Source organism: Rhamphochromis sp. 'chilingali' (genome assembly GCF_963969265.1).
Source record: "Rhamphochromis sp. 'chilingali' genome assembly, chromosome: 7".
Classification (NCBI taxonomy): Eukaryota; Metazoa; Chordata; class Actinopteri; order Cichliformes; family Cichlidae; genus Rhamphochromis; species Rhamphochromis sp. 'chilingali'.
This window is the reverse complement of record NC_137934.1, coordinates 22,988,227-23,128,878: the sequence shown is the minus strand read 5'-3', so window position 1 is coordinate 23,128,878 and position 140,652 is coordinate 22,988,227. Positions and strand designations below refer to the sequence as shown.

General features: G+C 42.2%; 9 protein-coding genes, 1 long non-coding RNA gene and 1 pseudogene across 23 annotated transcripts in view; 6 read left to right on the top strand and 5 right to left on the bottom strand.

The window, feature by feature from the left end:
• Positions 1 to 2,390: 2,390 nt before the first annotated feature.
• On the top strand, positions 2,391 to 14,698 carry LOC308400197 (tetraspanin-8-like). Its single transcript, XM_080887737.1, has 9 exons — positions 2,391 to 2,550; positions 3,784 to 3,855; positions 3,945 to 4,061; positions 4,606 to 4,680; positions 5,745 to 5,840; positions 11,416 to 11,526; positions 11,607 to 11,642; positions 11,739 to 11,822; positions 13,706 to 14,698. The coding sequence occupies exons 1-9, from the start codon at positions 2,491 to 2,493 to the stop codon at positions 13,844 to 13,846; spliced, it is 792 nt and encodes a 263-aa protein (XP_080743863.1). The 5' UTR covers positions 2,391 to 2,490; the 3' UTR covers positions 13,847 to 14,698.
• Positions 14,699 to 17,954: 3,256 nt separating this feature from the next.
• On the top strand, positions 17,955 to 37,705 carry LOC308399865 (protein NLRC3-like; annotated as a pseudogene). The gene is made up of 8 exons: positions 17,955 to 18,363; positions 26,397 to 26,516; positions 26,646 to 26,830; positions 26,924 to 28,745; positions 29,421 to 29,594; positions 31,588 to 31,761; positions 36,325 to 36,503; positions 37,667 to 37,705. The product of its transcript is annotated as a protein NLRC3-like (transcript).
• Positions 37,706 to 40,091: 2,386 nt separating this feature from the next.
• On the bottom strand, positions 40,092 to 44,312 carry LOC308399878. Its single transcript, XR_013972266.1, has 3 exons — positions 41,675 to 44,312; positions 41,443 to 41,506; positions 40,092 to 41,102 (listed from the first exon to the last, which is right to left on the bottom strand). It is a non-coding gene; the product is annotated as an uncharacterized lncRNA (long non-coding RNA).
• Positions 44,313 to 49,834: 5,522 nt separating this feature from the next.
• Positions 49,835 to 63,022, top strand: LOC308399758 (peroxisomal succinyl-coenzyme A thioesterase-like; the record flags this gene model as incomplete). Its single annotated transcript, XM_080887196.1, has 10 exons — positions 49,835 to 50,027; positions 53,132 to 53,231; positions 53,666 to 53,850; positions 54,563 to 54,723; positions 55,416 to 55,535; positions 59,735 to 59,817; positions 59,890 to 59,983; positions 60,094 to 60,174; positions 60,960 to 61,101; positions 62,851 to 63,022. The coding sequence occupies 10 exons, from the start codon at positions 49,835 to 49,837 to the stop codon at positions 62,973 to 62,975; spliced, it is 1,284 nt and encodes a 427-aa protein (XP_080743322.1). The 3' UTR covers positions 62,976 to 63,022.
• Positions 63,023 to 63,915: 893 nt separating this feature from the next.
• Positions 63,916 to 78,373, bottom strand: cUnh12orf56 (chromosome Un C12orf56 homolog; the record flags this gene model as incomplete). Of its 2 annotated transcripts, none has more annotated exons than XM_080886101.1 (14): positions 63,916 to 66,705; positions 66,829 to 67,010; positions 67,093 to 67,170; positions 68,023 to 68,097; positions 68,170 to 68,257; positions 69,219 to 69,308; positions 69,960 to 70,054; positions 70,146 to 70,290; positions 70,998 to 71,068; positions 71,740 to 71,895; positions 72,012 to 72,198; positions 73,379 to 73,394; positions 73,598 to 73,793; positions 77,885 to 78,373. In XM_080886101.1, 14 exons carry the CDS (start codon positions 78,371 to 78,373, stop codon positions 66,594 to 66,596), a joined length of 1,980 nt encoding a protein of 659 aa, XP_080742227.1. In that variant the 3' UTR covers positions 63,916 to 66,593. The 2 variants fall into 2 exon arrangements, with proteins under 2 accessions (XP_080742227.1, XP_080742228.1); XM_080886102.1 differs by having other exon boundaries at positions 72,012 to 72,195; positions 77,885 to 78,270.
• Positions 78,374 to 80,862: 2,489 nt separating this feature from the next.
• Positions 80,863 to 100,295, top strand: LOC308399887 (CD9 antigen-like). 2 transcript variants are annotated; one of them, XM_080887299.1, is made up of 8 exons: positions 80,863 to 81,052; positions 92,879 to 92,981; positions 96,847 to 96,944; positions 97,546 to 97,620; positions 97,710 to 97,811; positions 97,913 to 98,002; positions 98,247 to 98,330; positions 99,069 to 100,295. In XM_080887299.1, the coding sequence occupies exons 1-8, from the start codon at positions 80,984 to 80,986 to the stop codon at positions 99,132 to 99,134; spliced, it is 687 nt and encodes a 228-aa protein (XP_080743425.1). In that variant the 5' UTR covers positions 80,863 to 80,983; the 3' UTR covers positions 99,135 to 100,295. The 2 variants fall into 2 exon arrangements, with proteins under 2 accessions (XP_080743425.1, XP_080743426.1); XM_080887300.1 differs by lacking the exon at positions 80,863 to 81,052 and adding an exon at positions 84,709 to 84,866.
• A 139-nt stretch (positions 100,296 to 100,434) lies between these two features.
• Positions 100,435 to 107,934, bottom strand: cwf19l1 (CWF19 like cell cycle control factor 1). The gene is made up of 14 exons (XM_080887298.1): positions 107,780 to 107,934; positions 106,091 to 106,175; positions 104,999 to 105,083; positions 104,689 to 104,790; positions 104,391 to 104,605; positions 104,189 to 104,304; positions 103,907 to 103,991; positions 103,374 to 103,526; positions 103,104 to 103,251; positions 102,923 to 103,002; positions 102,618 to 102,827; positions 101,826 to 101,945; positions 101,637 to 101,734; positions 100,435 to 100,982 (listed from the first exon to the last, which is right to left on the bottom strand). Exons 1-14 carry the CDS (start codon positions 107,800 to 107,802, stop codon positions 100,838 to 100,840), a joined length of 1,665 nt encoding a protein of 554 aa, XP_080743424.1. The 5' UTR covers positions 107,803 to 107,934; the 3' UTR covers positions 100,435 to 100,837.
• A 2,180-nt stretch (positions 107,935 to 110,114) lies between these two features.
• dmtf1 (cyclin D binding myb-like transcription factor 1) lies at positions 110,115 to 119,966 on the top strand. 5 transcript variants are annotated; one of them, XM_080887296.1, is made up of 17 exons: positions 110,115 to 110,204; positions 112,077 to 112,192; positions 113,107 to 113,202; positions 113,578 to 113,663; positions 113,886 to 113,997; positions 114,514 to 114,590; positions 114,673 to 114,830; positions 114,912 to 114,944; positions 115,031 to 115,140; positions 115,225 to 115,453; positions 115,531 to 115,682; positions 115,791 to 115,976; positions 116,248 to 116,330; positions 116,403 to 116,561; positions 116,636 to 116,857; positions 117,183 to 117,288; positions 117,745 to 119,966. In XM_080887296.1, the coding sequence occupies exons 2-17, from the start codon at positions 112,084 to 112,086 to the stop codon at positions 117,777 to 117,779; spliced, it is 1,953 nt and encodes a 650-aa protein (XP_080743422.1). In that variant the 5' UTR covers positions 110,115 to 110,204; positions 112,077 to 112,083; the 3' UTR covers positions 117,780 to 119,966. The 5 variants fall into 5 exon arrangements, with proteins under 5 accessions (XP_080743422.1, XP_080743419.1, XP_080743420.1 ...); XM_080887293.1 differs by having other exon boundaries at positions 113,107 to 113,241; XM_080887294.1 differs by lacking the exon at positions 110,115 to 110,204 and adding an exon at positions 110,211 to 110,427 and having other exon boundaries at positions 113,107 to 113,241.
• A 151-nt stretch (positions 119,967 to 120,117) lies between these two features.
• Positions 120,118 to 127,028, bottom strand: tmem243b (transmembrane protein 243, mitochondrial b). 5 transcript variants are annotated; one of them, XM_080887305.1, is made up of 6 exons: positions 125,594 to 125,740; positions 124,949 to 125,045; positions 122,039 to 122,212; positions 121,762 to 121,812; positions 120,586 to 120,690; positions 120,118 to 120,502 (listed from the first exon to the last, which is right to left on the bottom strand). In XM_080887305.1, the coding sequence occupies exons 3-6, from the start codon at positions 122,114 to 122,116 to the stop codon at positions 120,383 to 120,385; spliced, it is 354 nt and encodes a 117-aa protein (XP_080743431.1). In that variant the 5' UTR covers positions 122,117 to 122,212; positions 124,949 to 125,045; positions 125,594 to 125,740; the 3' UTR covers positions 120,118 to 120,382. The 5 variants fall into 5 exon arrangements, with proteins under 5 accessions (XP_080743431.1, XP_080743428.1, XP_080743429.1 ...); XM_080887302.1 differs by having other exon boundaries at positions 122,039 to 122,310; positions 125,594 to 125,739; XM_080887303.1 differs by lacking the exons at positions 124,949 to 125,045; positions 125,594 to 125,740 and adding an exon at positions 126,915 to 127,028 and having other exon boundaries at positions 122,039 to 122,310.
• A 3,004-nt stretch (positions 127,029 to 130,032) lies between these two features.
• Positions 130,033 to 136,206, top strand: dclre1c (DNA cross-link repair 1C, PSO2 homolog). 2 transcript variants are annotated; one of them, XM_080887943.1, is made up of 15 exons: positions 130,033 to 130,287; positions 130,379 to 130,430; positions 130,749 to 130,833; positions 130,931 to 130,990; positions 131,117 to 131,172; positions 131,837 to 131,938; positions 132,105 to 132,177; positions 132,467 to 132,607; positions 132,971 to 133,072; positions 133,293 to 133,429; positions 133,513 to 133,567; positions 134,003 to 134,091; positions 134,254 to 134,351; positions 134,604 to 134,678; positions 134,911 to 136,206. In XM_080887943.1, the coding sequence occupies exons 1-15, from the start codon at positions 130,179 to 130,181 to the stop codon at positions 135,534 to 135,536; spliced, it is 1,860 nt and encodes a 619-aa protein (XP_080744069.1). In that variant the 5' UTR covers positions 130,033 to 130,178; the 3' UTR covers positions 135,537 to 136,206. The 2 variants fall into 2 exon arrangements, with proteins under 2 accessions (XP_080744069.1, XP_080744068.1); XM_080887942.1 differs by having other exon boundaries at positions 130,034 to 130,287; positions 134,908 to 136,204.
• A 1,050-nt stretch (positions 136,207 to 137,256) lies between these two features.
• LOC308399535 (overexpressed in colon carcinoma 1 protein-like) overlaps positions 137,257 to 140,652 on the bottom strand; it is an 8,026-nt gene continuing 4,630 nt past the window's right edge. The window contains exon 5 of one of the 2 annotated variants that reach the window (XM_080886850.1): positions 137,257 to 140,138. In XM_080886850.1, coding sequence (XP_080742976.1) covers positions 140,122 to 140,138 — 17 coding nt within the window. In that variant the 3' untranslated portion in view covers positions 137,257 to 140,121. The remainder of the gene's footprint in view (positions 140,139 to 140,652) is intronic. The other variant, XM_080886849.1, reaches the window with a different exon arrangement.

Here is a 140,652-nt window from a genome sequence, read left to right as displayed (position 1 = left end):
TCACAGGACAGCTCTGGTATTTAGTTCCAGGTTTCCCCTCTCTTTCCCATATTTTCTTACTATTAACAGTTCATTTGCTACAGCGAGACATAGTCTGATGAACTGCCAGCAACCACAAAAGCACTTTGTGTCAACTCGTGTTATTCCCAAGTATGGTGTATTAATAAAAGTGTTTAGGCTACTGTACATGAAAAAGTAGCCAATTAGTAAAACAGTTATTTTGAAAAAGGAGAGCAAAAGAATATAAAAATGACAAGAATACTTATCATTTCCTTTTCTCATTACTGGTCTGTTTTCCTCAAAGCTGCATATTGTGTAACAATGACCACAGACTCAGTGGATTTTTTTCTGCACTGTTTTTACACACTCAAAAAAAAAAACCAGCCTATACGGCTGTTTATGTTTAAGGTCTGGGAAAGCTTTTATAAATTCTCTCTCTCTTCCAACGAAAGTAAAACTCCTGGAAGCAAAACGAGTCACAGCTGGATGTTTAAACTGCGTGCACGTGAGCCCAACAACGTCCATACAGCTTTTCTCTCCGGCTCAGCAGCAGAAATTTTCCACTGCTGCTCCTGGTGCCAAAACATTGCGTTTGTGTGTGTGTGTGTGTGTGTGTGTGTGTGTGTGTGTGTGTGTGTGTGTGTGTGTGTGTGTGTGTGTGTGTGTGTGTGTGTGTTATGCCTAATATATTTGCTTGTATTGATAAATAGTTTGTAGTGAACAGGATTTAAGATAAGAGTATAACATAAAGAAATAGAAATATTAAATATCTTTATGACTCTCTCTTATTGACCGGTCACGCAGTCACACCAGAATAATTTGCGCACCTATACGGTTCAATATACCAGCGCAATTCATCATGGTGCCTTTAAGGGCACCTCGTAAATTCAGGAATACTGCAGCCATATAACTTGAAAACAACCACACGTGTATCCAAAAACATTTTTAATAACAGTGTGGTGGTGTTTGCAGAAAACAAGTTTTAAATTTTTTCTTTGAATTTGTGCTCATGCTGCAGTGATTTCTAGGATGTAATCATTTCAAAATGTTGCAGTTGTAAAAATCCGTAAATGATCACTGTCAGCTTGCCTGCTGTGACAAACTGAACAAGAATATGAGGTTAATAATTAATGGCGGCTGATAACCGCTTGGTTGTTAGATCCTTTGAAGTGTGTAACTATGTCTGTATATTAGTGTGTACTTTGCATTTTCATTTTATTTTTTGTAAAAAATGAAGGTTATTACAAACAGTCCTGTTGATGTGTTAAATAAAAAAAATGAAATTTGGTGGTAAAAATGAAATATTTAGAAGCTACCTTATTGATTTTAGCATTAAATTATAATAAACTTTATCAACAGGAACACCAAAATGGTTATAGATATGTTTATCCCAGCAAAGGGAAATAAACCCCCCAGAAAAGCCTTGTAAGCGATCTTGCAGTTTGGATTACAGAATTTAAGAGGTTCACCTAAAGGCACCATGACGAACTGCGAACGCATATTGAACCGTAAAAAACCTTGTAGGTGCGCAAGTTATAATCACGAGGGGATGGTTGCGGTCGTACATAACCTGTGTTCCACATCAGGCACGTGCTGGTGGGGGGCGGAAGGGGCTTGAGCGCCTGCCCCTTTCCTGATGGGTGCCCCAAGTGCCCTTTTCTTGAGGCAAATTTTTATTTAAGAAATGCAATCTTTTCATTCTAACATTTTCTATCGTCTAATGAGCTTAGAAAGCATCTGGACTTAGTTAGTTTTCTTGAAAAGGTTTCGACTCTCATCCGAGAAGCTTCTTCAGTTCCAAGAGCAAATGGTGGAGAGTCCCAGATTTGGAGCCCTATGCTAGTGTCCCCCATTTTCTATCATTACTTTATTAAGGATTAGGTGCAAGAGTTGTTAAGTGTGGATAATTAAATAATAGATTAATGCAATAGCAAATTGTGCCTTGCTCTCAGGTGAACAGCAAGTGGAGAGTGATAGAGGAGATGGAAGAAGGAAGAGAGGCAAAATGTGATTCCCAGGCAGAGCCTAGTTTATTTCTCGCAGTTCTTTTTAACCTGTTGCCTTACGGTTCCAAGCGCTGTCACCAATCTTTGCATTTTAGTATCATCTCATGAGCTACCATCTCTCCTATGGGGACTTTTTTAATGTCTACAGTCCCAGATCAACACAGCTCTGCTGGCTCTGTGGCCCAATATAACTTGCTATCATTTATGAGGGATATATTTGTTCTTCGATTCTTATCAAATCTTTACAGCAGTTTAAATCCGATCCGTCTTGGCAAACACCGGAATGCCCCGGACTCTTCCTGTTAAGTATCATCTTGCTGCTCCGTGGTTTACTGGAACTCCCGCCCGCTGTCGTCTGGGGTAGTTTAAAAGCAACTCAACCCGCCCATCTCCTCTCACTTCCTCCGCAGCAGTCGGTGCTCCTGTGGACTCCACAAACAGAACTGTTTTCTTCAAAAGTGTTCTTCCCTCTCAAGCTGCAAATATGGCTCAGATCAACACCTGCCTTAAACGCACCTTCATCATCTTCAACATCTTCTTCGCGGTGAGTTGAGCTTCATTTTCAAACAGCAGCTAAAACGTGTTTGGTCCCAGCAGTAATTTAAAGTGCGCAGTGCCGGGTTGTTGTGCCAAAAACGTTTCCGTGTGTTTTTTATGTGTAATATCGTTACGTATGTTGCTAAATAGACTTCGGTGAACAGGTATTGCAAAGGGGTTAAATACACAATTTAAAAAAATTACCTGTTTCTCAATTATCTTTGTAGCTGTGTTATTGTACTTAATTATAATCAATCAGCTTCCTTTTGTCCACGTAAAATATGTTTACAGAACTATTTTTGTATTTGTTGCGATTTCAGCTGTCCTCTTGGCCAGAATACTCTTAAAAGAGACATTTTTAAAGCAAACAAGATTTTTTTTTAAAACTGCATAAATAAAGGATACATAAAAGTCACTGCCAAAAAGTGATTGTGCTTCTACCTTGTTACAGGAATGTTGTTTGTTGGTCAAGATGACTTGATATAATTCATGAGGGATATATTTGACATATGTTTCACATATTGTAGATCAACAAGTTATTTATAGCAGTTTAAATACAACCAATCAGTTTTTGGCAAATGCCAGAAATCAGTTTTTGGCAGACAATCACTTTTTGGCACAACACCGTCACATCTCACAACATAAGCTTCGAAGGCGTCACTGTTTCACTTGGGGTTGGTGGTTGGTGGACTTTGTTTTACTGGTTTCAGTTCTGTTTAGTTCTGTTACTTTAGTCTTTATTTGTTTGGAAGTAGGCCAGCTGATCGTTAGCTAGGCTGTGGTTACCTGTATTTCAAAATAGCTGCTCATATTCGAGTAATTCTAAGCTATGACCTAGTTTCCCGTTTTTCTGGGCGGTTTTTAAGCTTTGTGAATTCTTTGGTTTTTATCTTTTTGTTCATGTCGCTGTATTACAACACATCTGTGGAATGCACTGGATGACTTGATCCAAACAGATTGTACATACCTGTTCATACCTGCACAAAGAATGAACCCAAGCCCGAGGCTGAACCTGAACCTCAGCACAACAGTGATTCATAAATAAATCAAAAATTAATGAATCGGTGTCTTTTTATTCATCAAATAATCAATAATTTAATGCTGTACTTAGACTTTTGAAAAGCTAAACTGCTGAACTGCTGTTCTAACTGCAGTTTTATTGTCTAAAGTTTTGGTTCACAGCTGTTTCGGTTGTCGTGGTCCATAAAGTTCTAACCAATCAGTTTTATTTTGTATTTAGATTGTTGGCGGCGTCATCATCAGCCTCGCTGTGCTGGCTCAGTTCTCCACCAGCATTCAAGAAGGAGGAAATGTGAGAACAAAGCTGTTGAAACACAGGTTTAACTCATGGGTGTGACTCTGAAGCCATATCTGACTTTTATTTACTGCTTTTGGCCGTAGCTGGAGGGTCGGGACAGTGGTCTGTTCAGCCTCTATATCATGGGCGCCATCATCATGGTGCTGGCTATCCTGGGAGCCTATGGAGCCCACAAAGAGAGCAGAGTTGCCCTGATTGTGGTGAGTACAAAGATTACCTGATCTTCTGGGATACTCTAACTTCAAAATAAAAATTCCAAATGTCGACTTACTGCTGGAGCCTTAGGTGGGCATCGGAAGTACTGTAACTTTTGATACTTCAGCCCTTAATTTTTAAGCCCCAAAGACTGCTGTTTGTACCCAATATGACCCCAAGGAGTAACTAACACACACACAGATCACTGTTTCAGAAAGTGTCCCCCTGTGAGTATAGACTTGCTGTGCAGAGCACACTGGAGCTGAAAGCATGTTCTGGAGGCACTGCTGTTAAAGTGCAAAACTGCTTTTAGGTAAAATGAGAACAGTTGAAAAGCTTGAAGTAGATCACATGCACAGTTGTGAAAGAATAAAAATTACTTCCTTTTTACATGTTACAAAATTAACCATCTTAGAAATATTCTATGATTTAACCTGGAGAGTCAAATGATCTTTTTTCTTCTTCCTCACAGTGAAACTGGTCAGGGTTGAGAAATGTCAGTAATCCCCAAATACATCAGATTAAGTGTTTTCATGTTCTTCCCCACAGTTCCTGGTGTGTATGGTCCTTGGATGTCTGGTGATGTTCAAATATGCAGTCCCGGTTGCCATCATGCGTCCACAGGTAAAGGCCCACCTGTCACTGCTTTGGAGTCTAATGATAGGAAATGTAAATACAGGCACTCCTTTATTTATGCTGTGAACATGATGAAGCTAAATTCACCAGTAAACACAATTAAAAGCCATCAAATTTCCAATAATTCATTTATTGGCAGTTGTTGTGTTGCGTAGTTTCAGAAAGTAGAGCATTTTCAGAGTGCTTTCCATGCAAAAATTCCCCATATGTTGTGCCAAATAGATAAAAATTTGATGCAAAGGGGTTGATAGAACTGAACACTAAGCTTGCCCCCAGCCCTAAAGAGATTCACCAGTGTCTGGTACATGTAAAGAGGTTTACATGAGCTGACAGCAGCAGAGAAGTTTAATCAGGTATTCGGTTTTCATTTTTATTGTACATGGTTTTATTGTACCTGGTATATGTAGCTAAGGTGGAAGGTTGTTAAAATAAACATATATTTAATGACAGTGTTTAACTTCAGTAAAATACTGTAGATGATAACCTAACTAACAACTTCATCAGTTGAAAGTGTAAGAGTTCACTGTGGCTAAAGACATAGTGGAATTTCAGCTTCCTCTGAAAAAGTTGAAATAACCACATTTTCACAGCCTGCAACCGCATGAGTGTCTGGTTGCCACATCAGCTCTACAGAGTGTTTAGCTTTGTTTTTCAAGGAAAAGTACTTGCAAACTACAGCGTTACAACAGCAGTGACAAATAACATCGTTTAATAATCCAAATGTCAACATAGTTTTTAGTGAAATTACTATAAATGAGGCCTAAAAGTGACGTAAAGCTGAGTTTCATCAGTTTAATCCTCTCAAGCTTTGGAGGGTTTTCATCTTATTTAAACTGTTCCTTAAATAATTTAATAAGGTCTAAACTGTAATATTAAAATATTTCAGTTATTACTTCAATTCTTTTTGCACAAATATCTCTGCTGGAAACCCTTTTAGTCACTTTATGTATCAAAATAATCACCAAGATAAATAATCACTGGCTAAAAAAAATGGTAGAACAACGTTATTTTCAAAAAGTGATATCTAATATGGATGACGATTTTGTTTGCAGATTGAAGGTATAATGGAGAACAAGTTTCGGATGTTTCTGCCTTTGGATGAAAACTCAAGGGATATGAAGAACATGGCTGACAACATCCAGAAAATTGTGAGATATTCAGCTCTGCCTTGTGTTTTATACTTCATGTACTTTGTGGATTTCTCTTTTGTTCAATTTAATGTTTTATTCTTACATCCAAACCAGCTGAGTGCCATTAAAGGCTGGGTTGGGATTTCCATGAAACTAAAACTTAATGGTACCCTTCAATGCCAAAATTGTGAAAATGCTAGTAGGGTTGTTGAGAAGGGAAAACAATCCAAATCGTGAATACTAAATGGTACTAAAATTAAAAAAATAACAGCAACACAACCAACTTGGTGAAGCTGACAACCCGGTGTTTCTGAGGAATTTTGTCAGGTCAGCATTTTTAAGCTGAAGTATTAGATTAGATTAGATTAGATAGAACTTTATTAATCCCTCGGGTGGGTTCCTCTGGGAAATTCGATTTCCAAAAAAGCACAGCACCGACAGAAGTTACAGAGTTATACACACACACATATATATAAATACAGAGACAATATAAATAAAATATACGAAGGGGATAAATAGAATAAATAGGAATAAAAATAAAAATACAAGTGAATTGCACATTTCAAGTATTGAGTCTATTGCACCGTTGACTATTTACAAAGGTATTGCACAGTGAGGTGAAGAGGCACTACAGCTTAGTTGTTCCCCCCTCCTTTGTCCTCCTGTTTCCCCTCCCTCTCCCCTCCAGAGAGGAGTTAAACAGTCTGATGGCGTGTGGGACAAAGGAGTTTTTAAGTCTGTTAGTTCTTGTCTTTGGGAGAAGCAACCTGTCACTGAACAGACTCTTCTGGTTGTTTATGGCCGTGTGCAGAGGATGCCTGGCATTGTCCATAATGTCCATCAGTTTCTTTAATGTCCTTTTCTCTGCCACTGTCACCAGAGTGTCCAGCTTCATGCCGACCACAGAGCTAGCCCTCCTGATCAGTTTCTCCAGCCTGGATGAGTCCTTCTTTGCTGTGCTGCTCCCCCAGCACACCACAGCATAGAAAAGTACTCCAGCAACCACTGACTGGTAAAACATCCTCAGGAGCTTCCTGCAGATGTTAAAAGACCTCAGCCTCCTGAGGAAGTACAGTCGGCTTTGGGCTTTTTTATACAGGTGCTCTGTGTTGCATGACCAGTCCAGTTTATTGTCCACCCACAGCCCGAGGTACTTGTACTTGTTGACCACCTCCACCTCCTCCCCCTCTATCTGAACCGGCAGTGGACCTGCTCTAGACCTCCCGAAGTCCACAACCAGTTCCTTAGTCTTTGAGGTGTTGAGTTGCAGGTGGTTTGTGTGACTCCATGCGACAAAGTTCCTCACCAGACTTCTGTACTCCTCTTCCTGATCATCCCAGATACACCCCATGATGGCTGTGTCGTCTGCAAACTTCTGAATGTGGCATAATTCAGAGTTGTAGCAGAAGTCAGAGGTGTACAGGGTGAAGAGAAGAGGGGACAGCACAGTTCCCTGTGGTGCTCCTGTGCTGCTGACCACAGTGTCAGACGTGATGTCCTTCAGCCTGACGTACTGTGGTCTGTCGGTGAGGTAGTCGGAGATCCAAGCCACCAGGCAGGGGTCCACCTCCATCCTGTTCAGTTTTTCCTGAAGCATACAGGGCCGGATGGTATTAAAGGCACTGGAAAAGTCAAGAAACAGGATCCTGACCGTGCCTTTTCCCCCATCCAGGTGTGAGTGGGCTCTGTGTAGGAGGTACAGGATGGCATCCTCCACTCCGACACCCGCCTTGTATGCAAACTGTAGTGGGTCCTGGGCATGTTGTACCTGTGGTCGGAGGAGGTTGAGGAAGAGCCGCTCTAGAGTCTTCATAAGATGTGACGTCAGTGCCACCGGTCGGAAGTCATTCAGCTCATTGGGCTGGTTCTTTTTGGGGACCGGGACGATGCAGGATGTCTTCCATAGGGCGGGCACTCTCCCCAGTCGCAGACTGAGGTTGAAGACTCGTTGTAGTGGCTATTAAACATTAGCATTAGCTTTAACTACTTTAGCTATTAGCAGTTAGCCGCATTAGCTATCTATTAGGTTATCGTTAAGGTAGTGTGTAGAAGTGATGGCAAATAATAAAAGGTTATCGTTTGACTGTGGGGCATTGTCATCAGTCAGGACTGCCAATCCTGTTCTCCATCTCATCTGTGCCAGTCAACAATAACCCTCCTGTTTCTTCTGGGGTTTTTTAGTTTCACTCCTGTGGTCTGTTCAGTTTTGATAGATAAATAGTGTTAATTTAATAGCAAAGCATAATTATAAAGTTTTTTTCCTATATTGAAGCAAAAGGAAGTAAAGTAAGTACCAGCAACCAGAAACTGTGACAGCCTAACATACCAGCTCTGTTTGATAAGGAGTCAAAGAGTCAGAAGTGTTTGAACATTTATTTAAAACATAAAATAAGAACTGTGTCCTTTCATTCTGTCATTTTGTCCTCATGTTGTGTATTTTCTTGAGTATCAGTATCGAGCCTGAAATTCTTTTTACGTGACAGTGTTACTCATGAAGACACCGTGCAGCCACGCACTAACTGCCAAGTATGAAAAGTCATGGTTGGTTGCTTTGACAAAAGAGCTTCCTCTTGCTCGCTACATTCAGATTGCAGCCGTTGACTTTCCAGCTCACAAACATTTGTTGTCAGACCTGTTTTTCCATTCCCGTAATTCCACACAGGGCATCCGGTTGAGTTTAGGCTGCTTATTGGCTGTCAGATGCATTCTCAAAGAGAAGTGCAAATCAAGATATGCAAAGTGAAGAGCCAGGAAATGCTTTTACCAAGACAGTAAACTGTGTTCCTTTATTTTACTGTCCTGTTTTTATATTTAAAAAAAAAAAAAAAAAAAAAAAAAAAAGCAAGCAACACATGAAATGGTGTAACTGAATCTTTAAACTTTTTACACTAGTAGGACTATGATTGTCACGTCTGCAGTGAGGTGAGGTTGAAAGTAGGACCCCAGATGCAGGCAGCTTCTGATGTGAGCGAGCTTTATTGACATGGTAGGTAAAACAGACAGGAATGTAACAGGCATGAAACAAAACCTAAGAATAACCTAAACTGGTAAAAACTAACAGAAACAGCAACGCAGGGAAATACACAGAATGACGGATGGCTTTTACACAGACGAACCAGCAACTAACAGAGGCAGACACAAGGATAACAAGAGAATGAGACACAGAAGGAGGACACAGCTGGGAGTAATCGGACATGACTAGACAGAGGAAACAAAACTAAACACACTGACATGAGACACGGACCTTCACAACAAAACAGGAAATACATAGACTGAACTTAGAGGTATAATATAACACAGAACCAAAACGTAGGAATAAACAAAGATACAGTGGGGCAAAAAAGTATTTAGTCAGCCACCGATTGTGCAAGTTCCCCCACTTAAAATGATGACAGAGGTCAGTAATTTGCACCAGAGGTACACTTCAACTGTGAGAGACAGAATGTGGAAAAAAAAAAAAATCCATGAATTCACATGGTAGGATTTGTAAAGAATTTATTCGTAAATCAGGGTGGAAAATAAGTATTTGGTCACCTCAAACAAGGAAAATCTCTGGCTCTCACAGACCTGTAACGTCCTCTGTAAGAAGCTTTTCTGTCCCCCACCCATTACCTGTATGAATGGCACCTGTTTGAACTCATCATCTGTATAAAAGACACCTGTCCACAGCCTCAAACAGTCAGACTCCAAACTCCGCCATGGCCAAGACCAAAGAGCTTTCGAAGGACACCAGGAAAAGTATTGTAGACCTGCACCAGACTGGGAAGAGTGAATCTACAATAGGCAAGCAGCTTGGTGTGAAAAAATCAACTGTGGGAGCAATCATCAGAAAATGGAAGACATACAAGACCACTGATAATCTCCCTCGATCTGGGGCTCCACGCAAGATCTCATCCCGTGGGGTCAAAATGATCATGAGAACGGTGAGCAAAGATCCCAGAACCACACGGGTCGACCTGGTGAATGACCTGCAGAGAGCTGGGACCAAAGTAACAAAGGTCACCATCAGTAACACACTACAACGGCAGGGAATCAAATCCCGCAGTGCCAGACGTGTTCCTCTGCTGAAGCCAGTGCATGTCCAGGTCCGTCTGAAGTTTGCCAGAGAGCACATGGATGATACAGCAGAGGATTGGGAGAATGCCATGTGGTCAGATGAAACCAAAGTAGAACTTTTTGGTATAAACTCAACTCGTCGTGTTTGGAGGAAGAAGAATACTGAGTTGCATCCCAAGAACACCATACCTACTGTGAAGCATGGGGGTGGAAACATCATGCTATGGGGCTGTTTTTCTGCCAAGGGGACAGGACGACTGATCCGTGTTAAGGACAGAATGAATGGGGCCATGTATCGTGAGATTTTGAGCCAAAACCTCCTTCCATCAGTGAGAACTTTGAAGATGAAACGAGGCTGGGTCTTCCAACATGACAATGATCCAAAACACACCGCCCGGGCAACAAAGGAGTGGCTCCGTAAGAAGCATTTGAAAGTCCTGGAGTGGCCTAGCCAGTCTCCAGACCTCAACCCCACAGAAAATCTGTGGCGGGAGTTGAAAGTCCGTGTTGCTCGGCGACAGCCCCAAAACATCACTGCTCTCGAGAAGATCTGCATGGAGGAATGGGCCAAAATACCAGCTACTGTGTGTGCAAACCTGGTAAAGACCTATAGTAAACGTTTGACCTCTGTTATTGCCAACAAAGGTTATGTTACAAAGTATTGAGTTGTATTTTTGTTATTGACCAAATACTTATTTTCCACCCTGATTTACGAATAAATTCTTTACAAATCCTACCATGTGGATTCATGGATTTTTTTTTTTTTTTTTTTTTTTTTCCACATTCTGTCTCTCACAGTTGAAGTGTACCTCTGGTGCAAATTACTGACCTCTGTCATCATTTTAAGTGGGGGAACTTGAACAAATTGGTGGCTGACTAAATACTTTTTTGCCCCACTGTACATCATGAAATCAAAGATTAACCATACAAAACAGAAAACACTGGGTCACAGACCCAGGACCGTGACAATGATATGTGTATCTGACTTCCCTTTAGAATCAAAACCATAGCTCTACTTTGAATCTCGGTAAAAAGCAGAAGTTTCAACTTCCTCTCTTGCGGCACAATGTAAATCAGAGGTGCCAAACATATTTTTGCATTGAGGTCAACATACAGCAAGCTTTGGTCTGAAGAAACTATCCTTTCTGTCAGTGTAAAGAAGTTTAATGACACATTTCATCTCTGTCTCACTGTAAGATGTGCGGTTTCATGAACGCATCTCGACTGGTTATAGATTTATATATTTTCTGTTTTAACTGAGATTTCTGTAGATGCTGAAAAATATGAACGACCACGGAGGAGACAATTAAAAGTCCAGAATTTCTGCCCCCTTCACTTTTTCCAGAGCTGTCCAACAGACCAGATTACATAGACTGGATTATATGGGTTGTATAGATTACAGTTAATCATAACAGCAGGAGATGGAAATGTCCTGGACAGTGTCTTTTAACACTCTCTCACACTTTTAAAAGAATCGTTCTCCATCTCATCTGTGCCAGTCAACTATAACCCTCCTGTTTCTTCTGGTTTATTTTAGTTTCACTGCTGTGGTCTGTTCAGCTACAAAGACTGGAACAACATTCCTGAATCCTGTAAATGCAACCTGGAGGAGGAGGAAGAGGGCAAGTGTCAGACTGTTGGCTACAGAGTGAGTATCAACACACACAGCTTCACTTCTATTAAATGTAACTCGGTTAGTCATATCTTTTAATTTTTCTATCTTTCCAGTCTTTAATGGAGAGATCAACATCCATCTACACCCAAGTGAGTGACTCGGCTTTATTTTGAAAAATGTTTCTTGATTTCATCAGCTGATTTACAGAAACTATAACCCTAACTTTATTTTTTGTCTGTGTTTAGACCTGCTTCCCCATAATAATGCACTACTTCCTGCTGGGTTTTGACATCGTACTCGGAGTCTTCTTCACTCTGGCTATTCTGGCAGTGAGTATTGTTAGCTATTTAAAGACAAGGTTTCCACAGAGTAAATGTCCTGTTTCAGTTACTAATGGCAGCACTCAAAAAAAAAAAATCTGATTCAATATCATTTTTTAAGAAAGTAGTTTAATATAGCAGTAAAGTATTCAGAGTAGTGGATGGGGATTTTTTTAGATTTTAAATATGGTGAAATTGCAGGATGTGGTTTGTCTAAAGTGGTTTGATCTTTAGGTAAGACTTATGATGCATTATATAGGGCGACCGTGTCTCAGGGGGTTGGGAATCGCATCTGTAACCGGAAGGTTGCCGGTTCGATCCCTGGGCTCTCTGTCCTGGTCGTTGTGTCCTTGGGCAAGACACTTTACCCTACTTGCCTACTGGTGTTGGCCAGAGGGGCCGATGGCGCAATATGGCAGCCTCGCTTCTGTCAGTCTGCCTGAGGGCAGCTGTGGCTACAACTGTAGCTGCCTCCACCAGTGTGTGAATGTTAGAGTGAATGAATAGTGGTATTGTAAAGTGCTTTGGGTGCCTTGAAAAGCGCTATATAAATCCAATCCATTATTATTTACCATGTGATCTGTAATGATCCTTTAAAACTGAAAAAACAAATGGCCAGTCATTTAGCTTTTGTCTTGATGGGGAGTGTCACGTTTACATCAGTCACTGTTATTTTTGATTTACAAAATAATAACCGAAACTGTTTCTCTTTAAAAATGATCATGAAGTCCTAAAATCATGTTTCAAATACTTGAAAATGCCACATGCTCCAGAAGATCAGCATTTGATCTGTGACAATAAAAAGAAACATTTCTGTGATGAAATTTCAGTCAAAACTATTTTTTAGTTTAAGTGAGTTCAGTAAAATGTTCTCAGTTCGGTTTCATTCTAACCAAATACACCTGGAATTCCTGTTCCTGAGGTGGCCGCTCATAGTAAACATGGAAAAGTTTCAAATAATGAGGTCATTGCGTGTATAATACATCTAGTTGTTCAGTTTTTGGTAGCACTTTATAACACAACCTGCAAATACGGCTCAAGTACCCTGTACTTGCATGCAATTTGCAGGCAACAAGTCAGGTTTTGCAGGAAACAATGAGGCAAGTACACAGTAAGTACTCTGTACTTTCTGGAATGCGAGTCATATTATGGAGTCACCTGAAAGATACGCGAAACAATAAAACACTGTAGGACCCATGACTAAGCCACAAGTAGCCTATAATCATGTGTACCAATCCAGGTCTTTGCAGGAAACAATAAAATAATAACATAAAATATTGTATCATTATCTCAGGCAGAGAAGCCAAACCAAGTTGTTCATCAAAGCTTCTGTTTGAAGAACGAGTGGGTGGGGAGCCAATCAAATAAAAGCAACGAGAAACCAGAAGGAAATGTTTGTGTTAGTTGGAGAATGAACTTTCACCAAGTCCCAGAAAAAGATAAATATGATTATTTTGATATAAAAATAGAATTGTTTCATTGTGTGTGCGCGCGCACGTGTTGATTGATTGATTGATAATACTTTATTCATCCCGAGGGAAATTGGGTTAAGGCTGCCAGCCGTGCCAGCGCCATAAATCTAAATCTGATATTTCTCAGAGCCAGAATCTATTTTAGCTGAAAATCTTGACTCTGAGTTCAGTTCTCATTTCTCTTTAAATTCGAGACCTTTTCCTTTCTACAGTCTCGAAGTTCTTGCTCGTACAGAATGATCTGATTTTTTTGTATTATTGTTGGGCCTTTAGCTGACAACATGAAACACCCTGAGGAGACTGTTGTTGTGATTTGGTGCTATATAAAGAAAACTGAGTTGAATTTCCATGTTATCAATTTAAGATTTTTAAGCCTGCAGAGCAGCTGATTTTTAACTCTCCTTTCTGTGTCCCCTGCAGCTGCTCGGCACAATTCTGTCCTCGGCAATGATCCACCAGATGCGTTATCCCAACAGACCCCCCATCCTGCTCACAGTTCCCACTGTCCTCTCCACATCGCCACCAAAATACGAGGAGCTGTACAACCCTCCACCATATTAGACACAGAAAGATGCACTGTTCCTTTATTGCTGGCTTTGCGTGGAAGTTCCAGGAGTCCTGTTAGTTTTGTTTTTCTTGAATTTTAACGTGAGTTTGAGGTTTGTGTCCAAAGTGCCTTACAGCTCTGTAAGGAGTTCTGACTTGTTCCTTTAAGATCAGTGAAAACCCGAAAAATGCCACAGCTTTTCTGATACATAAACATTGTTCTTATGCTACTGTTTATTTATCTTAGTTGTTCTTGCTTTGAAGTTAAGAAATGTTTTCAGTTTTCCAAGATTTGACTTGTGGCTTTCATTTAGAATCAACTTTTATCAGAAATCATTATTTTTGTGACATGTTAAGAATGCAGAAGTTCATGTTCATTACATACAAAAGATAAGGGATGTGAAAGTGAAGCTCAAATCTCTCCAAAAGAGAACTGGTGCAGCCAGGACTACTAAAAATTAAAAGTTTAATTATTTGAATTCAAAGTTTACATTTTGAGTTTTAAATGTGTTTTCTATATATATTTCCAACACTTTTATCTTATTTTTATTTTTAAAAGTCCCGCTAAACTTTTAGAACTTTTATAAAAATGTTTTAAGGAAAAAAAGCTCCTCCCATTTTTAAGAAAAGAAATGAGGGTTATGCAGTCAGTGGCATTCAAGCATGGACTCAAAAGAAAACTCACACATGCCAACAACTCATTTTAGCCTGAAGTCGCCTTGAAAAAAGCTGCAGCAATCATTTTGGTTTTTTTCATAAAGCAATTATTTTTTTTTTTAAACAATGTGGACTCATTTATCTTACTCCACTCAGTGTTTTTGTACACACACACACACACACACACACACACACACACACACACACACACACACACACAAATAAATAAAACAGCATTTTAAATATTTAGAAAGAGAATTTTTTTTATTCTACATTTTCTTGTGGGTCTCTTGTTTTTGTCATGTTTGATTTTTCTGATGTAAACATCAATGACTTACAAAAATAAAAGAGCAGCACAGACACCCCTGGTTTTCACAGACACTCAGCTCTTTCCACACCATTACTGCATTTAATTATTAATCATAAATAATAATTAATCATCGCTGGCTCTTTCTCCCAAAGTGTGTTTTTGTCCTGTCTCTGCTTGTCTTAAAGCCCAACCGGTTGTTCAGATGGTTGCCCCTCCCTGAGCCTGCTTCTGCCCGAGGTTTCTTCCTGTTAAAAGGTTAAAGGTTTTTACTTCCCACTGTCACCGAGTGCTTGTTCATAGGAGGTCATCTGATTGTTGGGGCTTTCTCTGTATTATTGTAAGGTCTCCAGCTTAGAATATAAAGTGCCTTGAGATGACAGTTTTTGTGATTAATTGTCTGTCATTCAGTGACAGAAACATGCAAATATCGAGACAGAAGACGAGCTACAAACAGAAGTAGAGTTCACAGTCATTTCTATTTCTTTCTGGCTGCTTAAGCTCATGTGTAGATAGATTTCCATGTAAGTATCCAGAGGCCTGTTATGATGTCTGAGCCATGACTTCATCAAATTGATAAATTTTTTAGGTCTAACATTTTGATGGTTAACAGTCACTCTTTACACAGCCTGAGGAACAAAAAGGAAATAAGCTTTAAATGTGTGTCCTTTCTTAACCACTCTCATTGAATATCTTTGTACTGCAGGCAGTTGGCCACCAGAGAGCACTGTTTAACAAGTGCCCAGCTGACTCTTACGAGAAGAGGGAAGTGTGCATGTCAAACTGCTCAGAGCTCCAAGCCCTGGCCTGAAATTTCCTGCTCTTTCAGAGGGAAAGGGGCACTCCCTGAGCGGGGGACTGTGATAGGTCAAGCTGTCTCCTTAAGCCTTATTTAGACCTATCTCAGTCCGCAAGATAGGACAGTTCATGCAGTCGAGCCAGAACAAGAAAATGACAAAAATATTCAGACAATACGAGATCCGAATGATCTAGCCACCATACAGAGAGAATGTATACTGTCTCACATGCTCCTTCAGCTGCTTCAGCCTTACTGCAAAAACGCCGAAGGGGAATAAATTTCCAGCTTGTCAGGGCAGATTTCAAACTCTCCGGGAAACCTTCAACCCTCAGCTGCTGTGGCCACAGATGCAGAAAAGGGAAGAGGAACCACAACTTCCCGAAGCCACTGGAAGACCTCAAAGGCTTTTAGTTCAGTCCAGAATCAGAACCATTTCAGCCTTAGAGGACAGATCACCATGACAGGAGAACAATCACTGATCAAGTTGTTAACGTCTAACCCAGACAGCTCAGATTCCATAAGTGACAGGCTGTTTAGGACTGTAAACTTATAACAACATTTATAAAAAGTATCATTCTCTGAACAAGTCTCTGAACTGTACATGTTAGGAAATTGTTGAATGTAATCCCCAAACAGGTAAATTTTTAGTCACATTAGATTCACAGAGAGCAGGTAACTTTCTTCTAAGCGCACTCAGGTATTGCTAACATTGGTGCCCCACCACTATCCCTCAACTCAAAGGTGTAGTCTTCATGTGAACTTTAGGCTAGCAGGCTAGCAGCCAGTGTTGGGGAGTAACGGAATACATGTACCGCCGTTACGTATTTAAAATACAAAATATGAATAACTGTATTCCGTTACAGTTACCGTTTAAAAAGGTGGTATTCAGAATATAGTTACTTTGTTGAAATAAATGGATTACACTGCGGTACTTTCCTGTTCCATTTTGTCGCGGGTCAGGACTGTTTGGGTTTTGTTTGACAGCTATGTTCTGTTGTTCCAGGCGGCAGCGCTACGGTTGCCATGGTTACAGGGCGACGCTCTCTCTCTCTCTCTGCGACTGTGTGTTTCCTGGGTGAGAGAGCGCCTTTTCGTTGTTGTTGTTGTTGTTGTGCTAAGCTAACAGGCAGAATGCTACAAGCATAGCTCTAAAGAATGTAGCATCATGGGCAGTGTAGTCCGTGTTGCAGGGAGAATGGACTGCCATACACGTTATGGGTCTGTGAGCGCGAGGAGGGAGAGAGAAAAAGGGGAGCGGAAAGGTACGAGTTGTCATCGAGGAAAAATGGGAGCTGGAAGCATGTAAATATAATAATAACCACTTCAGCCAAGAAGAGTGTCTCACGAGCCCAGTTGTAAGTAAGCTATTAAGACTCGACTGTACACCGTGTTCGTGTTTTCCTCCGAAAACACTAAGTTCCGTTGGAGCAGCCTTTCAACGCCTCTCTCTGTCTCTCGCAAGAAAAGTTGACCCCCCCAACAAAGTAAAGCTATTTTTCGGCTACGAGCCGACAGGGACCCCGCCGTATTAGTCAGAGGTCCCTTTACTACAGTTCGGAGTCGCGGACCTTCAGTAATAGTAATAAATCACACAGCAATAGCACATTCACGTTGTTGTAAAAAGCATGATAATATATTAAGTAATCCAAAGTATTCAGAATACGTTACTGTCATTGAGTAACGTAACGGAATACGTTACAGAATACATTTTGGGGCATGTATTCTGTATTCTGTAATGGAATACATTTTAAAAGTAACCTTCCCAACACTGCTAGCAGCATAAACATCCACGACTGTAGCGCTAAAAACTGCAACAGTTTTCACTTTACTGACCTTAGTCCATGTTAACCACCAGAATAGCTGACATTTTACCTATAGTGTATGTCATTTCTACTCCTATTTTTTTTCAATTATTGCTTTTTTTGTTTGTTTGTTTGTTTGTTTGTTTGTTTGTTTGTTTGTTTTTACAAAAGATTCAGTGTCAGTGAGGGATCAAAGAAAATCTCCAAATGATAAGTGAGAAAACCATTTAGGTGGTGTATCACAGGATCTCCAAGTAACTCTACAGGTTCTGAGTTTCCATAAAACCAAGAAAAATATTCATCCATTTTCTGTGTGGCAGACTTGCTGTAACTGCGTGGCTTTGTTCGGTAATAAACAGTTCTCGTGTACAGTAATGCATGCATGTGATTTCCTGAAAATTGAGATGGCAGGAAGTGGTTTTCTGCTCAATAGTGAAAGTATTTAGAGTTCAAACTTCATTTTACAGAAATGGAGCTCAAGGAGGGAAAGAAGGTAATTGTTATTGTGCATTTATATGGTGTAAGAATAATCATAAACAATTGTTTTTGAATGAAAAGATGTGCCTCAATTCTGAACATCTTTGTACCTGTAGCACATTTGGTACACACGCTTGTGACATAACATACACAGGAGCATGGTGGAGGAAAATAAACGTGGAGTCTGCTGTTTCTCCGTGGACTGCAAGAGAAAATAAGGATCTGCTCATTTATGAGAATTGTCAGCTTGGTTTATTACACTCTAGACTCCTGTCTGCAGTGTGTATGTGTGTGTTACTTCCTGTTCTAGGTGTGAAGTTTTTGTCTTTCAGTGTTGCCGGGTTCTCTCAGATGCACTGAAAATGAGGGATCTGCATCAAGAGGATTACAGAGCAGAGTATCCAGGATCCAGCTGTCTATCTATAAAGAGTGACTGGTCCAAAGCTCAGCCTCCAGTGTTCAACACTGAACCTAGACCCTCAGACACTAAGTAAGAGATACTTTCTGTCTGTAGATCAAACTGAAGATAATTCATTTCATAGGAAGACAAAACTAAATGCTGTTTAATTGTGTCAGATTAACCCACTTTCTGATTTTTAACCTTTTTCTATTGAACAAACAAAGTCATTCAAACCTACTGATGCTCTTTACTATATCCAACTGCTTTCTAATGTGTTTACCCACCAAAGACCATGAAGTCATCTCCCTGAAAAGAACTGGTCACAATATAATGGCAAAAGCTGAACTTTAGATAAACAGATGCTGATGTTAGAAGTACACACTGCTCACTGCTCAATAAAAGTAACACTTGGAAAACACATTAGATCTCAATAGGGAAAGAATGATGCTGGATATCTACAGTATACTGTTATGGACTGGGTAATATGTTAGGAATGAAACATTGTTTGATGGAAATGGAAATGATCAACATACAGAGGGCTGAATTCAAAGACACCCTGAAATTTAAAGTGAAATGTTTTGTGGCAGGCTTGTTTATTTCACCAAAATGTCATTGCTGCAACTAAAACTGGTACTAAATAGTTTATGTGGCTCCCATGTGCTTCATGCAGGCCAAATACCAACGTAAGGGCATGCTCCTAATGAGATGATGTATGTTGTCATTGAGAATCTGGTCCCAGATTTAGACTGGGGCATCACTAAGCTCCTGGACAGTCTGAGGTGCAACCTGGTGATCCAAGATGAACCAAAACATAATGTCTGTCAGGCGTTGTATGGAGGCGAGGAAGAAGGAACCCAAACGCAGGACTGGCAGGTAGGTGAGGTTTATTATAAGGAGTGGGTGAAGGGGCACTGACTGGCTGGACAACTGAATGGCGGACTGAACTGAGGGAACACACGGGAAGGACAACATAACATCAATGACATGACAGTGAACGAGTAGAAACAGAGGGCTTAAATACACAGACTGATGAGGATGATAATGAGAGACCGGTGAGTACACAGCTGAACATAATCTGGCTAATGACACAAGACGAGCTGACACAGGAAAAGGCAAAGCTGAGGCTGGACCAGGCGAAGCTGAGGCTGGACCAGGCGAAGCAGAAGCAGAAGCCGAGGCCGGACCAGGCGAAGCTGAGGCTGGACCAGGCGAAGCAGAAGCCGAGGCCGGACCAGGCGAAGCTGAAGCTGAGGCTGAGGCTGGACCAGGCGAAGCAGAGGCTGAGGCTGGACCAGGCGAGGCAGCGGCTGAGTCTGATGCCGGACCAGGCGAGGCAGCGGCTGAGTCTGATGCCGGACCAGGCGGCGCGGAAGCCTCTGGCTGGAGACAGGCAGGGCCAGTAGGCGCGGAAGCCTCTGGCTGAGGAGCGGCCGGGCCAGCGGGTGCAGGAACCCCTGGCTGAAGAGCGGCCGGGCCAGCGGGTGCGGAAACCCCTGGCTGAAGAGCGGCCGGGCCAGCGGGTGCGGAAACCCCTGGCTGAGGAGCAGGAGAGCTCACAGCTGGCTCTGGGTGCTGTGGCTGCAGGTCCGGGAACTGAACGGGATGGTGGACGGGCGACTGGGAGACAGGAGGCGACTGGACTACAGACTGAACAGGAGCAGACTGGACTGACTGGACTACAGACTGGACAGGGGCAGAATGGACTACAAACTGGACAGGAGCAGAACGGACTACAGACTGGACAGGAGCAGACTGGACTGACTGGACTACAGACTGGACAGGGGCAGACTGGACTACAGACTGGACAGGAGCAGACTGGACTGACTGGACTACAGACTGGACTGACTGGACTACAGACTGGACAGGAGCAGACTGGAGGGCAGGAGGAGACTGAACCACAGGGGACTGGAGGGCAGGTGAGTGAACTGCCTGGACTGAGGAGACTAACGGATAAACAGAGGTCGGTGAGGCTAATGGCTGAGCTGAGGTTGGTACAGCTGATGGCTGAGCTATAGACTGAGCTAATGATGTCATGGTTCGTTGTGTGGCAGGCAGGAGAAGGACCCAAGATGCAGATTCACAGACACGGGGATAAACTCAAAAAACACAGCTTTATTGCTGGCCACGAGAAGCAATACAAAATAAACTAAAACTGGGAAAACTAAAGCATGAGATGTACAAGGAACCGAACCACGGGGAGAATAACACACAACATGAGGGAGAACGCGACGCCGAACAGAGGGAGACGCAGACAGAAATACACAGAGGGTTAACGAGGAAAGTGGGAACACATGGGGAACACAGGTGACACTGATAATCATAACGAGACAGGGCGGGGTGAACTGAACATGACATGTACAGGCGTGAGAGTCACAAAGTAAACAGGAAGTGCACAGAGGTTCAGACAGGAGGAGAGAGAGCACGGGGAAAACACAGACATAACGGGCTGGGGAAACATGAAACAACCACAAAGGGAGACGAGGGCTCATAAATACACAGAGGGCACACAGGGGGGGAGAGAGAGCACGGGGAGAACTTAGACATAATGGGCAGGGGAAACATGGAATAAAACATAAGGAGAGACGAGGGCTCACAGATACACAGAGGGGCACACAGGGGGTAAAAGCCATGAAGGGAAAACACTTAGGGAACAACACAACAGGGCAACTCAGAAAACATGGCCTAAATAAGGAACAAAATACAAACATACAAGAAAACTAAGAACACTGGGCCAACATGGCCCAGGACCATGACAGTACCCCCCCCCCTCAAGGGCTGGCCCCCGACAGCCCAAACCCGAGAAACAAAACAAAAACAGAAAACAACCCACCCAGGGCGGGAGGCGGGGGACCAGGACGGAGGGACCAGAACGGGAAACAAAAACAAACAACAGAAGACACAGGAGCACATGACCACAGTCCAAATAAAGTTCAGGGGGCCGACCCAGAGCCCACAGGCACAAGAGTTCACGGGTCACACGGTCGGGGGGCCGACCAGGTGGGTGGCACAGGTGACAGAGCTGGTCCGGAGGCCGGCCGTGCGGAAGGCAGCGGCGACGGCGAAGGAGACGACGACGGAGCAGTTCAGGGGGCCGACCACTCGGAAGGCAGCGGCGGCGGCGAAGGAGACGACGGAGCAGTTCAGGGGGCCGACCGCGCGGAAGGCAGCGACGGTGGCGAAGGAGACGACGACGGAGCAGTTCAGGGGGCCGACCGCGCGGAAGGCAGCGGCGGCGGCTCTCCAGTCTCAGGCGTGCTGGCCATGGCCTGGTGGGCACAGGACCAGTCGAGGCAGGACCAGTCGAGGCAGGACCAGACGAGGCAGGACCAGACGGTGGCGATGCGGGGGCCGGACCAGGCGAAGCACAGGCTGAAGCTGAACCAGACGAAGACTCGGAGGCTGAAGCTGAACCAGACGAAGACTCGGAGGCTGGAGCTGCGCCAGACGAAGACTCGGAGGCTGGAGCTGCGCCAGACGAAGACTCGGAGGCTGGAGCTGCGCCAGACGAAGACTCGGAGGCTGGAGCTGCGCCAGACGAAGCACAGGCTGGAGCTGCAGCAGACGAAGCACAGGCTGACGAAGCACGGGCTGGAGCTGGACCAGGAGGAGCAGAAGCAGAAGGTGGCTGGATGGGCTCCTCGGGCCCTCCAGCTGATGTGGCATGGTGCTGGACGGGCGGCTCGGGCCCCCCAGCAGACGTGGCATGAGGCTGGTGCGGTTCTCCTGAACCCCCAGCCGACGTGGAAGGTTGCTGGACGGGCTCCTCGGGCCCTCCAGCGGAGACGGGAGGCTGAATGGGCCCCTCGGACCCTCCAGCGGAGACGGGAGGCTGAACGGGCCCCTCGGACCCTCCAGCGGAGACGGGAGGCTGAACGGGCCCCTCGGACCCCCCAGCTGATGAGGTAGATGGCGGCGTGGGAGCCGCGGAGTCCTGGATGAGCTCATCCGAGCTCCCAGCAGGAGCTGATGCAGAGCCAGGGAGATTTGGGACCCCTGGCTGAATGTTAAGCTGACCAGCGGACCGTGCTGCTATCGGGGACTGGGCTACTGGAGCTACTGGCGCCTGTGCTACAGGCGGCACTGGAGCTACTGGCGCCTGCGCTACAGGCGGCACTGGAGCTACTGGGGCCTGCGCTACAGGCGGCACTGGAGCTACTGGGGCCTGCGCTACAGGCGGCACTGGAGCTACTGGGGCCTGCGCTGAAGGTGACTCTGGAGCTACGGGGGCCTGAACTGAAAGTGGCACTGGGGATACTGGAAACTGAACTGAGGGGGACACTGGACACTGAACTGAGGGGGACACTGGACACTGAACTGAGGGGGACACGGGACACTGAACTGAGGGGGACACGGGACACTGAACTGAGGGGGACACGGGACACTGAACTGAGGGGGACACGGGAAACTGAACTGAGGGGGGCTGCGAGGGAGCTAACTGAGCTGTGAAGGGCTGCGAGGGAGCTAACTGAGCTGTGAAGGGCTGCGAGGGAGCTGACTGAGCTGTGAAGGGCTGCGAGGGAGCTGACTGAGCTGGGAGTAGCTGCGATAGTTGGGGGGAAAGTGGAACTGGTGATTGAGTGGATGACTGTGCTAAGGGAGGCTGCGCTGGGGAAAACCGAGCTAAGGCTAACTGAGGAGGTAGCTGAGTGGCAGACTGAACTGAAGGAGACTGAAGTGGTGGTAGGGGTGAAAACGGAGCTTGTGGTGGAGTCAACGACTGTGCTAGCGAGGATACAGGAGACAGAGCTAGCGCTTCTGGCTGGGCAGCTAAGCGAAAAAACACAGCTCCGGAATAAACAGTCCCAGAGTCAGGAAACTCCTGTTTGTCCCTTCCACTCACCACAGCTGGCAACTCAGAAGTCTCGGTGTCTGGCTGTGGCGGTGGGTGTCGGCGGCGTGAACGCCGTTTTCTCCGGGATGGGGGAGGAGCTGAGCCGGGCCGCGAATCCTCCTCGGTGATAAGCCAGGGCTTCCAACGGAGCTCGTCCTCCCGATACGCCCGTAACACCTGCTGCCGCTCCTCTTCACCGAAGTCGCTGGCCTCCGGCATCTCCGTGCGCCACGTAGTGTAGACAGGCGGTGGCGAAGATGTAGAAGCCGATGAGAAGCGAACAGGCGGCGTAACGGTGGTGAGCCCCATGGTCCCGATCTTGACCGTTTCCGGTTCTTTCTGCGACAGCTGCCCCGGACGGATGCCCACGGCGGACACAAGAAAGTCCCGGATGTGGGGGCGCAGCGCGCCGAATAGCCACGGGAGCCCGGACACCATCCGCTGAAGACGGACGGCTACGGTCTCCCGGTATTCGCCTCTAGGTAGCGTCGCCCATTCCTCACAGTGGTATTCCACCGTGTAGACCAAGTCGTCCTGGAGGTCCGCGGAGGGGTTGTGAACTGCTGGGTCCATGTCGCGGTCGCGTTCTTCTGTCATGGTTCGTTGTGTGGCAGGCAGGAGAAGGACCCAAGATGCAGATTCACAGACACGGGGATAAACTCAAAAAACACAGCTTTATTGCTGGCCACGAGAAGCAATACAAAATAAACTAAAACTGGGAAAACTAAAGCATGAGATGTACAAGGAACCGAACCACGGGGAGAATAACACACAACATGAGGGAGAACGCGACGCCGAACAGAGGGAGACGCAGACAGAAATACACAGAGGGTTAACGAGGAAAGTGGGAACACATGGGGAACACAGGTGACACTGATAATCATAACGAGACAGGGCGGGGTGAACTGAACATGACATGTACAGGCGTGAGAGTCACAAAGTAAACAGGAAGTGCACAGAGGTTCAGACAGGAGGAGAGAGAGCACGGGGAAAACACAGACATAACGGGCTGGGGAAACATGACTCAGAAAACATGGCCTAAATAAGGAACAAAATACAAACATACAAGAAAACTAAGAACACTGGGCCAACATGGCCCAGGACCATGACAAATGAGGGAGATAAAGCTACAGCCTGGGCTAGTAAAGCTGGTGCCTGAGCAGGGGACACTTCAGCCAGCCTAACCAGGGATAAAGCTAGTGCGTGAAAGGCTGGATCAGGTGGTGGATGAAGTGGTGGGCTGATGAGTAAGCAGGCTAGCTCTTCCGAGCCTCTGGAGCATGAGGGCACTGGCTGGAGAGCCTCAGCTAGGCCTCTGGGATGGTCAGGTTGGATTCGGGCTGCCCTCAGCCTGGGTGCTGGGACAGGCACGGGAGGTGGCTGGACACCAGTCACCCCCACCTGAGAAACAGAAGCGGGTGTGGAGGTAGACTGGGTCGCAGCTGCCCTCCTCCTGGGAGCTGGCACTGGTGTGGGTGTAGACTGGGCCCTAGCCATCAGAGGAGGTGAAACGGCTGAAGGGGAAGGCCGAATCTGGGCCGCCGTGCTGGTGGGAAATGGCTGAGTAACGGGTGTGGAAATAGTGACGGTGTGTGTGTTACTGGCAGGTTAATTGGGGATTGTTCTGGTTTTTCTGCCACCACTATTTACAGTCTTTGGAGCAGAGCAGAAAAACTCTTCCCAGTCCACGTCCTCGTCTAGGAGGGAGACTCCCCATGAATCAGAAGTGAGTCTATTGTGCGTTTTAAGTGAATAATCAGATGGCGAGTGCGAAAAACAGTCACTGGAGCTCACCATCGGGAGTGGCTGAAAGTAGTCCGTTTTATGGCGGCGTGTGCGCCGCTTTCTCCGGGAAGAGGAAGCAGCCGGGGTAAACAGCAGAGCCTCTGGTGCGGTAGCCTCCGTTGAGCCGAGGTGTGAGGCGTAGCCGCTGTGCCGTGGCGATGGTGGAGGTCCGGCGAATGAGGCGGCGGGTGTGTGAGCGAGGAGCGAAGTGGCGAGAGAGGGAGCGGCCGAAGCACGGCGTGAAACGCCCACACTCCGCGGCAGATGCTCCGGTGCATGGGAGGTAGCAGGTGGGTGAACGCGGTGTCTCCAAGGCCCGCCCAGAGCCAAGCGAGTACCCTCGAAGACGTGCTCTCGCTCCACGAAGAGCCGCTGTCTCTCCTTGAGCTTTTCCGCCCACAAGGAGAGCGCTACCTCCTGCCGCTCGTAGAGGTCCGAGTCCGCTGGGTTCCAATTGTGTCTTCGTGGCACGGGTCGTGTCATTCTGTCAGGCGTTGTGTGGAGGCGAGGAAGAAAGAACCCAAACGCAGGACTGGCAGGTAGGTGAGGTTTATTATAAGGAGTGGGTGAACGGACACTGACTGGCTGGACAACTGAATGGCGGACTGAACTGAGGGAACACACGGGAAGGACAACATAACATCAATGACACGACAGTGAACGAGTAGAAACAGAGGGCTTAAATACACAGACTGATGAGGATGATAATGAGAGACCGGTGAGTACACAGCTGAACATAATCTGGCTAATGACACAAGACAAGCAGGAAAAGCAGGAAGTGAGCACATGGAAGTGGCAAAATAAACTGAACATGAACAAAACTGAAAACACTGGGTCACTGACCCAGGAACCCTGACAATGTCCAGGAGATATTTTATTAGATTCAGGTCAGGCAACCGTGGGGGTCAGCCAGTTCCTCCAGTAATAGTTGCATACCCTGGGCACATGCGGTTGGACATTGTTGTAGACCAGGAGGAACCCAGCAGCCATTGCACCAGCATCATTCATGGTGCTGGGCAAGAAGCACAGATCCCACTAGAGGATGTCAGGCCGTCAGGTCACCCTCATAAAGTCTGTTTCTAATTTTTTGGTTAGAGACAATTGTTTGGTAAGGACATTCTACGGCTCTGTTTAACTTACTCCTAGATTAATTGCCTGTCTGCTGGACCTTCATACACTTGAGACTGTGCTGGGAGACTAAGCAACCCTTATGGCAATGGGATGTAATAATGTGCCATTTTGGAAAAGTTGGACTACCTGCAGCCCATGTTTGAGTCAATAGTCTGTGCTTTTGAATGTGATGCAATCAGGAAGTTACAAGTGAGCACTTCTTAAATCCTCTCTTAATCACAGTGGCCTGACTGCTCAGCCTAGTTTCATGGCAAAACCCAAAACTGTCTCAAAAGCTGCCATGAAAAAAAACAAACAACAAAAAACATTTTATGTCCATGAATGACAAGGGTTTTGGGGGGGGTTTAGTTTGTTTATGCTTTGTTTGTGTTTCCAGAGATCAACACCACATACACATCACATCATCTGCAGAATCTAGCTGTGTGTCTGCGAAGAGTGATTGGTCCAAAGAGCATAATCCAGACTTCAGTGAAGAACCCGCAACCTTAGACAAAAAGTAAGAGACTGTTTCTGCTGAACTGAGTAATTATATTTATATAATTATATTTATATTTTAATTATATTTATATTTCTGACTTTACTGTGTATTTTTCTGGTCAGAATATTTTTTCCTTCATGTCCACAGAGAGAAGAGTCATGTTAGTGTGGAGGAGCAGCTGTCCTACTGTGCTTTGTGTCAGGACATCCTGAAGGATCCAGTCTCTACCAATTGTAGACACTGGTTCTGCAGACAAGGGAGAGACTCCTTGTGTCCACAGTTTGGATGCAGGTCCAGACTGCAGACCGCCAGTCAGAGAGGTTGTGCTCAAAGTACGACTGAACATCTAAAGCCTGGACTTCTTATTGTGATGGGTATTAAAGAGTTTTCTATCTATTTAGCATTATTGTTTTTCTTTCTTTTAGCAGATGTTGGTCTGCAGGAGGTATTAGATGAACATAAAATCAGTCTAAGGAGGAGATGTGAACATGTGACTGAAGGAAGTGATGAAACAGGAAGTGGGACTCTGCTCAACAGGATCTACACTGAACTTTACATCACAGAGGGACAGAGTGAAGAAGTTCATACCCAACATGAGGTGAGGCAGCTGGAGACAGCTTCCAAGACCATCAATGACACTCCAATCAGGTGCCAGGACATCTTTAAAGCTTTGGCTGACCAACAGAGACCCATTAGAGTTGTTCTAACAAATGGCATTGCCGGCATTGGAAAAACCTTCTCAGTACAGAAGTTCACTCTGGACTGGGGAGAAGGTTTGGAGAACCAAGACATCAGTGTGGTGATTCTGCTTTCATTCAGGGAGCTGAACGTGATCACAGATGAGCAGTACAGTCTTCTAGAGCTGCTCCATGTTTTCCATCCAGCATTACAGAAGGTCACAGCAGAGAAGCTCGCTGTCTGTAAACTTTTGTTCATATTTGACGGCCTGGATGAAACCAGACTTTCATTGGATTTCACCAACAGGAAGCTTGTGTCTAATGTCACACAGAAGTCATCAGTCAGCGAGCTGCTGACAAACCTCATCGAGGGGAATCTGCTTCCCTTGGCTCTCGTCTGGATAACTTCCCGACCTGCAGCATCCAGTCAGATCCCTACTATATGTGTTGACAGGGTAACAGAAGTACGAGGTTTCACTGACGCCCAGAAGGAGGAGTACTTCACGAGCAGATTCAGTGATGAAGAGCTGTCCAGCAGAATCATCTCCCACATGAAGACATCCAGGAGCCTCCACATCATGTGTAGAATCCCTGTGTTCTGCTGGATCACTGCTACGGTTCTGGAGCACATGTTGACTACAGAGGAGAGAGGAGAGCTGCCCAAGACCCTGACTGACATGTACTCACACTTCCTGCTCGTTCAGACAAAGAGAAAGAAGCACAAATACCACGAGGGACATGAGACGAGTCCACAGGAGCTGATGCAGGCTGACAGGGATGTTCTCCTGAAGCTGGGGCGGCTGGCCTTTGAACATCTGGAGAAAGGAAACATCCTATTTTACCAAGAAGACCTGGAGCAGTGTGGTCTGAATGTCACAGAGGCCTCAGTGTACTCAGGCATTTGTACAGAGATCTTAAAAAGAGAGTGTGCGATCTTCAAGAAACCAGTCTACTGCTTTGTTCATCTGAGCATTCAGGAGTTTCTGGCTGCTGTCTACATGTTCCACTGTTACAGCAACAGGAAGGAAGAGGTGCTGGAGAAGTTTCTGAGGAATGATTTTCCAGATTTATTTACTGATGATTTTGATGATGGTATGCCCATCTATTTTCAAGAGGACTTTCTTTCCACTGTCATGCAGAAATCTCTCCAAAGTAAGAATGGCCAACTGGATCTATTTGTCCGCTTTCTTCATGGCCTGTCACTAGACTACAACCAGAGACTCTTAGGAGGTCTGCTCAATAAGATGGAGTACAGTCCAGAAATTATCCAGAGAGTCATCAATAATCTGAAGAAGATGAAGAGTGATAAAATCTCTCCTGATAGAAGTATCAACATCTTTCATTGTTTGATGGAGATGAATGACTTCTCAGTACATCAGGAGATCCAAGAGTTCCTGAAATCAGAAAACAGATCAGAGAAGGAACTATCTGACATCCATTGCTCAGCTCTGGCCTACATGCTCCAGATGTCAGAGGAGGTTCTGGATGACCTGGACCTGAATAAGTATAATACATCAAAGGAGGGACAACGAAGACTTATTCCAGCTATAAGAAACTGCAGAAAGGCACGGTAAGACCAGATATAGTTATCATCAAAAAATAATTTGTGCTCAAATCTATGTTCTAAAGTACCGATTACATGAGAGAAAGACTCATCCTGCAGAAATTGACAAGATCTTTTGACAGTACTTTTCTAGCTTCTCATGGTCATTCTGTCTGATTTCCTGCCTGCTAGAATAGCCACATTGCCACTGTCAGTCTTACATTGTCTGACCTACTTGCATCTTTGAGTAGTTCATGGTGGCCTATCTCATACCCAGGCGCTTGCAAAAGAGTTCATTATGGAAAATTCCCAGCATGAGATGATAGAAGAATAACAAAGTGATGGTTCAGGGCCACCTCATCCAGCCCTTGCAAAACAAAAAGTACATTTTAAAGGCTAGTCTTAAAAGTAGAGAGGATCTCTGTCTTTCAAATTCAAATTATAGTTAGCTACCACAAGCGGAATAAGTAACTGATTTTAAGTAATGGTTCAGTTACAGCAATTTTAAATTGTGCTAATATTGAATCTGATGATGTTCAGTTAGTTTAATTTTAGTTTAATTTCTATACTGTTTGGACAACAGACTCTAAATGTTCCACTTATGTAGATGAAGCTGGAAATTTTTCAAGTGTTTCTCATCAAATGGAGGAAAACTCATTTGTCCACTTTATAACATGTGTGGTGATATATTTTCCATCACAGGCTTTCTAGCTGTGAACTCTCAGAAAGTCACTGTGAAATTGTCGCATCAGCTCTGAAGTCCAGTCCCTCCCATCTAACAGGGCTGGACCTGAGTGGAGCCAAACTCCCTGATTTAGCTTTGAAGCAGCTGTTTACTGGCCTAGAGAGTGCAAACTGTAGGCTGGAGACTCTAAGGTCAGTTCATCAAGACTGTTTTTTATTTTGAACATATTGTAATAATTTGAATGTCAATATTCAATTTAATTTCAATTCTGTTTTATTCACATAGTGCCAGATCACAACAATAGTGAACTCAAGCTGCTTTACATTAAAATATGAAGACCCATAGAGTCATCACAATATGTGTTTCATTCCCACTGAATGAAAAACTTGAAAACATGTTCCTATGATTTTTAGGCCCACATACAATAACCACAGTTTTATCTTAATTTAGAAGCAGTAAATTGGAGGTGATCCAGGTCCTTATACCTTTACATTTCTTCAGTTTAATTAATTGGTGTGTTTGTCTGTTTTTGTTGACAGATAGACAGATAAAGTTGAGTATCACCCCAACATAGCAATGCAAATGTATTCTATGCCTTCTAATAATACTGCCTAAGGGAAGAATGCATAATGCAAATACATTTGGTCCCATCACAGAACCAGGAGGAGCTCCATAATTAATGCCAATTATATGAGCCTTGAGGTTTGGGTGTCCAGGACTTGAATTTTAGTGGATGTAGGTGCATAGGTGCATAATTGAATTGAGTTTTGCAATTCCAGGACACACACACACATACACACACAAAAAATGACAAGAGACAGCTGAAGACCACTTGTTCCTGTAGCAGATGTGAAATACCTTCAAAATTGGCTCATCATGTGTGTTTTTTTTTTGGTGTTTACTAGGGATGGGTATCGTTTAGGTTTTATCCGATACCGGTGCCAAATCGGTACTTTTGAAACGGTGCCGGTGCTCAAACCGGTGCTTAAAGAATGGAGAACACAAAATTGGTCCATAAACCTCTCATTTTCAGCTGTTTTTTGTAAAAAGATAACAATGTTAGCTTTTTCTGCAGCTATAGGGCATATATGGAATCGCTCTTGGCTGGAAGCAGTGCTTAAACAATGGAAAAAACACAAACTTTGTCCTAAACCTCTCATGTTTAACTGTTTTCCACTTTTTCTTTGGTCATTTTAGCCTTTTTGGCCAGGGTGAAGGGAGTATCTGCCATCAAACAAGAGGACAGCCGCATGTAGCTATGATGATGTTTGCTAGTTCACCTTACATGCATTAATGTAATAACGTGGTTAGCCTACTCAACGTAAATTACACACGAACAACATTAAGCTACTCATGCAGAGAAGAACGGCTGCTGCCATCATCATCCATCATCATTTCTGCTACACTGGCAGGGCTAGGGGCCAGGACTCTCCTCTTCGTGTTTTTGGGGGATGTTGCATAACAGGCAACCCACCCACAGTAGATGTGCTCAGTGTGAGGTCTCGCAGCAAGCTATCAAATACGGCGCATTTCTGGGCTTTTAAAAAAACCGCTATGCGTCGCCAGGTGTTTCATCGGATTTGAGGTGTTACCTCCTTTGACAGTATCACAGTATCAGCTTAAAGCACTTGTTGCAGGCTGCTGAGTTTGCATATTTTGCTGTGAAGTACAGCCAGACTTTTGACCGCTTCGCCTTGGACATTTTTAATCTGTAGCTCTGCTCTAAAAGAACGTACATACCTGGGCCCGCCTACTATCCTCGGAAACGTAAAATGATTGGCTAGAAGTGTATCACAGCTCAGGAAAAAAAAGCACCGAAATAAAGCACCAAAATGTGCGCTGCTTTTCGGTCTGGTTGCTACCGTTTATGTCAGAACCGGTGCCATCATGGCACCGGACACCGGTACCCATCCCTAGTGTTTACACAGCGTTTTGCTTCTGAGCTGCAGTGGAGGCATAGTAACTGTGTTGATATGAACAGGTTATTGAATACTATACTGACATTTAGATGATGTGTGTAGAAGTCTGACATGACGATAATTATACACAATGATAGAACTAACAACACAGACCAAGTCACTACTCGTTTTAGAGATAGGTTTGTTCATCAGCACGTACTAATGTTGAGATGCACATTTAACACTTAAACACATCTGATTGGATTATAAATAATTCTTTATTCAGTTTATGGGATTGCAGTTTGTCAGACGTCAGCTGTGCTGCTTTGGTGTCCGCTCTCAAGTCCAACCACTCCCATCTGAAATATTTGGACTTGAGTCTCAACAAGCTGCAAGATTCAGGAGTGAAACACTTATGTGATTTTCTTCAGAGTCCACACTGCAGATTGGAGACTCTGAGGTCAGTTTACTTACCTCTCTCTCACTCACCCTTTCGCTCCCAATATATGATCTGAAAAATTTTTCTTTTCACAATGTATTCTAATATATTTTGAGGATGTCCGGTGAAATGCTAGCATTTATTTTATTTAATTCAGTGCAACATCACAGTAGTGTCTGATAATTTCATCATCATCATCATCATCATCATCATCATCATCATCGTTTATTTATATAGCACTTTTAAAACACACAAGGCTGACCAAAGTGCTGAACAACAGAAACATAATAGATACCATAAGAATAATAAATACGATAAAATAATAAACATAGCAAAAACAATAAGATACAAGTCAGTCAACCACTGAATCAAAAGCCAGTGAATGAAAATGCGTTTTCAATCTGGATTTAAAAACCAGCACTGATGTCGATTGCCTAATGTGAAGAGGAAGATTATTCCAAAGCTTAGGAGCCACAATAGAGAACGCTCGGTCTCCTCTCAGTTTCAACCGTGGTTTGGGGACTGAGAGCAACAGCTGCTCAGCTGACCGGAGCGAACGAGTGGGGACATAGGGCTTCAGCAAATCAGACAGATTGCCAGACCATTTAAAGATTTAAAAACCAATAAAAGAACTTTAAAATGAATCCTAAATTCAATTGGAAGCCAGTGCAGGGAGGCCAGAACCGGAGTAATGTGCTCAAATTTCCTTTTACCAGATAAAAACCGTGCCGCAGCATTCTGTACTAGTTGCAGGCATGTCAGAGTGCCCGGTCCAACCCCTATTAAAAGGGAGTTACAATAATCCAAGCATGAGGTTATAAAAGCGTGGATAACAGTCTCCAAGTCACGCCTTGAAAGAAAAGGTTTAACCTTCGACAGACGCCTGAGTTGATAGAATGACGATTTCACCACCCCATTCATGTGGCCATCAAGGGTAAGTGCAGAGTCGATTTTTAACCCAAGATTGGTAATTGAGCTCTTCAGGTGAGGGGTCAGAGCAGCAAGGTCAACATCAGGGATATCAGAGGAACGATTCGGGCCAAACAAAATTACTTCCGTTTTACGTTCGTTAAAATTTAAAAAGTTTTGAGCCATCCATGACTTAACATCACTAAGGCAATCAAGCAGGAGTCTAATTTGGGAGCTATCAGAATGACTGAAAGGAAAATAAAGCTGGCAATCATCAGCATATAGATGAAATGAAACTTTATGTTTACGAAAGATCGCACCCAGTGGCAGGAGATACAATGAAAACAGTAATGGCCCAAGAATAGATCCCTGTGGTACACCCCATGGTAGAGGGGCCACAGAGGATGATGACGAGCCCAACTTAACACAGAAGCTCCTGTTTGAGAGGTATGATTTTATCCACAGGAGTGCAAAGCCAGAAATGCCCACACAATGCTGTAAACGAGAGATCAGCAGGTCATGATCCACTGTGTCAAATGCAGCAGTCATATCTAGTAGTATAAGCACTACGTGTTTACCACAGTCCGTCGCTACCAGAATATCGTTCATAACCTTTATGAGAGCTGTCTCTGTGCTATGAAACGTCCTAAAGCCGGACTGAAAAACTTCAAACATATGAGAGTTGTTTGGATAATCCATCAGCTGAGTGTGAACAACCTTTTCCAAGATCTTACTCAGAAAAGGAAGTTTAGAGATGGGTTTAAAATTTGACATTACTGAAATATCTGAGCCTGGCTTCTTAAGTAAGGGATGAATAACTGCATGCTTAAACTCACTTGGTACTTGACCTGACAAGAGGCTGGTATTGATTATGTTTAAAATATGTGGTCCAACAGTAGGAAACACCTCTTTCAGAAAACGCGGTGGAACGACATCATTCGGAGAACCACATGGTTTAGCACTTAACACAAGCTTCTCTAGTTCAGGTAGAACAATCGGTTGGAAAGCAATAAGCAAATTTAAACAGGGAACATGCACAGCCGGGCCAACAGAAGATAAAGTGGAGGGTCTCAAACTGGCAACCTTATCCACAAAGAAATTAAGAAACCTATTACACGTAACCTCTGAAGATTGCAAAAGAACATGATCCTCTGCATTCAGTACAGAATTAATGGTATTATACAGAACACAAGGGTTATGTGAATTAACAGCAATAAGTTGTGAAAAATAGGAGTTTTTGGCGGTCTTTACTGCCCTCTGATAAGCTTTCCAACTCGTCTTAAGAGCTTCCAGAGAAACGCACAGCCTGTCCTTTTTCCATCGTCTTTCACATCTCCTACATTCTCTTCTAATGGCTCGAGTAAAATCGGTTAGCCAAGGGCTGGCCTTGGGTTTACACTGCCTGAGTCTTAGAGGTGCAACAACATCAAGGGCAGATTTACAAACAGAGCCCAGATGAGAGAGTAATCCATCTACGGAGGACGACTCAGAGGGACTGGACACAAGTTGTTCAAATAGTGTTGAAAAATCCTCAGCAGTATCTGAGCCGAAGGTACGATAGCATTGCATAGGTGCAACCCGTTTAACAACAGGACTAAGAGGAACAACGTCAAATAAAATGGGCATATGGTCAGAGAATACAGCATCCTCCACATGTAAGTTACAGACAGATAACCCATATGATAACACCAAATCCAATGTGTGACCACGTTCTTGAGTGGCACCTTTAACAGATTGAACAAGATTAAAAGAATTCACCAGGTCCATGAATTCCTTAGCCAGGGGCTTCCCTGGGCAACAGACGTGTATATTAAAATCACCGAGTAGCAGGACCTGGTCATACCGGGATGCACAGTCAGCGAGAAACTCCGAAAACTCAGATAAAAACTCCTTGTTATATTTAGGAGGCCGATAAACTATTGCACACAGCAATGAAGGCGAGTGGCCAAGTTCACACAGGCAAAGTTCAAAGCTGGTGTGGCGTGTCCATGAGGATAGTTGCTTAAACTCAAAGTGTCATTTAAAAACAACAGCTAACCCCCCGCCATGACCAGAAGCTCTCGGAGCGCTAAAATAAGCACAGCTGGCGGGCAGCAGTTCAGAAAAAATGCTTAACTCACCGGGTGAACTCCAGGTTTCAGTCAAACAGAGGAAATCCAATGCATGGGAAGAAAAGAAATCCTTCAGGATGAAGGTCTTATTCGCCACCGATCTGGCATTTATTAAACCCAACCTGAGGGGAGCTGGTTCGGAGACCTCCGCGGCAGTGACAACCAGATCCACCAATCAAAGGTTTGATCGGTCCATTCCCCTCCAACACAGATGCCGAAGAGGGAATGATTTAACAGGGCTGCTCCCGATAGAGCCGACAACGGAGACCAACCAGGAATCCACAGGATCCAGTGTACGCGATGGTACCAAGAGTCGTGGAAAAGATTGACGAACAGAGCGTAGATCGTGAGGAAGCTAAGAAATCTGGATTCTCAGCTTAACGAGGCGACCTCCACGGGTACCCCGTCTCCTGCGTCATTTCCGCATATCTGGTGGCAGTGGTAGGGGATGCCAGCGCAATGGTACTGCTTCCAGGTAGGGAGGCAGAAAACCCTGGCTATCTTTACCAAACCAAACTGAAACTTTGGTGGATAAGCCGCTTTCCAATAAAGTCTGGCGATCATACGACAGTGTTGAACTGACATGTTGCACAACATTCGCTAAAAACAATACAATCAAACAAATAAAAAGGAGCGGTTGACGGCATGCCAAACACACAGGCGCCATCTTAAAACACATCCCCCATTAACACTGATTGATCAGCACACACACACACACACACACACACACACACACACACACACACACAGACCTGTAAAAGCTGAGTTGACCATTTTTTTTTTTTTTTTTTTTTTTTTTTTGCTAGCTTTATGGTGTTTGTTCCCTTACGTGTCTTTTCTGTCTTAGTCTTGTCTCTGTGTTTTGTCCTTAGTATCTCATTTGTAAAGTCGGTCTGGTCTGGTCCATGCTTGTTTACCTTTCTGTTCTTGTGTCAAGTTTGTAGGGTTGTGTCTGTGTCTCCATGTTAGTTATTTCCTGTTTTATTTTGACAGTTTTTTTTTGTCCCTTTTTTAAAATTCAGTTTTACTTCCAGTGTCTTCTGATTGATCCCAATTGTCCTGCCACCTATTTCATCCTCCCTCATTATCTCGTGTCTCCCTCAGTTTATTGTCGTGTCCTCCTTCATGCTGTGTGCCTTGTGTGTTCGAATTTCCTCGGCTCTTGCCTTGCCCCAGTTTTGTATTTTGGTATTTTGTTCCTTTGAGTTCCAGCAATACAGCTGCCTATGTATTTGAACCGTGTCCCCTGTGTCCTATATACTGGGTCCAAAATTTGAAGCACAGTACTTCATGACACCACAAACTGATAATCAGTTAATCAAACGTATTTGATTAGAAGCATGTGACTTCTGCTCACCCTCTTCAATTTTTCGTCAGCAGTGATAACATACTTAGAGTGTTTTCACATCTATGCACCATACATTTGGTAATTTAATAATTACAGAGTTTTGGGAGGATTCTTATACAATAGCCACTTACAACTGGGCATACAGGTTATAGGTTGACTCAGGAGATCTGATTAGATTATAAATGATTTTATTTATATGTTTTACTTTTTATTCAGATTGTATCGTTGCGGTTTGTCAGTGATCAGCTGTGCTGCTCTGGTCTCTGCTCTCAAGTCCAACCCCTCTCATATGAAACATCTTGACCTGAGCTACAACAAGTTGCAGAATTTAGATGTGCAGCAGCTGTTGGGGTTTCTGAAGAGTCCACAGTGTAGACTGGATCTTAGGATCTGAGGTCAGTAGAAGGTTGGAGTGGTGCTCCAGTAATATTTTCCTAAACAGAGTTTTATGAAAGCAAAGACCCAGTGTTTCCTGCAAACCTGAAGCCTCCAATATATCCACTATCCTCTGCACATGTCCAAGCCATTGCTTGTTTTTTCAACACTATACAACTTGTCAGTTTCATCTCTGTCACAGTTCTGGAATCACTCTGACTAAAGCCTGCAAATCAGTGGCTCTTATTTCAGAGAACCAAAATTGCATTTAGTAACCATTTAATACTCATAGAGAGCACAAATTCTGCCAAGTTCCAGGAAACATATTTATACATCTGTCTTGTCAGTGCTTTCAGTTCAGTAACAGCATCCATGTTTATTAGTCAGCTGATATTTCAGAATCAGATATGTTTATAAACTAGGGCTGTCAACGTTAACGCATCATCACGGTTAATGAGCTTAAAATTTTAACATGTTTAACCCTAGAACACTATCGCTGGGTGATTTACACCCGAGAAAATACATTTACATGATTTCTCCCCCCTGCAGCTGTTTGCGTGTCGAGGAGCCTGTGCCATCACCAGGGAAGTCTCAAATGTCCCAGGAATGGGTGGACCAAAGACCAGCTTTCCAGAGTCATTATTTTGTTTTAGGAGTTCTATTTTTCATTTTGTTAGACATGGCACAGTTAAAAGTAAAAGAAGACCACTCTAATTTGTCATGTGTTGTCATATTTTGATATATTTGATTACTTTTCATTGGTTAAATTATATCGGGTAAAAATCACCCGGCATTAGTGATCGTGTTACTATTTATAGCGATAGTGTTCTAGGGTTAACCTATCTGGAGTGCAGAATGGACAAACTTTGGAGAAACTGCCCGAAATGCATTGACAGAGACATTTCAGGGATTTTGAGTTATTCCAGATGGGTTAATTGTGTTAAATATTTTAATCACGTTAATCGTGATGACGGATTAATCCGCATTAATGTTGACAGCCCTATTATGAACACATGAAGACTCTGTTTTAGTGGAACAACAGGAAATGGTCCACTCTTGCTCTGAACATTAATCAGGTCCCTGCTTCATATTGGACATTCTGCATTACTGACAGACAGGAGATGGTGATGACTGTCAATATCTGTAAACAATCAGTTAGAAAATATGTTGTTTTTTTCTGCAGAGTGAAGTCATTTTGGTAAACAAGACAGCGTGTGTGCCAAGAGAGGATAAGCTGTGTCTTGATGATGTTGAAGTAGCATTGCTCTGACTGGGCCATGTTACTGGGAGGTTGAGTGGAGAGCAGAGCTTCATCCAGAAGTGACTGACAGAGGAGTCATCACCTCACAGAAGCTGTTTCTTTCAGGTGAACATAGATAATCCATCACTAAAGTGTTTCAGGAGTCTCGTGATTTATTTCCACTGTGGACTTGAATGACATCTGCAGATTTGATGCTAAAAATCTCTGCAAGTGTGAGCATTTAGCTTACTAAGTTCAGTCCAACATGACTGAACTTCCTTTTAACATTCAGAGCTGAAAAGGAAGCTGGCTACACTACACAGCTCCTCCCCGACTCCTCTCCTGCTTTCTGCACTGGATGTGCTGTCTTACTGACTGACGGCTGATGAAGAGTCCCTATGGAAACACTTGATTCACATATCAATTCTGTTATAGTGGAAGGACTCATTCTTCAGTGTCTGACAGATGAATGGGACGATGTGCAGATGATTTTCAGTGCTGCAGAGTGAACTGCTCTGTGAACAACTCCACTGTCAGACATGATGTAGAGTCCAGCATCACCCCTGTGTGTCCCTCTGGATCATTAGTGTATTTGAACTGTTCTGTCCTTGTACACACAGAGAGTCCTCCACCCCTTCTGTTTCACACTCACGCACCTACTCAATCTGTATTTTATTTCATCTTTTTATTCACGGATATTCTGCAGCCAGAATTAAACTACAGATCATGTCTGCTTAGGACATTTACAGAACAGCATTTACAACCATGTATACAGTGCAGAGGCAGCTTAGTTGGCTGTCAACCCTTGCAAAGTGTCTGCTTATCACTGTTTCTTTATGTTGTAATGTCACCCTGTGGAATGATTGAGAACTGCAGTTAATGTTCAATTTATATCTCATGCGGGCACTCTCCATGCGCAATGACCATTCTTTAATCAGGACAGGGTTATATTTGTGTCCCCCTATGACGGGAATAAGAGGCTTTTATCTAGGCTTTTAAGGTATGGACATTGAGGCTGTGGACAGCTACAGGTACCTTGGTGTTCATCTGAACAACAAACTGGACTGGACTCATAATTCAGACGCCCTCTACAGGTAAGGGCAGAGCAGGCTGTACCTGCTGCAGAGACTCAGGTCTTTTGGAGTGAAGAGCCCACTCCTGAAGACCTTCTATGACTCTGTGGTGGCCTCAGCCATCTTTTATGGTGTGGTCTGCTGGGGTGGCAACATCTCTGCTGGGATAGGAAGAGACTGAACAGGCTGATCAGAAGGGCCAGCTCTGTTCTAGGATGCGCTCTGGACCCAGTGGAGGTGGTGAGTGACAGGAGAATGGTGGCTAAGCTGTCATTCCTGTTGGACAACCTCTCCCACCCCATGCTGGAGACTCTGACAGTACTGAGGAGCTCCTTCAGTGGCAGGCTGCTGCACCCACGGTGTGGGACGGAGAGATTTTGCAGGTCTTTCCTCCCCACTGCTGTCAGACTCCACAACAAAGACTTTTGCTGCTGATCAAACACACACAAACCCACACATGTGCAATAAGACTAAGTGCAATACTCTTTTTTGACAAAGTTGTATTTTTACTCAGTTGTATATAGCATTTGTATTCTATTTTTATCCTATTGTATATGTCTGTGAAGGTTCTCAGTCATCCAGGTCATCGTAGTCAAAGGAGCTTGCAAAGAAAAGCGTCTGGACTTCTTTAAGTTACTTGAAGACGTTTCACCTCTCATCTGAGAAGCTTCTTCAGTTCTAAGGTCAAATGGTGGAGAGTTCCAGATATAAACCTAGTGGGAGTTTCCCCCCACAGAGGGACAAAAGGACCCCCTGATGATCCTCTAATCGCCTGAGTCAAGGTGTGAAACTGGGTGTGGGTCCCAATCAGCCAGAGTTTCGGGTGAGTTCATTGTGAAACCTGGCCTCACCTTATCATGCGAATTCCTGAGATCAGATGGCCCAGGATGTGAGTTAAGGCGTCTGGGAAGGGATCTCAAAACTGGATTATAGATGGAAGAGAGTTGGTGTCGTAAACCACCGCCTCTGTTCAAAGATGGTCGCTCACAGTGGACATAGATGGCTTCTTTCACTCCTCTTTCAAACCATCTGTCCTCTCTGTCCAAAATGTGAACATTGGCATCCTAGAAAGAGTGTCCTTTATCCTTAAGATGCAGATGGACTGCTGAGTCTTGTCCTGTGGAGGTGGCTCTTCTATGTTGTGCCATGCGCTTGTGAAGTGGCTGTTTGGTCTCTCCAATGTAGAGGTCTGGGCATTCGTCGCTGCAACACGCTCAGACAAAAACTGGTTCACAAGCGCATGGCACAACATAGAAGAGCCACCTCCACAGGACAAGACTCAGCAGTCCATCTGCATCTTAAGGATAAAGGTCACTCTTTCGAGTGTCTAATTAGTTCCCAGAACTCAAAAAAATTGAGGAAACTCGTTGCCTCAAAAAAATTGAGTAAAGCTTAGCTAAAAATGACTAAATTAGGACAACTTATTTGAGTACTCTGTACAAGCTCATTTGTTCCCAGAACTCAAGAAAATTGGATCAAGGTTACGTAAGATGACCAAGTTAGGGCAACTTACTCATTTTGAGTACACTGTACAGCCTTGTTAGTTCCCAGAACTCAAAAAAATTAAGGAAATTCGTTGCCTCAAAAAAAACTAAGTAAAGCTTACTTAAGATGACTGTTAGAACAACTTACACATTGCAAGTCTGCAGTATTAAGAATAACTTGATATTTCTGGCTGTACAATACTAATTGTTTACCTACTGACAAACATTTCAAGTTCAACTAAATGAAAAAACAATTTGTGGTAACCTGAATATGATTAAAAATAATTAACAAAACTTTTTGTAATGATGTTAAAATCAGCCCAACTTTTATTTTCAAGCACAACAAAGTATAACAGCCAACATACTGGACACTGTTCTGCTGAACAACAAACAATTATATTGCCATCACTGTTATAATCTTACAATGAACAAAGTCTCAGGTGTAATTATTCTGAAAATAAGTTTAGGCCTACCACAAGTTTGTTTTGTGCTTACATTACTTATATAATCAAAATAAAATATTTGTTGTTCTGTCACAAGTGCAGTCTCTGATTTAAACAACACATTTGTTTTTCATTCCAACACATGAGCTGGAATGTTGTAATATTTTAAGGATGGCTTGTTTCCAGTTCAGGCATTACTGCCTGAGTGACTGTCATGGATCGAGGTGATCCAAATGTAGGTGCAGAAGAAAGTCTTTAACTTCCCTTAAGTACAGTGGCAGTGGATGTGGGTTGGAGATGCAATGAGCTTGAACCTGCAGCACAGGTCACAGATGGTGACCACACCATCTGTGACGGAGGTCTCATCTCTCCTGTTGTCCTGCAAGCAAGCCATCATATTTTTTGGAACATGAACTTAATTGCTTTCTTAAAACATTTTTTTCTGCATTTGGTATAAAACAGACTCCAATTTACACAATCTCAGGCTCCCTCCCCACCGGCGAGGTGACATTCAATGTCCCAATTGTCAGTCTGGATAGCCGTGACCACCACCCAACAAACAATAATGTCATGAAAGCATCATTTTAAAAAGGGCTATGCAAACATGGCCAATAACTTTCATTCTAATGATGTGCAAAATGATTGACCCTCTAAACTAAGTTTGGGGGATGTGATCTTTCAAGAAATGCAGACCAAACTGTTGTTGTTTGTTTACTTACACAGCATGTCTTGTAGAATTAACTGGAGTCACCAGCAACAGCCTAGTGCAGTCATATCTCAAGTCTAATAACAGAAGACAGGAAAAGATCAGTAAAGAAACAACTTCCCCAAACCAAAGCACAAATAAAACAATAAGTAAAACAGGCTGATCTAAAGTATGATTAAAGTCCAGCCTGATTAATATAAATGTCACTGACAGTTGCTAATATATTGGAAAACAAAAATACTTACCACTGAGTTGATGTCTTTCTGTCCAACAACAGGAGTGCTGGTCCCGAGCCTCAAAGACAGTAAGAAGCAAGCAGAGGGAGAAAAAACAGAACATTTTTCAGAAACCGATTTGATCCTTAATGGCTGTGCAATTATTGTAACATAGAGTTTGCTTATGTTGTTAAATAAAGGCTAGATTTGGCATTAATAGATGCCACAGATGTTCAAAAGCTGCCACAAAGCATGAAAAAAATGGACGTCTCTGAAAACGTCGGAGCATTTTTGCAAATATGTGATGTCTTGATAAATCGAGGAGATATTTGAACTTTACACAGCTACATTCTTGCCTGAAAATATCTTAAAAGTAAACTTCCAGCTTACTTAGTTTTTCTAAGTTAAGACAACTCAAATAAATTGAGTTTATCAGCATTTTTGCATAAAAAGTACTGGTAACTTATTTAAATCGAGTTCTAATAACAAATTGATAAAAATTGAGTTCAGCCTATTTAATATTTTTAATTAAACACAATATTACATTTTACAGTGTAGTAAAAACAATTACTATTTTATAGGACAGTTATTTTACAGTTTTTATGTGTTGTAAGAGACACAAACAGCATTGTGTCCTATAGGCAGTACTAAAGCTTCATTGTTTAAAGAGATGTTCTTGATGTAAGGGTCTAAGTTGTCTCCACCTGCTACGGCGGCTGAGATCCAGGACTCTTCTAAGGACATTTCACGACACTGTGGTGGCATCTCTTATTTTTTCTGCTGTGGTCTGCTGGAGTGTTGGAATGGCAGAGAGGGACAGGGGGAAACTTAATAAACTGGTCAAGAGGGCTAAGTCTGTCCTGGACTGTCCGCTGAAGTCCATTGAGCGGGTTGGGGAGGAGAGCATGTTATCTAAGCTAACATCCATCATGGACAACACCATCCACCCCCTGCATGACACTGTATGAGTACTGAGCAGCTCATTCCGCAATAGACTTTTACACCCACAGTTTAGGAAAGAGCGCTACCGCAGGTCATTAGTAATAAACAGCCAGTGAGAGTGAGTGGATTTAAGAAAGTCAGTGACTCAGGTGTGTCGCTTGGTTTGTCATCTGTTTGTGAGACTGGAGGAGACGTAGAAATCCTTTGTTTTAAATCTTAGTTAGGAAGGTTCCTGTTTGAAAACAAGCACTTTTTGTGAGAAATGCAAGAAGTACATCTGCAGAAAGCACACAGTTACATTCTGTCCATCATGTGGACAAAATAGAAAATGTTGAGCATTGAGAAACTGAGAACGTTGGGCAAGTTCAAAAGAAATGTGTTTGTAAGAACGAAAAACCAAATTGTTCCTAAAATAGTTATGGAAAGTCTAACTGTTGTATGTCTGTGTTCTACATGTTTATCTAATGGAAAATAAAGTTGCTATTGTTTTATTGCAGTTTTTGGATAATTCTGAGTGGATTTACACAGTACGGGTCAAAATGACCTGCAACAAAATCAATGTCAATTGTTTGTTCTTCAACTTAATACAAGGGTTAATTTCCAAAACTTGCTTATGATCTTCAATTTGTAGCAGATCCACTATCACACAGCAGCTGGAGCAGTCTCCAATGGAGTCCACTGCTGCCACCTGTGGCCAAGTACCATAGCCTACTACTAGATTAATTTGTGACACATCTGCACCTGCTGCTATGATCACATTGAGTAGAGGCTGAGTGGCTGCACTAACCCCTGGTACATCCAGATCTACCCACAAACATGTTGACAGATACAATCCCGGCAATGTGGATTGTCAACACTGAAAACAATCAGTAAGCAAAGACAACAGGGATCATTTGTTTCTGTTTATGTAGCACCCACAACATTTGTAGTCGCCTTCTGCACAGGGGAAGTCCACACACACTGTGTGGTACCACTTTCCACAGAAGGTGCATTCAATCTGCAAGACTGAATGAGATTTTCAGAGTCATTGTCTGACTGTTTATTACTAATCACCCGCTGTACATTCACAGTAACTGCCATCTCCTTACAAATGATCATTAGGAGTAACCATACTGTATATAACAACCAACTCTACAATGTTTGTTCGCAGAGAAAAGACACAGGCAGACTACACTAACAACATGTGATGTTACAACACTAGTGAAATATTAGTGTCATTTCATTCTTTTCAAAGGTTTATTTGCATGACGCACAAACAGACACAATTGAAAGGTACAAATGTGCATGACACGAATTCAAACGTGGTGCAGATGTGTGTCACAGGTTGATCTGGCTGTAGGCTGTGGCACTTGGCCAGAGGTGGCGCTGGTTGACTCGAGTCCATGTTAGTGCAAAGTAAACTGCTCGCTGTAGTTGTGAAGCAAAAACGCTGAATTCGGAGAAATAAACCGTGCGAGGGGAACGATAACGACGACAAGAGTCTCCCGATCGTTTACTCTTGCTGTCCTGTGAACAACATCGGCGTGGTGTTAATTGTTTGCTGTTTTCGCGATCGCGTCGCGCATGAGGATATCACCAGGTAAACTCGCCACATTTTTAAACATTTTGTTGTTCAACAGCATCAAGACTGACGGAGTGTGTTTGACATAACCTCACAAGTGTCACAGATGCCACATTTGGCGTTTTTTTGCTGGTTTGTCGGTAGCAGCTCCTGAAACGCAAGACTGCCACACATCTGTTCGACCAACGCCAGTTGATCTAAACGCCAGTAGATCTGGAACACCGGCTAGGGTTTGTTTTTAGCCTATCACAGACTCCCGCCCGCTTGCCGCGCTTCCGCTTCCTCGCGCAACGCTTCCGATGTCCCCACCTCCGGCCACCGACATCAGGCAACGCCGAGGCTTCGAGGCCTGGTTCGCGGAGCAAGCAGAGTTCACGCAGCGTTTCCCGCAGCCCATCCTGGATGTCGTCAACCGGGTTATTTAGGTTGAAAAGTGTCTGGCTGTTGTATGCACGGACACCGACACCAATTGCGACGATATCCATACATAGTGCAAAATAAACACGCTACACACAAAAACGTAAACAATAAACAATGCAGCACCACTTTGGCTCCGGAGTGGCCGCTGCGTACTACTGCCGCGCCGCGGCCAGAGTACCAGAGTGCAACAAAAGTAAAGTGCCAAATACATACCATAAAGAGAAACAAAATTAACACAGAGACACACAGCTTAGCTGTTGATGTGCAGCAATCAACACAATCTGTGAAGTGTGACAGAAAAATCACCCCTCCGACGGTCAAACCCATCTGTTCTCTGATTGGACGGTTAAATTTGTGATTGACATGACATTGGTCAATCAGCTGAAAGGAATAAAAACTAGAAAAATTTGCATTTCCTGCGAAAATGCTGTGGATGCCTTGTAGTGGAATCTGCTGAAAAGAGCAGAAGAAGTAAAACTATGTGCTGAAAAGAGGTAAATAAACGCGTACTCAGCTCTGAAGCTTTGTCAAAGTTTGCTGTGTCTTTTTTAGATTTGGCACCTATAATTCCTGACTGCTGCTCAGTTCGCTCATCTGATGGTTATGCTGATATTTTGCTATCATTATTTTCATCTACCTCTGATTTGACTGTACCTGACGACTGTTCTCTCTGTTCGGTTGATGGTTGTGCTAATATCCTGTTATCTGTTTGTTCTTTTATTCTTGATTCTGTTGCTCCCATCAAAATGAAGCGCCCTAGAACCTACTCTCATTGCTGGCTAAACGATACTACACGTGCCTTACGACGTGTCTGTCGCCGTGATGAGAGGAGGTGGAAAAAAGATAAACTTCAGGTTTCTTATGATATGTTACGGACCAGCTGCTCACAGTTTCAAACTGCTGCTAGAATGGCTAAGGCATCTTTTCTTTCCAAAGTCATTTTGGCTAATTGTCACAACCCCCGTATGCTATTTAAAATTTTTAATTCTGTTGTTAATCCCGGTCCTGATATGCCTTTACTGTATTCACAAGCTCTTTGTGAGCATTTTCAAATTCTTTTTTTTAGATAAGGTTTCATCCCTTAAGCTTTCCTCTTCGTCTACATCTTATCCTGTCTTTTCCTCTGAGTGTAATTCAACTTTTCATCAATTTGAGCCCGTGTCGCTTTCGACTCTGAAGCAGCTGGTTGATCAACTAAAAAACACCAATGCTGTGTTTGATATTCTCCCATCACGCATTGTTAAGGGCTGCTTTGATGTAATTGGACCGAGCATTCTGTTCTTAATGAATTTTTCTCTACTCTCTGGATCTGTCCCACTGGCCTTTAAGCATGCTGTAGTCCAGCCTATTCTGAAAAAGAAGAATCTTGATTGTTATGATCTTTTGAACTATCGACCAATCTCTAAGCTTCCGTTTCTGTCCAAGATCCTGGAGCGACTAGTTCTTTCTCAGCTTCAGGCATACTTAGACGCGAACAACATTGCAGAGAAATTTCAGTCTGCCTTTAAGCCACGGCACAGCACTGAAACGGCCTTGCTTAGAGTTCTCAATGACCTATTTGTAAGCACTGACTCTGGACGCTCTGTGGTCCTGGTTTTATTGGACCTTTCCTCTGCTTTATATATGGTTGATCATAACATTCTTCTACTAAGACTTGAGCATACTGTGGGTATAAGAGGCACTGCCCTCAACTGGTTTAAATCCTATCTTGCTGACAGGTCTTTTTCGGTTAATTTGGGCAACTTCTCATCTTCCTCGGTACCTGTACGCTGTGGTGTGCCTCAAGGATCTGTATTAGGCCCTATTCTCTTTTCGCTATATCTGCTCCCTCTTGGAGCAATTTTTGAGAAGTATAATATTGCCTTTCATTGCTATGCTGATGATATACAGATTTATTTTGAGATTACTGACCATCTTGCTATGTCTTTTCACTATTTTCATGAATGCATGCGTGAGGTTAAAGGTTGGTTCAAGAGTAATTCTCTTGTCCTGAACGAAAAGAAAACGGAGATCGTGGTGTTTGATAGTAAAATCCCCTGCGACCAACTGTGCGCTGCTCTGATGCCTTTTGCTAGCTCTCCTTCTGATTATGCCAGTAATTTGGGCATACTACTGGATAGCTCGCTTAAATTTGACAAGCAAGTGTCTGCTGTTGTGAGGTCTAGTTTTAATCAGCTGCGCCTCATTTCTAAGGCTAAGCGCTATATTCCGCACACTGACTTGGAAAAACTCATTCACGCATTCGGGACTTCCAGGTTGGACTACTGCAACTCTCTTTACATTGGCCTTTCCTCCACCCTTCTCGTTAGATTGCAGACTGTCCAGAATGCGGCGGCACGCCTTTTGACAGGTAGCAGGAAGTTTTCTTCCATCACTCCTGTTCTCGCTGGCTTGCACTGACTTCCAATTAAATACCGCATTCAATTTAAAATGTTACTTTTCACCTACAAAACCATTAATAACTTGGCACCAAGCTACCTCAATGAGCTTCTCAAGTTACACACTCCTGTCCGAGCACTTAGATCTGCTACCAGAATTCTTCTGGAAATACTATGATTTAGCAAAAATACTATGATTGAGCAGAAGTACTAAAATGTAGTAGAAGTACTTTGATTTAGCAGAAATACTATTATGGAGGAGTAATACTTTAACATGGGAGAAATATTGATACACAGACACACATACACAGAGCGTAAAGTGAACAGGAGCTGTTGAGAGTCTGGGCTTGGTATATGTAGGTCAGTTGAATTAGCTGCACCTGCTGTAGTCAGCCCTTACACACACAGACACAGAGAGAGGTATGAGTTTTCTTCAGTGTATTTCTGACATTCAGGATTCCCCTCGAACAAATGGCCATAATTTCCTAACCGTAGGGGCTAGAATGGACATTTAGACATCGTTTTGTTCAGAAGAGATGGGGGGAATCTTCAGGTCTTCATAATTCAGAGATAAAATATAAATTGTTAAAGATATATGACTTGTAAAACACTGTAACTAAGTAGAGGTGAAGCAAAAACTGCCTTGACATGCCCTCAAACAATGTTTTGTAACTCTAAATCTCTATGGAGCATCAAAATCATTCTTTCACCGTAAGAAACAGCAGGCTTTGGTAAACAGTCATGGAAATTTTCAGGGCTCTGTGGAAATCCATCAAAAAGATATGATGAGAGAAAAAAGTGCCTCATTTCCAGAGTTTTAAATCTGATGAAATCTGAGCGAAGAACAAATTTCCTACCCTCAAACAAGTCTAACTCATCTCAGAACGGTAATAGGTGAGAAATATATTCTTGAATTGTGAGCATCAGGAGTGTCTGAAGATATATTGGCACAAGCCTCATGTCTTAACTTCTAGTTGTGTGGATGCCTTTGAGGGCATCCACACAATTAGGTCAAAATTCGTACTCATATTGAAATCCACACACAACCAGGAAACCTGAGCACAGAGTTTTACACAGTTTTTTGCTTTGTATCTGTAACCAGACCTTAACAAAAAAAAAATTGTAACTTGTATAAATACTTTTTACAAACAAATCTTTCTACACACACACACACACACACAAATTCTCATCTATAAATGCACAAACATAACTTTTTCAGATATTTTGGTTTACAAGGTCACAAAACACAGTTCACAAATATGCATCTGAAGTACAAAATATTTATGACCGCAATTTGAGCCCATAAATATCCACAAAATGTGTCTTTTTTGGCTACAAATTAATAAAAAACAAACATGAACACAAATTCAAAATTCTGCAAATGAGCTGAATCCTGAATACATGTACACAGAGGGGCTGAGACCTCTGTGTCACAGTCTAGCTGCAAAGCTGACTGTGTGGACTGAGGAGGTGGACCCAACAGCAACACACGAAGAGACAAAACAAAACTTGAGTGTGGCAAACGAGCCGTTTATTTAAAAAAGAAGACAAACTAAACAATAACCTAAACTGGGTGAACTAAGACTGAAAAACAAAGAAACCTTGAACATGGGACCAGGCATGGATACATGGAAAAAAACTGGAAACATGACGTGAACTTGGCAGACGTCCTGACGACGAATGACTGGAAACACACAGACTAAATGCACACATGAGGTGATCAGCGGAAGTGGAAACACATGGGGGAAAAACCTGATATGAATGAACAGGGGGAGAGTAAAACTAAACACATTTGAGCGTAGAAACACAAGATCTCATCAAAATAAAACAGGAAACATAATGAGACGCAGACATGACAACAAGAACTTGACAACACAAGACATGCAGACATGAAACACATGAAGGGCGAGGAAGACTTAACACAGGGGTTGAAGACACAAGGGGAATCTAATAACAAAGAACTATAACAGCAACCTAGGCATAATAGAAATGGACTTAGAAAACCTTAATGGACTTAAACATAAACCATAAACATCAAAATACACTAAAACTCAAAATGCTGGGTCAAAAAAAACGCAGGATAGTGACACTGAGGTTTTTAGACAGCACCAGATCACAAATCATCAGAGTTGCTGAAAGGAGGCGTGGTTTCATGTCTGTTTATTAAAGGGGGTAACTGCATCAGCGGCAGAGCCAGGCTGCTGACCTTGAGTACCAGCTGCAGCTGAAGTTTGGACATTTTTATTTTTGCCTGCCAGGAACTGAGATAATACGAATGAGAGGTTTATCAGAGGGATTATGTGGAGTGTGACCAGGCCACTGCTACAGGAGTGTACACTCGCCTGCTACAGGTAGCTCAATTTGACGTGGTAGACCGCCTCCTGAGCCAGATATTTCTTTCAGCTGCATCCTCACATGGCACTAACCATTATAGATTCATAATCATTTTCCTGGACAGACGCAGGGGTTGTCCTTTCTTCTTTTGAGATACAGTTACTACATACACAAATACTTAAATACATGTATAAATGACAGCAAAGGTTGCTAATGTGTGCCATATGATTTGTAAACGAAAGCTAAAATAATCCAAAACAACAAGGTGTAATGGCTCGATACATGCCTTATTATCCATGTTAAGAAATCCCAGAAAGTTAACTTTGTTCATAACACACACACACACACACACACACGCCTTTATTGTGAGTTGATGCAAAACAACTAGAAATAAAATTAACATCTGATTAAAAACCAAATAAAACGGCTTTTTTGTCTGTGTGTTTGCATCTAAATCTGTGCTTTTAATTCAGCTTAGACCTGAACGTCACTGACGGACCGACCTGTCACTGTTACTCACCTGTCACGGTTTCTCTCCACAGACTGCTCTCAGCCATGACACAGGCGGTTCCTCCGATCCTCTCCATCACCCCGAGTCGGGCTTTGGTTGATGAGAAATTTCAAGTGTTGGTGGAGAATCTTCCTCCAGGATGTCCGGTAACCCTCCACTCCCTCCACCACTCTGAGGACAAGGACGACTGGGAGGCATATGGTCACTACGTCAGCGACCACAGAGGCGTCGTATCAGGTGGGTCACCACTGACTTAGGATGCTGTCTCAGAGCTGGTCTTTGGAGGGTGAACAAGCTAAAAATGTTTGTGTTGGACAGTTTTTATTGGAATGTGAACTCGACTCCCTATGTGAGCAACTTCCTGTCCTGCTCATCATGCTTAACCCTTGTGTGGTGTTCGTATTTTTGTTATTCAGCCAGTGTTCATGGGTCTGGTGGACCCGCTAGAGTTTTGGCTTTCCAAATTAACACTATCAAACAATTTTATGTTAAATTACTCAACAGATGTTTACTTCATCCCAATTACAAGACATATGAACAGCAAACATGGTTAATTTTTTCCCTTTACCTTTGTTAGATCACATTTATGAATTAATGTGCTTCTCGTTTTTCTTTTATATAAAATGTTATAAATAAATCAGTTATAATCAAGTGGAGTGAGTGGAAAGACACAACACATTTACACGTGAAAAAATAATTAATTGTTTAATTTTTCTTTTGAAAAAAACTGAACACGGGTCTCACAGACCCGAACACCATACAAGGGTTAAAGAGATTCTCACTCTTTTTACCTCAGTAAGCTTTAAAACGCTTACCTGATGTTTTAGTTTGGGGTTTTGGCAGTTTGTGTTTCTTGGTTGATGCTGATGACTTCACTAAAACTGCTTTATTAGATTTTCTTTAATACAAAAAAGGCACTGTTGAATTTGGAGTGTACTTTCTGAATTTATGTGTAACTCATTGTCTGTTTACATTAATGATCAATGCGGAGATAGGTGACTTAGATTCTTTGAATTGTCTGCTGTTTAAAGAACATGTCACAGTTCTGTCTCATTGTGACTCAGCATTTTGAGTTCTTATGTTTTGGTTTGATTTAGCATTACGGGTTGTATTCCTACTTCTTAGGTTTTGTTATTGTGCCCTCGTGTTTAGTGCAGGTAAGGTTCAGTGTCTAGTCTGCATCTTTGTAAATTGTTTCTTGTTCTCTGTTTTATTTTGAAGGTCCATGTCTTATGGCAATGCTACTCGTTTCGCTTCTTCTGTCTCGTTAGGTCTTATTTCTCCCGGCTGTGTTCCCACCTGTTTCTCATTCCCTCATGTTCTTGTCTGTGTATTTATAGTGTGTATTGTTACCTTAATACAGTTTTACCCGGTTCGTAGATTCCTCAGGCCTCCAGAAAGAACACCGGGGACTCAGTAGTCAATCTACAACACTTTTATTAATCCACACTCATTGATTACACTTATTGATTACACCTTCTAGAAGGGAGATGTACAGGACCCCGGAACTCCTCTGCAGATCTCAACCCCTTTGTCCGTTTCCCTCAGTTTTGTAGAAGTGACCCCATGATAAATTGCATACCCCATGGTAAGCTGCAAACTCTGTGTCTGTGTGTATGCACAAGCCTGTGAGTGCCTGTGTGTGTGCGTACCCGTATGTCTATGTGAGTGCATGTGAGTGAGTGTATGCGCGTACTTGTGTGTATGTGTGAGTGCACGTGAGTGAGTGTGCGTGTGGATGTGTGTGCGTGACAGTTAAAACACTATGTGCGTATATTTCTATGTATGTGCCTTCTTGAGGGCCATAAAAGTCCATCTCCCTCCCAAACCAAAGATATTTAGTTACAAACTTTGAGACTCCCACCCAGGCATGGCCTGAGGAATTTCCACTCAACATTAACTCCTTTTTGTCTTAATCTCACAGTTCAAGTGGGGGAGGGTCTCCTAGAAATCTACTTCTAAGTTCATGACACAATCAGGCCTTTATTACATTGAGGGCAGTGTCAGTGTCTCTACAATAATTCTAGATTCTATGTTAACACATTTCTAAACTCTAAATCAGCTAAACATTCCTACAGTATCCTCCAGTGTTCAGCGTTGTGTCATCCCTCATTGCTGTGTTACGCTCCTGGTGTTTCCTCCTGAACTTCGATCTCCCAGTATAGTTTTGTTTTGTATGCTTTTCCCCTGCCAGCAAATAGAGCTGTGGGTTTTTTTTTTTGGTTTGTTTGTTTGTTCAAGTTACCGCGTCTGTGAGTAATGCGTTTGGGTCCTTTCCTGCCTGCCTTCACACAGCACATTCACCGTGACAGAACATCAAATACAGTCTTGTGCACCCTGGAAGATTCCTTCCCTGTCTGCCTTGATTTAGATAAAAACCACTGAAAACCGAACCACATCTGGACCTTAATAATCAATAAACTAACTTGTTACATTGCTTGATTTCAATTACTCAAAATATCATGCTCATGTATCATAATTAGGGAGTACTACTAAAATACTAAGTTTATTATTATTATTAGTAGTAGTAGTAGCTGTATTAATAATTGCTGAAATTATGATGCTTTCATTGCTGTGGGAATATTTAAATCCATTTATTGTACCTTCACACAACATTGATGTATGTGTGTGTCTGTGTCTCTTCAAGGTGAGTATCACCTGCTAGTCTCTTAACAAGTGTCACTGGGTGACCTTGATCAAGTCCTATTCGTGAATCCCAGGAGGTGGAAGGGCAGGACTATGGGCAGATGATCAAACTACTGACTTCGTTTACATTATATACAACACTGAAAATTAATTTACCGATGGCCACCTAATAAACAGGGTCTTTCTCAGGATATGGGGGCTATTTTTGATTTTTGGTAAAGGCCATCTTCCGGATCCTATTTCTGTGATATGGTTTGGAAGCGATTCTGAGATTTTAGTTTGTCCCATTTGATCACTGGCAGAATATAGTTAAACCCACTCACACAGCACACTCATTCTTATATCCCATATGTTGATATCCTCCTGTTACAGTGATTGTTTTCCAGGTTGTGTTGTTCTTGTCAGTCTTCTGTGTCCTTGGCACAGATATGCTGTCCTGTTTTGTTAATTTAAAAAAGGGTGGGGAAGAAATTAAGATGGTAACTGATTATTGTCAGTGTGAGCTCTGCTCACAGACTTTTTACTGTGGTATTAATCAGTAAAGTAAGTAAGTAAAACTCTAAATGAAAAACAGTAAAAGAAAACACTAGAAAGAGTTAATTATGATACAATCAGATGGACTGGTAATGTAAAAAGATATGAAATAAAAATGAAACCAAGTCAAATGGAATAAAATGGTTTTTATTTTCTTATAGTTACCGAGGATTTGAGTTTTGGAGGCACGTATACGGGAAAAGAGCCCATGGGCTTGCTGTGGAGCATGCGGCCGGTCCCAGGCAGCCGCGAAGGCCTCAGGTAAGGATTCGGTGGTCATCTTGCCGAGCTCGTGGCGTGTAAAGGAGCTTAAGTTATCACATCAATATTTATGTCGATTATACCAGTTTCGGCATGACAAGGACTGACTTGTACGCCTTTCGGGAGGTAACAACAGACATAATTAGGCTGCATAAAGCCAACGGTGAAAGTCTTTGTTTAAGAAAAATCCTGTCTCCATAAAAAAAAACAGCAGCCTGTAATGTCATAATAAGGAATTACAATACTCATCTTGGCAACACTGTACAGGGAAAAGAAAGGAGTAATAGATATTTGTTTAATTTTGTGCATTGAAGGACATATGACTAACTAACACCATGACTAGTGTGTGTGTGTGTGTGTGTGTGTGTGTGTGTGTGTGTGGGTGGACTACCCTTTGTTTATTCTGTTCAATAACTCGTATCATTACTGGTCAGGTTAAGGAAGATAAACGTGTGCACACCAATGCTGGTCAACATCTCAGTCCACAGTGGACACGAGGACTTCAGGGACCGGACCCCTCTGGCATCAGCACTCGCAGAGAGATGGTACATGGCTCCTGGTGTCAAGAGAATTGATATTAATAAGCAAGGAGTGCAGGGGACCCTGTTTATACCACCAGGTACACCGGAAATAAAACATTTACTACTTCTTTTTTTCTTCTTTTTTTTTTTTTTTTTAATAATCTGGATTTTGTGTGATGGATGGGTGACACTTCTGACCCCGAAATTACTACATGAGGAATATCCTCTTTTCCTGACATCAAACTGTCATGGTCCTGGGCGTTTTGTGTTTAGTGATTATTTTTCTCTGTTCTAGTTATTCTGTGTCCTCCCCCCTTGTGTCCGGTTCGGGTTCTAGATTTCCTGTTTTGTTCTGAAAGTCTGTGTCTGTTGTCATTGTGTTCAGCTTGTCTCCTCCGGTCCTCATGTGTATTGGGTTCAGCTGTTCTTCCCTCCTGTGTGTGATTATTGTGATGTGTGTGTGTATATTTAGTGGGTGTCGGTCTGTGTTCATTGTCGGCTCGTCTGCGTTCTATGGTGTTCCGTTCCCGTCTCTGCGGCTCTCTGCCCCACACCCCTTTTGTATGCTCTCAGGTTTGTCATTTAGTTCTCCCAGTTTAGGTTTCTTCAGTTGTTTTCTCATGCTTCGTTGTCTCTTCTGCCACTGTCACCTGTAAATAAACCCTCACTCATATCATCAGTCGGCTGCCTGCATTTTGGGTCCTCCTTTCACTCCACAACACGACTGCTGCCCCAGCCGTGACACAAACAGAACTAAGAGTAGAAAAAACTGACTAAAATACTGTGTTTGATTCTGTTTTTTCCCCTCAGGTCCTGGACCCTTCCCTACGCTGCTAGACATGTGGGGAGGCGGTGTAGGGCTGCTGGAGTATCGCTCTGCCTTATTGGCATCTCGTGGTTACGTTTCTTTCTCGCTGGATTACCTAAGGTCTGAACACCTGTCAGCAGATGTAGAGTTTAAGTACTTCGAGGTTTGTGCGATTTACATACTAATGTGTTTTATGGGGTTTTTTGTTTTGTCTTTTTGGACAAATAATACTTTTCCTTTTTTTTTTTTTTTTTTTTTTTTTTTTTTTTTACTTACACTTCCAGTTTTACATGATTAGTAATTAAACTCTGGGTGAAATCATTAAAAATAATAATAAAAAAAAAATCTTTCAATCTAATTTTTCTTCAATGCCGTAATATCTAACACATTTCATTTATTTCACACTTGGTTCAACAGTTTCCACAGAGTTCTTTCAGACAAACCAACCACACTTTCTCTCGGTATAGCACTGCAACTATGCCTGAAAAGGAGCAGGAAGAAGAAAATATTCTTTTTAAACCCTGCCCCCTATCTGCAATCCAATTTATATTACAAGTGGGCTCCAAAAATCAAGGAACAAACTAACATTTATCTCCGGTTCTAACGCAAACCAAACAACAAATTTACAATCAGCAATATACCACTTCACATAGTAACAAGGAGAAAAGATAAGTAAATAGAATAAAATGAGGCAAAAAATAACGGATCCTTTTTCAATTAACTCCAATTTCATTCATATTCTTCATATTGAGTTATCGTTTTAGACATGTAACACTTTTTAAAACAATGTAAATTTATACATATTAAAACCTTGTTTTAATATCTCATTAATTTCCAGTATCACTCTCCTATTAGACAGCATTTAACATTATTAGGAACCATCCTCAAGTGATACCAGACAGAGTTGGAATTCTTGGTATTTCCCTGGGCTCCATGGTGGCCTTCAACTTAACAGCCTACAGCACCATTATTAAGGTAAACGTGGTGGGTAAGATTTCCTTCCTTCTTGATGCAGTGATATTGTGGATTGACAGTGATGAAACTGATTGTCAGTCTCTTGTAACAGTTTGGTGTCCTGTGGATTTGGTGGCTGTCAGGCGTGAGGGCCCCGGTGGTCTGATCGCCACTTGAAAAGTCTGGCTGTAGGTACTTAGGATGTGGCTTCTCTGTTAGGAAAGGAGCCTGAACTTCTTAACCACCAGAAAAGTCAGAAATGAGACCGTCTTTAGCATCCTGAAGAGGGTCTCGACTCTTTCACTATGGAGTTGCCCTTGGTGAGAGGCAGCATGCAGGTGTGGGTATACTATTTTCTACTCGGTTTAGTGGGTCCTGACTGCTGTTTGCACCTAATAACAATTTTTCTTAGACTGGTGGATAAGGTGCTGGAATGTGCTCCATCTTGGCACTCCATTGTCCTACTGGGTGAATTTGGCACTTATGTGGGCAGATGAGGTGTAAAGTGACGATGCTTGATGGACCTGGCCTGCCCAAACATACAGGGAGTGCAGAATTATTAGGCAAATGAGTATTTTGTCCACATCATCCTCTTCATGCATGTTGTCTTACTCCAAGCTGTATAGGCTCGAAAGCCTACTACCAATTAAGCATATTAAGTGATGTGCATCTCTGTAATGAGAAGGGGTGTGGTCTAATAACATCAACACCCTATATCAGGTGTGCATAATTATTAGGCAACGTCCTTTCCTTTGGCAAAATGGGTCAAAAGAAGGACTTGACAGGCTCTGAAAAGTCAAAAATAGTGAGATATCTTGCAGAGGGATGCAGCAGTCTCAAAATTGCAAAGCTTCTGAAGCGTGATCATCGAACAATCAAGCGTTTCGTTCAAAATAGTCAACAGGGTCGCAAGAAGCGTGTGGAAAAACCAAGGCACAAAATAACTGCCCATGAACTGAGAAAAGTCAAGCGTGCAGCTGCCAAGATGCCACTTGCCACCAGTTTGGCCATATTTCAGAGCTGCAACATCACTGGAGTGCCCAAAAGCACAAGGTGTGCAATACTCAGAGACATGGCCAAGGTAAGAAAGGCTGAAAGACGACCACCACTGAACAAGACACACAAGCTGAAACGTCAAGACTGGGCCAAGAAATATCTCGAGACTGGTTTTTCTAAGGTTTTATGGACTGATGAAATGAGAGTGAGTCTTGATGGGCCAGATGGATGGGCCCGTGGCTGGATTGGTAAAGGGCAGAGAGCTCCAGTCCGACTCAGACGCCAGCAAGGTGGAGGTGGAGTACTGGTTTGGGCTGGTATCATCAAAAATGAGCTTGTGGGGCCTTTTCGGGTTGAGGATGGAGTCAAGCTCAACTCCCAGTCCTACTGCCAGTTTCTGGAAGACACCTTCTTCAAGCAGTGGTCCAGGAAGAAGTCTGCATCCTTCAAGAAAAACATGATTTTCATGCAGGACAATGCTCCATCACACGCGTCCAAGTACTCCACAGCGTGGCTGGCAAGAAAGGGTATAAAAGAAGAAAAACTAATGACATGGCCACCTTGTTCACCTGATCTGAACCCCATTGAGAACCTGTGGTCCATCATCAAATGTGAGATTTACAAGGAGGGAAAACAGTACACCTCTCTGAACAGTGTCTGGGAGGCTGTGGTTGCTGCTGCACGCAATGTTGATGGTGAACAGATCAAAACACTGACAGAATCCATGGATGGCAGGCTTTTGAGTGTCCTTGCAAAGAAAGGTGGCTATATTGGTCGCTGACTTGTTTTTGAATGTCAGAAATGTATATTTGTGAATGTGGAGATGTTATATTGGTTTCACTGGTAAAAATAAATAATTGAAATGGGTATATATTTGTTTTTTGTTGAGTTGCCTAATAATTATGCACAGTAATAGTCACCTGCACACACAGATATCCCCCTAAAATAGCTAAAACTAAAAACTACTTCCAAAAACATTCAGCTTTGATATTAATGAGTTTTTTGGGTTCATTGAGAACATGGTTGTTGTTCAATAATAAAATTATTCCTCAAAAATACAACTTGCCTAATAATTCTGCGCTCCCTGTATATTGAATGTGTGTTGCAAGCATGTAGCTAAGGCCCTAGTCTTCAAGATCTTGAATTTCTACCTCTGATAGAACTTAAGGAGGGAGGCTGGGGATACAGAGTCTGAGAGAGTCTGAGTGGACCATGTTCCATTTATTGTCACTGCCAAGATATTTGTACAGAGTTTTGCCCATAAAATCATTGGCACCAGTCATAGTGGTTTCCTCAGAACCAGATTTACACCAGAGAGGAAGGAATCCATTGAGCTGGAGAACGAGTATGTGGTGGAATTAAGGCATGACGGGACCACAGATCCGTGTTTTGAGCCATGTTTATTTTTACATTTGTCCCACCACCACAACAACCCTCTCAATCCTGCTTCTCCGTGATTTAACACCGCAGGCGTGATCTGCAGGTGCGTCCACAAGGCACCACAGACCACGCCCCACCACACACCCCATCGCTCGACTGAGGCCAGGGAGCCATCCAGCTGAACCTACCTACTTCCCCCGCCCCACCGGCCTCAACCCAACGACAGGGCAGTGTCTTTTGCTGAGGCCGCCCAAGTCTCCTGCGGTGATGGCAATGCTGGTCCGGAGGCCGGCCACACTTATAGCGGCAACGCTGGCCCGGCGGTCGGCCACCTGGCGAACTGGCATGACCGTGCAGGCACAGCCGTGAGCACCTGCTCACTGCCGGCTGGACCGGCATCAGCCCGTGTCTCGCTCTCGGCCCCAGGTCATGCAGGTCCCCCTAACACGGGGACCTCCGTCTCCCCGCGCAGCTCCTCCATCGTCTCTGGCTGGAGCAGCTGCTCCACCGCTCCGCGCAAGGTGGTGCCCAGGGGCATCTTTTCAGGTGGCGCTCGGTCTGTTCCCACAGCTCTTCCTGCTGGTGACACACCTCCACCGCCTGCTCCCGCTGGATAGCCGCCGTGCCAGCGATCATCTGGGACAGCTCCTCCCTTCCCTGGCTCTGTTGTGGGCCTGTCATGCCGCATCCTGGGTTTCGGCACCAGTGTGGTGGGGTTAAGGCACGACAGGACCACAGATCCGTGTTTTGAGCCATCTTTATTTTTACATCCATCCGCATGGACCACAGACCACGCACCACCACAGAGTGCTATCGAGCTTGGATATCTTCCAGAACTCTTGCTGCAGCTGACAAGTGCTGGCAGGCCAAGCAGAGTGCAGCCCTAGAAGCCATGGAGGAAAACTTTCAACTGGTCTTGAAGCAGTTCCAGAAAACCATCAGGTGTCTCAAGTAGGGGAAGCAATGCTGTACTCACACTGTGTACAGTATGCATGAGACCCAGTCCGGGAGTCGAAGGAGTATTTCAACAGTCATCTCAATCACACCTACTCGCCTTCTTTAGAGAAAACAGAGGCGGATAATGAGGGGGACGACTCGCTCACAACTCGTGGAGAGGTCAACCTGGGGTGGACCAGCTCTTTATCCTCTTAAAGACATTTGAGGGTCTGTGGGAGTTTGCGCAACCAGTCTGCATGTTTCGTAGACTTAGAGAGGATATGCCCTGGGATGTCCTGAGGAGGTTGGGATCTCTGTCTGATTGTTGCAGGCTGTTCAGTCCTTGCCCAACTGTAATGAGAGCTTGGTGTTTTTTTTTCCAACAATAAGTTGGACTCACTCAGAGTTTGACCTGAAGTCAGTCAGGTCTGCCTTTTATCACAAATTCTGGTCTCAATTTATGGGACAGAAATTCTAGGTGGAACCAAGTGGCAGGCATACTCCCTTTTAGTGGTGTCAGGATCACATCTGGTTTTTGCAGGTGACGTGGTTCTTCTGGCTTCATCACCTGATGACCTCCAGCTTGCACTGGGACCGTTCACAGCTGTGTTCCCAGTTGGAAAAGAGTGGAAAAGTTTTTGGTTGAAGTGCAGCTTAGTATTTTCCATTAATGTGTCTATATGGGTTCTGCTAACTTTGTGCAATTGAGAAAAAAAGATGTACATTTACATTTTTCAGTATGACAAAAATAAGCACATAAAAGAGACCTTCAATGCAGATGGTCAAAATGGCAATTCCAGGAGGTTTAAACATTCCATGTTTTGTTGAAAACTAAGTTGGAAGCTGGTCTTTGGGTCTTTTAATTCAATGTGCAACATCAAATGTTTTGATTTATCATTGTGTTCCAGCCTCGCTGCATTGTTTGCATCAGCAGCAATCACTATCACCCACCTGGGACCACCCTGAAGGCCGGGTTTAAAATACTAAGCAAGTACGTACTGTTGACTGTTTGTCATGAAAATTTAATGATAATACAAATTATTGTTACTAATATGTATCATAGGCATTTTCACAAGGCACATTTCGATGAGAACAACTATATGAGCTGGAGAAGTTTTGCTCTGGATCTTATCGCTGACCCCTCAAACAACGTGGAAGTGAGTGCTGTATTATACTGCATTATACTACCAGTAGACCTAATGACCTCTCCAAACCTGAGTTGGACCTCTTAGTTCCTGTGGGATTTTTAAATCTGCTTTGTTGACAGGTGGGGAGAATTAACTGCCCGATGCTGCTGGTTAATGGCTGTGACGATCAGAACTGGCCTACAGTGGAGACAGCGGAGGAGGTTAGTGATGCTCTAAGACACGGGTCTCAAACCCGTGGCCTGGGGTCCACTTATGGCCCACGTCATCCCTGCTTGCAGGCCGTATATTGACATGAAGAAATATAATGCAATTTGGCCTTTGAAGTTACTTTTTTTTTTGTTAGGGAGAATTTGTTTTTTGTTGAAAGCAATATTAAAAAAGGTTCTTTAAAAAGCAAAACATTATTTAATATAAAGGCAATATGAGCAGAGAGCCCAAACATGTTGAGGGACTGGCTGTGTTAGTTCAGTGAGAGAGTTATTTGTAAAGAAAACTATTTTCACTAGTAGTCCAAAACTAATGCGTACACTTATTTCCGCATTTTTATTTTGTTAAATACAAACAAAATTATAGCAGAAGTGCTGCCACGTGTCTGGCCATTAAGAGAGAGTACCAGTTTGTTTATTTGGTAGTTTAATGAAAGTTAGTTAAGAGTGAGGGGGGGGGGGAAGAATATTTCGTTCACATTCGAATTTATGGTTTGTTATACAGTATTTGAAATTTAAAAAAAAAATAAAAAATTTGTGCGTGGTTTCTTGTTTTTTTTTTTTTTTTAAGTTTGTTTTCTACTTGAACACCAAAGTGGCCCTCCAATGAGATGACAGTGCCAGCAATGGACCACAGCTCATTTAAGTTTGAGACCCCTGTTCTAAGAGCATTGGTTTAAAAGATGTATTCACACTCCAAAAACAATAAAAATTTCAGAATATGAACTTTGTTAAATGATGATGTCAGCATAAAATTAAAGTTGACCTCTGACCCACAGGTGGCCAGGTTGTTGCGTGAAGGTGGAAAGGAACACCTGCTGAGCAGATTAGCGTATCCGGGTGCTGGACACCTGATTGAGCCGCCATTCTCTCCTCATTTTAGAGCTACGAAGTTTATCATACTAAACAGTAAAAAGAAGGGTCAGTTTCTTTCTCTCTCTCACATACTCACACACACTTCAACCTGACTTCCAGGAAGAATTTCTGGTTGTAACCACTATACAGGGAGTGCAGAATTATTAGGCAAGTTGTATTTTTGAGGAATAATTTTATTATTGAACAACAACCATGTTCTCAATGAACCCAAAAAACTCATTAATATCAAAGCTGAATGTTTTTGGAAGTAGTTTTTAGTTTTAGCTATTTTAGGGGGATATCTGTGTGTGCAGGTGACTATTACTGTGCATAATTATTAGGCAACTTAACAAAAAACAAATATATACCCATTTCAATTATTTATTTTTACCAGTGAAACCAATATAACATCTCCACATTCACAAATATACATTTCTGACATTCAAAAACAAATCAGCGACCAATATAGCCACCTTTCTTTGCAAGGACACTCAAAAGCCTGCCATCCATGGATTCTGTCAGTGTTTTGATCTGTTCACCATCAACATTGCGTGCAGCAGCAACCACAGCCTCCCCGACACTGTTCAGAGAGGTGTACTGTTTTCCCTCCTTGTAAATCTCACATTTGATGATGGACCACAGGTTCTCAATGGGGTTCAGATCAGGTGAACAAGGAGGCCATGTCATTAGTTTTTCTTCTTTTATACCCTTTCTTGCCAGCCATGCTGTGGAGTACTTGGACGCGTGTGATGGAGCATTGTCCTGCATGGAAATCATGTTTTTCTTGAAGGATGCAGACTTCTTCCTGTACCACTGCTTGAAGAAGGTGTCTTCCAGAAACTGGCAGTAGGACTGGGAGTTGAGCTTGACTCCATCCTCAACCCGAAAAGGCCCCACAAGCTCATCTTTGATGATACCAGCCCAAACCAGTACTCCACCTCCACCTTGCTGGCGTCTGAGTCGGACTGGAGCTCTCTGCCCTTTACCAATCCAGCCACGGGCCCATCCATCTGGCCCATCAAGACTCACTCTCATTTCATCAGTCCATAAAACCTTAGAAAAACCAGTCTTGAGATATTTCTTGGCCCAGTCTTGACGTTTCAGCTTGTGTGTCTTGTTCAGTGGTGGTCGTCTTTCAGCCTTTCTTACCTTGGCCATGTCTCTGAGTATTGCACACCTTGTGCTTTTGGGCACTCCAGTGATGTTGCAGCTCTGAAATATGGCCAAACTGGTGGCAAGTGGCATCTTGGCAGCTGCACGCTTGACTTTTCTCAGTTCATGGGCAGTTATTTTGCGCCTTGGTTTTTCCACACGCTTCTTGTGACCCTGTTGACTATTTTGAATGAAAAGCTTGATTGTTCGATGATCACGCTTCAGAAGCTTTGCAATTTTGAGACTGCTGCATCCCTCTGCAAGATATCTCACTATTTTTGACTTTTCTGAGCCTGTCAAGTCCTTCTTTTGACCCATTTTGCCAAAGGAAAGGATGTTGCCTAATAATTATGCACACCTGATATAGGGTGTTGATGTTATTAGACCACACCCCTTCTCATTACAGAGATGCACATCACCTAATATGCTTAATTGGTAGTAGGCTTTCGAGCCTATACAGCTTGGAGTAAGACAACATGCATGAAGAGGATGATGTGGACAAAATACTCATTTGCCTAATAGTTCTGCACTCCCTGTATTAGGTACACCTGAAAATCAAGGGTTTGAATTTTGAGGTCCCTTAAAAATATGTTTACACACCAGGTTGCTAAAATCTTCTGCTTTGTGCTTTATTAGTTAGCTCTGTAACTGTGTGTTTTTCAGTGATATTACTGTGGGGAGGACACACTAAAGCTCATTCAGATGCTCAGGAAGACTCCTGGAGGAAGATCTTGAGTTTTCTGCAGCTTCACTTGTACCATAGCCCGAGTGTTAAAGCAAAACTGTGAGAGTCACATGATGTCGAATCACTGGTGTGATATACTGACCATGGTTTCATTCTGCAACTGCTTTACTTAGATGAGTCAGGCTATGTCCACACGTACGCAGGTATTTGTTAACACTAGGATTCTGTGTCAAAAAAGCTCAAAGTGTGTTGTTGTTTCAATGCAGGCATGAAGCCATAATAATTTTATAACCATATTTCTTATTATGAACCTTGCTTGATTATGTAAGCTCATAGTGAGTACGTGTTTTCCCCCCATATCATTAGTCTAAACTGTTGCTTTAAGACCCTAAAAACACCTTTCATCCATACACAGTACTTTCAATGCTAAGAAATATTATTATATACACTACATACATACTTTCACTGATATTTTCAGTAATTTTATTCTATTTAAGACAGTGTATTATTGTCTTAATGTAATTGTTTGACTAATTAACCTCAGGTGAAGTCATGGTTGCCCGCCAGACAACGAGAAAACAAGTAGCTATTGTACGTAATAGGCAGTTAAATAAAGAAAACAACAAAATACATAAAGCCGTGAGAGAAAGAACTCTTAAAGATACCTGGAAAAGAAGAGAAGATAAACAGAGACCATAGAGTCCAGCTAGCTTAAACACCAATGCTAGCAACTCAAGCCAACCAGACACATAAAAAGAAAAGTGTCAGTATGGCTCAAAGTCATGTGACACGAAAGCGGTTTGCAATACTTGATTCACCGCGATATGGATCTCTCAGCAAAGTGCAAGGATCTCCAAAACAGATTGAGATGTATGGATCTCAAAAGGAAGTGAAGGAAAGGATACGGTCAGGTTTGTGAAACAGCTACTTCAAGAATGATAGTGACGTTCCTCAATGCAGCAATAAAAGATAAGATTATAGAGCAAGCATGGAGCCAGAGACAGGTCTTCTTCCAAGATAAACGGATCTTCTTCAATCAAGACTACACTCCCAATGTAGAAAAGAGCTAAGGTTCACGAAATCATAAAACAACTAAAATAAAAAGAAAGTGCAGGCGAAATGTCTGTACCTGGCAGAAGTGAAAATTAAATTGGATACCACAGAGAAGACCTTTGCAACACTAACAGAGGCTGCTGAAGGAGCTCGAAGTCAAAATGCGCTGCAGAGAAAGAGGGGCACGGAGCTGTCAACACATTGTTAGATAGTTAAATATGTTTATTGTTTAAATAAGGGAAGCATATATTATTGTACAGAGATTATGACTTATTTACATTTTGTAAATTATAATGTAAGCAGAATCATTAACCCAATCAAGAGAAAAAATTTTTAAATGTGTATGCCCAAAATGAAGACTGCACTTTTTAAAAGGGATTGCACCTTTTGTGGCAGATAAAGGAGGAGGAATTATACTCAGGGGAGGAGATTTTAATTTGTACTCTGAAGACTAAACTAGACATATTACTGGTAATAATAAAACCTCAGTCCAAAATGACCTACTAGGCATGATGACTGAACTGGAACTGGTGGATGTCTGGTGTCATTTTCATCCTAACAACAGAAATTTTACATTCGTGTCCCAAATACATGGAAGATACACAAGGATAGTGAAGATATGCGTACCTATTTTAGAGTTTAGAAATGTGTTAGAATGTAGAATTATTGTAGAGACACTGACACTGCCCTCGATGTAATAAAGGCCTGAGTGTGTCATAAACTTAGGAGTAGATTTCTAGGAGACCCTCCCCCAGTTTGAACTGTGAAAGTGAGATAAGGAGAGGTTAATGTTGAGTGGAAATTCCTCAGGGCATGACTGGGTGGGAGTCTCAAAGTTTGTAACTAAATAACTTTGATTTGGAAGGGAGATGGACTTTTATGACCCTCAGGAAGGCACGTACATAGAGATATACGCACATAGTGTTTTAACTGTTACGCACACACATCCACATGCACACTCACGTGCACTCACACATACACACAGGTACGCACATACACTCACTCACGTGCACTCACATAGACATACGGGTACGCGCACACACAGGCACTCACGTGCTCGTGCACACAGACAAAGAGTTTGCAGCACACCGTGGGGGTGTTATGATGGGGTCACTTCTATAAAGCTGGCAGTAAATAACAAAGGAGTGAAGATTTTGCAGAGGGACACCGGCCTGGCAAGTCTTCCCTTCTAGAAGAATGCATGCTTAAATGAAGATGAATAAAGGTTTTGTGAAATAACTACTGAGTCCAGTGCATCTCTGGATGCTCGAAGAATGAAAAAGAACCTGGGTAAAACTGATTTCCCAACAATAGACTTTTCATGTCAAAAATCGACATGTATAGGATAAAACAGATGACAATTGAATCAATCATTGTTTCTGACCATAGCCCAGTTGTTATGAAAATGAATATAAGATCAAATGACAATTTAAAGACAAAGTAAAAAGACTAGAGAGAGAACATCAACAATATACATTTAAAAAGCTAAAAGAAGCTAGACAACAATTAGATGAGCTACTACCATACAAGGCAGAAGAGGGTCTCAGATATTAATAAAAACTGTTATTGGCCTTTCAGCTCAGAAAAGCACAGTTCCTAAGATCAGAAATCAAGAAATGAAACTCAAACTAAAGAAATATTCAATACTTATGTAAAATATTACAGACAGTTGTAAAGGAGGAAGCACAAAAACCTCGGAAACAAAAAAAATTGAGTTCCTTAAACCCCTTAAATTGGCTAAAATATCAATGATGGAATAAACTAAATTAGTAGTACCTATCACAGAAGCTGAAATAAAATAAAAGAGTCAATGCTAAATTTAAAAACAATAAATAACCCCCCATATTATGCAAAGTATATAACTCTACACTAAACTCAAGAGACGCCAAAATCATGGCTGGATGCAATTATTACAGTCATGCATATGGAAGGAAAAGATCCTATGCATATCATACCGTTCATGGTAACACCGGTATAATGTTGGGCAACGATAAGAAAATGAAATATCGCGATAGAATATGGGTAAAACACACATGCGCAGAGCCTTTGTTTTCATACGCACATGGCGGAAAAAGCCTGGCAGCGACTAAGAATGAGAAGGGCAAAAGCGGATCGTTGAATGAAACAGATGAACCAGAACTGGTTTGTAAAAATGCTGCAACTTCAGTGGTGTGGAACTGGTTTAGCTTTCGTCTGTCAGATGCACAACAAAGCACTATTTTTGGTAGAGCATGCTAGCGGGCCGTCGTTATTACCGTGTTTTTTGGAAAATACGGCACACTTAAAATCTGAAAATCGACAGTGTCCCTTATAATCCTGTGCGCCTTATTTATTAATTCTGGTTGTATTTACTGACCTCGAAACAATTTTATGTGGTACATGGCGCTCGAAAATCTGTCTAATGTTTCAGTCCGACTTTGCTAAGCTACGAAGCCGCACCACTTGATGGACTGTCAGAGAACCGCTTCAGGTTATTAGGAGTGCACATCATTTGAACAGTCTTTACAGGCCAAGCATATATCTCCATCTCTCTGTCTAACAGTAAGATGTCTGTGATATATAATAATCCAGAAACTTTAAGCCGAGCATCCCGAGGACTCCAAATCCTGCTTCCTTCCCTGAGGATGCCTTTGTGTAAAGTGAAGGCTAGGAGCACGCTGGTGTTCAGTCACCTGAGCAGCATAAGAGTTCGAATGTGCTCGACAAGTCTCAGAGTGGGTCGGCTGATAGGATAGTGAGGTGGCAGCTTCACTTCAGAGCCCGACGGCATCACAGAGTATCTGCAGGACCAAAACAGATCTGAGCTGTCAGACTTTGGAGCATTTACACATTTCTTCTTTATAATAAGAAGTTAACGTGAGCACGTATGTACTTAGTGACTGTTGTGGCTGTCTTGAGCATACCTGAACTCCTCTCTGAAATGCGAGCGCAGGTGCTGAGCCAGCTGGCTGTTGTACTGCAGACAGGCCAGCAGGAGGTTGAGGCGCTGGAACAGCAGGACGGACTGAACGGGACTGGGGACCGACACTTGCAGGCCCGTCAGAACCAACACCACCTGCTGGACCTGGTAACCAATGAAGGAGAGCTGCGGGGACGGAGAGGGTCAGCGTTTGAGTAATTCTTATCATTCTGACAGAAATCACAGTTAAATCTGATGAGACCTTTACCAGGTGGGGATGAGGCTGCAGGACTCTGAGGATCCAACCGACAGACAGGAAGTTTTCAGCAGAGACACACCTGCTGGTCTGAAACACGAAGAGTTGAACAAAAACTGTGTTTGTTTCTTGTTATGTGGATATTCAGAGCTTTCTTGGACCATATCATAGCAAATAACAAATGTTTTAAAGCTATGCAATCTGTATATAGCAGTTGAACTTTTTAGATAAGTCTACTGTGTACACAAGAATAAGAATAACTTAATGTATTAAGCTAAACTGGCTGACACTTTCATATTATTCTTGTGATTTCTTATTGGCCCTGTTTATTTAATGCAGGCCAGGTGACCCTTTTCTGGTTTAAAAAGGATGGCGAGCCAACAAAGGGCAGGGAGCAGGATTCTTAACACATCATTTCCCCCGTTTATGGACAATAGCGCTTGGACATTTCTCATGGACACCCAGATAAAAATCATGGACTTTCTCTCATCAGTGTGGACCAGTGTTTTTGAATTGGTGGTGTGTTATTTATGGGGAATATTATTGAACTTGAGAAACTGTATTGCTTGATCTAAGCTACAAGACTGTTTAGTTGTCTTTGTGCACCTTAAACCGGGCACCACTGCACCAGGAGTAATTATTTAAGTTTTTCCTTTTCTTTCCTTGTTATTTTTCCTTGGTTTTGTTTAAATACATTGTACCTGCAATAGCGTTCTGTGTTGTGTGTATTTATTGATTACTGACCATCAGCTTCAGTAGCCGTTCTTTAATCTTCTGATTAATAATATTCTGCTTAATACCTGACGTGTATTAATTCATTAGTGCTTCATCAGTGTTACAGTTGTTTAGTTTTTGTAATTCCCAGGAGAGCCTGAGGTGTTGCATAAACACATTTTACTCACAGCTGAGAAGCGCCCCCGTTGTACGCTTTATCAAACTCACCACGTGGCCTACGAGCAGCAGTTCAAAGAGCAGAGAGGCGGCGGTGTCCAGATACTCAGGGAGTAAGGCCTGAAGCTGTAAGAGGCACAAGGTTTAATGCATCGAAGGCACATGAAAGACACTTGATGTGAGCAGAGAGCAGCTCACCTCTGAGTACGTCAGAAATCCTCCGCTGTGAGTTTGTGGCTGAGGGTCACATATTAAGGCAAGCAGCATTCGGGAGGCCAGAGCACCTCTGCAGGGAAACAACAGTTAATGCAGAAAAGGGAAGGTGTGCTAACATCTGGAAATGAGCTTTATAACTCTTCTCTGGGTTTCACCAGACTACAACAAAGGAAAGCAGCTCCAGCTGCAACCAAAGAAATGATAGAAAATCTCCCTGAGAATAATCACATTTATTATTTTCTCACTTTTTATTTACTATTGTTAATAGATAAACCTCACAAACACACTGGAGACACATCAGTCTATAAGCCATGAATCTGTGTACATTTCTCTCATTTTAATACAGAAAAAAAAATAAGTAAAGACTCCTCTGGAGCTCAGACTGAATTCAGTTTTTGCCATCACACTGGCATCATTATCCATCTATCGTTCAAGCCTGTATGATTCAGATTTATACCAGTTTTTACAAGAATTTTTCTTTTATAATATTTCACAAAGACACCAGTCTTCTTTTGTAACCACATCCTCTTCAAAAAGGCAGAAATCCTAAACTTCAGCAGTACGGGGAATCTCATATCTCGGCATTTTAACTTTTCCTCAGGTACTTTGGTTTCTGCACTGCCTCCAATGACTCGGATGATTTACTCCTGATATATGATTAAAAAAAACAACTGATGTTTACTCGCCACTTCTTTAGTGGATGTTATGAACTCAACCCTGAACTTCAGCCTCGTGTGATATGCCAGTGTTCTCTTCCCATTTAACTTAATGTGTCCAGTATTCATTTCATTTTGATCCTAAACCCTTCGAGTAGTTCTGTAGTCCTCTGTGTCATTGTGTATCATCACTGTGTCAGTTAGTGTATTGACTTCCTTAGATGTGGATCCCTCACTTGTAGATACATAGAAAATCTCTTTATTCCAATCTAAGCTCCTTTTAGGCCTTTACAGGAGCTGCCAACAGATATTTCAACATACCTGAAATGAGGACTGTTTAATGAAAGGAACAAACATACACTGTGTTCTGTTTACTTTTTGGCAGAGAGCAGGCTGAGTCTGGCAGCTTCGACCTCCGTCTCTCTGAACATGATGGCGAGCGTGTCAACGATCAGAGAGCTCAGTCTGAAACACAAACAGCAGAGCTTCAGTCACATGCTCATCATCATCGTCATAGCAACACACAGCAAGGAAGATATGACCTGCAGTTAGTTATTATATTGTTACTATAAATATTATCACAGTCGCAGATTCTTTCAGTGTTTTAGGTAATATTGCGGTCTTCATCCACTCACTCTGGATTTGTTCCTGAACAAACTGAATCCTGTGAATACTGCTGTTGTTGGTATAACCGCACGCAACAATAACAGGACCTGTTCTCAGTACCGATAAGTGCGAACATTAATGGGACTATAATGTAAACTTCAGCTCTTTACATGTTCTTTATTATCTACTTTATGAATGAGGAGGTGAAACTGCTTCAGGCTCGACAGGAGAAGGCAGAGAGAGGAAACCTGCCAGTGAGCAGGTTAGGTTCACAGTGTGTTATGCTGTTAATGCAAACTAAGTTTAAGTTAGCTTGTTTAAAGAAAACTCAGTTTCCCTCATCTCAGGCTTCAAAAATCTGAAGTTTTCACAAAACCCACTTTCTGGAAACAGCTGTGAAATAATGCACATCATCTCTGTAATCGCCACGCTGAATACAGTCAAAGAAACACCTTAATGAATCTGAAATCTCGCCTCTGTGGAGCTATGAACACCTGCTAAGGGGCTTACAGGAGCTGATCTGCTGTGTAGAGTCCACCGAGGCTCTGGCGGCCGTGAAGACATCCCTCCAGAGTGCAGAGCAGGAAAGTACACACCTCACTGGACTGGAAAACAGAAAATGAGTCATTCACTGCAACTCACAGGCACGTTCTGTACGTCAAACACACAGTGCCGAGCAGGTTTTATAAACTTTACCCTCCAGAAGAGCCGGCGCAGGGTAACGCTGCGGTGCGCGGCGGTCCTCAGCTCCTGCAGCAGCAGGTACATACTCTCCACGCTGCTCCCGTCCTGCAGGAGCTCGGAGCTCAGCTGGCCAAACAGGTGAGCCGTCCGCTCCCAGCTTAAATATAACATCAACATTAATACCGACGTTTGAGCCTGTTAGCAATAACAAGTTTAAATGAGCCTAAACTCGTCACAGTCTGCTGTGATGAACCTTCAGGGCTCAGATGAGGTTTCTCAGAGCAGGTCGAAATCTCTGGAAATGTTTTTATATAAATCTTTATATTGGAATATGAGCGCTACAGCTCAGCACAGCCAAGATAAAATAATATTTCAGTTCATTAAAAATATTTCATGGTCTCATTATTTAAGCTCCACTCAAATGTAAACTAAACAAATGTACGTGTTTGCAAATATTAAATGTGCAGTGAAACATCTGGAGCTGATGCAAAAGAGGTGCAGTTCTCCTGAATGTGAACTTCTGCATGATTATGCGTGGCTGATGCAGGCGGCTGTAGCTGCCAGCTGTCTGATAGGCTTCACCTCAGCTAACTGCAGTCACTGAGCTGGAGCTTTGTGGGGAGCTACCATACTGTAATCTACAGCTACTCCAGGACGCCTCGGCTTCAGTCTCAGAGAGTATCCACAGCACTAATCAGTAGAGTGGAGTCCAAAACCAGTGGGTGCCGTCACAGTGGCTATGTCCAGTGTAGTCTATGAGTGAATGATTTCTGTTTCCACAGTAACAAACTGACCTGTGACCTTTATTCTGACTGGACAAGCAGGAAGTTGTGTGTCTGCAGTCTGCACAGAACAGTTTATTACCTGATGGCAGCAGCAGACAATGAAACGCAGTTCCTCCTTCTGTAGAGCGGATCTAACAAAAGGGTGGACCTCTGAACACACACACACACACACACCTCAGAAATCTGAGCGAGTACACCATCAGACACATGTTTTATACTTTTATACTTTTTCATTTTATACTTCCTGTTTTTTCTTATTTTGTATTTTCTTTGTGTTTATGAGCCTTTCTGATCTTCTGGTTCTTGGTATTAGTTCTTTATCGTTATAACTAAACTAGTTCTCAGTGTAGTTACAGATTACTTTAGGGTGATTAGTTCCCTTTAGTGCTCCCATTCTGTCCTTTTATCTTTCTCGCCCCCCTTTCAGTTGTGCCTCACTTCCTGCTTCATTTTGATAGTTGTTCCTTGTGTTTGCTTTCAGTTTTGCTTCTTTTGTCTCATCCTCTGTGATTTAGCTCAGCTGTGTTTTGTTCTCCCAGCTATCTCCACTTCCCTCATTACCTTTCTGTGTCTGTGTGTATGTAACAAACAGCTTACCTTTTGTTACATACAAAAGTTAATCCCTGTTTTCTGTGACTGCATTTAAAGTCCATATCATTACACAGGACACGCTCTGTATAACCTGCACACTGTGACATTTACTTATCTACTCCAAAAATCCACAGGGCACCTTTAAGCTCCACTTTCATATAAATAACCACAACATTTCTAAAGCTAACAGTCAATGTGTTAAATACTATTCATAGACAGTCTTCACTCACAATACTGAAGCTGTTCCACAAGCTCTGCAGGTGGAGGTAAAGTCTGGACTTCTCTGAGACGGCGTACAGGTGGAGCTCCGCCTCCCACTCCTCCTCGCTGTCCACGCAGCCTCGTCTCAGCAGACGTGACAGGACCGAACCGATCCTCCTTTGTAACTGTAACAGCACACACAACAGAGCTCGACCAAATTTACAGAGACGTGTGACCCTTGTCTAAGTTACTTCAAATTGAATTTGAGTAGATCTTCATCGGAACAGCCGCACGTTTATACCTGACCACTCTCGAGGGTCTTCAGGCTTTTCTCTGAGAGCAATGGCGATGAGGCAGGTGAGACTAAGGGGGAGTAAAAGGGGGGAGGCTGCGGGACTCTCGTGAGGCCGAGAGTCTCTGGGTTCGGGCACGAGGCTGAGCGGGTGTGCTTTAACACTGGGGGGAGCTCCTCCTTCCTCCATTGGCTGCTGGAGAGAAGAAACAGCGCAGACATCAGGTTTCTGTGAAGTGTCTGCATCATCAACTGTGTGAGTTTCATGTCGTATTCCAGCTGCACAAAACAATTAAAAACACTTTCCTGATCAGCTAATGGTCTCGGTTGCTAGTTTGAAGTCTACCTGAACACAACACAAGGTTCATGTAGTAAATTAACGTCACACTAGAGCCAAATAAGCCTCTAAAATATGCTTTGCTTTTCAGAACTTCTTTATTGTTTTTCTGCACAAATGTTGCAGCTTAAAAACAGAAAGAGCTCTCAGGTAGATTCACACAGTCATGATAGTCGTGCTCCTGAGACTTCACGCTGTCAGCTCATCCTTAGGTTCAACTTTACAAGCAGTCTAAGGTTTGGGAGTGGCAGTGAAAGAAAAGTGTGTACGTTTAATGACCTACCGGGGGTGAGCACAGCTGAGCAGCAGGGAACATTACCGTGAGACAGCTTTTACATTTTATGCTGTTTGCGTCTGTTTTACAGTGCTTCGTCGTTACCAGGCAACAGTTCAATGACAGTAAATCTGTTCCTTCCTCCCTCCATCTCCTGCCTCATTCACAGAAGAACTCAAGGAGGATCGGAGCCCCGCATGCAACCAAGTAAAAATGCAAACTGTCCAGCAGCGAACCAGCAGGTCCTCTTGCTGTGGGAATTTATAAAAACGTGTTTGGAAAACACATCTCTACATTTCAATCATCAGTGGGCACATTCTGCTGAAAAAGGATAAATGATGGACCAGCAGTACCAGGTGGATGTTACCTGCTGCCTGGTGTGTGGATGAAGCACTGCAGGTGTGATATTGAGGAGCAACACTGGAGTCACTCTGTGAACATGTTAATGAGCAGCAGGTAAACTAGTCCCTGGAGTAAATAAGTCATGAGCTACCTGAGACACTGGGGTGGTCATTACATACTCAGGTAAAGTGGCTCAGCTGTTAACAAGTTCACAACAGACAACCACATTACAGTGTTGAAGTATCCCACACATAAACTTTCACTGTCTGCCTCACTCCTGCACACTCTGCAGCTTCTAAAATGATTATAACCAAATTCAACACTGGCATTACGTAATGTGTTTGCAGGGAGGACTTAAAAGCCTTTATGTGTGAGTATCCTCAAATAAAACATGCTTCTGAAGTGTGTCTGTGTTTTACTCACCTCTCTGTGGAAAATCCTGTGGAGGAAATGGAAACACAGGATGGCTAGAGTTACAGATAAAGAAACAAGACGACACATAAACCTCACTGGTGTCTTTCCAAAGGATCAAATCTCTGAAGAGACCATTCCACATGTCTCTGACTCGTCTTACAAAAAGCATAAACTTCAGTCTGATATCATTGCGTAGCATCATCAAATTACATAAACTGTCTCAGTTACCTTGTAATGTGCTTGTTATTTCAGGACAGTGGCTGTTTCGGCGAGAGGACGGGGCTGCAGGAGGAAGGCCCTCTTTCTTGGCTCTCTTTAACCAATTGCGTTGCTTCGCTGCAGGTTTTTTGGTGACGTAGACGATCCGTATGTGTTGGCAGCGTTCCTGATGCTTCCCACTGAGGAAATCTGGGATGTCGTTCACCTGTAAAAAAAGACAATGCTGTAAAGATTATAAAATGTGACAATATGAGGGAGCAGAATCAGAAATAAGACAAAACCAAGCGGTGCAGAAACGAGTCGACAGAAAACTGACATTAGCGCATCGATTCTAATGATTGACTATTTTTCAAGCAAATTTTGGTTTTGTAGAAACTATTAATCAAACTATTAATAAAAAGATGAATCTATACATTATCATGAGTTTCAGCCCTTAAAATAAAAAAATCGGATATTTACAGAATAACAAGATTAAATAAAGATAATGTTTATATTTTGTGCCATATACAACCTTTGAACATATATACTGTGCACTTATAGTGGGTATTCTCACATCTTTCATGGATATTGATCATCTGCTGTAGACTGATTTTGATCCTGTGTGTAATAAAAGGATGTAGGATAATCCCACACTACTTCAGTAATCTTGAGGTCCGGGCACTGGGGGGTCCGATCCATGACTGATATCACTCTACTGTGTGTTTTTCCCTCCTGACAACATCTCATCTCTCCCTCAGATCTGGTTCAACAATTTTCAGTCGTTCTTGTGTCATTTTAATAATCAACCTTTTCTCTGTTTCCCTTCCTTAAGAACAGCTTCTTGACAGCCGCTCTTCCACTGAGACCTTTTCTGATGAGGCTTCAGTGATCAGCAGCTGATCAGCTGAAGGTCCTCCTCTCATATTTTTCATGGATATTGATCATCTGCTAAAGATAGATTTTAAATCTAAGTTTTCAGCTAACAGATCTTTGTGAATAATGTTGTTGTTGTAAAAATATTATTTTGTGCCTGTGAAACTGTGTCATCTTTGGCAACTTAATGACAGAAAGAATGATTGTGTTTTTTATGACACACTGCTGTTGTCATAAAATAGTAAACTGGTTCTTTGCTAATATTCTGTTATGTGTGGAGACAACACTGGTTCATCTGAGTTAAGATCCTTTTTTATGCTTGGATCATAGTTACTTTGAAAGCCTGGAGAAGTATTGCTAAAGAGCACTTAAAAAAACAGCAGAAACATCTATAAAATACAAAGAAATCAAAAACTTCTGGATTGTATTTTGTCAGATTTTATTTTATTGAGTGACTCTAATTTATTTAACTGCTTTTTCAATGTTGCATTGAATATGTTGGCGACTGCTTTGTCACGGGAACTTGAATAAAGCACGTCTCATCTTCTGAGCGGCTTTAATTTTGCGTTTGCCAAAGATCGCGTTACAAAAGACCTGATTTCTGTTTGTTACAGTGAGCAGGTTCGAGTCCCAGTAAGTTTCCATGAGCTCCCAGTGCTCTGAAGATCCTCCACAAAGTGGCTAAAGGGTGGTGCTGAGGCCATGGAGAGGCCAGCACAGGTCATCAGGTGGTAATCTTAGAGTTAATGCAGATGGGATTAACTCTGTTAGGGCCGAGTTAAACCTCTGACATAACGAGATGAAGTTAGAGGCTCGGCGTGACTTTTGCTGCATGTATTGCAGCTCTGTATTATGTGGCATTGGAACTATTTTAAGCTTTTAAAGTTTAATTAAAATCTGAGGATAACAGCTTCCTCATTAACGGTTTGTCTGTGCTGTTCTTTGGCAGGTTGATATACATGAAGTACTTGAAACGGTCACATGGGCAGCCCTAACAATAAGTACATACCAACATTACTGACAGCTGTTAATCATACCTGAGTCCTGCTCCGTGATTGGTTTCCAGGCTTCCTGCAACTCAGGTGCTCTGAGGCTCAGTGCAGCTCAGTATGAGCAGACATGAAATATGCAAACCAGAGCAGGTGTTACGCTCTTGTTCTCGCCATCAGCAGTAAAGGTGAGAAGTGAAACCTATAAATCGAACTAACTCGTGTGTAATCTGAAGAGTTTAACAGGGATTAATCAGCAGAAGCCGGTTAGTCAGTGAACGCATCATGTGACATGCATGTAATCTAACGTGCTTTAGTCGTGGTTTGGCTGTCACTCAAGGTTATGTCAGTTAAGTCTCCAAAAACCAAAAACTTATTGTCACGGACCCGGTGCCGGGGACTCGGGGTTCGTGAACAGTGTGGACCTTTATTGTTATTAGTGTATTGGATGTACGTTTGCTGCACTGTGTTCTTGTGTTCAATGCTGGTGTGTGTGTGTGTGAGGCTGGAGGATGAAGGACAGCCACCTGCAGGCCTGATGGGTGTGGCCCTGCCAGCTGCTGGTCACGCCTAGCTTACCACACACCTGCTTCTGATCAGGATCGTCGGGGGAGCTACTTAACAGAGCGATGGAGCTTCCTCCGGCGCAGGATCGTTGAGTTAGACTCCATGTCAGTGTTTGTAGTGCTGGTCAGTGTATGCCTGCTGGAGTTGGTGCCATAACGGCTGTGTCTGTGTTTTTTTTCCTCAGGAGAGTGGAACACAGGACTGCAAGACACACGGGGTGTGTGAAGGCACAGGGGCAGAGAGCACGGGATACCAGCACTTGGGAGAAGACACGTCACGGGAGTCGAGGGAGCACTTTTGGAGATTTAATGTGTGGTGTATATTTACCTCACTGTAAATAAACCCACTGTTCATTTCATTAAGTCCAGCGTTTGGGTCCTTTCTCCAACATCCCCCACGGTCTGCCCCCCAGACCGTGACACTTATTCAGTTTACTGTCAAATTAGACAGAAAAAATTGAGCTTTAACATATTCTGCTAATAGAACTAGCTCTAAAGATCCACTAATTACCTCATTGGGTTCAGCTTTAAAGATGTCACAAGTCAAAAATAATAGAAATCTATGGGGTCCTAATTATAAACTGCAAACTTCATCCATATTTATCTCTAAATGTTCTTTAAAAATCTGGAGCTTGGTTTTAAACCTAAGCGTGAAGACTTAAACGTCAATATCAAGTTTAGATTTAAAGTCTGACTGTAAATTCTCATCTTTACGGCTCTGGTCAGAAAAAAGCTAGACGAAAGGCCAGAGCCATTTAAATGTGTGTGATGCTTCTTCAGCCCTAGCTCTCAGCCGAACTTCACTGCAGGAATATCAACCAAAGTGCAAACAGGTCACAACCCTTTGGGCTTTGTTTTGCTGTCTTCTCTGGTTTGTTCACAGTTTAGGTTTCAAAGATAACTGAGATTTTCCTTGACTCAACATCCACTCTGTGATGTCAGTCTGGAGATTATTTCGTCTTGATGCATTCTCAATCATCCAGGTAAATTAATCTCCAAAGGTTGATTCTGTTCATCTGGATGTAGCGTTTTCAGTGGGAGAAACGTTTCGTCACTCATCCAAGTGACTTCTTCAGTCGACTGAAGAAATCACTTGGATGAGCAGAATCAACTGGTGAATATTTGTAAAAGAAATACAGATATTTTCTTCTACAGCCACTTCAAAATGTAGGCCTTGTCTTGTCCTCTTTCACCTGATGTGATACACGTTGCAGTTTTGACACAAATCCCTTCTGAACACATCCTGTAGACTCATTACAACACAGCTTCCAAATGCAATGTTAGGATTTAACTATTAAAGTTTTCGAGCCTTTACTGAACAAACGAGACATGAACACTTCACAGTATGCCTATTTTCTCGATTCATTGATAAATATTTGGTCTGCACAACAATATCCATGACAGACATTAAAACAGTCACGTCATCATTTAAGATAAAAATACTGGAAATGAGTGCTTTAACTCTGTACTGTTTCTTTTAAAAGTTTACTTTTATTTACCTTAAAAATAACTTACCTTAAACGCCAATTTAATAGAAAATCCAATAAATATGGTAGAAGGTTTTTCTGTTGATTTTATATCAATATTAAAAATACATATATTTTTTTATCATTTATTGAAAAAACCCGACGTCTTAGGTCTTCACAGTATTTACACTAATTTTCTCCAATAATAACAAATATCTATCGGCAAAATACTAATTTTTTTTCAAAATATCGTATCTTACTTTATTAAAATCAGGTTATAACAGGTCATGTTCAGATTTTTTGTTTGTTTTTTCGTTTAATAAAATCAGCTTTTGGATTTTGTGTCGGTTAATTAGGGCGGGATTAATGCAGTAGAAACAAAAATAAATACTTTTTTAAATCACTTTTTCTGTTCAAACTCACCAGCTCGATGTAACGCACGCGCCTGAAGCTAACGGCTGCCGTGAGAGTGCGTGGCGAGTACTCGGTGAGGTACACGCACTCGTCGCTGAGCACCACGTGCATGTACACCTTGTTGATGGACTCGGACAGCACCACGCACGGCTCGTAAGCCCGGATCCGTTCGTACACCCTCCGCTCCAGCTTCCGCTGCAGGAACGAGTCCAGCCGCGCGTTCCGCCGGCACAGCAGCGACCCGGAGCCGCTGTGGGCCATGACGGGACCGCTCCGTGGAGCCGCCGGTAACGCCTCTGAGATTTCAACCGCCGCTTTGTCGCGAGGCAGGTGCTCACAGGTCCAGCTCCATCCGGTACGTTTGAAAAGTCGAGTTAAGATGAACACACGCCGCTGGTTCTGTCCCGGTTCTGGACAGTGAGCTGTAGGTAAAGCGCCAATGACTCGAGCCGTCAGTGCGTCTGCTCTCTGATTGGTCAGCGAAGAGGAGCGGAACATTGCTGATTGGCCAAACGCAATAATTATGTAGTAATTACTGTACTTAAATAATATATGTCATGATTAAATAAATAAGTATATATATATATATATATATATATATATATATATATATATATATATATATATATATATATATATATATATATGTTTTACTGAGCCGTCTGAGTGAATAAATAATGATGCACATGAAGCGTGTCGCTCCCAGTGAAGGGATGGAAACTTACTGGGGCTCGAACCTGCTCACTGTACCTCTTTTTACATGTTTTATACAAATAATGGTTTGATATGGAATTAAACCTCATTTTATATTTAACATTAGTTATTAATTAAATGATTCTGTTTATTCATAATATTTTGGGGGAATATTTGTTAATTTCTCATATTTTATTTGCTTAAAATAGATTACAGGTTGCAGTTTTATGAATTTCTTGTGATGGATATTAGCCTATAAATTAGATTGTTGTAATTTAATAGCATTATAAAAACATACAGTCTGCGTTAAACCTTTTGAATGATAATAAAATATTTTTTCTTTTAATTTCGATGTTGTTGCACTTTCTGACTCTTACCACTAAGAGACGGCAGACTGCAGATTATCACAGTTTCTTCCTGTCTCTCTAACACGGTTCAGTGAAGAATAAATCTTTGTGCTGCTGCTGACAGATTGCGTCTGTGTGAAGCATGAAAAATGCTGAAAATGTGGCATTGTCTCCTTCATCCTCCTTGTCCTCCTCATCTTCCTCGGGATGACCGTTTCAAGCGCAAAGGCGGTTTGAAGGGAAGTTTTGTAACGGGATGAAAATGTTAACGGAGGACCACACACACACACACACACACACACACACACACACACACACACACACACACACACACACACACACAACATGAAGGTTGTTGTTCTTGCAGTGTTGTTTCAGAGTCAATCTTTTTCACTCAAAGAGGTTTGGTAAAGATTCAAATTCATCTTAATCTGCTGTTTGATTCTGTCTTAAAAAAATTCTAAATTTTGTGTTTTCAGCATCCTCAACTCTGAATAGACTCCAAAACACCACAAAAAAGTGAATGTTTATAAAGACTAAATCATAAAAATTATGCCCTTTCTCTTGTTGGGTTACAGCTGTCACTGCTTGCAGTTTTAGTTTACTGGTCCTTGTGAGCCGATCAGTACTGTACTCCTTTATCACCATCAGCACCATCTTCCTCACCATCACTGTGTCTGTGTGCAGCTGCAAAGAGCAGCGGTGGGCTGACCGCGCACACTACCGTCTTTGTTCTGCAGAAGAAGAAGTAAACACTTTGCCAGCAGACAGAGGGAGAATATAGCCTCATGACAAACACACACACACACTGGATTTGGTTGGTTATGACCTTTGTGGCATTTTGAAAGTATCAAGGATTGTAACATCTAGTCTTTTTACTGAATCAAAAGGAGATGCTGGAGTTTCATGAGTTTGTGTTTGTCATTTAAATTCAGTCTTGCTTAATACACAACATTCAAATTACTGTCACCTTACAGTAATCCTGATACTTGTACTTGATGTGTTCAGTTTAGTTATTTGCACTTGCGTTCAAACTACTTCCAGTCTTCTTCTTCTTCTGGCGTTGTTACAGCGGATGATCTGCCTCCATCTCCTCCTATCCCAGCATCCTTCTTCTGCCCGGCAGTTCTATCTTCATCATCCTTCCTCCAGTATGTCTTCTCTCCCTCGTCTGCATATGTGCAAACCATCTCAGGCTCTCTGACTCCAAGCTGTCCCCCTGTCCTCCACTTGCTTCCAGTGAATATCTGAACATGTTCAGCTTGGCCTCCAAACCAACATCACAGCAGAGGGTTAAGGTTTAATTAATAACTACTAGTTAGCACCTCCACCCTGCCAGCAATCTCTTCTTCTTGTGCACTCTGTTGCTTTGGATGGTGACTTTCATTCCTCTTCTCTGCAGAGCATCCTTCCACTTCTCCAGGTTCTCCTCCACCTGCTCCTTACTCCGGCTGCAGATCAAAGTTTCATCTGCATCTGTATTCTCTAGATGTTTGCAGATCTCCAGTAAATTGCCCAAATTGCTCAGAAATGTAAATTTTTACCGTTGCAGCATTAACAGACACCCCAGAGTAGCTTTTCGAAAGGCAAGTGTAAACAGACTCACACGGCTTACAGTCAAACATTTGAATGTTTGAACTCTGATTCTGATTTTGATTTTAATAAATATGAGAGAGCACAGTGTTTATTTCTGACTGTGGTATTTCAGTTTCTGAGGCTGTTCTCTGTAGATTTGACGGAAACGGGATTTTTGTTAGACTTGTGGTTTCGTTTTTAATAAATCTGGAGAATTGTTTTATTCAGAAGTTTGATGTTCGGTCCTGTGATGAACAAAAGTCCAAACAAAAGACAAAGACGTACAGAGATCTCTCTCTCTCTCTCTCTGTGGGTGTCGCGCAGTCGATGGTCTGTTTCCTCCCAGCAGCAGCTGATCTGATCGGAGGCTGTCTGAGCAGAGCCGAGCAAACGGCGACAGGTCGACAGCAGGAACCACGAACATCACTGAGCGAGAAATAGGAGATAATTTCAAGACTGAATTAGTCCAAACACGGCTGAACACTCCGCAGGGATGACGGCTCTAACTAGCTGGGAGCTGTGCGTAAAGTACGCGCTCTTCATCTTCAACTTCGTCTTCTGGGTAAGTTTAAACACGCGGGATGAAATATTTAAAGCTCCAGCCGCCCGTGTTTATTCATTTGCGCACAGAAATAAGTCTTCATCTCTCAAATTTGAGCCTGGAAAGATGAAAATGTATTTTTGTGTGATGTGGTTTGTGTTTAACAGAGATGAACCGAGGAGCGTTTTGTTTTGATTTAGCCTATGGCATTTTGAACACTAGTGTGTTTTGTTTAAAGTCGTTCCGGTTTGTGTGTGCTCTTTTATATGAAGCTGATAATATTAATTTTGTGTTTGTGTAACTATCCACTAAAACCGCACTTCGCATTTTTCTGTTTTCTTGTTTCTGACATTCTGGGATGCTGTTGCAGCAGCTGTAGACAGCTGACAAATTAAAGGAAAACCCCACGGAAAGCGTCAATAAAGTGCAGACACACGACAAACCACCGGAACAGCTTCGGTGTTCCTCAGAGTACTAAACAGCCTGCTAGTTGATGGTGTTCATTTCTGGTGACTTTAAAGTTTCGTTGGTTTTGCAGTAGTTCAGAAATCCAGTAGGGGGCGTAGATGAGCCTAACACGTCATTCAAAGACAGAGCGGTTGCCTAATCAGTGCTTTCACCTCCTACTCAGGTGTCCTGTGCAGCGAGGAAGCTTAAGGCAGTCTGAAGGATGGCTCCTTAAAAGTCTGAATGATTTCTCAGGGCAGAGGTCAAAGGGTCGAAGGGCCAGCCTCGGGTCCACACCTCCACCTCAGGAATGTAAAACACTCCTTTACATGTTAAAAGTCCTGATGTACATTTTAAATTCATCCATCAGTTCAAAGAAATAACTTCTTTTTTATTATTAAAATGAAAAAACTCTCACAAATCTTATCGTTTTTTAAAACGTATTTTTACTACCACACTACAAACTCATATTGAAAATGAAAAAAGAAAAGGTTAAAAATCTGAAATAAATCAACCATCCATCAACCATCTTCTAATCTAGCTATCCATCTCAGGGTCTGAAAAGCAGGGTACACCCTGGACTATATGAACTGAGTTAAAGGGAATCAAATGTCTGATTTGTTCCATATGGGACATTAAAGTGGAATATTAAGTGCTTCCTTATTGACTCTGGTAAGCTATTGTTGATAAGCTTCATATCATTCAGCACAGGACAGATGGGGATTATTTTGAACTGTGAATCATCCAAAGCTCCTCTGATGGAGTCTACGAATAGAAACATGGAGCTGAAAATGAGCAGAACAAATCTTTTTAAGGATTAAATTATTTGTACCAGTTTTTTCACTCATTTATGTCGAGCTGCTCACTCACTTTCTCTGATGAATGATCGAGTTCAGTCAAGCCATCAGAGTTTGAGCTCAACAAACAACAGCAGCTTATCACTAAAGACATCCTTAGAGAGAACGAGAGTGACGAACAAAAGACAGGCGGGGAGAGATAACGGAGGCCGACAACAAAGCCGGCGTTGTTGGTTTCACTGGGTCCACTGGGAGCCGATGCAGCGTTGAGTTACTGCAGCAAACAATGAGTCTCCCAAGAGGTGTGAGGATACACCTGTGGAGTTTTTGTTTGTGATTCCTCTGAAACAGCTCGTCTTTTTTTTTTTTTTATCTGTTTTTAAAGCCAAACGCAGGAGTATGGAGGTAAAACTGACAGCATGAGTCCAGCTGTGCAGCACAGAGGTTAAACTGGAAGAGTGTTTTTATCTTAAAAACAGCACTCAACATGTTTGTTTCTCTTTGTTTCTTTTCAATCAAAGAGCATACTTTTAAAATGCTTTATTCCAATTAGAATCAGTTACGGCTAAGCAAGTCCCAGAAACTGCAGTCCTCTAGCATCCACTGGAGGCCCTATAGAGTGAGGCAGTTTCCACAGACTCCAGTATTAAACTGCCCAACTTATCTGAGATCCCCATGTTGGCATTATTCCTGCATTGCAATAACGTGATTAAACTGCTGTGATATTATAGCTTTGAAATGTGAGGGACGAGAGAAAGAAGTGCCTTTGTTTACATAAACCTCTTCTGAAACAAACGCTAAGCATTTCAAGTGTTTCCTTTATTGATTTATATAATATAATAAATATATTATCAAGTTGGGTTTTTTTGGGGGGTTTTTGTTACTCATGTTGGTTTGCTAGAGATAGTTTTTAATAGCATGAGCCAAATTCTGGGCTAATTGTAATTGAACGCTGAGACAATGTGATTGGTTAGCTGCAGCGTCACCAACATTATTGTGATGATATAGTAGGATGACCAACTGTCCTCTTTTTTTGCACACGCTGACTTCTAAAAGCTTATATGACATATTTTTATTTCACCATTCATTAACCGCACAGAGAAGGCATAGTTTAAATATGTTAACGTTTTCTTTAAGCAAACTGTATTATTAAAGTTCTTTGTGACTGGCGCAAGTGTCCTCTTTTTTGGAAATCAAAATATGGTCGCCCTATGATATAGGGTTAACTTTAATGAGGCTTTGCAGACACTTGATGTTAACTTGGACACCTCGAGTCAAACGGACTTAGAGACCACGTGTCATGAGGGGAAACTGGGTTCCCTGACCAGTGGTTGCTGAGAATGTGATTGTTAAAGCTTCGGTTACACAGACCTAGAGACCAGTCAGTGACAACCACCCTGGCAGCCACCTGTTGCTTGGGAAAATTAAGTATTCCCCAACCTGTTGCCAAAAACCTTGTGGTTGCTTTGGAAGTTTGCATGTAGATTTCCTCTCCAGCTACTCTCTGAGCTGTAGTGAGACAGTGAAAAAAGGATTTCCCTTCAAATTAAAGGTTGTCCCCTTTGTAACACATTGGCTGCAGCGCTCAGACACAGCTTTTACTTTGAAGGCGAATCTTGTCCATTTCCAATTTTCCAACCTTTACTGCTTTAACTGCTTTAGTAGTTTAGAGTAATTGCAGACAAACTGCAGACAACCAAAGAAACCAGAAGGAGGTTTTTGGTGCAGCAGCTTCTTTAGAGAGAGGCAGAAACCTCCAGGAACTACTGCCACATTATTTCCCTAGCAACCGGCGGTTGTATCATGTCCAAATTGGCAGACTGCTCTTGAACAGTATTTGCATGATGTCACCTAAAAAAAAGCAGAAATAAACATGTTTACAGCCTCTGTGCTCTCTATGGATGGTTTAAACCTTTCTATGAATTGTACTGTGGGTAATAATTCATCCCCATGGAAAACTGACATTAGTGGTGTGGCCACTTTGATTTAAAGGCTGTTATTGAAGCCACATAAATGAAAGATAATCAAACTTTAAACTGAATCATTTGATATAAATCTTTGTTCTTCACACAGGAAGCAGATTTTCTCTCAGCCTCAAGTCTAGCAGCCAATCAAACTGGGAAACACAGTGTCGATTAACATTTATGAGCCACATGTGAGGTATATGAAGGTTTTTAATTAATGGTGGTCCACAGTGAGTTAGGAGTTGACATCTTGTTTCATAAAGGAAGTGTTAAAGGAGGTAATACAAGAAGTACTGAGGCACCTTTCATGAGTATTTAGAAAAGTCAAGAGGTGTTAAATGCCTTCACCTGTGTTAGACAAGCTGGGTTATGCAGCACACATCCGATTGGATGTGTGCCCCTCTAGCTCCTCCCTCAGCCAGGTGAGTGCTCAGCAGGGTGTGGCTCACAACAAAAGCTGCCTCTCTCTGTCACCTCTCTTCATTCTCCTTCTCCTCCTCACTGTGTGACACTCAGGGCGCTTTTTCTTCCATTTTTCTGCGTAAGAAGATATAAACAGATCCGAGCACCATGAAGAGACAACAGTGCATCAAGTACCTGGTGTTTATCTTCAACTTTCTCTTCTGGGTACGTAGCCTGGTTTAGTGAGTGGACTGAAGTGGTTTGGTTGCTTTGGATTATGCTGCTTTGTTTGATTGTTTGATGGTTTCTGTGACTGGATCAGATTTCAGGAAAGACTCACAATCTAAAACACAGGCAGAGTTTATGTTTGGCTGGAGCCACAAAATCTTTAATAATTTGACTATTTTTGATGTTTTGGGAGCTTCAAACCTCTAAAACCATCATTAAATTTGTGCTTTTGTCATCGAGGCTCTTTGAAAGAATCAAAGTGGCCTCACGCAAACCCACGTAGCACTTCCTTCTGGGGAGTTTCAGCTCACAAATCTTTGCTTTTAATTCGCTTCCAGTCTTTATTTTATGTCCCACACTAATCTCTGTAAATGCTGCAGTTTGTTGCTTCTGCAAACTAAATCATCAGTGCTGTGACAGTTTATCAACCTCACAGTCCATCACAAGACTGTCGAGAAGTTCTGGTGCCTTTGAAATGGTCACAATCTCGGTCACCTCCGATGCAAAAGGATTTGACTTCAGGAGTATTATGAGTACATGGTCTGTGGCAACCACGGCCATTAAAATATGTGAAATCATCACGTCATACTGAAGGATGGGGGGGGGGGGGGGGGGGCTTGTGAATTGTGGTCAGATGGATGGATGAGTGATTGATGACTCACTGTTGCAGGAGCTTAAGGAATTTTCTAGATGGAATTTCCTAAAAATGTTCCCCTTTATGGTCAGGTAGATGGTCAGGTGGAACTGACATGGAATGACACGGCACATCTGAGTTTTGACATATTTGCTAAAACTGATTCAAAAGTTAATGCAGTTTAAGGCGAAGGAATGAAGATGGGCAGGAGACCGAAGAATGTCATTTCCTTGACTGCAGACAGATGGACATGCTTGGAAAACGTGCAGAGCGACTCAAAATGAAAGAGCAAGATAAACGAGTGGCTAATTTGCTCAAGAACTGCAGTGACTGTAGGGCAGCATGAAATTACAGCCTGACTTGGTGGTTTGGTGCAGTGCATGCAGCATGCAGGACAGAACAAAGAACTGGCCGGGTAGCTTTGAGCCACTTTTATGTTAAGGTGACGTCACACACATACAGGTGAGAGAGTGAATGATCCCCAAGCCTCCTGATTCATCTCCAGGATGAGGGATTTTACAGAAATTACAGAATCAAGTCTAAAAATCACAGATTTTAAACAGACTGTGAATAAATGGCATTAACTATTTTAAGCAAAACTGCTTGCAAAGAAACAGTTCTCAAACTGTGGGTTGTGGACCACGAGGTGGGAAATATACAGGGACGGTAACAGAAGCTTCAACCACTACAGTTCAACTGGAATGCTTTTTAAATGGTTTTGATAAATGCAAATAAAAACCGGTTAGACATGAGGTAAAACCCGAGGTGTAAGTCTGACCTACTAAGTTTAAACGGTGTATATATTAAGAAAAGACATGATTTGCATATGACTCAGGTGTGCTGAAGCTGCGCTGCTAGGATGTCAGGTCATTATTTTACAATGTGCACCTGTCAGAAATTTATGCCAGCACTGATGAGAGGACTGGAGTGAGTGATAAACTTCCAGGCGACTGGAAAATGTGTATCTGTGTCTCTGCAGTGCGTCACCTCCGGCTGTTAAATGGTCTTTTGTCCTGTAGGACTCCATCTCATTGGTGGACCACCCTGCCCTCTAATTTAAGTTCGTCTATTGGCCCCCTCCTCCAAACACAAACGTGAGATTAGACTGATTTTACATTGAGTCGGCCTCGAGTGTTTCTGATTATTAACCTGAAGAAGTTTCCCACAGTGTGAAGAGCTGTAGGTTCAACAGCACCACTAATTTTTTTTTTTTTTTTTTATCACACCTGGAATCAGTTTTGCTTCACCTGTCCTCACAAGCAGTTACAGTTACACTTCACCAGACTCCATTCACAAAAACTGCAGTTTTATTTTCCAAAACATGGGAGAAATTCTACTTTTGATTTGCTGTTAGGTGGTACCAGCCTGTGCATCGCCAGAACTCCCAAACTAACCTCGTCATGGTTATTGTTGTTTCTGCATGGCTAATAGTGCTGCAGAGCAGCTCTGTGGTTAATGAGAGCCAACATGAACCTCAGGGGAAAATGCTGTTTTCATCTCCTCCACACACAACAGTCGAGTCCCTAGAGTGTTTGTGGTTCACTAATACCAACATCCCCAGCATTCAGGATGCCAGACGTCCTTTCCTTTCTTTTTTCTATATCCCTTTTTTTTTTTTTTTTTTTTTTTTATTGTTACAAATTAATGACAAATGTTTATTTGGGTTAATTCATGTTAAATATTCTGCAAATGTTGGTAATGGTGCACTAGACAAGCGTGAGAGCGATGTGAGAAGGCTTCTCACATTAACTCTGCTATTGTTCATAACCAGCGATTTTCACTTTACTTTAATTTACTGAAACTGAAGTGGACTGTGCGTGCCCTACATGAAGCCGTATGATTTGTAAGATCATTCTTCTAAACTTGGCTGAAAATTGAGTTTACTCCCTCAGATTAGTGTCTAGGAGGCTCATGGTTCGTGATAAAGTTGCCACCTGCAGTTATGAAAGCTGAAACTACCCACAGAGACTAAAATAGTTTTCATAGCTGCCTGTAAACATGATTTTTTTTTTTTGTTTGTTTTGTTTGTGTTTTTGCTTTTTTTTTTTTTTTTTTTTTTTTTTTTTTTTTAAGTAAAGCGGGATGTTGTAACCTGAGTGTAGACAGGGATCGACTCAAGTGGACAAGAGGAACTGCAGTTAATGGTAGCGCATTGATGATGTCTCAATATTCATATACAGATACTGGAATTTAAATCTATTGATCTGTGAAGAGATTCATTTGAATATCTGCTGACTAGTCTGGACAATATACTATATATAATTAGATAGGGATGATTAAATGAAGAATGAGTGGAAAGTTATCCATCATACATTAACTAATACTTGCATTCAAACAGTAGCAGGTAAGATGTGGTACTTTAGTCAAAGGAGCTTGCAAAGAAAAGCGTCTGGACTTCTTTAAGTTACTTGAAGACGTTTCACCTCTCATCCGAGAAGCTTCGTCAGTTCTAAGGTCAAATGGTGGAGAGTCCCAGATATAAACCTAGTGGGAGTGACCCCCCACAGAGGGACAAAAGGACCCCCTGATGATCCTCTAATCGCCTGAGCCAAGGTGTGAAATGTCTTCAAGTAACTTAAAGAAGTCCAGACGCTTTTCTTTGCAAGCTCCTTTGACTACGATGACCTGGATGACTGAGAACCTTCACAGACATGTGGTACTTTACTTTCACAACATGATGGGGTCATTTCTGACTTCTGCTGTCTATGACGGATATTTTAAAATGCTCTATTTTCATGTTAACATGGACTCCTGCTATTCTAGCCCTGTTTATTGCAACGCAGTGTAGAGATGAAGTGGAAAGTTGCGTTGAGACTGAGTGACACTAGTGAAAGGTGCAGAGGCTTAAACCTCCATTCTTTACAGAGCGAGTGGTTGGATCAGACAACGACTGCAAGGCAAATAAAGCAAACTGATCCTGCGTTCTTTAAGCTCGAGGCTACGTTTGGAAAGATTTACTGATGATGATCATAAGGTGTGCCTGGCTGACTTAACGCTGACAAACCAGCGATGGGATGATGTCACATGCTGACAGTTACAGGTGTGGCTCTGATTGCTGGAAGATTTCTACTTTCAGTTTACTCACATTGAGGTCACACTAAGTCGAGCAGCCCAAGGCGTTATATAAAATGACCCTCCTTATGATGTTTCAGGCAAGTCTGTGCATCCCAGTTTGGATGACTGACTTACAGGTTAATCTGACATGGAGCCTGAAACGCACAGTTGTGTGATAAAAGTGAATGAAAGCAATGGTGTTTGCTTTTAGAGGTGTATGAATTATGCAGCTGATGCCTCTAATTCTCCTACATGTTTACAGCCTGATGCTGTTTTAGTCTCTGTAGGGAGTTTATCTTGCAATTGACTACAGGCCTCGCCTACGAGTATTCATCTTCATGTTTTATCTGTTGGAGCATTTATTTGATAACCTGGCACTACAGTGTTCACAGTACAGCCAGTCAACTTGTGCTGCGGGTTTAATGAACGTCTAGTATTTTACAGAAAACAATGGCGTGATGATCCTCCAACTCAGTTGGGAATTTACAGCTGTGCTTCAGCATGTTAGCTAATACTTTTTAATGAATTAAATATTTGCTACTTGAAACATTTTAACAGATTGTTATTTAACTCTAACCCTCTGTTGCCTCTAACGCCCATATTAAAGTGTTTCTTTGTTAAGGATTCTGGTTAACAACAATAAAAGGATGGTACACTAGCTAATGCTAGCATACAAAACTAACAATGAAAGGGAATTTTTCCCAATGACATTAAAAAACAAGGTAAGCTGCTACGCTCGTTGTCATATTATTTGTATGCCTTGGTGAGCTAACGCTGGCTAGAAAAATAAAGCTGTCCAACAGGGTAGAATTGTCAGACAGAAGTAATTTAAAATTTTGAGTTGATATCTCAATTTTTTTTTCTTAAATTTTATTTCTGCATTTAAATTAAACATAACATGCTTATACAAATCAACCGAGAACAATTACTGTCTTTAACATTTGTGAACTTATAAGCATGAAAGGAGAAAAAAAAAAAAGAGAAAAAAAGAAAAAGACCTTCAACTTTCAAAACCTTCCTATTCATTTGCCACTTAAATTTTTTAAGCAGCTTGATTCATTGATTCACTCATTCATTTGGGCAGGAAAACCCCCTCGGATATCCATGGCTCATCTTCAAAAAAACACTTCCTGCGGGGGGTTAGGTCTCCCTGTGTTTAGACATTATTATTGGGCAGCAAATTCAAGAGCTCTATTGTACTGGCAGTGGGGTTCGCCTATTGATTATTGTCATGACAAGCTTCCGATCTGGCTCCAGGTAGAGGCAACAACAGTATCTGAAGCCTCATTACCGGTCTTATTGTTTTCTAACACGGGTTCTTGTAATAATTCGCTCAGTCGTAATTTTGTTGTTAAACACTCCTTAAAGATATTAAGTCAAATGAGGAAATCTCTCAAACTACCTGATTTTTCAGTAGGAATGCCAATAATACATAACTACGTGTTTAAACCAGGTAAAATGGATAGGGTGTTTTTAGAATGGGGGGGGGGGGAAAGGGATTGAAATACATTGAGGACTTATATACAGATGACAAATTTATGTCCTTCCTTCAACTTCAAGAAAAGTTTCAGTTACCTCAATCACATTTTTTTTCGTTATCTTCAAATAAGGAATTTTGTTCAACAAAACTTTTCAGACTTTCCACTGAAGCCACGAAGTTATACTTACTTTGATATAATTCGGAAAGCAAATTTTAAACATTTGATATCTCAGTTTGTTAAGTGCTTTACAATCCCAGTTGATTCCGACCAAATTAGGAAAACATGGGCTGAAGACCTTGGGGTCTCTCTGTCTGAAGAGCAATGATCAAATTGTTTGTCCAATATTCAGAAAGGCTCAATAAATGCCAGATATAAACTAATCCAGTTTAAAGTCATTCATAGACTACACTTTTCTAAACTCAAACTTAACCGGATCTATAATTCTGTATCTCTCTTATGTGACAGATGTAAAGTAGGTGAAGGTTCCCTTGCACATTTATTTTGGCATTGCCCTGTTTTGAATGCTTTTTGGAGCCAGATTTTTATGTGGTTTTCAAACCAATTTAGGAAAAAAATACCACGTGATGGTACATTGGCTATACTTGGATCATTTGCATCAGTCGAATCTTTTTCCTTTTCACAAAAACAGATAATTACAATGGGTATGCTGGCTGCAAAGAAACTTATTCTTTTACAGTGGCGGTCTTCTTTGGCCCCGTGTTTTAACAGGTGGCTTAATGAGATGGTGTCTGTGGCCAGGGTGGCGCAGATAAGATTTGATAGAAAGGGGAAACTGGCGAGTTTTTGTATGATTTGGCAACCATTTCTAGAATTCCTAAAAGAATAACTGATCATAATTTATGCCTCACACTCCACGTGAATTATTATTATTTATTTTTTAGTCTATTTCACTCTTTATTTAGTTAATATTGTTTTTTTTTTTTTGTTTTTTTTTTTTTTGATATCTCAAAATTTTAATTTGCCAAGTATTTTGGAATTGTATTTGGAGTTATATTTGAGTTAGTCAAACTTTCAAGAGAGAATTCAAGACCTTGATTTACAGATAGCACCCCCACCCCAAAAAAACAAAATCCTGAATCATGGTCAGCAGACCGTAGGAGGAACCAGACGGAGGACATGTTGGGGCAAAGTGTTGCCATTCGGCCTGAATGCTTTATGGTGTGCTTCATATACTCCCTGTTGCACAACAACAGACGTCAGCGTCATGCTGCAGGACATTATGGGAGTTATTTGGGTGGCAACAAAGAGTTGATGTAAACTGTTTTGTGGTTGCTGAGGTGATTCTGAGTCATGGTAGTGGGTAATTACTGTTTGAGACAAAGTATGGCTGTCATTTATTTATCTGTGGATGCCTTCATATCTAAGTCTCCGTTGTGCAGAGGCTCCACATGTACTGAAGTCATGTTTCCTGGATGGCTCCTCTGTGATTGGGTTGGTCTGGATTCAGGAGAATAAGCCGGGCAGCAAGTCGAACTTCATTCCTCAAACGTTAGCCTCATGTTCACCTTCAATGAAAGGGATTCTTATTCATCCACACTAACATACTTTGATTTGAATATGAAACCATTGCATTCCATACTAGCTGCACATAGTTTTGCAACAGTGAAGCATCACATCATCATACCTTACAAAAGCCAGTTCTTTCATTTTGCTCTGAGCAGCTGTTTTTGAACACCTGTCTAAATGACTGTGATGGGTCCATAAGTTCAGGGATGAGTTCATGGTCTCCATAGTTTTCTGTGTTTTTTAACACAACCTCAGTTGTAAATCACTGCAAAGCAGGATTAATCTGGTTATTGTCTAAGGTAGGATGCTTTATACTCGATCAGCTGCCACTGTGTGGGTGTCCACCTCTTCATGTCTCTGCATGTTGTTTAACCCCCAATCTCTAAATAACGTTCACATCAAATACTCTCCTTGTTCCTGCACGTCTCAGATTATCGTGCTGTTATAGTCTGGTTCTTATGAGTTAACTCAGATGTTTAGGATAAAGTTGCCTCTGATGTACTGTACACTGCAGCATCTTTTCCTTTGTTCTTTTGTTGTGTGCTTTATTTTTTTCTACGGTCATCGTTCGAGTATACAGTGTAATGACAGTGGAGTGCTGTGAGGCAGGTCCAGGTGAGCCCTGTGGTTTCAGTCAGGTGATACTTCTCAAATCCAGCCTCATTCGGGCTTTTCACTTCTTCTCTCTGTATCTAACTGGTAATGTGTTGCCTGTGTCTTAGACCCCCGGAATTATCGACCCGCGCCTACAGCTGTTGTTGGATTTGATGAAAGTGTCTGTTAATGCGACAGACTTGAGCTGTATGTGCCTTCATTATTTTAAGAGTGGATAATAACTCAATAACAATTTGAAAAAGTGCTCCGGTGGTGCTGGCTCTGTTAACTTACCTTGTTGTGAGCACAGTGTTCTTCCAAACATCAGGAACAAGGTCACACCTGCTGCAATGCCTGCTTTAGAAGCATTTCTGCAGGTTCAGACCACAGACATGGACATAGCTTCTGCTTGTATGAAAAATGAAGTCTGCGTCAAACTGCCTTTACAGCTGCATTGGGGTTTTTTTATGCCCACCAGGGGGCGACCCTTGCGGTTGGATAGAAGTGTAGAGGCTCAGTTTCTCTCTGACTTCAGTCCTTTTCTTGGCTCAGTTGCTAGTTCTGTATCTTTTTGCTTAACATGAGTTTCTCTGTGGTTTATCTGTAAATATCTGTAAATGAGGACAAATGTGCAAAATGACACTAGTATTTGAATATAGTCTCACGGAGAGAACATTAAACCTCCTTCAGAGACAGTAAACATGTTTTTCGTCTTGCAGCTGGCAGGAACCGGCGTGCTCGCTGTGGGACTCTGGCTGCGTTTTGACTCCAGGACGGCAGGACTGTTCGAAGGGGAGGAGTCGCCCTCTGTCTTCTTTACGGGTAAGGCCCCTGCTGGTTAAACCCTGGATGCAAAACACTTACATGGAAACAAAAGACCATGAAGGAGAATAACCTTGAGGATGGCAAGAACCCTTTATAGAGCACAGGTGAAGCATCTTAATCGCAGCAGCTTCACTTTTACATTTTTGGATATCTCACAACCATAAACCACAAAATAACAAAAAGAACATACAAAGATTCAAACTGCACAGAAAGACGGGGAAATGATCAGCTCCTCCTCCACTATCATGGTCTTTGAACCTGCCATGGAGTGATGGTGGTGGGTGTTGTTGTAATTACAGCTGACGTGTCTGTAGTGTAGCTTTGACGCACATTACGAGTCTGTTCGTTTTATCATGCTGTCCTATCAATGTAAAGTCTGACACTGCTCATTTCACTCCAACCAGCAGAAACCGTGCCGAATAATCTGCAGCTGAAAATAGTCCCCAGTAACCACTTCGTCCTGTTTATTAACAACCACAGCGTTGTTTCTAGAATGAAATCTTTATATTTGTGGAGGAAGTCATAATTTCAAATTAAATGCACTACAGCTGCATTTAGCTCTGTCGGGCTCTGGACGTGGATATAACCTGACCTCAGAGAGGCGGGGCACTCGGAGGGCAGCTGAGGCCAAAGTTGGTCCACAGCGAGGCGGCTCGTCCAACCCAGCAGATCCCTCCACACATAGCGCTCATTCTTCCCGGCGCACAGGGACTCCTTTGTTCTCAGACTTCTGTATTCCCGGAGGAACTGTCCCCACCCTCCCGTCTTTGTGCGTTGCATCCATCAAACTGATAAGAGAAGTGGGCAGAGAGGAGACGGAGGACGGGCCTGACATGACAAACATCTTAATAACGGCTTTGGAGGAGTATTTGTGTGTGTGGCTCATGCGCTCACTGTTGTTGTTATCCGACAGCCTGTTTATGATTCATCCTCATGAAGTCACCGTTGAAGTGTCGAATCATCGCTCTAAATCACCCTGCAGCTGATTCCCACTCACCAGATCGTGACTGAAGGTGTTTTTGATAAATAACTCCTCATTAAAAACAGCTTCTGGTGCCTCTCAGGCCTTCGTGTCTGTTCGAATCAGAGCGGCAGCAGCCCTATGAGCCAGAATGCAAATCACTGATGTACATTTACATTTTTAAAAGGCTTGAGCAGGTAAATCAGGGCTGATTTCCAATCAGCCTTCCACATGCACTTGTACACTCACTGACACTTTATTAGAAACAAAGCATGGGTTCTGTTAGAGTTGATGCTTTTGAGATTGTCATTTGTGCTAAGATATATAGACGTGGACAAAATTGTTGGTACTCTTTGGTCAATGAAAGAGAAACTCACAATGGTCACAGAAGTAACTTTAATCTGATAAAAGTAATAATAAATTAAAACCAATGAAAGTCAGACATTGCTTTTCAACAATGCTTCAATTGAATTATTAAAAAAAATAAATGCATGAAACTGGTCTGGAAAAAATTATGGTACCCCTAGAAAAGAATGAAAATAATGTGACCAAAGGGACATGTTAATCCAAGGTGTCTACAATCTTGTAATCAGTCAGTGGTCCTATATATGGGACTCCAGGTAGTCACTGTGTTTGGTGACATGGTGTGTACCACACTCAACATGGACCAGAGAAAGCGAAGGAAAGAGTTGTCTCAGGAGATTAGAAATAAAATCATAGACAAGCATGTTAAAGGTAAAGGCTATAAGACCATCTCCAAGCAGCTAGATGTTCCTGTGACTACAGTTTAGGGCTGGGTATTGTCACTGATTTCTAAAATCGATTCGATTCCGATTCACAAGGTCCTGAATCGATTCTATTTGCCTCAGTCAGAAATATTAAAATTCTGATCATGTATCAAATATCCATATTTTTATATCTATAAAAAGAAAGCTGACACTTGAGACTTTATCAAAGGTGTAAGCATCACAGCAGATGCCTTTGTGTCAAAGTAACTGAGGATAAAACAGAAAAACATGAAGGTGATTTTCCTGGCCTGGGATTTTATAGCAGATAACCTTAAAAATATTCTGCAGTAGATCAAAAACAAAAGAAAGTCATTAGTCAACATATGAACATTACCTGATGCTGCTGAAGTGAAGCAAAGTTACAGAGGTTTTATTAGAGACACAGCTAAGCATTTTGCAATTTTGCATAATTTTAAAAAGTTTAAATTATCGTTATCCAAGCTAGAATTGATTTTAATTGATAAATCAATAATCAAAACCCAACCCTACTACAGTTGCACATGTTATTCAGAATTTAAGATCCATGGGACTGTAGCCAACCTCCCTGGACATGGCCGCAGGAGGAAAATTGATGACAGATCAAAGAGACGGATAATCCGAAAGGTAACAAAAGAGCCCAGAAAGACTTTTAAAGAGATCCAAGCTGAACTTCATGCTCAAGGAACATCGGTGTCAGATTGCACCATGCGTCGTTGTTTGAGCCAACGTGGACTCCATGGGAGACAACCAAGGAAGACCCCATTGTTGAAAACAAATCATAAAAAAGCCAGACTGGAATAAGCCAAACTACATGTTGACAAGCCACAAAGCTTCTGGGAGAATGTCCTGTGGACAGATAAGACAAAATTTGAACTTTTTGTCAAGGCACATCAGCTCTATGTTCACAGACAGAAAAATGAAGCATATCTAGAAGAGAACACTGTCCCTACTGTGAAACATGGAGGAGGCTTTGTTATGTTCTGGGGCTGCATCTGGTACAGAGTGTCTTGAATCTGTGCAGGGTGCAATGAAATCTCAAGACTATCAAGGATTATAGAGAGAAATGTGCTGGCCAGTGTCAGAAAGCTTGGTCTCGGTCACAGTCATGGGTCTTGCAACAGGACAATGACCCAAAACACACAGCTAAAAACACCCAAGAATGGCTAAGAGGAAAACATTGGACTATTTTAAAGTGGCCTTCTATGAGCTCTGACCTCCAATCCTATTGAGCATCTTTGGAAGGAGCTGAAACATGCTGTCTAGAAAAGGCGCCCTTCAAACCGGAAACAACTGGAGCAGTTTGCTCATGAGGAGTGGACCATAATACCTCCTGAGTGGTGCAGAAGTCTCATTGACAGTTACAGGAATCGTAACGAAAGGTTGTGCAACAAAATATTAATTTGTGGGTACCATCATTTTTGTCCAGGCCTGTTCCATGCATTTATTTTTTTAAATAATTCTATTGAAGCATGGTTGAAATGCAATGTCTGACTTTCATTGGTTAACATTTATAGAATTTTTATTTATTATTACTTTTGTCTGTGACCATTGAGTTTTTCTTTCATTGACCGAAGGGTACCAACAATTTCTTGTGTATGTGCTGATAAAATGTTTCTCGTTATTAGGTTTCATGCTTCTACGATGGAGTGAGCAGCCTCGTCACTTCTGCTTTTTACACGTTAGTCCGTTGAAAGGTCGCAAACTGTACGGGGTGTGACTGGTTGATAAGAAGTCCTGCCTTGTATGGTATGGCGAGGGGCCACACACACACAGACAGACACACTCGCTCAGATACGCTTGCATTACACTGTCACATGGATAACTGAACCTGTTCTTAATCCTTTAATTTTTTTAAAATCTGTGTCAACAACAAACCTAAGAATGGAGCATCAAGTTCTAATGTTAAACTGTTGAATTGAACATCAGAGTGAATCGCATCCCATTTAACAAAACAAAAAAATGTTTTGTTAAATGTTTTGAACAGTGTGGTGCTGATATCACTGAGGTTGAGATTATGTGCATAAATTTTAATTTAATCGTGTCTCCTTTGTTTGTAACTGGCCTTGGGAACTTAAAGGCACAGGTGACCCCAGAATGCTTGTTTCCTCTGGCCCATCTGAATGTTTTGTTGCAGGCGTGTACATCCTGATCGCAGCAGGGGCTCTGATGATGGTGGTGGGTTTCCTGGGATGCTGCGGAGCCATCAAAGAGTCTCCTTGCATGTTGGGACTGGTGAGTGATTTCTTTTGTGTTTTAGTTCTCCACATTACATTAAAGACGGGTGACTTTGCTGTGAATCATGAATTCATGCTCAGATTTTTCAGTTGGCACATTTCAGAGATGTTTGGGCTGTAATCACACCGATCACCAGGAAAGACTCCTCAATTTCACCACAAGCGTGTTGGCTGCTGCAGCTCCGGTGTGATGTGACTGTTGGTGGCGATTCGCTGTTATGTTTTTGTCCTGCGATTGAAATGGTCATATGAAATTGGTGGATGTGATCACATCCACCAATTTCAATCTACTCTGAGCCGTCATTTTAAATATTAAATGGCTTTAGTTTTAACTTACATTTCAGGTCATCTCTTCCTTAGTCATCTGTTATTTGAGCTCTGTGCACAGAAAAGGTGAACAGCAGAGCTGGTGCACAACAACAACTTAAAGTGTTGATGTTATGTTCACCACACATAAATCTATGGTTTTTTTACCACTGGTTGAGGAAACTTTGGACAAAAGTGACAGATAAAAGTAAAAACCCACTCAGTTTCCTTTCAGGACTGATAACCAAACAAAATCATGTCTACACTCCAAATCTTCTTGTTTTCCGGTTTAGTTCTTCTTCTTCCTGCTTCTCATCTTCGCTGCAGAAGTGGCTGCCGGGATCTGGGGTCTTTCCAACAGCGACCGGGTAACTAACTCTCCCCTTCTGTCTCTCGCATGTATGCACACATTCTTTGTTGATTGACAGGAGTGTTAACTTTGTCCGTGTGTCTTCAGGTGGTGGAGGACATCACAGAGTTTTATAAACAGACTTACGCCAACTACAAGGACACCAAACAACCAGCGCTGAAGGAGACCCTCCGCCTCATCCACTTTGGAGTGAGAACACACACCTGGACACCTTTTATGCAACTTGTTTCCTTATTTTGAAACAGAACAGATGACTGCCTAACCTGTGTGGGCTATTCCCCCCCTTGCAGCTCGACTGCTGCGGTCCAACAGGAACGGTGATCGATGCTGCCAGAGATATCTGCCCCAAGCAGGAGGGGCTGGAGATCCTCGTCACCAAGGTAAGGCAGACTGCAACAAAAGGGAGATGACCTCTCATGTCACATCATGTAAATTTTTACTTAAACATTTTAAGATCTAAGAGATTTGTACTAAAAAGTGCTACAGCTAACATTTTTCTCTAGGGTATTCTGGCTTTGTAGAAATCAAGCTCAGATTTGCATCAGACATTTGGTTTAAAATAAGATGTGGAGCTCACACCTGTTTTTGCTGTTTTTGCTTCACGGTCCTGCTTCCCTCCTGCAGAGCTGTCCCGCTGCTATTGACGAGGTGTTTAACAACAAGCTGCACATCATTGGTGGAGTTGGCATCGGCATTGGAGTCATTATGGTGAGTCTGCCACTAATGCACATGTACTGAAACCTTAAGTAAAGCTATCATATGGTTGTTAAACTGGCACAAAGCCTAGAATGTGTCAGGTTTAGAAATGGTTTAGAAAAAGCAAAGTGTCTCATTGTTCTAGTAGTGGGTCTGGCTCGTGATTTATTTATTAAAAACAAAGCCAATTCACAAATGTTGTAAACCTGGCCCCAGTAGGGGCGACATCTGTGGTTGCAAAGACACTTTCATATGTGTAGAAATCTATGAAAAACGACATTACTACTTACTTCATATATGACATCAATAAACACTTTACTGGTGAGTTTATGGCTCAGTCATGAGTACAGAATGCTAAATATGAAGTCTGATGATGACTAGCTATGATTTTTATTGGCTAGCTACCAAACTGTGTGGTAGTTTCACACTAACTAGACATTCTACTTGGTTTGGCCCCTGAAATTTGACTGGCCTGCCCTGATGCCACCAAAAAAATCAATCCCCAAGGACTATTTTCTTTCATAGAAGAACAAGAAAAATATTAAATATTTACATTCAAGAAGGTGGAATTGGTAATATTTTTTTTTCAGGGTTGGTCCATTTTTATCATAGAAAATATTTAAAATGAACTTATCAAGATTGTGAAATTTTAAATAACCAAAATACAAAATTATGGAAACTTTGACACTTTTGTAAACAGTGTGGTTTATTTCTTAATGCCACATTCCTGTGTCCTGTGACTCTCTGCAGATCTTCGGGATGATCTTCAGCATGATGCTCTGCTGTGCCATTAAAAGGTCTAGGGACTATGTGTAAAAACCCATGAAACGCCGTCCACCTTTAACTCTGCTGCTGCTTCAAATCATTTAAGAAAGAATAACAACATTTGTCCCTCTGTGTGCTGCTTGGGTCCGTACAGGATGGCTTCGTCGACCTGTGAGAGTATGGCTCCTTTTCAATGACGCCTCTTTAATTCCTCCACTCTGTGGGGTCTGCAGCGAGTTATTTATACCCAAAGTAACCTGATAAGTGATAACTGATACAATCTTTTAAATCAAAAACCTACTTTTCATAATAGGACAGGTTTGAGCATATGCAGGTGAAAGGAGACTTTTGCGACTCTGCTGCCCCCTGGTGGACGCCCCATTTTCTTTAAATCCTTTCCTTTAAGTTATGTTTACAAAATCTGCTAAACGTTTGAGCTAACAGGGTTTTTGCAGCTAAATGAATGTTAATGACCCATGTTTTGTTTTAAAGCTGCGTATTAAAAGCTTTGATTATTTTTTATTTTATAAGTTTTATGCAAATGATTTAATGATTGCAGTTCATGTCTTTAAGATGTCAAATAAATGAACTAAAACAAAGATTTGTCTTAAATGGAGTGCTTGCTGTGAGTGCTAAAGGGGTACAATACAGTCAAATGTACAAATGTTAGGAAAACATTTAATGCAATTTTAACATACTCTAAAAAATTAAAAATGAGCTTAATGGGTTATTCAATTTTTATTTATTTGTAATATAAGGTTTGGCAACACTTGTGTACAATTGAATAAAAAATTACATTAAAAAAAATAACAAAACTATCTGGACTTGAATTTTTGTATTTCTGTAGGGGCAATGCACAGTGGGAGGTGTGTTAAACTACATGGTAATACTGAAAATGTGACCATCAATCCAAAATTACATTTTAAATTTGATTATATTTACAAAAAAGAGGCATTAAAAGTAACTTTACCCATATGTGTGGTAGAAATAAAATATTTCTGAGCTGGTTCATAATTTTAAATATTTCATCAATCTCAAGATTTCTGCTCTTTTGTCAATTTTTTTCCCTAGCAGGGGGAGGGGGGGAACCCAAACTACACTACAGACTGTTTTCGAAAACCATAACACGCGTGTTTATAAACGGGTGGCAACAAAAGGTTACTATTCACATTTTAGACGCTAGAAATCATAATTTAATTTTTTTTTTTTCCCCAAACACCAATAAAAACAGACAGCCCAGCAGTGAGGTTTACAGTTATACTCCCATTTCCTCACTGTGACTATTAAAAAGAAATACACACGCTTTGTAAAACAAAATCTGATTTAAAAAAAAAAAAAAAAAAAAAAAATTGAGATGATGCAAATTTTTACTGAGCATTACACCAGAGAATTGAACCCAGTTAGCTTAGCATAAAGACTGGTCACAGCTTTATCCAAAGGTAACAAAATCAACTAATGCTAACACACGGTACAAATGAGATGTTAATTAGTATCCAGTCTCCGTACCAAGTTAAACTTTTAACTCTATGCAATCTCATTCTACCTGAAACAGTGGATTGATATAGTTAAGATGACAGTGAATGTCATAAAAGTAGAAACAAAAGCAAGAAGACGTATTAAAAATGCTGTTTGACTCAATTTTCATGTTCAGGATAGATGAAGAGGAATGCATCATACCAACAACTGTCCTCACAATGCATTGCATCATCCATGGTCCCCACAAAGCAAACTGTACAAGTACGTGTGTGTGTAAATTATTCATCCCAGGTGAAGTCATATGGCTGGAAGTCATCTCTCAGCTGTTTGCAGCTCTCCTCCTCCTCCTCTTTGCTTTGTTTACACTCTTTCCAGTCAGCTCGAGTCGGGATGTTTAGCACCGCCTCACTGGCCAGAACCTCCCTACGCACGCACACAAAAACCCCCACACCGTTACTCTGTGACACTGACATTCTCCCACAGTGCAATTCTGACCTCCCATCAAGTTTTTTTCCCTAAAATTTCATGACTGACATTTTGGAAACAGCAATTTGTCATTTTTAGATCAGTGCATATTTATGTGAACAAAACACATTAACAGTGTGCAGAATTATTGGTAATAATTATTTACCAATATTACTGAATAACATGAGACTAAAAAATAATTTTCTGCAAACCAAAGCATCTTTTCCCTGACTTAAACAGGTTTGTAGGTATGTTTGTGTATACATAATGGGTAAGTCCTGACTGTCCAGCTCTCTGGAGCCCCCTGTGGAGGCTTTTGTTTTTACACTTTCTGATATAACGTAATTTTTCTGATGACGTTTTGATAATTCTGTTATTTTATAGAGAACACAGGTATAAACAGAATGACCTGCTTTCTCTTTTTATTTTAATAATCTAATCCAAATGTGATTAAAAACGCATCTGGACAACATTTGCATTTATACATAACATTTCATAAGAAACAGTTTTATTTTAGCTTTAAAAGATGACACTGACAGTGCTGAAATTTTATGAGGCTCTTCTTTATATTTACAGGCAAACAAAGGGTGTTTAATGGGGACTGATGCTCACCTTCCAAACTGCAGAGGAAAATGTTTTTGAATGCGGTAGAAGAGCTTCTCCCCCGAGTCCAACTCTACATAGAAATATGGAGTCCCTGGAGGAGCAATCTGAACACACACGTTTAATTCAGCTTTTCAAATAGATGTTAAAAATCCCAGAATAGCCAAACCACTGTACTCCAGGTGTGTTTACGGGTACCTGCTTGAGGTCAGTGTGTTCAGGAATCTCCATCATCTCCATCTGTTGCTCCTGAGCCTGGACCATGAACGCCTCCTTGATGTCCTCTGTGGCACAGCGGTTCAACGGCACCGGCACAACCTGAATGACAATAATAACAAGAAGATGATAAATAAAGTGATCAGCAAATGTGGCAGTAAATAAAAAATCATTTTACGTTTCTCTTCCTGCGCTTGGATCACAGGAATCACACTCTAAATAAAGATACAAGGAGTTTAAACGTGCTAATTTATTGCCCAGGTGTGACTTACTTTGTGAATAACTGGCTTCTTGTATGTCAGCAATAGCAGACTTAAAAAAATATTTATCTAATTCTACGCTCAATCTCAAATTATTTTAGCAGCTTTGCATAAAGTGCACAAGTTTACCACATCTTTGTTGACCTTTTTGTTTTAGTTTGTGTTACTTCATCATTTATTACAGTGAAATATCTTGTGTACCTCCATAATCAAATTTAAAATACAAAAGCAAAAAACAATTTATTAAAAAATAGAATTATGAAGCTTTAGCTAGTTATTTTAGATTAAAAGTGGCACAAATGAAACGCTCAACTTTTATCATTCTTTTCTTCTCAAATTTTGAAACTATAAAACCAAATATGTAAAATTTTGCACTCTAAAGTGAAAAATATGACTTTTTACACTTCTACACACTGCATCTGTCAAAATTAGAAAATATTCACCCTACAGTATCATTAAAAAAACAATACGAATAACACTGAATTAAAACATGTTTTCTTGGTCGTGTTTCTACCTGCAGCTGCAGATGCTGGCTCCTGTAGTTCCTCTCAAACAGCACACAGCGCTCTCCTTTGCTCTTGTAGAACTTCCTCAGGGCTGACTTGTACTTCTCCATCTCCTCCACCACCTCCGAGCTCAAGTCCACCACCGACTGGTAGTGTCCGATGGGGAGGATCAGCACATGGCGAGGAGTCAAACCGCCTTTGGCCAGCGCGAGGTAACACTGCAGAACAAATCATCCTCACTCGGCTCTAACGCTTTTACGTGAAGTCTCGAAGGAGCTTCTGTGATGTAGATTTATGAACAGCATGAACTCACGTGTGTTCCTATGCTGATGACGAGGTGCTTCTCCACCTGAGGGCTGGCCAGACAGAACCAGCATGGACCCGAGGGCTGAGCTGCACACAGAAAAACAAATTATCTGTGTAACCTCACAAAACCACACTAACTAATGAGTTCTTTCTTAAACCAGATATAAACAGAGTGTGGCTGGACTCACGGTGCCGGCGGGGCTGCTTGGGCTGCCCCTGATGATGCTGCTGGTCTCGCCCTCGCCCATCTCCATCAGAGTGCCTCTTCCTGCCGTGGCCCCGAAAGCCTCCACCCTGCTTCTTGCTCAGGTCGAAGAAGTACTGATTGGCTGGCTCCTGGCACACATATAACAACATTTTGTACTTTAAAACCTCAAATACACATTCAAAGGTGATTTAGATAAGAGTCGAGGTGAATTCTAGTGACTATGAATCTCCACAGAGGACTCCAAACAAACCTCCTCCTCTGTGGCGCTGAAGGCCGTCTTTTGTGTGTCCATCTTGTCTTTCGTGGGGCATCTGTACGGGTTTTCTGTGACGTCTTGCGGTTGCTTCACAAGCTCTGCGGGGTCCATGGTCTTCATGGGGATTATGTTGAAGGCGTACAGATACTGCAGACAGAAGGTTTTCACTTGTCATGACACATCTGGAGAATTTTTCACAGCAGGAACCTTTTAGCACAGATCTGCTCTGTTACCTGCATTTCCTGCAGGAGAACCAGGGTCTAAATTAGAGTTTTAAAATAACAGGGAGAGTCTAAATTTAGTTCAGCTGAATTGGCTATTAGGGCTTCCTGTTTGCACTGGAAACATTGGTCAGTGAAGAAAACTTTAACTTCTCTGTGGTTTCTAAGCATTTTTTAAGGACTTTATTAATCACAGATTTTGATGTTTTCCTAACTTTTAAGAAAACCTTGACACAAAGTTTTAATAAATGCAGCTATGCACATAATCTCCATGTAACTGATTCTTTGTCTTGCAGGGAAACGCACCTTCTTCTTGGCGGGGTTGTTGACGGCCGCCAGAGCAATGAAGCGGCTGACGTGTTGAGCATTTTCTTGAAGAACAATGTGATTCCTGCCGATAGACACAGTGAAAGATGGGAGTAACATAAAACAAGAACCAAACAGTTGCTTCGAATCAATCTGACTTCTGCCAGGGGGGGTCACCCCCTACTGGCCAATCAAAATAATGCAGGTTTAAGGCTCTTTGATATCCAGAAGAAATTAATTAACAGGGTCATCAGTGAGCTCCCTCACCACTCTGCAGCTTACCTGTATGGGAGTCTTTCATAGTGAGCGCCCTCTAGTGCTGCAAAGTGGTATCGTGGTTTCAGTTTGTCTGCGAGGCTGGCTATCGAGTTGCTTCCACAAAGTTTTGTGTTCACTTCCTGCCGAACAGAGTTCAGAAGAATCCATTCAGCATCTCGTGGGGTCAGAGGCAGTAAAATTAAAGCAGCATAGACATCTTCATTACCGGGTTGTTTGCGTAGTGCCACACTCCTCGGGGCCACTGCGATGTCAGCAGGATGTCAACACCTTTAAATTTCGAGCTGCTGGTCAGAGGAGTCATGAGGGCCACCAGATCTTTGGAGGTGAAGCAATGAGCCGGCGCTGGTTCCTGCCGGGCTTCCTGACCGCTGACATAGGCGATCTGCAGTCCCGACACGCCGGTAAACACACCACGCCGGCCTGTAACGCACAGATGAGAGCACTGTGTCACATTTTGGTTTCATGTTTTTATTAAAAGGTCATGAATATGTGTGATCGCTTACCGAGATATGTGATGTTTTCAGCAAGCTCACAGCCATCGGCGTTTGGGAAATTCTTTACCGTTTCCTGGCTTGCTGCTCCGAGGATGTAAGTGTGGATGGGAGCTGAGGAGGCGCAGAGAAAAAAAAAGAAAAAGAAAAAAAAGAGGCTTTTGAGTTTCCTCAGAAAAAGCCAAAAAACATGCTTGCTTTCAGCATGAACATAGGAGGCGCTGTTGAGTTCTTATGCAATGCTATTAATGTAACAGCGCCCCCTGTGGTCAAAAGCAACAATAAAGATGAGCATCTGCCCAGATGTTCCAGATTTTTTCACCTTTCTTGGCTCCGGTTTTGTACAGCTGCCACTCGGCTTCAGCTTCCGGCGTCATTCCAAAAAACTCTCCAACACACAGCAGCAACTGGTGGAAAACAGATGTGAAAATCACCACAACTTAAAGACGATTACAGGTGTTTTAATATGATAACTTAACACACAGTTCTATACAATGATCTACCAGGTCATTGAAGGTAACAAGAAAACATTTAAGGGGATGGATGGGGGAAAACTTAGATGGAAAAAAAAAAGAATAAAAAGTTTTATGAGAAACAAAATGAGATATTTACCAGAAAAAGTCTGTAAGGACAAGTCTATAAACAAGTGTGTGTTGAAAATAAATAAACCGGTTGATTTAGAAGAAAAAACGCAAAATTGCCAGAAAAAAAGAGAAACAGCTGACAAATTCATGTAAAAGCAACTGACAAACTTACAGAGGAAAACTGGTAAAAGAATAGAAAATGGCAAATTTCTAAGAAAAAGCTTACTGTAAAAAAGGCAAGTCTATGTGGAAAAAGGAAAAACAAATTATGATAAAAATGTAATAAATTAAAATAATTTTTAAAAAAGAAAAACATCCATCCATTCACTTCCGCTTATCCTTTTTAGGGTCGCGGGGGGCGCTGGAGCCTATCTCAGCTGTCATAGGGCGAGAGGCGGGGTACAACCTGGACAGGTCGTCAGTCTGTCGCAAGGCTAACACACAGGGACAAACAACCATTCGCACTCACATTCATTCACACATTCACATCTAGTGACAATTTGGGTTATCCAATTAACCTATCCCCACAAGCTGCATGTCTTTGGACGGTGGGAGGAAGCCGGAGTACCCGGAGGGAACCCACGCAGACACGGGGAGAACATGCAAACTCCACACAGAAAGACCCCGGCCTGATGTTGGAATTGAACTCAGGACCTTCTTGCTGTGCGGCAACAGTGCTAACCACCGTGCCACCGTGCTAAAATCACAGCTAGTATAACAAGAAAAAACTGTCAAATTTACATTTAAAAAAAACTAAACAGATATAAAACCCCACAAATCATTTAAAAAAAATTAAATGATAACTGGATAATGTGACGCATCTGACTCACATCAAACTGCCCAGTCTTCTTCTGGATGGCCTGGACTCGGTTGAACAAAGCGTTCAGACGGCCTTCAACGTCCCCACACGCCAAACTAGAAACACGCATGTTTTAATATTTTAACAATCAAGGCAATTCATAGATGATTTTCTCTGGAAAACATCAGACAGTCTCCAAACATCTGTTGTGTTTTTGGGACTTGAATGATGCCTTACTCATTGGTAAAGTTGGACACTGAAACATCAATAGCACAAAGTGCCTCTTTTATTTTTATTTATTTATTTATTTTTAGAAAGAGGAACAATACATATTAATGAACATTTTAACAAATGTAAATATGCCAGATTATGGCCTTGGGCTAATTTCCATCTGCAGACCCTCTGGCAGGTTGGTGTTAAACACAAGTTAGTAAAAACATACAGAGACACTATTTACAGGTCATGTGACAAGGACAAAAACAGTGATCACATTATACTAGAACAAACAATGACAAGAAGAGTGGACACAGAGGACAGTATAGACAACAATAACGGAAACACATCAATTATATTGCACAAACCCCAGTATTGCACATGCCCTGACTGTCGTGATATCGCGTTCACCCATTGCACTAACAGTTGTTTTTACCTTTTTGTAATACACTAACTCTTTTTCCCATCCAATATAAAGCATGATTATTAAACATGATCACATGTTTGCGTGTCCCTCAGCCGCCCTTTTAAGTGACTCTTAAAGATGGGTAGACTTGATCTGACAGAGCATTCTGTGAAAAGGTGGTCCGCCTGAATGCCAGTTCACAATCACCTCTAACAGTGGCTCGAGTCAGTTGAGACCTGCTAGACTTTTGTTTAATAAAATCACTCATTGGTGGAGGTGCCAGACCATGTATAACTTTGTATATTAGACAGGCAGATTTAAATAATTTGAAATTAGTAAAATTTAAAAACTTGTATTTTTCTAAAATTTGACAATGGTGATATGAAAAAGGTTTTTTATGCTCTTTTGTAGCATACTTCGATTGGACCAATAGCAGCAGAGTTCGTATTAAAATAACATTAAAATAAAATAAATCAACAGAACTCGTGGATATCATTCTGTTTAATTAAAATGACGTTAATATATTCTGGTAAAGTGCAGATTTTTCACCACAAACTGCAAATATCAAACATGCCTCTACGTCTGGAGACTGTTTAATGCAACCTTGAATCATGCAAGTTTTTAACGAGGTTCTGTATATTTCAGTGTAATACATTATGCCGAAATAAAAGTGATGACCTCGTATATTTTCAAACCTTTAAACACATTTTACATTAGGCGGACGGCTTTACAACCCATCCTGGGGGTGGATGAACACTGACGTTCAGCAGTGAAACGCGTATTTATAAATCTGAAGTTAATAAGAAACGCTTAAAATTTCTGAAATTTGTTTTAAGTCTGATGAGAGTGGTCACATTTTTGCATCTAAACAGTTCCGAAAAAGTCAACAATTACAAGACCCTGACCCGGTGAGGTTTACACGCCTGTTAACGGAAGGGTTTTCATATTTTTCTTTTACCAACGTGTTTGTATTAGAAACGGAGATCCTCTAACATCATAGCTGAAACAACATAATCAACATGGACAACATAAACAGCATCGATTTAACCAGAAGCTACATTTAACCGGACGCTGCGTCCTGTGTTCACTGAGCAGACTTACACTCTGAGCGGCTGCTCCTCCATGTCCCTGAGCAGATTTTTACTCTAAATCTTAAAATGTGGGATTTGGATTTTAGCAGCTTCCATTAACCGCCCGTCGCTAGTAACTGTCCGACTAAAACAAAGGCGGAACTATTTGTAATTTACGAAGCGGGAGTACACGCGGCTGCGCGAGACACACTAAGAAAGACAAACATTTATTAAATTAAAAATGATAATTTTAATTTCTAAAAACTACAAGAGAAGTAGCTCAAACAGTAAGAAATATTCCATGTGGCTACCCGGACAGATTTCAGTGCGGAAATAGTTGTTGCCAGGTTTGATTTGAGTGGTTTGAAGAAGCTGCCGTGTTTCAGTACGTTGTTTCTGTTTTTTCTGTAGTTTACACCTGTTCTTAAATCCACTCAGCTCTGTAATCCTGATTTTACTCTGTTTTAATTATTAAATCTGCAGTGTGTTTGTTTATTTTATTTATAATTCATATCAATAATGGGACAGAAGACTAACGAATGAATGAATTAAAGGACTTCACCAGGGAGGTAAAATCAAGCATTAACTAACAAAATAAGCAAATAAAAATAAAATTCTAAGACTTTAAATAGTTAAATTAACTGGAGTATGGGTCCTACTCGGGATACAAACTGAATGTACAAAAAACACAAGTTCTCAGTAGTTTCTATAGAAAGCCCTGATAGATACTGATAGATAGCAGAATGGGATAGGATCCTCTCCAGATTTATATGGGCGGGTAAAAAGCCAAGAGTTAAGTTTAAAACACTTCAGCTTCCCAAGGATAGAGGAGGACTGGGCCTCCCTTGCCTACATGACTTATTATAGGACAACCCAAATAAGGACTCTGGTGGGGTGGTGTAAACCTGGATATTGTTCAAGATGGAAGGAAGTGGAATTTTCCTTGGGAGGCAACTTCCCTATCGGGGCACTGATAGGAGATCCCTCAAAGTTACGTCTCCTGGGAGCCCCGGGCAACCATTGGATGGTAAGCTCAATACAGACATGGAAAAGAGTACTTAAAAAGTATCAATTAAATCACAGAGCTGGATTTCTTAGGTGGTGGGCTAATAAAGGTCTCACCACATACAGTACCTTGTTGAAAGACGGAAAAGTGATGAGTTTCCAGGACCTTAAGAATAAGTTTGGGTTGCAAAATCAAGACTTTTTTTAGATATTTGCAACTGAGGGACTTCCTGAATAAAAGCTAAAACATCACCAGTTATCGACTGGGAATGAAGAAATTATTTACATATTCGAGAATGCATTTAGAGATGCACCCTATCAACAAATTATTTCTATATTATATCGTTCACTGACCAACCTGGGGTCATGATACAAGATATGTTAAAGCAAGATGGGAACAGAGGGTAATCTATCCCTAACAGGAGAGGAATGGGATGGGATCTGTAGGCAGCAATGGTCGGTAACAAGCGCCTCCTCGTGGAGGGAATTCAGTTGGAAGAATGTAATTCATTATTTTAATACCCCGGCTCAAAAATCCAATTATTCCCATAAGACAACATGCTGGAGGCAGTGTGGACATGCAGCAGCAAATCATTTCCACATTTTTTGGGAATGTCCTTGTGTGGCTCCATTTTTGAAGGAAATACATAAGGTCCTGGAAACAATCTTCCAAAAGAAAATACAATTTAATTTTGCAGTATTGTACCTAGGTAACTTAGAGTCTTAAACTATGTAAAGCGGATAAATATTTGTTCAGTGTGCTGTTGGTAGCTTCCAAAAAGGCCATAACCCGTTGTTGGCTTAATGAGGATACTCCTACTATAAATGAGTGGACTGACGTGATATATACTATTTTTGTTATGGAAAGAATAACTTTTAGGCTAAAGTTGCAGGCGGACTCATTTGACGAATACTGCTCGAAATGGTTGAACTATGTACAAAATGGGAGGCCCGATTTTGTATAATCTCGTTGTATTTTGTGGTTTGTTTGTTTTTGTCTTGTTCCCCCCCGCCCAACACACACACTGTGATTAAGTTGTATTGTTGTACATGTTGTATAAATAAGAAAACCAATAAAACACAAATGAGAAAAAAAAAAACTTGTTAAATTAAAAAAAAAAAACAACAACTCATCACACATTTGCCAGAGAAAAATGCAAAATTCACGAGGGGAAAGACAACCTCATATTTTTTACTCTTACAACTTTCAGTTTTATTGATTTGTTACATGTTTTAATCAAACAAAAATGTGTTTTCCTTTTTACCTTTTTATGGCGCTTCAGTCGTAGATGTCGTTTATTAAAAACCATGAAATATAATTAACATAGGCATGAACAATTTACGGATACTGTACGGACCTGGCAGCCCGCTGGCCTTCGCGCAGCCGAGCCTCCATCCTGGCACTTACCTTCATCCTGGTAACTTGCAAGTTCCCGGACTAAAAACAGGAAGTAAGTAGCCAAATCAAAAGTAAAATTCACCGTCTGTTTGGTAGTCGAAGCCAGTGAGAGGTGCGGAGAAAACTCGGAGCCATAAAAACTGCACCAAAGCCGAGAATAAAGCGCAAAAACAGTGTCAAACTGCACAGACGCCATAAGCTGCAGCTTGTCGACTAACATGGCGCCGGAGAGTTTTCGTCTTTCATTCAGCTGCTTAGCTTTCAGCAGGCTAACGGTTAGCATGGAGTCAGCGTCACTGAGTGTTGGGAATGCCGGTCTTTGTTCGTATCACATTACAGCTTATGCGTTAGAACAGCGCTGGTCTCTTTTCTAATATTCATGTAAGCGTACCATTAAAGATGCGTTAGTCTGCGCAGAATCGATCTTTTCATCAGTGTAAATAACGATGCACAGCAGCGTCCGCCAAACTCCGTTTAAAAACCTCCAAATTTGATAGAGTTTTGATAATTAAATGCCAGTAAACATATCATTGATCGTAAATTGAAGGAAAACATTAAAGACTTAAATTCTGTGAACTCGCTGTCAAAGAAATGCGGAATATTTGAAAATAATTTACACCTTTCTTTGTTTGTTATATTTCCCCTCAAAACAGTGGGGGGCGGCAGCGAGCAGGGTAGAATTATTACATTTTATAAGTCACGTAAAAAATGATAGGTACTCCCCTGAATTTACCGGCCGCATCTGATAATAACAAATGTTATTATACTTTATTGTTGGGGAAAAGAACTGTCTGTGAGCATTCAATTTTTCTTTTAATCCTTCTGTTTTTCAAAGCAGCTTGGCGTGTACACAATAAAAGTAACACATGTTAACTTGTATGGTTTACAGTATTTATTGTCTTCATAAACCGGTGTAAGATCACATGCATCACACATCTACAGTGACACTGCTGGAACTGAGTCACAGTGATGGCGCTTAGCTTAAAGTGTCAGATTTCAGAAGGGAGTTCTGACTGTGATTTTTAGTTTAGTTGCCTATCAGCTCTTTTTCATTATAAAAAACATCTGCTAAAACATTTGATACTTTCATTTTTGCAAACTCAGCATCATAACATGTCTTAAAAATTACAAAAGCAACACTTCTATACCTCACCTAAAATTAATAAATGATGTTTTATTTACCGTGTTGTGCTTCTTTTTATTAAGAGGGTGCTAACTGTGCCATGTGCATTGTTTTTATTATTATTATTATTATTGTTGTTGTTATTATTTTATCACTGTCAGTGAAATTTGAGTTTTAGGCAGTTAGTGTGATTTTTTTTCTATACATAATATATGTACATATTTAAAAAATATAATTATGTGATCAATCACCCAAATGACCCATTTGGAGCTAGAAAAACCCTGATGGTTGGACAGAAAAATGACTTACTTGGAAAGTGACATTTTATTACTATTTTTTTAAAGAAGCAAATAATTAACAAGCTTAATCAGGACTGAGATTAGTCATTAGTCAGATCTAGTGTGTAGAAATCTTGATTTTCCCATCTTCAGGCACCCACAGAGTCGAAATCCGTCCCAGTCCTTGCAGATCTTTGCTGTAAATAGTTTTTCTTATGAAGGTTTCTAACTGATTGAGGTGACCCTGAGGTGTTTGATGCCAAAATAACAGCCGGTTGAACCCTGTAAATACCAAAGAAGCTGCTTCAGCACTTCTTCTATTATATCATTGAGTATAGCAGACGCTGATCGAGAAAAAAGAGAGAATAATCCTATATAGGGCGCCTCTAACCTACAAGCCGCTTTGCAGCCTACTATGAACACACCAAATTGTGATAATTTGGTGTGTTCGTAGAGAAATTAGTACCTGAGAACACCTGTGGCTGTGAAATCGCTCTGAGTTCGTCTTTGTGTCTCTCTGCAGCTGCAGGATGAGTTTAGCAGCAGAGGACGACGACGCCGGCGCTTTAGAAAACGTCAAATCTGTCACGCTCACTCAGGACAGTGATGGAAGCATCATACTGCACTGTCCTCCCTCTGGTGGGTCCACACACACACACACACACACACACACACACACACACAAAAATCCCATCAGTAACTAATCAGTACACTTAAAGTATGTTCAGGGTTTTTAATTTTAACATTCTGTGTGGTGATTTTGATTAAATTAAAACACTTTTGTTTTTTTAATTGTCACATTTATTTATTTACTTTTTTGCTCCTGTGGGTTTGTTTCTCTTACACTGCACCTGAGTGGAAACAGAACAGCCAGGGTTCAAATTTGTGATGTTTTCTTGTCATTTTTCCTATAAATTTGAGCGTTTTCCTCATATTTTTCAGTTTTTAAGTTTTTTTGAATTTTTTAAATTCATGTAAATTGGTCATTTTTTCTGATAATTTGTCTTTTTTTCCTCATAAATGAATTTTTCTCCTGATAATTTTCCAAGTTTTGAAATTACCCAATTTAAAAAAAAAAAAAATTGTTTTTTCTTTTTAATGTGACACTTCTTAAAACGTATACGTAAGAAAAACCCCAATTAATATAAAAGTGAAACTAAAAATAACAACAAAAACTTTAGATGATGTTTTTGTCAGATTAAGGCTATAGAAATAATTGTGTGTGTAATGGATTGGATTTATATAGCGCTTTTCAAGGCACCCAAAGCGCTTTACAATACCACTATTCATTCACTCTCACTGGTGGAGGCAAACTACAGTTGTAGCCACAGCTGCCCTCGGGCAGACTGACAGAAGCGAGGCTGCCATATCGCGCCATCGGCCCCTCTGGCCAACACCAGTAGGCAAGTAGGGTAAAGTGTCTTGCCCAGGGACACAACGACCAGGACAGAGAGCCCAGGGATCGAACCGGCGACCTTCCGGTTACAGATGCGATTCCCAACCCCCTGAGCCACGGTCGCCCTGTGTGTGTGTGTGTGTGTGTGTGTGTGCAGACGAGGACTCGGAGCCACTCCAGAAGAAGCTGCGACTCTCCACACACGAGCAGGAAAACTCGGACACGCCTCAGTTCTCCGTCGTCACGTTGCCAGGTCAGACGAGCTCTGGACCGTTCCCCGTTCATGACTACAGTGAGTCACACTGAAATCACCTCACACGGTTGCTGCTAATAGCTGCTGCAGCTGCATCCTGATCAGAGGGTTTTCATTTACTCAAACTCTAAATTTACTCAAATCCAGCAAAAATAACAGAAAATACAAGTGAGGTAACTCAGATTGTTCAGATCCTGGTCTCCTTAGCCAGAAAGTACCTGCTGGTGACGTCATCATCCTCATGCTGGTTTATGGTGTTTGCTGTTAATGTCTGCATTAAATGGCACAAATAAAGCTTCAGATATGTGAAGTTGTTTGGGTTTCTGGCGGGATAATAAGGTTCGAGGGTAAAAGATTTTCCGTGTCGTTTCTCAGTGTCGGACACTCAGGCGGAGACCTTTGAGGTGACGATGACGCCCACGGCGGACGAGCTCTCTGAGGACAGCGTCACTCAGATTCAGGTGGTGCTCAGGCTCCTTTTTTCTTATTCTAAGCGTTCTGTGTTTGCTCTGTGTAGTTTCCTGTAAGGATGAGCCACCAGTTAAAAGTGAGCTGTTTCTGCTTTAATAAAAACAAAGTGACGGAAAACAAAAAGGAGTTTTATTTATATGAAATGGATTAAATGTAAGAGAACGGGGTGTGACTGAACAGAGGTTTTCATTTTGATCACTTTGTGTTTGCAGATCCTACAGGAAGATGAAGACTCCCTCTCAGCCAATCAGAAGACGGAGGTGTCGCCTGTCAGTCAGGCCTGGTTCACAACTAAAGAAGACAAAGACACGCTGGCTAATAAAGGTACCAACGAGGCCAGAACCTCTGTAGCAGACAGTGAATGCAGCTCACTGAGAGGCTTAGAGAAAACAGCACGGCCCAAAAGAAGTCAGACTGTTTGGAAGTCTGTGTGAAAATGAGCTCAGTGAACTCTTTCCTGATGACTTCATGGTGTCAGACTCTAGTTTAGAGTCCTGTTGAAGACAGCATGATGTTTATTTAGGACTCCTACTGCACACCTCGTAGTCCGCCTCGATGGATGTTGGAGTCCGTTAGCAGCAGCAAAGTACACAATAAAAAGTTCTAATAAAGCCAAACTTAACAAAGGGAAAAAAAAAGTCTGGTTAAAAGCTGATTTTTCTTCTCCTTTTTGACTTTAAATGAAACCAGAATGTATAAAATAAACATAATTTTTTACTCAAACCAGCGACTGGAACCATGATCTCCTCAGGAAAGACTTTCATATGGCTGGAGTCCAGACGAGTCACCCCCTGCTGTTCATTAGAAACAATGCAGGTTTTCATGTCTCTTCCTTTTCAGGTCATAAGTGGAAACAGGGCATGTGGTCTAAAGAGGAGATCGACATCCTCATGAGGAACATCGACCAGTACGTGAAGGTACGTGGGGTTGGTCCCTGACATAATTTCTGCCTCTGTGACGTCTGATGACGTTAAACTGTTCTTGTGGCCACGATCTCAGGGCCGTGGCATCGAGGACCCGGCAGAGATCATCTTTGAGATGTCCAAAGAGGAGAGGAAGGACTTCTACCGCTCCGTGGCGTTGGGATTGAACAGGCCGCTGTTTGCCGTCTACAGACGAGTCCTCCGGATGTACGACAACCGCAACCATGTCGGCAAGTGAGTGCACAGAGAAAAGATGGTGTAAGAAAGGCAGTGCAAGTTTGTTGGTTTTTGTTTAAGGAGTGGTTTGTGTCTTAGGTACACTCCTGATGAGATCGAGAAGCTGAAGGCGTAAGTACAACTTTGTTTTAACGAGCGCTTGATGACGGTGTAAAATGGATTTCACACTAACCCGTGTTTATATGTGATGCGTTTAGGTTGAGGGAGAAACACGGGAACGACTGGGCGACTATCGGTGCTGCACTAGGTCGCAGTGCATCCTCTGTGAAAGATCGCTGCCGGCTGATGAAGGACACGTGCAACACAGGTACTGCACAGCAGCCGTTTGTACTTGTAGAGATATTTAAATGCTTGCTTTTATTTTGAAATTCGCTCTGTTTTTAAAAACCAGGTAAATGGAGCGAGGACGAGGAGCGACGGCTTGCCGAGGTCGTATACGAGATGGCAGGGGTGTCACCGGGGTCGGCGGTCACAGGAGGCGTGTCATGGGCGACGGTGGCTGATCGAGTCCGCACACGCTCAGAAAAGCAGTGTCGGTCTAAATGGCTGAACTACCTGAACTGGAAGCACAGTGGAGGAACTGAGTGGACGAAGGAAGATGACTTGAATCTTGTACGCAGGTACGGCGGTGTGGGCGTGCACACGTGTGTGTGAGCGAGCATAGTAAACCATGTGTAAGCTTGATACCGTGTTTCAGGATATCAGAGCTTGACGTGGATGATGAGAATGAAATTAAGTGGGAGGATCTCGCCGGCGGATGGAGCAGCGTTCGATCACCCCAGTGGCTCCGATCAAAGTGGTGGAGCATCAAGAGACAAGTGGCCAATCACAAGGACATCCCCTTCAGTGGTATGGATACACACACACACACACAAATTAATACCGTCATTTATTTCCTCATGTTTCTGATTCTCTTCTTCTATTATTAAAATCTCGTGATGTGGTTTGCGTCGCTAGTCCTCCTGAAGGGCCTCCAGGAGCTCATGGCCTCCTCGCAGTCAGCATCTGTTCCGGGCAGCCCCTCCTCCCTTCAGATCCGACTCACCCGATTAGACGAGAACAGCGGCGGAGCCAGCCCCGCCCCTAGCTCTGTGGCCGCACTGCAGATTCCCTTACAGATCCCGCTGCAGATCACACACCTGGGTGAGCCTCGCACGCCTGCACTACACCACCCACATGTTCACTTCCTCTGCGTGTGCTGCTGCTGTGGCCACACTATTTTTTTTTTATGGAGATACTAAACCACCATAGAAGAAGAAGAATTAGAACCAGACTACGCTGATGAATCAGAGAAGAAGGTGACTGAGGTTTACCTGTTGGACAGCGTGTAACAGGTGTGCTGCCTGCAGCTGAAGATGTTCTTGTCCTGACAGCGAGACCTCTGACTGTTGCTCTGTTTGTGTTTCTGTGTTAGCGTCAGATTCAGCGGCAGCAGCTAGCGACAGCGAGACCATCACACTGAATGCTGGAGCGCTGCAGACCTTTGAGATCCTGCCGGTAAGCACCACGAGCGCCTTTCACAATAAAACACATGAATATGAATGAATTTAAAACCTTTTCTTTGTGCAGTCGTTCCACCTGCAGCCCACCGGCACCCCGGGAACCTACTACCTCCAGACGACACCCAATCAGGGCCTTCCATTGAGCTTAGCCAATAACAGCACCGTTACCCTGACGACGAGCTCCTCGCCCTCATCTCATGAACACATTATCCTCCACAGTCTGTCGGTCAGTTTATTGCCCTGCTGAGGGTAAACGTGTGTGTGTGCGTGTGCGTCTTTTCACATGCTTTCCATCTCCAGGCCGACAGTCTCTGCTCCAGCGATGGCGTCATCATCCAGACTGTCACCTCTGACCCCGCCTCCTCCTCCTCTGAAGCCCTCAGCCAGCAGCAGCTGGTGGTGGAGACTGAGACCCGGGGCCAGGACGATCGTCTCGACGCCGCAAGTCTGTTGGAGGGGTCGGAGAGTGTCGCCACGGAAACTCAGGAGCCAATGACGAATGGCTTCAGTGACACAGACAAAGTAGAAGCTTCAGTTTTTCCTCACACGTTGTTTGCGTGCTTTTAATTCGAAAAGCTTTCTGTTAGTATCGTTCTGTTTTTGTTGAGAAATAAAGGGGTGGACAAAATAATAGAAGCCAGTTTTGTGGATTAAAACTTTTTTATGACCAGAATATGTAAGAATTTTAACTTAAACAAAACAAATAAATATATTTGTACAGTGAGAAAAAACAAGGGGGGAGGGTGGGGTCACAACACAACCAAGTCAGCTGTGTTGTCCTTGTACCCAGAGGGAGCACACAATGATGACTGAACAATACAACAGTGTGTGTTTGTGTGTGTGTCAGGGCCTGCGTTCCCCCCCGATGGAGGCTCCAATGGTGCATTCTGGGATAACGTCTGGGAGTGCCGTGCTGATCGTGTCTCCTCCCAACATCAGTAGCACACTAACGGGTAACACGCACACACAGTTAAAGTAGAACGTAACTGCGAATCTATGCTCTGCCTCCTGTCAGTGAAACTATGGCAACCGTGACCCATGAGGCTCAGCATCTCCTTTACTGCTCAGAGACGAGTCCCTGTGTGCTGCGTGCGCTGCTTTAAATTCACACTGTTTGACTGGGTTTTCAAGCCTTCGTGTCTTTTAAATGATGAGGTTGTGCTTTAGTGTCCACGCCGCCCAGCTGTATGGCGGGGTGGTGAAAATACCCAGGCTTCCAAATCTGATGCCCTCTACCCCTGTGGTGCACTTGGAAATTCTGATGATTAAAAATAGAAAAATAAATTAAAGAAACAAGAATTGTTTAACATGAAAAATATAGCCTGAAGTTTCTCTCCAAGTGTGTAATCAGAGTATTCATACTGCTGCACGAATTTCACCTGAGCATCACTTCCTTTGTTTTTCATCAGATCCCATCTTGGAAAACCAGGAAGTCTCTGACTGAGTCGGACTTCCCGCTGCAGCTGTCGCTCAGGGCGACACCTCCACCCTTGGGCTTGACCCGGCATGTCAGACTGTGATACTCCCTCCTCTCCTGCTTCCCGTTTCCTCTTTAACGGATGCAAGCACTTTAAAACTAAACGGAACATTTTTGGAGTCCCTGAATGAAATGACCGCAGTGCCAAAGAGACTCTAAAGCCTGGACACTTTAATGTGAATGGACCCTTGGATCTGAAAAATCATCCTTTTTCATTTTACATGAAGTTGTTTTGTCGGGATGGTGACAATGATCAACAGAACTCAAAGGAATAGTTCAATGTTACACATTTTCCACCTGTTTTTTCATGACTTAAGTACACCTTTATTTATTTATGCTCATTTTTGAAGACTTTAAATCGTAAACTGCTGTTTTCAGCAGGAACTTATGTGAAATTTTAAAGTAAAAAAAACATAATCCTGAAGCTGTGGTCAGGTTGGCTTTTATTGTGAAAGGCTGGGCTTATTTGCCCTAAAGAGGTTTATCCTGTTCCTCTGTAACACACAGCTCTGTTTCCATTGTTTCATAGCTGGTAACGCCTGTAACACCCGCTGGATTTATCCGCAGCTGAAAATAGTCCCTCAGAGAGCATTCATTCCAACAGATGGCGCAGAGATGGGAGTGCTGCTGGTTTTGATGTTTTTTGTGAGTTTTGCTTGAACTAGTCAGAAGTCATAGCTGCCCACAGAGGCAGTGATTTCTTACGGTTGGTGTAAACATAAGCAGCCTTGCATGATTAATGCGGAATCCAGTTTATAGTCTGGTTTGGTAATTCTGGGCAAACCAGCCCTTTAAACAGGCTGGTTGGAGGATTTACTCCAAACTAATTAAGCACCAGGGTTCTTCTTGCCATTGTTCCCTGGTTGCTAATGCTGCCTCGTGCTGTGGACGTATCAGATTCTACCTGATCATCATTCAACCTACCAAACGTCGCTACTAGTTAGTTTTCTGTCTTCTTTCTGTTAGACTCAGGTTTATTATCTTTAGATGGAAAATAACCTCCCGCTCCTGTTTTTTTTTTTTTTAAACTTTATTGAAAAGAGGATCTGAAGGCTTTTAAACCCTCGATGGTGTTTTTTGGAAAATTGGAAAACTGAAAACCTTATATGAATAACAGGTCATAAAGCAGGAGCAGCAGGAGGAATGGATGCTTGAGGACTGAATGGATCTGAAACAGCCAGATTAATAACAGTGACACAGCTTTATGGGTAAAGCCATTTACAAAGCTTTCATTCATTTCCACTGGTGCTACAGCTGGCCTGAGAGAGAAAAAGGGTAGAGAGAGAGTGTGTGTGATTTAGAAATGCTTAGTGCAAAGAATTGGCAGTCTGTGTAATTCGGCATTTAAATCCAACTTAAAATCCTCTCAGCCACATGTGGACAGTAATTATATACACGGTTATCAGAAGCCGACAGACGGAGAAAACACAGGTTTGCATATTTCCGATGTGCTGCTACAGCTGCCTGCTAACGTCTACAGTACTGAACTGCTGCTTCCCTCCATGCTCACAGCCTGCATCCAGGTTAAAGGAAAAGCCCACCTGGTTCTCACCTGAGCAGGTAACAGCAGCAGAATACATCTGAATTTGGGCTGAGGACAGAAAGCCCCCTGAATGCACCACTATGGGTTTTTATATTAGTTAATGGTAACAGACGACACACACCACCATTAGCTTCCGTTTTCTCTCCTGAGAAGGGGTGGTGGTGGCATGGCATACTATAATCCATAATTAGCAGATTCTCAGACTAACAGATAAGATGAGGTTATGGTATGACAGTGGCCTGGTCCTTTGTTCCCTTTGTGAGCTTGTCTATGTTTGAATTGTTCTGAAGAGTCCACTTTGGAAGTAGATTTAGGATAAAACATGTTTATGCCTTCATAATGTCCACAGTCTGTATATAAAAGATGGACATGGCCATTGTGACGTCTCAGGTTTGTTGGGCACCACCATGGTTCATCTCTGCTGCAGCTGTTAAAGGTTTGAACAGTGTATCAGGATAAAAATATGTTTATTTCTGTGTTTTAACAAGGGAGTCTACCGACTCACTGCTGGTGCCAGCCTCTAGTGGCCACTAGAGGAACTACAGGTTTTGTTTTTGGACACTTTCTCCCTGGGAAAAAACAGAGCGAAGCTGGTGAGTAAAGGAGCTCTCTGACATCCAGCCTGCATTCCTGCCTCCTGCTGTCCTGTTAATGGGACCTTTGATGGCGTTTTGTTGGAGTTTAATGATCAAAACTCATATCTTTAAAGAACTGCAGATCAAACGTGAGAGTGAAGGAAAGATAAATGTAAAAGACGTCAGATTTAAAGCGACTCTGAGAATCAGAGGTGGATTTTTTGTGCGTATAAACAGTCGACTGTGTGTTGTGCTCCAGCAGTTTGTCACCTCTTACAGTACATCATCATCCCACACTGAGTCAAGTCTCTGTGCACAGTTCCCACTGGTGCTGATTCCACACCAGGTTCAAGTTTATGTAACAGTTATTATTTTGGTCATGTGACTCCTTCACGCTGGTCCTGCTCATGAAGGCTACGTGTTCCCTTGTTCCCGCTTCCTTGGCCCTGCCTTTACCTGACGTCATGGAAGTAGAGGTTGGCACATATACACAGCAGCACGATGGACGCCAGCATGAAGTAGATCAGATTCCTGAATTTGGGCTCCAGGTTGCCCTGCCGGTACCAGAATATCTGCAAGACAGAGAACAGACGTTTAAAGGCTCCCTTCTGTGACCCGGCGACCTTTGCGTGAGCATTTGGCCATGTTTGTTTACCAGCACTAACGTAGAGCTGCAGGTCAGCAGGATGCACACGGCGAAGAAGATGTTCAGCGGCCGCGGAGGCATCGTGGGAAACACAAAGGAACAGATGACAGTCACCTGCAAAACAAATGCTCGTGAATAAAAATACATGCTAGTGAACATACGTCGCTCTTCTGTACGTTCTTTTGAGCACAACCCGCATGAAGCGACAGTCGCAGCCAGAGATGGTAAAGACTTCTGATAGCTGTGGTTGCTAACACTTTTGGTCGTGCAACCGTTTTGCAGTCAGCTGACATGAACTTGTCCATTCTGGTCATGCGACACAAACTGAAAGCGTTGTCCTTCAAAGTAAGGGTTTCATCTCAGAGCTCATGTTTCAAAATGTGCAACTTTTACTTTGAAGGTGAATGTTCCATTTTCTGTTTGCCCCCCACTTTTTGGGGTTTTAATGCCGTTCCACTCAGTGAGTGTTTGCAGATATGCTGATGTCTCGTGTGCAGCCTACAGGAAACCATAGACAGCTGCGATTTCACCTAGCAACACCAGGTCTGGGAACAACATTCTCCCCTCACGACCTGTTTTTAATATCACATCCAATATGGCCGATAGCTCCAGGGCGAGATGTCGCTGACCCTCGGGAAACACTTTTCTGATAAACTTACTGGCTCAGTCCCACGTTTTTAGGCACACTGAAGAAAAGATAAAAGCTGGTGAACTTTGGTTTGGTTTGGTTGAAAGGAGGGTTACCTGAGGTATGCTCATTGGTTCACAGCTTGTGATTGACAAATCATTAGCCGTAAGGATATCCAGCTACCTGGTGGATAATTTAGCTGCACAAATATTAAATGATGCTGTTAACAGTTATGAAAATAATCCCAAGTTTGAGTTCCTTTATTCTACTCCTTACTCTGAGCTTCAGACAGACAGGCAAGGTCAGGCTTTGTAATTCTGTCTCAGGACACCAGCAGCATGGGTTTTAGATCAAAGAGGTCTCTGGCTGATGGACAGATGTGTTCAGGGACAAAAAAAAAGAAAAAAAAAGATTGAGACACTGCACTGAGAGGAGAAGAGCAGCAGCTGCTAGACTGGCTGGTTTCACCTCCGCCCACTCAGGAGCGGCTTCTTCCTGTGTGCCAGAGCAGGTGTGGTGACATTTTTTTAGGTCTGTATGAACGATGCAGAACTCACCAGAACCACCACAGACGTAAATCCCCCCACCGCCGTGTTGATGATTCGATCCTGCAAGAAACAGATCAGATGAGTGCATCACCCTGAGGATTACGCACTGCTGATCAGACCTGATCATTTTCAGCTAAAGTGACTCTAATGAATTACTTCAGTACAAGCAACAGTTAATAAATATTCAGATTAATCCGCTGCTGAAAGTAGTCCTCAGCAGCTTTTGCTCTTTATACACAGCCCAGTCGCTCTCCTGCAGAAACATCAGTAATGGCTGACATCATACCCGAGCGGACGTCTCTCCAAACAGCGGTCTGTTGTCCAGGCCACTCGTGCCATACGTCCTTGTAGTGAAGTCATCCATGGCGGCGCCGGCAGTACAGCCCCGACTGATCGTTTCTCAGCAGCGCCACTTCATGGAAAAGCTGCGACAGTTCTGCTGCATACTAGCCGTGTCTTTCTGCACGCCGGGGAGAAGACGGTCAGTGTGGGCGGAGCCGTGGGGACATTATAGAGGTGTGGGCTAAAGGGACCAGGTAGGCTGCTGCTCCTCCTTCACTTTAGTGACAGAAAACAGAGACTGTTAACAAGAGGCAGCGTGGGCAGCGCTCCCTGAAAAGCATTAAATATCAGAGTGTCAAAGTTTCTCTGAGGAACGACATGATTGTCTGTCAGTAGTGGTCAGCCGCTGCCGCCAATCAAAGGATACGTCAGAAAGATTTACACTGTAGTTCCTCTTGCTTCACTTCCTCTTTGTTTAGGATAGATAACAAACCACAGCTGCTGATATCCATACAGTGAATGGTACAGAAAGAGGAAGCTCAAATCAAAACCTCACAGACTCCTTTAAAGAGCTGTGAGCTACAGCGTGTCGTTAGTCTGGCGGTTCACAGGCCGCTCAGTGAGATCATGAGCCTGTCGCTGCTTGCTCACACGCTGACCTCACTACTTTACAGTGTGACGGAAAACCGGGAGGAGAAGCAGAAAACATCGCTCTGCTTCTGCAGTGAAACTGAAACAAACACCTGCTGCTGCACAGTTCTTATGAACACCATTAATATTTCATACACAGCAGAATTCACTTTATATAGAAAACAAAGTGACAGCTGTGGCTGAGGCACAGAGAAGCCAGCCACATCTGGAAGAAGATTCCACCTGATCCCCCCAGAAGCAGCAATGCCTGTTCTCTATAACAGAAGCCTTGAAACCCCCGTGAGGGATGCAGTGATAAAAACAAAAAATAAAATAAATAAAATGGAACCTCGGGCCTCCCGACTTATAAACCCTCCTGCAGCCTCATTGCCCGTTCCATTTGATTTTCTGTTGTTATAAAAACACCAATAAGGACACATTTACCGCTAAATCTTTACACTGGTGACACAGCGGCCTCCTCCAGGCTCTCCCAGGCTGCAGATTTTCCTGTGTTGAACCTTAGTAAAGCCTTTAAAAACACTTAAAGTGTTTATTAGAGAATTCCATCTATAAAGCACGTAGCAGCTTGGCGTTTCGTGCTCGGATTTTAATTTTATCCTGTTTGTTTTTGTTATCTTTGATAACGTTACAAAAATAAAGAGTTTCATCTCAGGAGAGTTCCTGACTAAAGAAAAAACACAAATATAGTTCATGAGTGTTTAAGGATGAGCATATTAGGAAATTATTTGAACTCAGAGGTCGCAATACTTATTTATCGTATTGTTTTATTACTTGTTATTCTGTTTGTTAAAAAAACAAAAATAACAACAACTACTTATTTATTACTTCTTTTTTTTTTAAAGAAATTCTGTTTCTTCATTATTTTGTTTCTTTTAGCTCCGGGACCGTGTGTACATAATTTCGTTCCACCTCATGTTAACATGTGATGGAAATGACAATAAAGCTCCTTGAATCCTGGAAGAGGAGTCTGGTGTCAAAGGTCGGCGGCACCAGCGCACGTTTCTGTCACAGATTTTATCCGGTGTAGTTTCTTCAGACACCGACATCAAAGCTGGTTTTAGAAAAATGAACAAAAGCCAGATGTGGACATTAGACTGTGGTGCCCACAGTGGCTGTCCCACTGATCACTGAGTCACTCCTCTGCAGTCTGAGGGCCTTAACAGGAAATACTGGCAATGTGGAGCTAAACTTTACTAAAGCTACAAAATGTGAGCCTGCAGGGTGACGACATCGCCACACGGGCACAGATGCATCCTCTCAGCAGATTCAAGCACCACTTTCATAAAGGCGGCTGCAGACATTTCTTCTTTTCTGGGTGAGAAGGCAGCAGGAAAGGAAATAAAACCCTCAGCAGAGCTTTCTCAGCAGAAAAAACAAGAGTGCAAAACAACAGCTCTTTTATCACCGAGCGTACGGTCGGCCCAAGGCGACATTCCTCCTAAGCCTTGTGATTCACTAGGCCGCTTAACAAGAAACCCTGAGTCTGAACAGAGGCACCGAAAAACAAAAATGACACCCCGATAAATCCAGATAAAGGAAGAATACAAACACAGCAGCTTCATACCAACACAAATCAGAGGAAAATATCGAAATCTGCACTTTAAAACACATGAAGACACACCAGGACTGATACAGGCAAAACTAAGGAGGAGAGAGAGGTTGTGTAGTCATAAAGCAGTGGTCATTCTCAGAGTACAGCGAGAATTTGCCAGGAAAAAGCATAAGGCTATAACATCAGATTTATGAGCAGAAAAACTGTAAAATCTTTGTCAAATGTGTGCTGCTTTAATATGTACGATTTTCTCACAAACCTCTGACTTTAGAAAGTTTTTAAACTCATCAAACATGATTAAAACTGATTTTTAAACTCTATTCCACTGTAAACGCCACGTTTCTGAGATCACTTGTGTCGATCTCAGACAAAATGTGGCGCGACAGTTGAGTGCGCCTGCGTTTTCACGGTACAAACACACGGGTGTTATCTGATGTCCTTTCTTTGCTTGTGTCGTGCACACTTCAATCATCCCGCTCTTGTGCAACTGTGGCACCAGCAGAAAGGTTCCAAGGAGCACTCTCGATAGGAACCACGTTCCCACAGCTGTGATCGATCAGCTTTAACCTGGACAAATGTTTGTAGAGTGCTACACGTTTTACAGAGCTCAGAGCTTAATAAATGTAAACAGTGTGTTACTGTAATGAAAAAAGCATTAAGCACAAACAGCCTGACAGCGAAGTCCCATGTGATGAAGGTTTGATTATTTACCTCTGAAATGTTAGCAGGACCACAGTTTTGGTCAAAAACGTCTCTCTTGTCAGTAATGGTTGGTTTCAAGTTACAGGGACATAAAACCACAGACAAGCTGCATAAAAATAAAAACACGGGGAATTACTGAAAATAACTTGTTAGTAATTATTATTGTTTCAGTAAATACCAATTTCCAGAAATCTCAAAGTCTTTAGCATTGAACTGTCCTCCAACACAGAGAAATTAAAGAGCTTTAATCTGCTTTGAAAACATAGTCTGACTCAAATTGATGCTGTGCACTCTGCGGGCTCAGTATATAGCTTATCGTGTCTGTAATCGCTCAAGTTCACTCAAAACAGCTCAGTAGCTTCACCTGAGGGTTAACGACCATATGTTAGCACTACGAGGAGAAAACGCTGGAGAAGAGCTCGTATCTTAGCCATTAATATTATTAAGCATGCATAGAAATGGAAAGAAGACGGTAACCTTAAAGCTGCCTTCAGTAGTGTAAGCTAACCTGAGATTTACCCGTGATAGGGCCAGCACCGAAGCGGGTGATCTGAGCTAAGCTAACTCCAAACAACTGCTCCCCGGCTGCTCGAGAAGTGCCCACAAATTTACCAAAAAATCTTCCTCTAATCTAAATCTTCCAGTGAAACATACCTGCCTCCCACTTCTGTGTTGACTCTACTGGAATCAACTTCAGAGCGATCAGGGTCACAGTTAAAGGGAATTAAAGCCCGGCAGGTCCGCATCGAGCTGTTATCACAGCCGATCTGTAAGATAGCCATTCCACTTCCTGTCGGTCCCACTGTACTCAAAATGGCTGCACTTCACCCTGGAGCGCAACAGGGGGCGCTCCTCAGTGAGCAGGAGTGAGTGTAGATACACGGCTAAAATAGTTACTTAGACTTGCTTATAGCTTTAAAAGGTCACATTTTATTGTATTATTCGCTAACACCGTATTTATTCTGCGTCTGAATTGAAATAAAACGGCACTACGTTTTAGTTTTTCACGCTGTGAAACAAATTTACCTATTCTGCCAATACTTGCTGAGTTGCCTGGTAAGGTATTTACGACAGTAGGCAACTCTTGATGGCACATATTTATGGACGATAAACATGCGTACATAAAACATAGTGGAAACGTTTAAGTGTTCGGAATATTTAGTTGACTGAGATGAGTCAACGTAATGGTACAAAGAGGTAGCTGCTACAAATTCTCTGATGCTGCCGCCTTCTTGCCTGAAATCAAAATGGCAGCTGCCGTAAAGTTGCTAATGGTGCTGTGACGTCCCTAATAAGCACAGAAATACTTTTTTAACTGCACTTGAAATCTGTGAAAAATTAAAGTAGAATGATGTTTGTCATTGTAAAAACATATTTGTTTAAAAATACGATAAAAATTTTTAGAAGATAATTGTAACAAGGCAACATTTACATTTTTGTGTCGCCGTCCATTGCGGACTAGCTCACGAGCGCCCTCTAAGAGACAGCAAACACAAAATGTCGGGAGTTCCAGTTTCCATTAAAAGCTCTCTGTTGTTAAAGGCGAGTGGAATTATTGTTGGGCCGACGCTTAGGCCGAACTCCATAAAAACCAACAAAACAAACAAACAAAACTGGCCGTTTATAACCAAAAGCGCCGTGTCTAAAAAAAAAGTAAGAGTAATGTAACAGTGGCCACTAATAGGCACGCTATTTTAACAAATTGTTTTTTAAATTAAGTTTTTTGCAGTTTAACCCGGTAAATATATTATTTTATACAAAACATTTCTTTAAAAAAAAAAACAACGATTTCAGGTAAACAAAAACGATTTTTTAAAAATTGGATATTTAAAAGCAAAATTTTCCCGTAATAATTTCAGCACCCTGCTAAGTTAAATCACTCAAACTCTGAATGGAGTTCGGTGTGAAGAATAAAAGACTTCTGTCATAGCAACTTAAAGCAGTCCTGTAATATGAGTAATGGTATTTCACTCACCTCCTGCCTGTAGCAAGGCCGGATCAACTTTCTTTAATTACAAGTTAATAAGCATAAACACACTCCAGGGGCAGCTAAATAACCACTGGGTTTGATTTGAGGTGGGGGAAGCCTGAGATCTGAGAAGCAGTGGGCCCATACATAATCTCACCCCTCATGTTAGCATCACATGAGGGCAGTGTGACAAGCCCTGAGATTAACCCCAGCAAAACAGACCCAAAGAAAGAGAAACTCATGCTTGCTTGAAATCTGTTCTAGAAAATAAATTCCTGCAATGACGTAACTGAAGCATTTTCTCAGAATACAACTTCACTTCAAGATAACGTGACTCACTTTCGGGCCTTGAGTCTAACTTCTTACACAAGCATTATTATCTATAAACCATCAGTAAAACTGATTGTTTGATAATTAAATCGGTTTTTCTAACTACTGTCTAACTCTCGTGGAAATAAAAACCCTATTATTTTCATATTATATCAGCTCAGGTGGTTTACAGGGTTAGAAAACTGTGTGCTCAGTGCTGAATTAATTCATCTGTTAAAGAATATGATTATATATATATATATATATATATATATATATATATATATATATATATATATATATATATATATATATATATATATATATATATATGATTGAATTACTAAAATATCTGATCTGTATTCTTTGGTGCTCCGTTTTTCCAGATTTGCAGTCAGCGTCCTTCCGCTCTGCACATGGACTTTGGCTCAGTTATCAGTGAACACGACAGGTCACAGTAAGGCTCCAGCCTGATGTAAACAAAAGCACAAGGGCCCAGGTTTTAAGCCCATACAAACAGATCTCCCCGCTAGTTATCGGATTTTGCTGGAAGTAAGTCATGTCGATTTAATACCTACAAGCAGGATTTTAAATACTGTATTTTGTAAATTTAAGTTTGTATTATTTATGTAAGTGTGTATGTATGTATATACTAATGCTATAAAAAATATTCTGTTGGACTTTCTTGAAAACTGGTATCGGCTTAACAAAGTGGTTAAATATCATTTTAGTTCTTTTTAGATTTTATTAAAAAGTAGCTCCTTAGATACTGCAGAAGATGTTAAACGTATCATTCTGTTCCTCCGGTAATCGGCATTGAAATAATCCCAAAAGCTCCATTTTATTTTAAAAATATTTTAAATAATTTAAAACCCTTTGCCTCTCGGTCGTAGCTGGGATAGCCCCCCAAACTATTACATTTTTCTTTTTGTATTACATGTAAGTACGGAAGAGGATTAGGCCACCGGGGAAAAAAGTGGCCATATTGTTTTGTTCCTGCAGCATCTGGACTCCCCAGGAACCTACGCCAGGATCCTGTTTGTGGACTTCAGCTCTGCCTTCAACACCATCCTTCCAGACCATCTCCGAGACAAGCTTTCCCAGATGAATGTGCCTGACCCCATCTGCCGGTGGATCACTGACTTCCTGACGGACAGGAAGCAGCATGTGAGGCTGGGAAAGAATGTCTCGGACTCCCGGACCATCAGCACCGGCTCCCCTCAGGGCTGTGTTCTTTCTCCTCTGCTCTTCTCCCTGTACACCAACTGCTGCACCTCCACCCACCAGTCTGTCAAGCTAATCAAGTTTGCAGATGACACCACCGTTATTGGACTCATCTCGGACGGGGACGAGTCTGCCTACAGGAGGGAGGTTGAACGTCTGGTGTCCTGGTGCAGCCACAACAACCTGGTGCTGAATGCCCAGAAGACAGTGGAGATTATTGTGGACTTCAGGAAGCACACAGCCCCACTCCCCCCCATCATCCTGACTGACACCCCCATCACCTCTGTGGACTCATTCCGCTTCCTGGGTACCACCATCACCCAGGACCTGAAGTGGGAGCCCACCATCACCTCCGTCATCAAGAAAGCCCAGCAGAGGATGTACTTCCTGAGGCAGCTGAAGAAATTCAACCTGCCAACACGGACGATGATGCAGTTCTACACTGCAATCATCGAGTCCATCCTCACCTCCTCCATCACCGTGTAGTACGCTGGAGCCACTATCAGGGACAAACAGAGACTGCAGCGTGTTGTGCGCTCTGCTGAGAAGGTGATTGGCTGCAGACTCCCATCTTTGCAGGACCTGTACACCTCCAGGACATTGCGGCGTGCAGCTCGGATCTCAGCTGACCCTTCTCACCCTGGACACAGTCTGTTTGACCTGCTGCCCTCAGGCAGGAGGCTCCGGTCCATTCGCACCAGAACCTCTCGCTATAAGAACAGTTTCTTCCCCTCTGCTGTTGGACACATGAACAATAACCATATGACTGTCCCCGCCACTAACACATGACCCTACACTGTGTCACTGCATCATTCCATGATTGGCACTGATCACCACCTGCACTTATGTATATATCTTTCAACGTAGCACTCTTAATTCTTATTCTCATGTATATATCTCATGTATAGCTCATGCACATATCTTTCTACGTAGCACTTTTAATTCTTATCCCTACTTTTATTTTTTCATGTCTATTTAAGTGCTATTTATGACACTATGTTTGCACTGAAGCACCGCAGCAATTTCCTAATGTTGTAAACCTGCTCAACATTTGGCAATAAACCCCTTTCTGATTCTGATTCTGATAATTCTGAGAAAAAACGTCATGTCCATATGTAAGCCATGCTGAAAGATCGAGACAAAAAACAACAACAAGTAAATAACAATATATAATTCATTTGCATTTAGAAAAATGTTATAATTTGGCTTTTTTAAATGGAGTTCTGCCAACAGACGCGCGACAGATACCAAAACGTTTTATTTGAAGTAAAAGATCTGTAGACGACTTTTGGACGGACCCTGCGCTTGTTGGTTACCTGGTAACCATGAATTTTCTTCTTCTACGTTGGAGGACAGCGGTCACAAAGTTTCATTAGATGGCCACAAACGACATGCCATCTCACTGGTGATAATAATATTAAGAAAAGAGAGTCTGGGATGGTGGCTGAAAAATTATATTAATGTTAAATGAGAAACTGGAACATCTTAAACTCACTCTGATGAAATACCAGAGGATAAGAGTTCGCTAGCTCGACAGGAATATAGGACTTCGAGTTGACACTGGGTGGCGGTAGTACTGGCTAAATGGTCTTAAAAATAAAGCGAAGAAGGGGAGCTCAGTTCCGTGGGCGGGACAAACAAACAAACCGGTATTGGGAATAAAAATATGTTGGTTTCGTTAAGTTAAGTACGCATGAACAATTAACAGGAAACTGAAATAAAATAGTCGCAGTGAAGATGAGTTCGTTTGCGGGTCGGATGAAGGAGTACCCCACCATCTCTCTGGACCGGTTCGACAGGGAGAACCTACATGCCCGGGCATATTTCCTCTCCCACTGTCACAAAGGTGAGCCTGGCACCTGCACAGTTGTTAGAAACGGTACATATTACATGTGTGGCCTCCTGATGGCGGGTGTCCTCTCTGTTTCACTGAACAGATCACATGAAAGGGCTGAAAGGACCTCTGCTGAAGAGGAAGCTGCAGTTCAGGTGAAGCCTGGGTGCTGTTAAACTGATATTTAATCCAGTGATCCTCAGATATTTGAGTCAAAGTTGAGATTTGTCTCAGACTTCGGGTGAAGAATTACAATTGTGACCTTTCTGCACTAATTTACCATCTTTTAAACTTACTGTGAAACGTTACTATGTCACACAGGGTGCAGTTCAGCTGCTTGTTGTGGGCGTTATGGGCATCAAGCAGCCCCATGGTTGATCGGAAAGATGAATTGTTCCTGCTGTGAAATTAAAACCTAACACTGCTTTAATGAGCGTGTAACTCAGGGCTGAATATAAATTTGTTGTTTGCAGTCGCACTGTGAGGCTTTACTGCTCCTTTGTAACCAAAGAGCTGCTGCTGAACAATCCAAAGTACGCTTTTTGGGAGGAATACATCGTGAGTACACATCTCTGCTTTTATCAGATTGTTTTTTAAATATTTAAACAGAAGATATATAACGTGAGTTATCTCTCCTGTTAAATCATCTGTTCAGGTTCCTCTTGAGCTCGAGAGCCCGACTCAGATTTCTCTCGTGGACGAAGCATCAGGAGAGGTACTGGGTGCTCATCGGTTTGAGTCTGGCTCTGTGTCGAATTTGAAACTACTAAAAGTCAGACATGTAGCTGTAGATGCAACCTGTCATCCATATGTGTGAGTTTGTTGTTTTTAACCCTGACAGAAAGAAGAGGTCGTGGTGACGTTGCTTCCAGCAGGTCACTGTCCCGGCTCCGTCATGTGAGTTTAATTTTCCACCAACATTTGTATGTTTGGAGGATTTCACTTTTCCCAAGCTTCATGCGGATCCTTTACAAAACACCCAAAACTTTAATCACAACTCAGAACACAACTCACACAGAGAAATCTATTGTTTAGATCTTCTGATCTTTTACTTATTGAGGTTTTGTTACAGCTGGTCAGGAAATATATGATATAAGGTGACTTCAGGGTCAAATGGTAAATGGCCTGTATTTGTATAGCGCTTTACTAGTCCCTAAGGACCCCAAAGCGCTTTACACAACCAGTCATCCACCCATTCACACACACACTCACACACTGGTGATGGCAAGCTACATTGTAGCCACAGCCACCCTGGGGCGCACTGACAGAGAAAGTATGTAACCTTGTGGGTTTGTTACAGAGTATAACAAACACCAGGAGACCCAGGAGAACTTAAACACATCTCTTCTACAAACAATTCAGTTTCACCTCCCCTCCCACCTGCTCAGTCTGAAGCTCCCGTTTTTGTTAATTTTTCCATAATCGGCTAAATAAACTTCACTCTTTAACATCTGTGACTTCGAGGAATTCAAAAATGCGTTCTGTGTACACTTTAAAGGGGTCACATGATCAGGTGAGAAAATCGGAGACCAAACAAATTGGTAGTTTGTTTGTATCGCAGGTTCCTGTTTGAGGGTTCCCATGGAAACGTGTTGTATACAGGAGACTTCAGGTTGCCTGTCGGAGACGTGTCCAGAATGGAGCACCTACACTCGGGCAGCAGGTCAGTCACCAAACATTGCCATCATCCTCGTTTCATCCTGAGTTTCTCTGATTCGCTGTGTCTGGAATGCATTTTCTTCTTGAGCTGTGATTGGACAGCTCACGTAAGCTTCAGATGCGGATTGTTTTGGAGCACTAAGTTCACGCCGCTGTGTCGCGCTTCACAGGGTCAAAGACATTCAGAGCATCTATCTGGACTCCACCTTCTATGACCCGCGCTTCTACCAGATCCCATCGCGGGTACGTGCTGGTTTTCAGTCACTGCTGAGATATACAGTTAACACACAGGGACAGGTGCCAGTTCATTAAGTACACCTCGCTCAAACTTAATATTTAGTACATGAACCTTTTATTGTAAATAAGTCATAACCTCACTGACATTTCCTCCATTAAAAAATCTTGTTTGTTATAACTTGTGTTATAACTCAGGATGATTATGATGAATTAGAAGCAGTCAGTTTTCTATGATTTTAATCGGTATTTGAGCCTGTGTGTGTGTGTGTGGGTGTGTTCGTTTGTTTGTTCGTAGGAGGTCTGTTTATCCGGAATCTCTGAGTTGGTTGGAAACTGGATCAGTCAGAGTCCTCATCACGTTGTGTGGCTCAACTGTAAAGCTGCGTATGGATACGAGTACCTGTTTATCAACCTGGGAGAGGAGTTCAACACACAGGTCTCTTTTGTCAGCCTTCTTTCCTTCATCACCATACCATACCATACCATACCATACCATACCATACCAGCGTTATTTATAAAGCACTTTCACATAAAACAAGGGTTCACAAAGTGCTGTACATATACAAATAGCATAAGCAAAGTAAAATAAAAAATAAGATAAAATAAAATAAAACATGTTAAAACACACTTATGGAAGCTACATTGAGTATTTATTAATGAAAAGTTTAGAGGCATGGTGGGTAAAACTTCAGTAGCTGGTAAACCACAGACATCAAATATGGGGAGAAACTGATGCATGGATGGAAATATTAACCTCATAATCATCACTGTAACATGAAGTCCACTGTTTTTCCTGCAGATCCACGTCAACACTCTGGCGATGTTCAAGAAGATGCCGGAGATCCTAAGCTACGTGACAACCGACCGCAGGACTCAGATACACGCTTGTCGACACCCAAAGGTCCCGTTTTAGTCTCTCACAAACAAATTCGTGGTTCCTTTACTTCAGAAGTTTAGATTTGTTTTCCTGAACCTCAATATTTCTGAAAAACAACTTTGTGGTAGTTCTGCGTTTATGATAATGAACCATTTCCACTTCTGATACAAAACCTAAATCTTTTCTTCTTTCATTCTTTCTGTTCCTGCGACACTACGTTTTTATCTGGGATTTTTGTTTGTAGGATGAAGAGTTTTTCCAAGGAAATCGGCTGCCGTGTGGATGCACGGCTGCTGATGGGACGCCTCTTCGCATCATCAGCATCAAACCGTCCACGATGTGGTTTGGAGAAAGAACCAAGAAGACCAGCGTCATAATAAAGTAAGAACAGCTCCAGCGTCATGCACTCACTAGAAATAAAGTCTGGTTTTGTGCTCCAAATGTATTTTTGTGTGTTTATGCAGGACAGGAGGCAGTTCATACCGAGCCTGTTTCAGCTTCCACTCCTCCTACTCCGAGGTAAACGCACTTCCACTCACACAGTATTGTATTTGGACCTTCTTGTTTGAAGTCATTAAAGATGTGTGCTAAACAATCACTCCATTCTGGTTCGGAAAACAGTTCGGAGAATTAAAAACCCAAAATTATCTCAATATTCCTTGCCCATGATGAGTAGATATATACTTGTGTCGCATCAGTGCTGATGTTTGAGGCCATGTTCATTTCTGTTTGGACAATGAAACCAAAGCCCCACCCATTTGCTGTTCAAACCTTTTGTTTATGAGGGGCAGCCAATCAGAAGAAGACTGCACTAAGAACTACTATGATATCAGTAAGAATTATTTTGAACTGTGAATCATGCAAAGCTGCTGTATCAGAGTCAAAGCTGGAAGAGTAGTCCACTTTAAAAGGACTTCATGTTGTTCCTGTTGCTATGCTTCTCCTGATTTTCAGATTAAGGACTTCCTGTCATACCTCCAGCCGGTGAACATCTACCCCAGTGTCATCCCCATTGGTCGAACACTGACTGAAGTCACACAGATGTGAGTCAACTTCATTTTAATTGTACAAATGTAAAAGTCTAAACTTACTTTTACTTGATTTATAATCAAATGTAACTTGTGGTAACTTTAAAAGGTTTTACTGCTGTCTTTATTCAACAATCTAACAGTTTAACACGACGCCATTTCTGCATGTCTGATCAGGTTGAAGCTGATGTGCAGGAAGCAGTCTGATGAGGCGGCGTTTGTTTACAAACCTCTGGGAGTCCTCAAACGCAGCAGGGTGCAGCGACCTACTTGTGGTAACACAAACACACTCGTAATGACAGGTGCTCTCCATAACAGCACGCGGGCCTGCCGCCACGCGCTTGTTTACAGATCACTGCTTGGCCCCGTGTTTGCCTCTCACGCGTTGCCCTTCATTCAGCTTCTTCACACAAACACAGGAGGCGACGCTTTTATAAGCGTTTGAACAACAGGCAGGAATGTGTTGTGTTGCTTCAATAAGATAGACCAGTCATTAAAACAAGGCTGATGTGTGTTTGTGTGTTCAGACTCAGAGAGCGATGATGAGCTGTTTGATGGGCTCGATGTGGCACCAGTGAGGAAGAAGTTGGGAGTACAAAAAGGTAAGTCTGCAAGTTACTTGCTGTCACTTTGATTTGCACCAAAGCAGCTGAAATGGATTCACGGGGTCTGAGGAAGTTCAGCTGAGATGATCGAGTAGGCCCTTTAATTTTCCTGAGCGCTGTAGGATATGAATGTCACGACAGGAAGTGATGTCATGTTGCAGTATTTTTTTGCCCTGAGTACTTCACTGTTACTGTTTGTTTGATTTTGTTTCTTTTGTTCTATAAGTAGAGGGAACTCTCGAAACAACAGCACTCCCTGTGTGTGTGGAGGAGTCTTTACCGCTGACCATTGCCGATGCCCAGCCTGCTGCTCATAACTACGTCGACTGCACTGAGTCCAACGGCGAGGAGGAGGAGGAGGAGGAGGAGCAGCAAGGTGACGAGGAAAAGGTTGGAGCCGGACAGCCGGAGGACATTTCATCTCAGCCTCCGAGGTGGGAGGACTTCTTCACCACCGAGACTCTGACCGACAGCCAGAACAGCCTCAGGAGCCAACCACAGTCCTGCTGCTCTGAGATGACGGGCTCGCAGACACCCGATCTGTTCAGCGACGAAGAAACTGCCCCCGATGGCTTCAGCCTGACACTGTCCGGCTCGCAGTCCAATCATTCCTCTCAGAACATGGACTCGTGTTTACCCGACACCCTGATCATCCAACCAGAGCTGGATGGGCAGAAGCAGAGGGAGGAGGGGGATGATGGAATTATCCAATCGGAGTCTCAGCAGTCGTCAGACTTTGATATTCCCTGCACGCCGGAGTCGAAGGTGCCGCGGCGTGATGAGCTGTCTCAGTTGTACAGGAAGCTGGCTGCAGGAGAGGACATCAGGGCTCTGGACTACAGGCCCGAACATTAATGGGGAGCTCCTAAAAAAACTGTGCAAACTAGAAAAGTAAAGCCTTAAAAAGCAGCCGGACGAGGCCAAAACAAGCAAACCACACAGCTACCTCCGTTTTAGTGACGAACCTCCAGCTCTGAGATCCCCCACTAGCACACTGGGGCAGGAGGAGAGGTTAACATGCATTCAGTACCTGCTTCCAGCATGAAGAGTTTCTCAGCCTAATTAGAGAGCATAAATAGACCAAACTTTAACGTAATTTTCTTCAGACCTGTCGTTCTCACTTAGACCCTTAAGCTGTCACATTCCTTCTGCAGGCTGAGCTGAAACGTCCTCTCCTCCAGCGTCAGTGTTGGCCTCCAAACCCCACAGACTTCAGTTTGTTAAACCACACACTCGTTCCTGCGCACTTTAAGCCTATTGGTGGATTCTTGCACCTGTGCAGGTCACAGCTGACACTCGTTCCCTCTCTGCTGGCAGTTTGTGGTTTGTTCTGCTTCAGCTGCTGACAACAGGAGGGGAATGTTTGCATTAAAGCTAAAGTTTTGTTCCAGAAACAAATAAAATATTTATTTTTAACTCAGGTGTTATGGCTGATTATTCAAATCAAAATGGTAAATGGCCTGTATTTATATAGCACTTTACTCGTCCCTAAAGACTCCAAAGCGCTTTACACATCCAGTCATCCACCCATTCACACACCGGTGATGGCAAGCTACATTGTAACCACAGCCACCCTGGGGCGCACTGACAGAGGCAAATGTTGTGTTTGATGGGAAAAAGCAGTAAGAATGCCAGACATTGCGAGTTTTTTCCCCCAATAATTCCTAAAATAAGTGGAAGAACTGCTCGACCAAAGCTGTGGTTGTGTAATACACTGCAGCTCAAACTGAATCACTATCCATGATGACATCATCAAAAATTCCAAAACTACAAATATATTCTGTATAACAATAATAAAGCAAATCTTTACTCTATAGAAACAGTTGGAATCATTTAGCTTTAAACCAGGTTTTTCCAGCTGCATGTGAAACAGCTGCTAGCTATCTGCTCAGCTTCACTTCAGCTTACTGAAGTCCCAGAACTGGACGTCTGCACCTTGTTGGTGCTGTTGAAGGATTTTTAATGCAACTGTCTGACCAATGATTCTAGTTTCTAGGCTAATTTAGCAGGTAACCAAGTGAGGACTCTCACTCAAAGGACTTTTTTGCTACCAGCCTTATTCACTCAGTGTGTTCAAGTGCTTTTTTTCCTACGTTTCAGCACTTTTGCACAGTGCTCAGTACCGCTGCTGGAGTTTGAATCCAGCCTTTGTCCTGATGTGTGGAGTTGTGCTCCACCTATTATCTGGATGGATATCTCCAAGTACTCTGGCTTCTTTCCATGGTCCAAACACATACATGGATCAGATTAACTCCCTTATCTTTCCAGCCCTGGAGTTTTCCTCTGTTTCTCCAGAAGCCACAGTGGAAATAAAGGAAAGGAACCAACTTACCTGAAGCTTTTGTCCTTCGAAAATTACATGCTTCATAAAATCTACTTGGAACTCAGAAAAAATAATTATCGACTGTCAGAGCGACAGTCGGACAGTTATTGTCTGTATCGTGCTTCCAACATATAACACGGAGGGTTAAAAGTGAACTTAACTGCTGGTTTTCTCCTGATGGCTTTAGACACATGGTCGTCTGATTTATTTACAGACAGAAACAAAAAAGCTTTTTACAGTTGATCTAAAACTCAAAGGTAATTAACACCATAAATGAATGCAGTTCATAAGGTTTACAGTGAATGCTAGAAAATTTTTCATCACGACTACCACCACACTTTGCCCAACATCAAAGATTTGTGGCAGATTTTCACATTTTAGAAGCTGGAAGAGCTGCATTAGAAAATCAAAATAATAACTGCCGAATGTGGATCAAGATGTCGTCCACTGAAACTTTGAGGAGAAGGAGAGAGCCGGTGTTGTGCCAAAAACTGATTTCCGGTATTTGCCAAAAACTGATTGCTTGTATTTAAACTGCTATAAATAACTTGTTGGTGTATAATATGTGAAACATATGTCAAATGTATCCCTCATGAATGATATCACATTATCTTGAGCAACAAACAACATTCCTGTAACAAGGTAGAAGCCGCAATCACTTTTTGGCAGTGACTTTTATGTATCCTTTATGTATGCAGTTAAAAAAATATTGTTGACTTTAAAAATGTCTCTTTTAAGAGTAATCTGGCCAAGAGGACAGCTGAAATTGCAACAAATGTGAAAATAGTTCTGTAAATATATTTTAAGTGGACAAAAGGGAGCTGATTGATTATAATGTAAGTGCAGTAACACAGTCACAAAGATACTTGAGAAACAGGTAATTTTTTTAAATTTTATATATAACCCCTTTGTAATACCTGTTCACCAAAGTCTATTTAGCAACATACATAACGATATTACACATAAAAAAAACAACAAAAAAACACGCAAACATTGGAAATCAGTTTTTGGCACAACACCGGCACCACTGAAGCTGGATGACGGCAGGTTTCCTGCTCAGTTTCATTTATGTGTGAATACTCTGAGGAGGCGTATAAATTCCAGGGAATTTCCTTGAACTTGTATAGTATGGTTTTTAGGTAACTAAGGTATTATTCATGTAAGATAGACAGCAACTTCTTACTCACAGGTCGTAGACTGCACCATTTTTACCCCAAGCGGATCAAAACCTATATAAAATGAGCATCATGTTTTATTCAGTCAAACTTTAGGTTTGCACCTGAGACCATAAAATCATCAGCAGGTCATAAAGGAAGTGTGAAGTGGAGCAATTTCCCCTAAACTTCATTTTCCCCTACAAGATGGGTTGCCCCCTGCTGGCCATAAGAAAGAATGCAGGTATATTCCACTTCTTGTTCCTGGGGAGCCACGCCCATTCTTTATAGTTTACATCTGTGGTTACAACAACTGGAGAAGGCAACATTTACGTCATAGTATGCCAAAGTTTGGTTGGAGTCCACAGCAAGGCCAGCATTACTGTGGCCGTGTGCAGTGAACTTTAAAATGAAATCATGAAAATAAGATGGGCTGAAGTTGCCAATTACATGCAGTCTGTGCTGATAAGGCAGTTAACTGTAGTGAAGCATTAAAAATCTGTTGCCACATAGGCACTTCATAGACTTCAAACAGAAAATCTTCCACAAATAGTGACGTAGTTGCTGCAGGACGGCAATTTAACAGCAGAATGAAACAGGCGCTGAGCAACCTGGTATTAGGAACATAACCATTCTGCAACCAGCTGAGTCCTGTGCTGCTTTGAGATGCATTGCAGATGAATTGCACTAAGTGGTGCAAAATGACTGAATGATAGCATTGTATTGGCAATCGGTCAAATTATTTGCAAACCTTCGCCAATCAATCCAAGAGCAACTGCAGACAGTCTGAGTCAAACTGCAACTGTTTGTAGACAGTCGCCAAAAGTTGATTCTGTTCATCTGGACGTAGCGTTTTCAGTGGGAGAAACGTTTCGTCACTCATCCAAGTGACTGACTGCAGGTTTCTCCAACCTTATAGACAATACATTTGCATAATGACTGAAACTAGCACCACTGAAGTAACAATGGGCTGTGAGGTCAGTTCGTTAATCATTAATATGCAAATTCTCATGACAACAACCACTGATCAAAAATCACGATTGAAGACCACTGATCAATGGCCATGAGTACCATACTGTTTATAAGGTTGGGGAAACCTGCAGTCAGCTGAGACTGAAGAACTCACTTGGATGGGTAATGAAAAGTTTCTCCCACTGAAAACGCTACATCCAGAAAAACAGAATCAACTTTTGGGGATTTACTTATCTGGATGATTGAGCATACATCAAGATGTTTGCCGACAGGTTCCATCCCACAAGGCTACCTGTGCAATTGCATTGGGATCAAATGTAATTGCCCAGAGGTTGAGAGTGTTGTATGCTTAACTTATGGGTAGTCTTTTAGTTTGCAACAAACAATTCAACTAACAAATTTCCCTATCTGCCAGAAGGTTGCCATCCTTTTTCCTCTAATGTGACTGAGCTGTAAGCTGCATATCGTGTTCTGTGAGCAGTTTAATCTCACGTGAATCATTCAAAAATCTTGAAGCCATTGGCTGACAATACAAAAACATATAAAGCATACCTAATGACTTAATTTTTCAATGACAAGAGGAGCTATGCCATAATATTCACAAAAACTGAACAAAAGTAATAGGGACAGATGACAGCTACCAATCACTCCAATGAGGCCAAATGCTGAGCTCCCACTGGTGCATCTGCCTGGAATAAAAAGCCTGCAGCGTTACGTCGCCTGAGCAGCAAACTGTGACCAATTTGAATGTCCAGGTCCAAATCTACGTCCGGACTCTCTAACCAGTTTGTCAGGGTCGCCGCAGTCAGCTGAATCAGGTGGAGTTGATCCCATTCAAGCCTCTGAGGGGACGCTGAGAGATGAAATTGGCTCTGCTGGGTGCTGCTGCTGCTCAGTGGAGACTCGGTGGGTTCCTGATGACAACACAGAGGAGCTGATGAACGCCTGCAGGGTTTCTTTTTCCTCACTCGACAAACTCTCTCACACTGTGTCATTCTTCCTCTGTACCTATCAGTTCACAGAGAAGCACAGACTGAAATAGGCTTCGATGGGCAGCATTCAATCTATACAGAGCTCTTAGTTTGGATGTCAGTGTGACCTAAAGGTCATTACTGGTATTTTCTTTCTTATTTTAGTCTGTTTGCCATGTCTTTATATTTCAAAGTGTGTTTTTCCATACTTTTCAGGTCTTTACTGGTGTCATTTTATTTTTATACCTTACACATACAGTATAAAGTATAAAAAACAGTTTTTCTATATTTTATATATTAGGGATGGGTATTGTTTAGGTTTTATCTGATACCGGTGCCAAACCGGTACTTTTGAAACGGTGCCGGTGCTTAAACGGTGCTCAAACCGGTGCTTAAAGAATGGAGAACACAAAATTGGTCCAAAAACCTCTCATGTTCAGCTGGTTTTTTTGTAAAAAGATAACAATGTTAGACTTTTCTGCAGCTATGGGGCATATATGGTATCACTCTTGGTTGGAAGCAGTGCTTAGACAATGGAAAAAACACAAACT

What these genes read in the sequence shown, in the direction of transcription:
- LOC308400197 (XM_080887737.1), top strand. Translation starts at nt 2,491, where the DNA reads ATGGCTCAGATCAACACCTGCCTTAAACGCACCTTCATCATCTTCAAC. An exon ending in GCATTCAAGAAGGAGGAAAT is followed by an intron (nt 3,856 to 3,944) that starts GTGAGAACAAAG and finishes TTTTGGCCGTAG; the next exon opens with CTGGAGGGTCGGGACAGTGG. An exon ending in CTGACAACATCCAGAAAATT is followed by an intron (nt 5,841 to 11,415) that starts GTGAGATATTCA and finishes GGTTTATTTTAG; the next exon opens with TTTCACTGCTGTGGTCTGTT.
- LOC308399887 (XM_080887299.1), top strand. Translation starts at nt 80,984, where the DNA reads ATGACGGCTCTAACTAGCTGGGAGCTGTGCGTAAAGTACGCGCTCTTC. An exon ending in TCCGCCTCATCCACTTTGGA is followed by an intron (nt 97,812 to 97,912) that starts GTGAGAACACAC and finishes CCCCCCTTGCAG; the next exon opens with CTCGACTGCTGCGGTCCAAC. An exon ending in TGGAGATCCTCGTCACCAAG is followed by an intron (nt 98,003 to 98,246) that starts GTAAGGCAGACT and finishes TCCCTCCTGCAG; the next exon opens with AGCTGTCCCGCTGCTATTGA.
- cwf19l1 (XM_080887298.1), bottom strand. Translation starts at nt 107,802, where the DNA reads ATGGAGGAGCAGCCGCTCAGAGT. An exon ending in GGCACTACGCAAACAACCCG is followed by an intron (nt 104,305 to 104,390) that starts GTAATGAAGATG and finishes TCTGTTCGGCAG; the next exon opens with GAAGTGAACACAAAACTTTG. An exon ending in AACACACTGACCTCAAGCAG is followed by an intron (nt 101,735 to 101,825) that starts GTACCCGTAAAC and finishes GTGTGTGTTCAG; the next exon opens with ATTGCTCCTCCAGGGACTCC.
- dmtf1 (XM_080887293.1), top strand. Translation starts at nt 112,084, where the DNA reads ATGAGTTTAGCAGCAGAGGACGACGACGCCGGCGCTTTAGAAAACGTC. An exon ending in ACTGCACTGTCCTCCCTCTG is followed by an intron (nt 112,193 to 113,106) that starts GTGGGTCCACAC and finishes GTGTGTGTGCAG; the next exon opens with ACGAGGACTCGGAGCCACTC. An exon ending in AGACCTTTGAGATCCTGCCG is followed by an intron (nt 116,331 to 116,402) that starts GTAAGCACCACG and finishes TTCTTTGTGCAG; the next exon opens with TCGTTCCACCTGCAGCCCAC.
- tmem243b (XM_080887303.1), bottom strand. Translation starts at nt 122,116, where the DNA reads ATGGATGACTTCACTACAAGGACGTATGGCACGAGTGGCCTGGACAAC. An exon ending in TTACGTCTGTGGTGGTTCTG is followed by an intron (nt 120,691 to 121,761) that starts GTGAGTTCTGCA and finishes TTTGTTTTGCAG; the next exon opens with GTGACTGTCATCTGTTCCTT. An exon ending in GCAGCTCTACGTTAGTGCTG is followed by an intron (nt 120,503 to 120,585) that starts GTAAACAAACAT and finishes TCTGTCTTGCAG; the next exon opens with ATATTCTGGTACCGGCAGGG.
- dclre1c (XM_080887942.1), top strand. Translation starts at nt 130,179, where the DNA reads ATGAGTTCGTTTGCGGGTCGGATGAAGGAGTACCCCACCATCTCTCTG. An exon ending in CCTCTCCCACTGTCACAAAG is followed by an intron (nt 130,288 to 130,378) that starts GTGAGCCTGGCA and finishes TTCACTGAACAG; the next exon opens with ATCACATGAAAGGGCTGAAA. An exon ending in CTGACTGAAGTCACACAGAT is followed by an intron (nt 134,092 to 134,253) that starts GTGAGTCAACTT and finishes ATGTCTGATCAG; the next exon opens with GTTGAAGCTGATGTGCAGGA.